Source organism: Papio anubis, chromosome 20, assembly GCF_008728515.1.
Source record: "Papio anubis isolate 15944 chromosome 20, Panubis1.0, whole genome shotgun sequence".
Lineage (NCBI taxonomy): Eukaryota > Metazoa > Chordata > Mammalia > Primates > Cercopithecidae > Papio > Papio anubis.
The window spans coordinates 45,265,438-45,407,517 of record NC_044995.1 but is presented as its reverse complement, the minus strand read 5'-3'; the positions used below and the strand labels follow the sequence as shown (position 1 = coordinate 45,407,517).

Here is a 142,080-nt window from a genome sequence, read left to right as displayed (position 1 = left end):
GATGCTCCATGTCATTATCCATTGGGAAATGCAAATTAAAAGCAAAAGAGGATGCCACCTGCAAGCACAAAAGGCCATGAATGATGGGAACAGGAGCTGAGTGAGGAGTTCAAATCCTAGGTCTAACACCTACTTGCTGTGTAATCTTGAGTAACTTCACTGCCGGATCCTTGGTTTTCTCATCTGTAAAATGGGGTGTTCTAAGTGTTCCACGACCTGTTGTCATAGTGACATCATAGGAGCTGTCACTCTTATCATCATTGTCATTTTTGTTGTCTTCACCGTTAAGTTGGGGAGGGAGGGAAGCTGGTGCTGTGGCTGCAAACTTAAGAACTTGCCTGCAAACCTTTCCTCTCTCTTGACCTTCCAGACCATTCTGCCTTTAAGGTGTGTTTGGATGCACACATGAATGTGTTTTCTTTTCCCAGGGGTCTCTGTGTTGGTATTTATGCCACCAACTCTGCCAAGGCTTGTCAATATGTCATCACTCATGCCAAAGTGAACATCTTGCTGGTTGAGAATGATCAACAGTTACAGAAAATCCTTTCGGTAAACCCCTACCTAGCAAACCCCTACACACTGCCTGCCAAAGTCACCCAGGGAGACCTCAGGGCTCTGGGCAAGTGTTCTTTTTCTCCCAGGTAAATTCTAATGAGGGCCATTAGAATAAGGCCATACATCGGTTCAGCAAGAGTCCTCCGTGACCTCATTAGTATACGTGGTGAAGCTGATGTTTGGAGAAGCAGAGTGAAGTGGAGGAGTTTGATTTCCAATTCATATTAACTTAGTTTAATATTCAGCCTCCATTTCTTTTCTTTTTTTTTTTTTTTTTTTTCCCGAGACAGGGTCTCACTCTGTCCCCAGGCTGGAGTGCAATGTCGTGATTGTAACTCACTGTAGCCTTGAACTCCTGGTCTCAACTGATCCTTCTGCCTCAGTCCTCCAAGTAGCTGGGACTACAAGCATATACCACCATGTCGGGCTAACTTTTTTTTTTCCGAGACGGAGTCTCGCTCTTTCGCCCAGGCTGGAGTGCAGTGGCGCGATCTCAGCTCACTGCAAGCTCCGCCTCCTGGGTTCACACCATTCTCCTGCCTCAGCCTCCCGAGTAGCTGGGACTACAGGTGCCTGCCATCACGCCTGGCTAATTTTTTTGTATGTTTTAGTAGAGATGAGGTTTCACCATGTTAGGCAGGATGGTCTCGATCTTCTGACCTCGTGATCCGCCTGCCTCGGTCTCCAAGTGCTGGGATTATAGGTGTGAGCCACTGCGCCAGGCCTGGGCTAATTTTTAAAACATTTTTTGGGCCAGGTGTGGTGGTTCACACCTGTAATCCAGGCACTTTGGGAGGCCAAGGCAGGCAGATCACCTGAGGTCAGAAGTGTGAGAACAGCATGGCCAACATGGTGAAAATCCATCTCTACCAAAAAATACAAAAATTAGCTGGGCGTGGTGGCATGCACTTGTAGTCCTAGCTACTGGGGAGGCTGGGGTGGGATGATCGCTTGAACCTGGGAGGTGGAGATTGCAGTGAGTCAAGATTGAGCCACTGCACTCCAGCCTGGGCAAGAGAGTGAGATCCTGTCTCGAAACAAACAAACAAACAAAAACCATTTTTTTTTTTTTTTGTAGAGACAGGGTCTTGCTATATTGCCCAGGCTGCTCTTGAACTTCTGGCCTCAATTGATCCTTCTGCCTCAGCCTCCCAAAGTGCTGGGATTATAGGAATAAGCCCCCATGCCTGGCCTTAAGCCCCCACGTAAAAATATTTATCTATTATTTTATATACATCCCACTACTAATTATTTTTTCTTTTGGAAGTGTGATGATTTCAAGCCTGTGCTTCTATATAATTTTCTTCATTTCTTGTCATTGTCTTCATTTCTAGACGCTTTTGTTGTTCTCTTCTATTTCTTGCCTAAGTTCTATCCCTTCCTATTTCACTTTTTTCTAGTGTCCTGCTGTCTCTTCCCTGAGTGCTTGTATGTTTGCTTTGTGTTCTTTCTTTCTAGCTGTGTTTGCTTCATTACATTTTTAGTTTTATGTTGGAATGTTTGGTTACAATTTTCTTTTGCATTGTGTTGAAATTATCCTGTGAGTTTTCTTTGTGTACAGTGAAATTTGGCTCCTGTGTTACCTTTTTTTTTTTTTCATTGTAATGTCTTTGTATGGCTATTGTGGAAACTTTAAATTTCCTACATGTTTGAATGAGTTGCAGTTTGCTGATTCAGCTTTTGGCAGGACGGTCCTGGAGAGGAGAGGAGTCCTTGGGAGGGGTGAGCCTAGATGGCTAGGTTCATCATTCAGCTCAAGGACCACTGTGACTGTTTCTTGAATACATGATTTCATGACTCTGAGCCACTCATTTCTTCACTTTTTAACATCTCTGGAATCGAGATGTGTCTTTTCATTGATGGCATTCTCTGATCACTACTGACCATATGTTTTCTCACATTTTACTATCTCCAAAATTTGGGTACAGTTTCCAGATTCAGTGAAATCCTAGCTAGACTCAGCAAAATACAACACTTTCTGCTGCCTGGTTTCCTTTGACTCCTAATTCCTGACTTGGTTCAGTAAGGATAGACCTCTACCTCTGGCCTGGAGCTTTTAAAAATTATTTTCTTTTTTTTTTTTTTCTTTTTTTTGAGACGGGGTCTCGCTCTGTCGCCCAGTCTGGAGTGCAGTGGCCGGATCTCAGCTCACTGCAAGCTCCGCCTCCCGGGTTCACGCCATTCTCCTGCCTCAGCCTCCCGAGTAGCTGGGACTACAGGCGCCCGCCACCGCGCCCGGCTAAAAATTCTTTTCTTTTTTCTTCTTCTTCTTCTTTTTTTTTGAGACGGTCTCACTGTGTCATCCAGGCTGGACAGCAGTGGTATCATCTTAGTTTGGCTCACTGCAACCTCTACCTCTCAGGTTGAAGCGACTCTCGTGCTTCAGCCTCCCAAGTAGCTGGGACTACAGGTGCGCACCACCACACCTGGCTAATTTTTGCATTTTTTTTTGAGACGGGATTTTGCCATGTTAGCCAGGCTGCTCTTGAACTCCTGGCCTCAAGTGATCCAATGGCCTTGGCCTCCCAAAGTGCTGGGATTACAGGCATGAACCACTGCTCATAAAATTACTTTCTTAAGTGATGCATCTGTGGTTCCCAAAACTCATGTCATACCTGTTTGTCCTCTTCTTAGCAGAACACACTATGGGGTGGGTGCTAGCGGGTGGGTGGGATCCTTCTTCCATCTGGGAATGCTGGCTTAATTTGAGTTTTCCATAACTGGAAAATGCCACATACCCAACCTTCCCCTCTACACCCACCTGGCTGCTATGGATTTCTGTCCTGATTCTAGGAGGTCCAGCCTTAAGTGAATAAAGAAATATCTGAATTATTTCTGACTCCTAGTTTCATTGAAGGTGAAGTCTGTGGAGGATTTACTGTTCCAGTTGCTACGTCTAGAAGATTCAAAACCAGGTTCCTGACATGCTCCTTCCAAATTGGATGCCCAGCTCCACTTGGAGATCTTTGATCTGGGGAAGTAATCACAGATCCTCCTCTGCTTAAACCCTCTAATTCTCTTGCGGTTTTCTGTTGGAGTTAAATAAACTCCAAACTCCTCATCTTTGCCTCCAAGGCTCCGCTGATCTGGGCCTCACCATTCTTTCATGCCCCCTCCCCTGTCATACTGTCTTCGGTCCCCACTCTGGCCATCCTGGACTTTTTATATCCCTCAGACATCCCAAGCTGTTGCCTGCCCCAGGCTCCTTGAATGTCTGTTTCTTCGTCTCTCTGGAAAACTTGTCCAGCTGCTGTACGGGCTTCTGCTATCTCTTCTCTCCAATGCCTGCCAGAGGCATGGCTATAATTAGCAAAATGGATGTTGCAAGTAACTTTTTCACTGGATTGGCTAGAAGTGTCATAGAGAGACCCCTCCCCCTTTCTTTGGCATGAACAGAGTACAAGAATCTTGCAGGTTGCCTGATTCTTACCGTGCTAGGTATGGGTAGAGAGCTCTGTACTTGTCCAGGTTCCAGCCAACTTCATGGAGGATTTTTGTTGCCTGATTCCAACTAAAAGGTTAGCTAAACCTGGGCTGCAAGGTGAAAAGTCCTGGAAAACAGAGAGCGGGAGGGACTTCCTTTAGCTCATCAACCAAGATCCATATTTCTGTGTAGCATAATTCGGTCAGAGATGTGTTGTCTCAGGCAGATTGCTGTCATCCTCTACCTACACTGATGAAAACTAGTGATATGGACTACAAAGAATCCAGGAGTCCTGAAACCAGGTCATTTGGGGTCAGTCAAGACCAATAGCAGCGTTTTATAATGTGGGCAGGGGAAGAAAAGAGGCCGGGCACAGTGGCTTACACCTGCAATCCCAGCACTTTGGGAGGCCGAGGCAGGTGGATCACCCGAGGTCAGGTGTTCGAGACCAAGCTGGCCAAAATGGTGAAACCCCAGCTCTACTAAAAATACAAAAATTAGCTGGGTATGGCGGCGCATGCCTGTAATCCCAGCTACTCGGGATGCTGAGGTGGGAGAATGGCTTGAATCCGGGAGGTGGAGGTTGCAGTAAGCCGCGATTGCGCCAATGCACTCCAGCCTGGGCGACAGAGCAAGACTGTGTCTCAAAAAAAAAAAAAAAAAATGCTGGAGTTGCTGGAGAGAGCTTAGGACATCCAACCCAGCTTTAGTCTTTCCCAGGGCTGGGCTGCCATGAAGCCCACAGAGAACTTTCTTTCAGATTCCACAGAGCAGCCTGGAGCCCCTAAAAGCCATCATCCAGTACAGACTGCCAATGAAGGAGAACAACAACTTGTACTCTGTAAGTGTGGGAGGTGGGCACTGGGGAAAGGGGAGGGCAGGGCCTTGCAAGAAAAGTGGGCGTGGCCTAAGGAAGTGGAACGTGAGCAGAGGGAGGAGGTGGGACCTGGCAAGGGTGGGAACTCTCAAAGGAAGTAGGTGGGGACTCTCAAAGGAAGTGAATGGTGAGAAAAGGTGGGTGGGGCCTTGTGAGGAAAGTGGGTGTGACCTTTCAAAGGACGTGAAAGGTGAGCAGAGGGAGGGGGTGTGACCTTACAAGGGAAGTGGGTGTGGCCTTTCAAAGAAACTGGGAGGTAAGCAGAGATGCAATGGGGCCTCACAAATGTGGCAGGTGGGACTTTGCAAAGGGCTGTGGGTGGGGCTTCATAAATCTAGTGGGTGGGGCTTTGCAAAGGGAAGTGGGTGGGGCTTCCCAAATGTAGTAAGTGGGGCTTTGCAAAGGGAAGTGGGTGTGCCCTTTGCAAAGGGAAATGGGAGGTGAGCAATGTGTGGGGGCCTCCTAAAAGGAAGTAGGCGGGACCTTTGGGACACATTTTTCCCTTCTGGCATGAAGGGACTGATTAATGAACAGTGTCTGTTCCAACTAATTACTGCTGGACTGAACAAATCACCACCAAAACTGGTGGCTAAAAAAAAAATCAGTTATTTTGTTATTTTTTTCCCAAGAACATTAAGATAATTAAACAATATACTAAAAAGTTGAAAATTATGTGTTAAAACTAACATTAAGTTTAAATATTTTATTTATTTTTTTTGTTGTTTGTTTTTTTTGAGGCGGAGTCTCGCTCTGTCACCCAGGCTGGAGTGCAGTGGCGCGATCTCGGCTCACTGCAACCTCCGCCTCCCGGGTTTACGCCATTCTCCTGGCTCAGCCTCCCGAGTAGCTGGGACTACAGGCGCCGCCACCTCGCCCGGCTAATTTTTTTTTTGTATTTTTAGTAGAGATGGGGTTTCACTGTGTTAGCCAGGATGGTCTCGATCTCCTGACCTCGTGATCCGCCCGTCTCGGCCTCCCAAAGTGCTGGGATTACAGGCTTGAGCCACCGCGCCCGGCCTAAATATTTTATTTATACCCAAGCCAAAATTTATTATAACTTTATTTTTCTGGCTTTAACAGATGCAAAATCATTGATAATATTTTTACTAAAACCATCGACCATTTTAAAATATGCAAATATTTTTACTAAAACCATTGACCATTTAAAAATATGCATAGAGGGATGTAAATTTTTCCTTTTGCCGCAAGCTCCAGTATGGCTAGGACCCAACAGCTGTGTCGCAGCCTGTCTTTATGTAAAATGTTGATATGTATTCATCACGGATGTTTTTTGCTTTAATAGTTACTTTTAAAATACTGTTCATTAAAATATTATTTATCTTAAGCTGGGCATGATGGCACATGCCTGTAATCCCAGCTACTCAGGAGGCTGAGGTGGGAGGATCACTTGAGCCCAGGAGTTCGAGATCAGTCTGGGCAACACAGCAAGACCCCATCTCAAAAAATAATAAACAAATAAGCAAATTTGCTAAACTAAAACATCATTGATCCTGATTACCAAGGGTTTTTTTTTGCGTCCCTTTGGGTATTGTGCTGTAAGCAAGGACTCTGGTTTTCATCTTAGTCCCAGCCCTGTAGCTGGGGTGCAGCCAGCATCTTTCTCCATCTCTTTATGGTTTTTCCATATGGCCTCTCTAGCACGGTCACTTCAAGATTGCTGGGGCCGGGCACGGTGGTGGCTCATGCCTGTAATCCCAGCACTTTGGGAGGCCGAGGCCGGTTGATCACGAGGTCAGGAGTTCAAGACCAGCCTGGCCAACATGGTGAAACTCTGACTTGACTAAAACTACAAAAATTGCCAGGCGTGTTGGCGCACACCTGTAATCCCAGCTACTCAGGAGGCCGAGGCAGGAGAATCGCTTGAACCCGGGAGGCAGAGGTTGCAGTGAGCCGAGATCATGCCACTGCACTCCAGCGTGGGTAACAGAGCGAGACTCCATCTAAACAACAACAAAAAGATTGCTGGACTTACTTGGTGGCTGAGATCTTTATAGAGAATATCTTGAGAGAGAGCACGTGTGCCAGGTGGAAGCTGTCTCACATTTAATGACTTAGCCTTGGAAGTCACATGACATTGCTCCCGTCATCATTTGCCCATCAAGGCCAAGCCAAAGATCTGTCAGGGATCAAGGGATGGGGACATAGACACCACGGCTTACTAAGGGAGAGGCAAGGTCTCTAAAGAATGTGTGACATTATACATGTTGTCACAATCATTTTTGGAAAATATATTCTGCTGCAGCATCTTTTGGAGCCAGAAAATGTTTGCTTGCAAGCAACAGAGATCCACTTAAGCCAAATAATACTTTTATTATTGATTTTAGTTTGCTTTTTTTTTTTTTTTTTTGAGACAGTGTCTTGCTTTGTCACCCAGGCTGGAGTGCAGTGGCGTGATCTCGGCTCACTGCAAGCTCCGCCTCCCGGGTTCACACCATTCTCCTGCCTCAGCCTCCAAGTAGCTGGGACTACAGGCGCCCACCACCACGCCTGGCTAATTTTTTGTATTTTTAGTAGAGACGGGGGTTCACCGTGTTAGCCAGGATGGTCTCGATCTTCTGACCTTTGATCTGCCCTCCTCGGCCTCCCAAAGTGCTGGAATTACAGGCGTGAGCCACCACTCCCGGCCTGCTTTTTTTTTTGAGACAGAGTCTCACTCTGTCACCCAGGCTGGAGTGCAGTGGCGCAATCTTGGCTCACGGCAACCTCCACCTCCTGGGTTCAAGTGATTCTCCTGCCTCAGCCTCCCTAGTAGCTGGGATTACAGGCACCCACCACCATGCCTGGCTAATTTTATGTATTTTTTTTTTTAGTAGAGACGGGGTTTCTCCATGTTGGCCAGGCTGGTCTTGAACTGCTGACCTCAAGTGATCCACCTTCCAAAGTGCTGGGATTACAGGTGTGAGCCACTGCTGTTGTTTTATTTTGAAGGACATATTGAGTTATCTTACAGAAACCAGGGCAAGAGGCTTGTGAGAGACCATGAAGAATTCCTTCTAATTTCCATGAGATTAGACTCTCAAACCCATTGCTCCAATCAGAAGGAACTGAAAGTCATGGAGTTTATTTTGGTTTTCCCTCCATGCACGTGGGAGAAATGAACCTTTCTGGCCAGCCAAAACTCATCAGCTTTCATGCTTTTCAGAAAACATAAATGTCCATATTAATACCAGAACAATGACTAAGACAACCAATTAGAATTACAGACTTTTCAGGAGATCAAGACCATCCTGGTTAACATGGTGAAACCCCGTCCCTACTAAAAATACAAAAATTACCTGGGCGTGGTAGCACATGCCTGTAGTCCCAGCTACTCAGGACGTTGAGGCAGGAGAATTGCTTGAACCCAGGAGGCGGAGGTTGCAGTGAGCGGAGATTGTGCCACTGCACTCCAGCCTGGCGAGAGTGAGCCTGTCTCAGAAAAAAAAAAAAAAAAAAAAAAATTACAAACTTTTTAGAGTTTCAAAATGACCACTACAGCAACAGCCTTAAGTCTTGGATAACTTAAAAGACTCCTTTGTTAGCAATAACACTTATAGCAGGGTTTCTCAACCTCCTTGCTGTTGACATTTGGGGCAGGTAATTCTGTGTTGTAAGGAGTTGTCCTATGCCCTGTAGGATGTTGAGCTGCATCGCTGGCCTCCACTCACTGGATGCCAGGAATATATCCCCTGCCTCCCACTTGAAACAACTAAAAGCGTCTCCAGACACTGCCTAATAGTCCCTGGTGGTGGGTGGGTGGGCGGTGGTGGAGTACTATCACCCCTGGTCGAGCTGCTAATTTATAGGGGATAGCGACATAGAAGGGCATCTACTTCTCTGCAAGGGAGAATAGAACCTACCATTTTAAGATTCTGTTTAGGCTGGGCGCAGTAGCTCATGCCTGTAATTGGGAGGCTGAGGTGGACAAATAACCTGAGGTCAAGAGTTCGAGACCATCCTGGCCAACATGATGAAACCCCATCTCTACTAAAGATACAAAAATTAGCCAGCCATAGTGGTGCACGCCTGTAGTCCCAGCTGCTCAGGAGGCTGAGGTAGGGGAATTGCTTGAACCCGAGAGGCGGAGGTTGCAGTGAGCCGAGATCGCGCCACAGCACTCCAGCCTGGCAACAGAGTGAGACTCCATCTCAAAAAAAAAAAAAAAAAAAAAAAAAAAAGGCTGGGTGCAGTGGCTCATGCCTGTAATCCTGTAATCCCAGCACTTTGGGAGGCCAAGGCGGGTGGATAACCTGAGGTCAGGAGTTTGAGATCATCCTGACCAGTATTAGCAGACCAACCTCTACTAAAAATACAAAAAGTAGCTGGGTGTCATGGTACGCACCTGCAGTCTCAGCTACTCAGGAGGCTGAGAGAGGAGAATCACTGGATCCCAAGAGGCAGAGGTTGCAGTAAGTTGAGACCACGCCACTGCACTCCAGCCTGGGCGACAGAGCAAGACTCTGTCTAAAAATAAACAAATAAATAAAATAAAATAAAATAAAAAATAGCCAGGCGTGGTGGTGCATGCCTGTCCAAGCTGCTTGGGAGGCTGAGGCAAGAGGATCACTTGAACCTGGGAGGTGGGGAAGAGGACGCCTGACTGCCTTCTCATCCTCCGTTTGTCTTTTCTGTCCACAGTGGGATGATTTCATGGAACTTGGCGGAAGCATTGCTGACACCCAACTGGAGCAGGTCATCCAGAGCCAGAAGGCGAATCAATGTGCAGTGCTCATCTACACTTCCGGGACTACAGGCATGCCCAAGGGAGTGATGCTCAGTCATGACAACGTACGCCAAAGTCCCTTTGCTCTGGAGTGGTGGCCTTTGGGCTGTTTCTCCTGTTGGCTTCCAGGGGCAGGGTGGCATTCCAGGGTCTAGCACGCAGGGGCTCCTTCACCACTGGGGGTTAGAGAGTAGTGTAGTTGCTTCACTAGGGGGCAGCAGAGTGCAGTGATTCAGACAAAGGAATGCTGGCCGTGTCAAAAGCAGAAAAATGTCTGTCAGGGTATGCACCCAACAGACAAGGATGATTCCTCTGTGTAAGTCAGGAACGGGGTGTGTGTGTGTGCACGCGCGCATGTGTGCATGCGTGCGTGCGTGCATGTGTGTGTGTTTGAGATGGAGTCTTGCTCTGTCCCCCAGGCTGCAGTGTAGTTGCACAACCTCAGCTCACAGAAACCTCTGCCTCTGTTCAAGTGATTTTCCTGCCTCAGCCTCCCAAGTAGCTGGGATTACAGGCACCCGCCACCACGCCCGGCTAATTTTTGTATGTTTAGTAGAGACAGAGTTTCACCAAGTTGGCCAGGCTGGTCTTGAACTCCTGACCTCAGATGATCCACTGCCTTGGCCTCCCAAAGTGCTGGGATTACAGGCATGAGCCACCATGCCCAGCCTACTTTATTTTTCAGTTGCGTTTGTGTATGTGTGTGTGGGTTTTTGTTTTTATTTATTTATGTATTTATTTTTTGAGACCGAGTCTGGCTTTGTTCCCCAGGCTGGAGTGCAGTGGCACTCCACTCACTGCAACCCCTGTCTCCTGGGTTCAAGCAATTCTCATGCCTCAGCCTCCTGAGTATCTGGGACTACAAGCCAGTGCCACCACACCCAACTAATTTTTTGTATTTTGCGTAGAGATGGAGTTTCACCATGTTGATCAGGCTGGTCTCAAACTCCTGACCTCAAATCATCTGCCTGCCTTGGCCTCCCACAGTGTTGGGATTACAGACATGAGCCACTGCACCTGGTCTATTTTTAAATTGTTTTTAGAGATGGGATCTTGCCATGTTGCCCAGGCTGGAGTGCAGTGACTACTCAGAGGCACAATCATCGTGCACTTAAGCTTCAGACTCACAGGCTCAAGTGATCCTTCTGCCTCAGCCTCCCAAGTAGCTGGGTCTACAGGTGCATGCCACCACGCCTAGCCTGCTGGTTTTTAAATGAAGCATTTCTACTTTATAAATGCTTCCCTGCCCTCCCCCCCACCACTCAGCCTAGGGTAATAGTTACCAGCACACACTGGTGTCTGACAACATCAGTGTTGGAATCCTGGCTTTGCTACTTGTAAGTAACAATATACGCTGGTGTGACATTGGTCATATGACATCATCAAACTGTGTGTCAGTTTGCCCATCTGTAAAATGGGGAGAGTAGAGTGCCCAATTCTGGCAGAGGGCCTGGCCCATGGAAGGTCAGCAATGGAAGACTGCAAAGATCAGCCTCCACTTCCTTAACACACTGTCTCAGCTAGTGCTGTATAGCAAGGTGTGGGGCTAGGATCATCCCCCTGGGTCTGGAGGTCCTGATCCTAGATCCACATCTTGGAAATCTTTTCTGAATTTCTCATTTTAACATGAATCCAAATCTTTTGCCAACACTGTCTCTCCTTCTTGCAGAACTCCTTTCCTCCTCCTGAATTTTAGCTCAAGGTCTCTCAGAAGTTTTCTGATTTTTCTACAACTATGGCTTTTACCCTCCCATACTGTCTGTTTGAGCAACATCGTGGGCCCAGGACTAAGGTCTATATGTAAATTAAAACTTGGCTTCCTGTAAAATTTGATGCATAAATATATTTTGCTATAACGACAAAGAAAGCAAGCTTCAAGTTTGGCAATAAATCGTTGGAGTAAAAATTAAAAGTTCAGACATTACAGAAGCCCTTGGACTCAACTGTATGATGCATGATAGAGAAAAATTATTTTTGGTCTCGTCTCCATCATCGCTCCCCTGGATCTGTGTGGTTGCTTTTACCCTACCCTGTTACCCGCCTCCCACCCAACTCCCACCCTTACCCCCCATCTATCCTCTCTACAGCCACCAGAGGGCACCTGTCAGCGCCTGAGTCAGGTCCCATTCCTCCTCTGTCCGCAGCCTGCCATGGCTCCCATCTCCTCCAGGTAAAAGCCCAAGTCCTCCTGAGGCCCACAAGGCCATGCAAGCTTAGCCCCTTCCCCTTCCTCCTCTCTTCTCTACCCTCTCTCCCCCTTCCTCATTCTGTTCTAGCCACACTGTCCTCCTCACTGTTCCTCCAACACGCCAGACAAGTCCTGCCTCGAGGTCTTTGCATGAGCTTGGTGGGAAGTTTCTTTCCCTAGATGTCCACACAGCTTGTTCCCTCCCCTCCTTCGGGTGGGTCTCTGCTCAGCGTCACTTCCTCAGTGAAGCCCTCCCTAACTTCCATGTTTGAAATAGCAAACAATAAACCACCCCCTTACTCCCTAATTCCCGTTTGGCTACTTCTTTTCTTCCTTAGAATTTTTTAACACTGACATATTATATGCTCATTTGTTTATCAGGAACATCAGCTCCTTGAGGTCAGGGGTTGTCTGTCTTATTCACTACTGTAACTGCAGGGCCTGGTGGGCAGGAGGACTCAATCCACTTTTGGGAAATGAATGAATGAAAGAAATCTGATTAAACAGGATATTCCCCTCTATGCTGGCTAGTATTTATGCTCCTAGTAGCTGCATGTCTGCTAAGATATTCTCCTAGCACAGGGGTTATAAGCATAGATCCTGAAGCAAGACTGTCCACTTTTTAGTGGGGCTGTTTTTTTTTTGTTGTTGTTGATTTAAGTTCCTTATAGATTCTGGATATTAGTCCTTTATTTCTAAAACAGAGTCTTGCTCTATCATCCAGGCTGGAGTGCAGTGAACACTATCTCGGCACACTGCAATGTCCACCTTCCAGGTTTAAGCGATTCTCCTGTCTCAGCCTCCCAAGCAGCTGGGATTACAGGCACCCACCACCACGCCTGGCTCATTTTTGTATTTTTAGTAGAGATGAGGCTTCACTATGTTGGGCAGGCTGGTCTCAAACTCCTGACTTCAAGTGATCCACCCGCCTCAGCCTCCCAAAGTGATTACAGGCGTGAGTCACAGCACCTGGCCGATATTAGTCCTTTATTGGACGCATAGTTGCAAATATTTTCTCCTATTCTGTAGGTCATCTTTACTCTGTTAATTGTTTCTTTTGCTGTGCAGAAGCTCTTGAGTTTAAGTCCCAATTGTCCACGTCTGTTTTTCTTGCATTTGCTTTTGTGGTCTTAGTCATAAATTCTTTGCCTAGGCCAATGTCCAGAAGAATTTTTCCTAGGTTTTCTTCTAGTTTCTTCATTTTTCTGCACATGGCTAGCCAGTTTTCCCAGCACCATTTATTGAATAGGATGTCCTTCTCCATTGTTTATTTTTATTTTTATTTATTTATTTATTTATTTTGAGATGGAGTCTCGCTCTGTCTCCCAGGCTGGACTGCAGTGGCCAGATCTCAGCTCACTGCAAGCTCCGCCTCCTGGGTTTACGCCATTCTCCTGCCTCAGCCTCCTGAGTAGCTGGGACTACAGGCGCCCGCCACCTCGCCCGGCTAGTTTTTTTGTATTTTTAGTAGAGACGGGGTTTCACCGTGTTAGCCAGGATGGTCTCGATCTCCTGACCTCGTGATCTGCCCGTCTCGGCCTCCCAAAGTGCTGGGATTACAGGCTTGAGCCACCGCACCCGGCCAGATAAACACATTTTAACCCCTCAGTAAAACCCCACCAGGAAAATTTTGTCACTAACCCTTTTACAGATGAGAAAACTGAGCCTCAGACAGAGGAAATTACTTGGTCAGGATCACAGAGCAAGGGAAGCTCTGAACTGAGATCTGAACCAGGAGTGTCTAAACCATTGTACCTCACAGACTACGCACACCAAGCCCCTTCTCTCAACAAAAGTGTGCTAGGTTCCTTGAACCCTGGACTATGCATGACAAGGTTTATGGGAGCCTTCATCCTGAGCCCAGGGAAAGAAATGGAACTAGCCTTGAGGGATATTTTGGGCTGACTGCTGTATGTCCTTTATTGTAGTTAACCTTTCCTTCTATTTCCTCATTCATTTGACAAAAATTCATTGAGCATCTAGTATGTACTGGGGAATATTCCAGGAACAGGGGATACAGCAGCGAACAAGAGAGACTCAATCTGGACCTTGGGAACAGATAAGAAATTAACAAATGAAAACATTCAGCTTGCGTGACATGGTGCGTAGAGGCTTAGGCAGTCAATGGCACTTTCACCTTAGATGGTGTGGGATGGCCCTTCTAAGGAGGTGACATTTGAGCTGAGACTTAATGTTCAAGAAGTAGCCAGCCATGGGGGTGGGGGGTGGTGAGGGAAAAGGCTGAAGAAAGAGCATTCCAGGCAGAGGGAATAGCCAGTGCAAAGGCCCTGAGGCTGGACCATGCCTGATACATTGGAGGAACAGCGAGGAGGTCCGGGTGGCTGGATTAACGAAGTAACTATTCACCAGATATTTATGACACTAGTGAGAACTATAGGTGACAAAATTATAGGTACACTAAAACTTTACATCCACATATGCATCGGAGAAAGAAAAATGCTAATAATGCTAATTGCTGGGTTGTTTATATGATGGGATTATGGAGAGCCTTTTTGTTTGTTTGACCATGTTGGTTCCATAGTTCTATATTGGACCTGAGAAGCCTCTGTCCCCACTTTAAAGATGAGGCAATCACGGCCACAAGGGATTTTAAGTAAATAGCCCAAATGTCTAGCAAACAGTGGAGTCAGGGTTTGACTCTGGGACACCTGCTGAATCCTTCAGTTTTCTGAGTTCTGTCATTGGACCCAAGAGGGTCTGCAACCTCCCTACTCCTAAAGCTGCCTGCTAAATTTTGCAACCCCCGTAACTTCAGGCAAGTTAGTTAAGGGCTCTGGGCTTCTGTTTTCACATAATTCTCCCTGGTTAAAAAAACTGTTAGACCTGGGGCTTCATCCAAAAAATCTGTTGAATGATTAACAGCCATCTACTCACCTGGGCAGCCCAAGAGGATGAAGTGGGGGATCCAGGTCCTTACTCGATCTTACCTTGAGAGCATCTGCTTGAGCAAAGTGAGCGCCCCAATCTTGATGAGTACCCAGATGTCCATCATCTGTGCTGCAATGTGGCTGAGTGGGAGGGAGCTGACCACCGTCTCATGCTTTTCTGTCAGTTTAAAGTCCTTTGCCACTGCTCCTGCCATCCACGTGATCTGTAACATAAGGGACAATCCAAGATGCCTTATACTGACTTATGAAAAAGCAACACACACACGCACTCAGTCAGATTGCGGCACAGATGGTGGACATCTGGGTACCCGTAAAGATCGGGGCACTCATATACTTTAGGCTTAAGCAGATGCTGTCAAGGTAAGATCGAGTAAGGACCTGGGGCCCCCACTTCATCCTCTTGGGCAGCCCAGATGAGTAGATGGTTGTGAATCATTTGACAGATTTTTGGGGGGAAGCTCCAAAAATTTCGGGAGAATTATAGTTACTGACCCCCAGGTGTTACAATGATTCAATGACTTGGTGTTTGTAAAGTATGCAAATAGTGTCTTGGTCATAGTAGGTGCTTTGTAAGTGTTTACTTAATTAATGTGTTTAGCTAAATATATTTAAAAGGGCCCTCCAGGCTGGGCATGGTCACTCACACCTATAATCCTAGCACTTTGGGAGGCTGAGGCGGGAGGTCGCTGGAGACCAGGAGTTTGAGGTCAAGCTGGAAAACATAGTGAGTTCCCCTCTCTACAAAAAAAAAGTTAAAAAAAAAAAAATTACCTGGATGTGGTGGTGTGTGCCTGCAGTCCCAGCTACTCAAGAGGCTGAGATGGGATGATCCCTTGAACCCAGGAGTTTGGGGCTGCATTGAGCTGTGATCACACCACTGCACTCCAGTCTGGGTGACAGAGTGAGGCCCTGTCTGAAAAATAAATAAATAAAAATTTAAAAATAAAATGGCCCTTCTATGAGGGCGAGGCACCTTGGATTGTCCCTTATGTTACAGATCACGTGGATGGCAGGAGCAGTGGCAAAGGACTTTAAACTGACAGAAAAACATGAGACGGTGGTCAGCTACCTCCCACTCAGCCACATTGCAGCACAGATGATGGACATCTGGGTACCCATAAAGACTGGGGCGCTCACATACTTTGCTCAAGCAGATGCTCTCAAGGTAAGATCGAGTAAGGACCTGGGGCTCCCACTTCATCCTCTTGGGCAGCCCAGGTGAGTAGATAGTTGTTAATCATTCAACAGATTTTTTGCGTGAGGCCCCAGGTCTAACGGTTTTTCCTCTGCCCTCATCTTAATGCTCTATTTAGAAGCATTAAAAACAAGACCAGGCACAGTGGCTCATGCCTGTATTCCCAGCACTCCGGGAGGCCGAGGCAGGCAGATTGCTTGAGCTCAGGAGTTGAGACCAGCCTGAGCAAGATGGCGAAACCCCATCTCTACAAAAACCAATAATAATAACAGTAAATTTTTCTTAAAAAAAAAAACACCTGACCAAATAAAACAACTTTTTTTTTTTTTTTTTTTTAAACCAACTGGCTACATTCTCCTAGTTTTTATCTTTATCCAAGTCAGGGCATCTATGTATGGTTATGTAGATTGAACACTGAACAACCCAAGACAAAGATGTACTTGGTATTGAAAGTAAAATATGTGTATGTGTGTGTGTGTGTTTTTATAAGTCGGTATTCCAAAATCTAAAAAGCTCCAAAAAAACAGGAGCTTTTGGCAGCAAAGTCGGATCTGAATTCATATGATGTTGTTTGTGGTCTTCATTTTATTCCACTTGCTGGGATTATGCATGTATTTGAGTGTAGAACTTTTATACCACCTTTTCTTGACTTTAAGTATTATCTTTGCCTTTCTACTGTGGTGAGGATTTCGCTCCCTTCCTCTCCCGTCTCCTCATTTCTCCTTCCCCATTCTCTCAATATAAATTATTCTTAGTTAACTGAGCCAAGTAGTTTATTATATGATAACATTTCCTGTTTGGTACAACTTTTTGTTTTTCCCAGAATTAATAGTTGCCTTTCTTTTCCAATTTGGTGAAGTTTTTGCATATATGTCCAGTTGCTCCATCTGATCTGTCACATGCTTATCAATATTCTCCAAATGTTCAAATATTCATTGCATTATTATTATTATTATTATTTGAGATGGAATCTTGCTCTGTTGCTTGGGCTGGAGTGCAGTGCCATGATCTTGGCTCACTGCAACCTCTGCCTTCCAGGTTCGAGCAATTCTCGTGCCTCAGCCTCCCAATTAGCTGGAACCGCAGGCCTGTGCCACCATGCCTGGATAATTTTTGTATTTTTAGTAGAGATGGGGTTTCACAATTTTGGCCAGACTGATCTCGAACTCCTGACCGCAGATGAGCCTTGGCCTCCCAAAGTGCTGGGATTACAGGCATGAGCCACTGCACCCAGCTTCATTGCATTATTCTTTTCCTCCATCCTTCTGCACTTAGCTGGACTGTTGTTTTAGGTTGTCCTAGGCTGGGTATCCTAGAAGCAAAATCTGAGTTGGAGATCTTTGTGATTTATCAATGGGGAGCTCTCAGGTGAAAACCAAAAGGAAGTGAGGAGAGAAGGATAGGCTGGGAGAAAAAACAAGAAAGGACATACATTCAGCTGGATTGTAACTTCAGACTGATCCCATAGGAAGCTCTGAGGCATGAATGACACCAGAGTTGTTCCACTTTGAGGCAAGGAGGCTGTGCTTTTGTATCCCCAACTCAGATAGTCATTGGCTGTGGGCTTAGGCACCCACGTGGGATAGGGAGCATAACTTCCCAGTTATTTCTAAGGGCTGTTTTCTGGAAAAGAGAGAACTGTGGGCCACTAGAGATGTGATAGGACATCAACAGCATCTTCCACAAGCTGCCATACAGGGATACCCCTTCTCCCCACTCCTGGGTTGCATCCCCTATTTTCTGGGGTCTTTGCCTTTTTTTGGATTATTCCTTGATTTAGCTGGAAATCATTCACTGGTAGGTTTTGCAAAGTAGTTATATGAGAGAACACTTTGATTTCTTTTTAAAATATTGTTTTCATTTTTTTTAGAGACAAGGTCGTGCTCTGCCACCCAGCCTGGAATGCAGTGGCATGATCATAGCTTACTGCAGCCTTAAATTCCTGGGCTCAAGGGATCCTCCCATCTCAGCCTCCCCTGTCGCCAGGACTACAGGCATATGCCACCATACCTGACTAATTTGTTTTACAGTGATTTCCTACATGTCTGGACTTTGCAAACAGAGCCAGAAAAGAACTCTGACATTTTCCCCAAGCTACATTCTCTGAATTAGTTTCCTGTTAATGCTACAACAAATTAACAGAAACTTAGTGACTTAAAACAACATTTATTTATTTAGAGACAGAGTCTCGTTTTGTCGCACAGGCTGGAGTGCGGTGGCAGTGGCATGATCTCAGCTCACTGCAACCTCCGCCTACAAGTTAAGCGATTCTCGTGCCTTAGCCTCCCAAGCTGGGATTACAGGCATGCACCACCATGCCCAGCTAATTTTTGTATTTTTAATAGAGACGGGATTTCACCATGTTGGCAAGGCTGGTCTTGAACTCCTGACCTGAAGTGACCCACCTGCCTCAGCCTCCCAAAGTGCTGGGATTACAGGCGTGATCAAGTGTGCCTGGCCCATTTATTATCTTATAGTTCTGGTGGTCAGAAGTCTGAAAATGGGTCTCACTGGGCTAAAATCAATACGTCATCAGGGCTGCATTCACTCTAGAGGTTCTTGGGGAAGAATCCATTTCCTTGCCTTTTCCAGCTTCTAGGGCCACCTATGTTCCTTATCTCAGGGCCCCTTCCTCCATCTTCACAGCCAGCAGGGCAACCTCTTCCCCTCTCTGACTCTGACTCTCCTGCCTCCCTCTTGTAAGGACCCTGTGATGACACTGGGCCACCCAGATCATCCAGGATGATCTCCCATCTCAAGATTCTTAACTTAATCCCATCTACAAAGTCCTTTTTACCATGAAAGATTATACATTCACAGGTCCCAGGGGTTGGAACGTGGACATCTTTAGGGGGCCATTATTTTGCCTCCCACACTCTCCATCAAGCAGGCTAAATCTTAGGGCCTTTGTACATGCTTCTAGAAGGTTCTTGCTCTTGTTCTTTGCAGGGCTGACTCTTCTTTGTCACTTAGCTCTCTGCTAAATATTTCCTTGGGCCCTCTCGATCCCTCTCACATGCCCCATGCTCAGTGCCTGAGATGTGTTAGGTCTTCAATACATATTTCCTTTCTTGGCTGAATACATAATACATACACATTTACCTACAGGACCTGAGAAGTTCCCATTTTCCCACATCCTTACCAACTCCTAATATTGTCAGAATGTTTAAAACTTGTCAATCTGAATAGAGACAAAAGTGTCTTAATATTTTCAGAAATTTCCAGACTGTTTTCTAAAGTAAGTGCACCAGAAGTGTGCAAAGGTTAGTTTCTCTACATCTTCACTAACGCATATTATTATTATTTTTATTATTATTGCCGTTCTAATTTATTATTTTATTATCATTTTTATTATTTTATTATTTTGCCTTTTTTGCCATTTTAATTCCATTTCCTGATGACAATGATAGTATAATCTCTTCATGTGTTTATTGACCTGGCATATTCTTCTTTGAAAAGAAACTTGGTTCAAATAGTTTGCCCATTTGGTTAAATTTGGTTGTTTCTTCAAAAGCAAAGGACTAGGCAAAAAAGAAAAGTAAAAGCCGTACAGTGGCTCCAGCTCAACCAGCACTGGAAGGGCCAAAGGCAGATTGCTCAGGTCAAGAGTTCAAGACCAGCCTGGCCAACATGATCAAATTCTGTCTCCTCTGTCTCTATGGAAAAAAATAAAATAAAATTAAAAAATAAAAAAAATTAGCCAGGGTTTGTGAAGGCTTATTTAGGTAACCTACCTAGGAGGCTGGAGACAGGAGGAATAGCTTTGAACCCGGGGAGGCAAAGGTCAGTAGGGAGTCAGATGGTGCCACTGGACTCCAGCCTGGGTGACATGGGGGCAAGGGAGACTCCTGGTCCAAAAGCAAAGAAAGATACAGAGCTGAAAAAACATCTCAAAAGATTTTGAGAAATGAGACGGAGGGACAGGTTGAGATTGAGATTCATTCAGAAAGACATGGCTGAAACCCTGTTTTAAAATACAAAAATCTTAGTCAGGGTGGGAGGAGGCTTAGTCCTTAATGGAGGCGGAGGAAGGGAGTGGAACCTGGGAGATTCAAGGAATGGAAAGGGACTTGGCCAGGAAGGAAGTTGAAGGAAGGAAGGGAAATAAAGAAGAAAGAAAGAAAAAAGAAAGAAAGAAAGAAAAGAAAGAGAAAGAGAGGAAGGAAAAGAAGAAGAAAGAAAAGAAAGAGATTTAAAATGAAAAAAAAAAGAATTCATGCACATCTAATCTTTTCTTTTTGACAAAGTCTCTGCCTCTGTCAGCCCAGGGCTGGAGTGCAGTGCACCCATCTCGCCTCCACTACAAGCTCCAGGTTCACACCATCCGCTGCCTCAGCCTCCCGAAAGAGTTGGGACTACAGGTGGCCTCCCACCATGTGCCCAGCTAATTTTGTATTTTAGGTAGGAGATGGGTTTCACCATGTTAGCTTGTGATGGTCTGATCTCCTGACCTTGTGGATCCGCCTTCAGCCGGGCCTCCCAAAGTGCTGGATTAGGTGTGAGCCACTGCACCGGCCCTACATCTATAACTAATATGATGTGAAGGAATTTCTTAGAGTATTCTAAGTTAGGCAAATCCTACCAAATTTGTGGTTTGCAAATACTTTCTCCCAGTTCTATGGCTTGTTGTTTCCTCAATAATCTTTGAAGAGTTCGCTGGATGAAGTCTATTTCATCTATTTCTTATGCTGGTATCAGCATTCCAGGGAAATCTTTTGCCTACCTCTGGAAGACACAGAGGCTCTTCACGCTTTCTCCAAAGGCTTTATTTGAGCCTACACGTAGGGCTATACCATTTTGGAGGTAATTTCACACAGAGAAATGCCTCAACCCTAAGTTTTGTGGAAGTGTTTGTTTGTTTTAGTTCGTTTTGCATTTGAATAGTCTCCCCTCTCCAAATTGGGGAAATTGCCTTGGCATTTTGATGAAAATCAATTGATCATAAATGTAAGGTTTTGTTTCTGGATCTTCTGTTTTGTTCCACTGATCTGCATTTCTGTCTTTATGCCAAAGCCACACTGACCTGATCACACTAGCTTGATAGCAGGGATGATAACTTCTGAGCCTTAGTTCTGGGACTCCTAGTTTTAAAAATTAAAGCTCACATTTCAGATACTCCTGCAGTTCTGCAGTAAACCAGGATGGTTGTTCATCCTACTTTAGAATAAATTTTAAAATCAGGTAGTAAGTCCTCCAATTTTGTCTTTCTTTTCCAGAATTGCTTTGACTATTCTAGGTCCTCTGCATTTTTTGAGATGGAGTCTGCCTCTATCAGGCTGAGGCAGGCTTGATCTCAAAGCTCACTCTCGCAAGCTCACTTTCTCCTGGTTGCATTGCCAGCGATTCTTTTCCTAAGTTTCTAGCCTCTGAGGTTGGGATCACAGGCGCCTCACCTTCAAGGAGTGGTTTTAGCAGAGACGGTCACTGTTCGCCAGGATGGTCTGACCTCCTTGACTCGGTGGATCCGCCTGCCTCGCCTCCCAAAGTGCTGGGATTACAGGCTGAGCCAACGCCACCGCCCGTCCCTGCATTTCTATATAAATTAAAGTCATATTTTGTCAATTTGTATTTAAAAACAAAACAAAACAAACAAACAAACAAAAACCTGCCTAGATTTTTGATGGGGATTTTCATTGAACCCAGGTCTCTTTGGGGAGAATCTCAGCATCCTCTTTTTATCAGTTAGAATACCTACACATCACGCTTGGACCATAGTTCTAATAACCCTGTCATTGAACCTGTAAGCTGTTTCCATTCTGTTACAAAACAGTGTTGCAAAGAACATCTTGAATGTGTTTCTTTGTGTGCCTGAGTCTTTCCTTCAGCTGAATTCCTTCACCCACAGAAGTGAAGTTGACAGGTTGCATTTAAAATGTTAATAGTACTGTCATGTTACCTTCCAAAAATATCTTACCAGTTTATGCTTCGCATCAAATCCCTAGAGAGAGTGCAAAAATCTGATTGGCCAACCCAGCCAGTGGGTTGTCTCCTTTGGGCTGGGAGCCCTGCATAATCTGATCGGTGAAGGAATGTTCTCTTGGGCAGAGTTGGGTGGATCAGGAGAGATGGACATCCCTGGTGCACGGAAGGCCCTGCTGTGGCTAACCTAGTTTCGTTACGTACAGGGCACCTTGGTAAATACTCTACGGAAGGTAAAACCCACTATCTTCATGGGAGTGCCCCAGATTTGGGAGAAGATACATGAGACAGTGAAGAAAAATAGTGCCAAGTCCACAGGCTTGAAGAAGAAGGTGTTCGTGTGGGCAAGAAACATTGGCTTCAAGGTCAACTCAAAGAAGATGTTGGGGTAGGTGCAGCATCCAGAGGGCTGGGAGGGTAGTTGGTGAGGAGGCTCAGCCTTCTCCACAGGGTCCCATCAGCCCCTTTCCACTTGATGGCATTCTTATTCACAGGAAATATAATACTCCCATGAGCTACCGCGTGGCTAAGACTCTCGTGTTCAGCAAAGTCAAGACGTCCCTTGGCTTGGATCACTGTCACTCTTTCATCAGTGGGGCTGTGCCTCTCAACCAAGAGACTGCCGAGTTCTTTCTAAGCTTGGACATACCTATAGGCGAGTTGTATGGGTTGAGTGAAAGCTCGGGACCCCACACAATATCCAACCAGAATAACTACAGGCTTCTAAGGTACCAGCCCCCGGGGCAGACCCCTGCTCCTCCCATAACATGGGGTCAAGAGGGGGAAGGTGGGTATATATATGGGCCTCTGGGTTAAGAAGAATCCTGACGTGGTGTCTCCACAATGATCCTCTTCTCCAGCCTCCAACTCCTAACTCTGCATGACCATGGGAACCCCTGGATGGTCAGAGAGCCCACAGACAAGGGGGATGGCTCTCTGAACATTCCATGGTCTCCCCGTTTGTCATTTGTGAGTTCTGCCTCCAAGTTCACCGCCTGTGACCTCAGCACCTTTCATCCCCATGATCCCCCATCTCAAAACACCTCCATGGCCCATTCCTGGCTTTCTCCCAAGCTCAGCTTGCCCTAGGCTGCAAGGTTCAACCCAATGATAAGAAAACTTTAAGAATACCAAATTCAGGTCCAACTCCCCATCTGACAGCAGTCATAGTCATAGAATCTTCTGGTTGTGTCTCTCCCTGACTCCCTCCTTTTAGCATGGGTGAGGTTTGAAAAAAATCTTTTCATATATATGTTTATTTTTAAAAATTTATTTTAAAAATCTTTTTAGAGACAGGGTCTCACTTTGTTGCCTAGGCTGGAGTGCAATGGTACAATCATAGATCACTGTAACCTCAAACTTCTGGATTCAAGCATTCCTCCTGCCTCAGCCTCCCAACTAGCTGGGACTACAGGCATAAGCCTCCATGCTTGGCAATTTTGTAAAAATTTTTTTGTAGAGATGGGGTCTTGCTATGTTGCCCAGGCTGGCCTTGAACTCCTGGACTCAAGCAATCCTCAGTCTCCCAAAGCACTGGGATTACAGGCATGAACCACCATGCCTAGCCTTTTCATATACTTAAAAGTCATTTGTACTTCCTTTCCTATGAACTATCTGTCAATATTATCTGCCTGTTTTAAAAATTAGATTATTGGGCCCTTTATTATTGGTTTGTTGGCACTCTTTACATATTAGGAAAATCAGCCCTTTGTCTTTCATATGAGTTACAAATATTTTATTCCCTGGCTTGTCATTGGTATTCTGATTTTAGTTAAGATGTTTTTTACTCTGCAGAAATTTGTGGTCACAAATTTAGATGGTTGAACTTACCAATCTTTTCTTTTATGGCTTCTGGATTTTTCTACATACCTAAAAAAGTTTCAGTGGGGGAAATCATAAGGCAGTTCTTTGTAAATTTTAAATTTCTCAGGTCTGTTTCCATTTTTTCTTTTGCTAACCAGGGGAATACCTACATTTAACCCTGGGACCACTGGCCTTGCTAACAGTTAATCAAAGAGATCTCAGCAACACAAGGAGAAAATATTTCCTTTCCTGCATCCTAGAACTACCCTGGCCAATGCTATCTCTAGGGGGAAAAAAAAAAAAAAAGTAAGAATCATCCAGGCTGGGCGCGGTGGCTCAAGCCTGTAATCCCAGCACTTTGGGAGGCCGAGACGGGCGGATCACAAGGTCAGGAGATCGAGACCATCCTGGGCCAAACCTGTGAAACCCTGGCCTCTACTAAAATACAAAAACTAGGGGCTGGGCAGTATGGGTGCCGCAGTCCCAGCTACTCTGGAGGCTGAGGCAGGAGACTGGCGTGAACCCGGGAGGCGGAGCTTGCAGAGCTGAGATCCAAGCACTGCACTCCAGCCTGGGCTACAGAGCTGACTCCGCCCCCAAAAAAAAAAAAAAAAAAAGAAGAAGAAGAATCCAGATTTCAAATAGTGCTACTCTGTTTTATGAAAGTAACTTTTACCTCTAAAGAGATTGTAGTTGGTTGTCATACTTAAAATTAGCTGTCTGAATCACTGCAGAGAGGTCTACCTATCTGTTTTCTTAAAAATGAGGGGGTTTTTTTCCTATCCTTAAGCCAAAAGCATTTTTTTCTTTGCCGGCATATGTGGAGATTTAAAAAAAAAAAACAACAAAAACAAAAAACAGCCTGAAATGCTGTTGGATTTTCTTTCGTTTTTTGTTGTCGTTTGTTTTATGAGATAGAGTCTTGCTCTGTTGCCCAGGCTGGAGTACAGTGGCGTGATCACTACTCACTGCAGCCTTGACCTCCTGGGCTCAGGTGATTCTCCCACCTCAGCCTCCCAAGTAGCTGGGACCACAGGTATGCACCACCATGCCCAACTTTTATTTTTTATTATTTTTGTAGAGACGGGTCTCTGTATGTTGCCCAGGTTGGTCTTGAACTCCTGGGCTCAAGCAATACTCCCTCCTCGGCTTTCCAAAGTGTTAGGATTACAGGCGTGAGCCACCGCACCCGGCCACCGCTGGGTTTCCCGGTTCACAAAGCCTTTGGGAATCTGACACGCTGGATTAAACACTGCAGCAAACACCTCCTTCTGTGCACTCGGGTGCATATCCAGCCTGCTGTAGTTGAGCAGAGTATTAGGTACCTAGGCTGAAGATACAGGCAGAGCTGGGTGGCTGATTTTGTCTCTATGAGCCTCAGTTTCTCTGCTTCTGTCCCCTGGCAGCTGTGGCAAGATCTTGACTGGGTGCAAGAATATGCTGTTCCAGCAGAACAAGGATGGTATTGGGGAGATCTGCCTCTGGGGTAGGCACATCTTCATGGGCTACCTGGAAAGTGAGACTGAAACTACAGAGGCCATCGATGATGAAGGCTGGCTACACTCTGGGGATCTGGGCCAGCTGGACAGTCTGGGATTCCTCTATGTCACTGGCCGCATCAAAGGTACCAGGGGCTGAGTTCTTTGGGAATCTCCTGCAAGCAGGCCCTCCCTGAACATTTAAGGGCCCAGCATACCAGCACAAAGGCCACCCCCAGTTCCTCATCTTCCAAGAGGAGCTGTGCAGAAACACCTCAGTCTGTACAACCCATCTCTATCCTCCTGTCCAGCAAACGTTACCCCTTGGTCACTTGGTATCCCATGGTCCACCCTCAGGCGGATGGACCTGCAAAAGACAAGCCTTGAAGCCTGTTTCAGAATAGCACCAGCCCAGAGGAAAACTCAGTAAGAGAAGGATAAAGAAATTCCTTGTGACATCATTTTGGCACCTTGATCCAGCCATACCTGAAGCCAGGAACCTTTTGAACTTTTCAGTTATATTGAGCCAATAGTTTTACTAAAAAAAGTAAACTCAAACTCATTCAAGCTGGCTCAAATGGGTTTGAGTAAAAAAGTGCCATTTTCTTCCTCAGCATTTTCAGAGGACAATAATCTACAGAGTTGTAAGGATTAAAGAAAGTATAGAACAAGGATAAGCCAATTTTTCCTGAAGAGCGCCCTTTAGCAAACATTTTTGGGTTCACAAAACGTGTCTCTGTTGCAGCTTCTCAACTCGGTGATTTGTAGCATAAAAACAGCTGTTGACAACACATAAAGAATGGGTGTGGCCAGCTGCCAATATGAATGTAATAATTTTTATGTGTCAAAAATATTCTTCTTTTGACTTCCAACAACTTAAAAATGTAAAATTCATTTTTAGCTTTTGGTCAGACAAAATTGAATAGTGGCCTGGATTTGGCCACTATGGGCCATAGTTTGCCAAAACCTGATGGAGAACACAGTGCTTTTTTACTCAAACCCATTTAAGATGGGTTTAAATAGGTTTGAGGGGGGAAAAAAAAAAAGCAAAACTGTTGACTCAACATAACTGAAAAGGTCAGTTGGCCAAAAGGTTACTGGCTTCAGGCATGGCTGGATCTGGGTGCCAAAATGAGGTCATAAGAAATTTTAAAATTCTTTTCTTGAGTTTTCCTCTGTGCTGCTACTGTTTTACTTTTGAGAGAGGGTCTCACTCTGTTGGCCAGGCTGGAATACAGTCTCCAATTATGACTCACTGTGGCCTCGACTTCCCAGGCTCAGGTGATTCTCCCACCTCAGCCTCCTGAGTAACTAGGATTATAGGCGCATGCCACCACACCCCACTATTTTTTTGCAGAGACCCGGTTTCACCATGTTGCCCAGGCTAGTCTAGCACTGTGGGCTCAAGTGATCTGCCCACCTCAGCCTCCCAAAGTGGCAGGATTATAGGTGTGAGTCACTGCACCTGGCCACTAGTGTTCTTTTTTATTTTGTTTTGTTTTTTTGAGATGGTGTTTCACTTTTGTTACCCAGGCTGGAGTGCGGTGGCACAATCTTGGCTCACTGCAACCTCTGCCTCCCAGGTTCAAGTGATTCTCCTGCCTCAGCCTCCCGAGTAGCTGGGATTACAGGCGCACACCACCAAACCTGGCTAATTTTTGTATATTTAGTAGAGACGAGGTTTCACCATGTTGGCCAGGCTGGTCTCGAACTCCTGACCTCAGGTGATCCACCCGCCTCAGCCTCCCAAAGTGCTTGGATTACAGGCGTGAACCACTGTGCCTGGCTGTTGCTTTTTTTTTTTTCTGAGATGGAGTCTCCCACTGTCGCCCAGGCTGGAGTGCAGTGGTGCGATCTCGGCTCACTGCAACCTCTGCCTCCTGGCTTCAAGAGATTCTCCTGCCTCAACCTTGCAAGTAGCTGGGATTACAGGCGCACGCCACCACACATGGCTAATTTTTGTATTTTTAGTAGCGACAGGGTTCCACTATGTTGGCCAGGCTGGTCTCAAACTCCTGACCTGGTGATCCGCCCACCTCGGCCTCCCAAAGGCTATTCTTAAATAAACTTTGCCATCTGGTAGCAAGAAAGCTACCAACAGTCTAGGCTGACCTCTAACCCCGCAAGGGGACTAGAGTGTATCATTCTCAATGTTTTCAGCGTTTTAGGCCTCTCATTGGATCCTCGAGTCAAGATATGTCTCACTGTAAGGGGTGAAATATGCTGATTGGTCAGAGCTGGTCACATGCTCACCCGTGCAGTCCAACCCACCCAAACCACATTAAAAAGTGAAGAGTAGTTCCCACTCAGTACTCTTACCCCAAGAAGGCCGTTACACACTTACGTCCATTTCATGGTCATATTTATTCTTACTGCTATTAATGACCACAGTAAAGGTGACTTTGTGAGTCTCTGGGACAAGGGAGAACGAGTTTGAGTGGGTGGGACAGAAAGAGGGAAGCATCTTAGGATGAAAGAACAAGTGACCAGTGGGTCTGGGGCAGGAGGAGACGCTGTTGAAGAATCTGAGAGACTAAGGGAGATTCTTGCAGAGTTTGCCAAAATTAGGGTTACTACACATGTCCCTGGGGGTAAGACTGGAATTACATTACATTCTGAGGGGGTTACCAAGTGACTAGGAGGCAACAGACAGGCAAGGTGTGGCCAAAAAGGCTTCACTATCTTTCAAGGAAGACATATTGGAAGAACCTAAAACCAGGGCATGGTGGACCAGGAGATAGGAAATGAATTATTAAGATGCTGTCCAAGTGGAAGTCACAACTTTGGACACTTGATGATAATTAAAAGTGGGTGGGGGAAGAGGGCCAGGTCCTCCTGTGCTTCTGGGGCTTTCTGGGTGAGTGTTGGCCATGCCAGCAGCTGCCCTTCTGATCTCCAAGGGGCTGGGGGTTCCACGTTGTCATGGCTGGACGTGTACCAAGTCAAGCTCTGTTCCAGAAATCCTTATCACTGCTGGTGGTGAAAACGTGCCCCCCATTCCCGTTGAGACCTTGGTTAAGAGGAAGATCCCCATCATCAGTAACGCCATGTTAGTAGGAGATAAACTGAAGTTTCTGAGCATGTTGCTGACGCTGAAGGTAACATGGGTTTTCTGTCATTGGGGGAAGTCTCTGCAGCCGCTCTTATGTTCCCTGGCCCCACCCCAGGGTCAAGAGGATGCACCTGTGGGTTCAAGACCCACTTCTTGGTCTGTGGGCCTGGGGAGGGGTGCTGGTCAAGGAGTATGTGTGGTGACAGAGGTGTCTGGGGGCAGTGTGAGATGAATCAGATGAGCGGAGAACCTCTGGACAAGCTGAACTTGGAGGCCATCAACTTCTGCCGGGGTCTGGGAAGCCAGGCATCCACCGTGACTGAGATTGTGAAGCAGCAAGACCCCCTGGTCTACAAGGCCATCCAGCAAGGCATCAATGCTGTGAACCAGGAAGCCATGAACAATACACAGAAGATTCAAAAGTGGGTCATCTTGGAGAAGGACTTTTCCATCTATGGTGGAGAGCTAGGTGAGTGGCCATGACGTTTGGAGACTGGTCCCTTGTTAGCATCCGGGACTGTGTGGGCTCTGAAGAGACGGGTCCTTTTCTGAAGGTCAGAGGGTCTATGAGACCAGCCAGGGACCAGGAGAGGGATGCTGCCACCTCTAGCTAACTGGTCCCCAGCTCCTCATCTTGGAAATAAAATCCAAACTCCTTACTATAGCTCTACACAATCTCTCTCCTGCTGACCTTTCATTCACTCTGCACCAACCCTATGGGCTTTCTTGATGTTCCTGCAGCTCTCTGGGCTTTGTCCAACTATAAGGCCTTTGCACTTGCCAGTCTGCCTCCCTGGTAATACCCTTCCCCCTCAATTCCTTGCCTGGATGGCTCCTTCTCATGGTCCAGGTCTCACCCTATAGGCCTCTTCCTCCTCAGAGCAGCCTTGTTACAGGACCACCAGGTTTGTATGCCCACTGCACACTAATATACCAATACACTGAGACAGCAGGAGATGCAGCAAAGACAGAGTTTAATTATGGCCAGGCACAGTGACTCACGCATGTAATCCCAACACTTTGGGAGGCTGAGGTGGGCAGACTGCTTGAGCCCAGGAGTTTGAGACCAACCTGGGCAACATGGTGAAATACTATTTCTACAAAAAAATACAAAAATTAGCTGGATATGGTGGCATGTGCCCAGCTACTCAGGAGGCTGAGAGGATCACTTGAGCCCGGGGAGGTCAAGGCTGCAGTGAGCCACGATCATGCCACTGCACTCCAGCCTAAGCAATGGAGACCCTGTCTCAAAAACAAAAAATCAAACAACAAAAATAAAAATAAAAAAGGAAATTAAATTCCCTTGCAGGGAAGCCAACTGAGATGGAAAGAACCCTCAAATCTCTCTTTGAGGAATTCTGGGCTGGTGTTTTAAGGGGATTTTGGGGGTGAAGGGCTGGAAAATTAGAGTCATTGATTGGTTCGGGTAAGGGGGATGAAATCATCTGGATGTGGAAGCTGCATTCTTTGGTAATTCAACTCCTGTGGGGTCCTTCAGATCAGTGGGCATCAGTAGTTTCACTGGTATGCAGGACTTGAAAAGATATCTCAAATGGAAAACTTAACCTTTCACAATGCTTAATATGTTATCTGTAGAGCAGTTAAGGGGCACTATATCTTGTGACTGGGTTTTTTTTTGTGATTCTGGGGCAATAGGCAGACAGCTAGCTATGAGGAAGGGGTCAGAGAGCAAACTGACCTAATGATGAATGTTGAGTGTGTTGTAAGTGTGGCTGATTTTAGTTTCTCCCCCTCCCTTCTTCTCTGATTAATATCATAAAGTTTTTAGGAATGGTTTCAGCCTTCCCTGACCATGCTGGCTTAAGTGGCTTGCCATTGTCCTTAATATTTCACCCTGTAGCTCACTGTCACCCCCATTATACCACCTTGTCTTCTTTAAAGCATCAGAACATGAAATTATTCTCTGTATGAGTTTTATTTTTGCCTCTCTTTCCCTATGAGGGAAGGGCTCACTCCAGAGTGGGGATACTGGATTCTACCAATGTACTTTCATTTGGGAGTTTGCTGTCAGTGCTTGGCTGTAATCTGACGGTGTGGATGGAAGAGTCAGAGCAAGCATGTGGCATTGAACAACCTGGGTTGAAATCCTGTCCCCTCTACACAGGGAAGTGACTTGTCCTACTGAGCCTTGTTTTTTGTTTGTTTTGAGACAGAGTCTCGCTCTGTTACCCAGGTTGGAGTACAATGGCATGATCACGACTTGCCGCTGCAGCCTTGAACTCCCAGGCTCAAGCAATCCTCCCACCTCAGCTTCCTGAGTAGCTGGGACGGGTGTGCTCCACCATGTGTGGCTATTTTCTTTTTGTTTTGTAGAGATGGTGTTTTGCCGTGTTGTCCAGGCTGGTGGTCTTCTCAACTATAAGCTGAAAAACAGTCCTTGTGGGGTTGCTTGAGACACGCAGAGAGGTCATCAATGCCCCTGGTGACTCAGAGGCTTTCAACGAAAGTCCTGGGCTGAGGGAGCAGACAACTCCCAGTTTGAGTCTTGATTCTGCCATGCACTTGCTAGCTGACCTCAGAGGAACTGGTCCTCTCTATGTTCCAGTTTCCTCACCTGTAGAATGGGGATAGGGGCATGGTTTGAGATGATGATATCCCTCCTCCATTGGGTACACAGTCCACATCAGGCACAGAATGCAGCGTGCTCTTCACCTTCCACCTCACAGAATCCTCACCACAGCTGAAGGACCACATGGAAGTTTTATCATCCCCATACAGATGGCAAAAGTTACGCACCCTGAAAGTCAATGGCACAGCCAGCCACCCAGCCTAGCCCGAGGCATGGGACTCTGTTGCCTGGTCATGCATGGGTGTATGGAATTTTCTTTTATCTCCATAACTCAATTGATTTCTCCTTTCTCAATAGGTCCAATGATGAAACTTAAGAGACATTTTGTAGCCCAGAAATACAAAAAACAAATTGATCTCATGTACCACTGACTGCTTTGATGGAGCTGCTGTCACCTGTTCTGATGGTGAGATTCAGTTGCTTGGCTTTGCTGGGCTATGCATTCAGAGTCCAAGAGAGGGCTCCACTGTGTGGCAGGCAGATCTGTGATTGGAATTGCAGAACACACAGACACAGACACACAGACACACACAGACACACACACACACACACACACACACACACAGTTGCAGTGGGTTCTGAGCAGCAGGCTTCAACTCATACCAGGGTCATGGTAGGGTATGTAAACTCCTTCAGCTAGCCACCAATGATGTGAGCTGTGCTTCCTGCCTTTTCTATTTGTTTCTAGAAAGTAGGAGGCAATAAATCCCAAATGTCTCTTTGGGTCTTATTTGGAGAAGGCCTTTTGTCAGAAACTTTAGTGGAGAAAGTTCTACTTGCCAGGAATCCAAGGAATGAGGTGTGTTGGCCCATTACACAGATTAATAAGGGATGGAGGCTTGAACTTCCACTACCCACCATTTCTCCTCTCCTCTCCTCTCCCCAAGGCATGTGCAGAGGGAGCCTCCATGACACCATGAATCACTGATAGTTTTTTTTTGTTTGTTTGTTTTCTTCACTAGATGCACAACGCAGGCAGAAAGTAGAATGCATCTTCAATTGTCCTATAGGCTGCCTGTAACCTTCTCCTGGGCAAATTGTTCTCATGCCACCAGCCAACCCATGTTTTAGTTTGCTGGGGCTACATAACAAAGTACCACAGACTGGAGGGCTTAAACAACATAAATGTATTGTCTCACAGATCTGCATGCTAAAACTGTGAGACTGAGAGGCTGATTGGCTTGGTTCCTTCTGAGGGCTGTGAGGGGAGGCTCCATTCCAGACCTCTCTCCCTGGCTTGCTGATGGCTGTCTTCTCTCTGTGTCTTCACATCATCTTCCCTGTGGGTGTCTCTGTGTTCAAATTTCCCTTTTATAAGGACAGGTTAATAAGATTAGGGCCCACCCTAATGACCTCATTTTAACTTCTGTAATGATCCTGTTTCCAAAGAAGTTATATCCTGAGGTACTAAAGGTTAGGACTTCAACATGTGAACTGTGGAGGGGTACAACTCAGCCTGTGACTCATCACATCCATTGTCCTTTGTTCAGTGTTAACTGGTTTAACCCCTCTGCACCTTCATGTGTCGATGTCTTGTGGGTGGGCCCAGCAGTTCAACGTACCACATTCATACTTCTTCATCTTTCGTGAGATTTCCAATTTCACTTTCCAGTTGAATGAGAAACCATTGGACATTGATGTGGGAGTGAGAGATGGACCCTCTTATACCAGTGCTGTCCAATATGGCAGCCACTGGCCACAATGTGGCCTGTCCAAACCAAGATGTGCTGTAATACATAAAACACACACTGGGCTTCAAAAGCTCAGCACAAAATATATATATATATATTTATTTATAATATATATTATACATATTATATATATAAAAATAAAATATCAGTATTTTAAAATTTTGATTACATGTTGAGATGATATTCTGGAATACTGGGTTACATAAAATATTTATTATTAAAAGTACTTTTACCAGTTTTAAATTTTTATTTACTTTTTAGAGACAGGATCTTGCTCTGTTGCTCAGGCTGGAGTGCAGTGGTACATTCGTACCCAGTGTTTTAAATGTTTTTGTGGGGATAAGGTCTTTCTATGTTGCCCAGGTTGGTCGCAAACTCCAGGCCTCAAGCGACCCTCCTGCTTCAGCATCACAAAGTGCTGTGATTACAGGTGTGAGCCATTGTGCCTGGCCAAGTTCCTTTTTTAAAAATGTGGCTGCTAGGAGAAAGGCGTGAACCCGGGAGGTGGAGCTTGCAGTGAGCTGAGATTGCGTCACTGCACTCCAGCCTGGGAGACAGAGCGAGACTCTGTCTCAAAAAATATAAATAAGAATTTTTAAAAAGTGGCTGCTATATATTATTAAATTGCATAGGTGGCTCCAGTAATGTTTCTTTTGGATAGTGCCACTCTAAAGTTCATTGTGGGGAGATTTTCGGTGATGGCCAATTTATAAATGGATCAATTCACTGGGGAATATTTTCATCATATGGTGACTGTGGGATCTTGGAGACTGAATGCACATATTACGAGAATCCCCCAGTGATAACTTGTGTTTCTCCTCTTTGCAGCCTTCGGCAGGAAGACCTCATTGCAATAAGTGAAATGCTGCTCTGGGTAGAAGCTCTTCCTGCTGTTTTTAAGGAGCCACATTCCTCCTTGGTCAGTTTCTTGATTGTTCGTCTGTTGAAGAGGTGCTCCCTAGAAGAACCTGCCATACGTTTCAAAGCACGAAAATCATCATAGATCTTTCTACGGACCTTCAAGTCATGACCCCAGGGAAGCCTTACTGGGAAGTCTACCAAGAGCTGCCTGATTTGGAAGAAAGATCTGAACTTGTGGGTTCCTATTTGATTTTTTTTTTCTCCTCAGGGGACTTAAAGAGACATTAGAAAGAAAAAGCCTTCACAGATTTGAAGAACTGGGCCCCCAAATGAACTCACCTGCCTGGAAGCAACTGGGAAACCCTTCCAATAAGTTCTGATAATAAAGCACTTCAGGGCCCCATGTCTTGATTTTTGGCTTGACACAAATACTTCATCCTTTATTTAGTGTGATGGGGAGGGACTTGGCCTCTGAAATCGGTTCTGGGTTCAGACTGTGACCAGCTGTGATTTCAACGGTCTGAGGCTCGGAGATTTTAAATCTGGAAGGTAGATCCCCATCTCGGAGGGTGGCCACGGAAGTTCGTGGAGATGATGTACGGGGAATGCAGTGTCTGACTCCAGAAAGTCCTCGGTATGAGTTAATGGTTATCATCAACACAGTCAGTCTTGGTTAACTCAAGAGTCAAGGTATGACTCTTGACTAATTCCATCATTAGGGAGGAGTTTTGCTGTTGTGGTAAAATTCAATAATAACAACTGAAAGAAGATAGTTTATTCCTCTCCCATCCAACAGTCCGTTATAAACAGACCAGAGCTGAAACGGCATATTCACAGTGTGTCCCTGAAATATTAGTAGGGAGAGTGGGAGAGGGAACATCTCCCAAGCTGGAGAGAAACAGCTTATCAGGAGCAACAAAACTCCCAATGTCTCCTAAGGTTCTAGATACTGATCAGAGGCAGGCCAGAGACCCTTTTGAGTTCCATTTTTGAAAAACACCAGAAATTTAAAATGGCATTCTCCTTGCAAAAAAAAAAAAAAAAAAAAAAAACTAACGCAATGCAGATAAGGCTAATGTCAACTTTGAGTGCTGTATTAGGCCATTCTTGCACTGCTATAAAGAAATACCTGAGATGGGGTCATTTATAAAGAAAAGAGGCTTAATTAATTAGCTCATGGTTCTACAGTCTTTACAGAAAGTATGGTGCTGGTGCCTGTTCAGCTTCTGGTGAAGCCTCAGGGAGCTCACAATCATGGCAGAGGGCAAAAGGGGAGCAGGCATGTCTCATGGCGAAAGCAGGAGCAAGCCAGAGGGAGTGCCACACATTTTTAAATGACCACATCTTTCCAGAACGCACTATCATGAAGACAGCCCCAAGCCATGAGGGATCTGGCCCCCGCCGTGACCCAAACACCTCCACCAGGCCCCACCTCCAGCACTGGGGATTACAGTGCAACATGAGATTTGCGCAGGGACAAATATCCAAACCACATCAATGGCCCTCCTCAACTATTTGGTGGGCTTTTACTTTTTAATAAGTTAGTACAGTTGGTCCTCATTATTTGCCGATTCCGTATTTGCAAATTCGCCTCACCGCTAAAATTTGCTTGTAAATTCCAAATCAGTATTTATGGCACTTTAGAAGTCATTCCAGGACATACACAGGAGTGAAAAATTTGAGTGTCTGACTGTACATTCCCATCTGAGGTTGAACAAGGCGATGCTCTGGCCTCTTGTTTCAGCTGTCACACTGTAAACAGTACCCTTTCTGAGGTATATCTCACGCCACATTTTCTGCATTTTCATGTTTCTGTTAGTAAACCTTTTTGAGTTTTTTTTAAAAATAGAGCCAGGGCCTCAGTCTGTCACCCAGGCTGGAGTGCACCGGTGTGATCTCAGCTCACTGTAACTTCAAATTCCTGGGCTCGAGGGATCCTCTCCTGTCTTGGCCTCTTAAAGCACTGGGGTTACAGGTATGAGCCACTGAACTCAGCCAAACCCTTCTGATTTTATCCATGACTATACTGTACAATTTTGGGTCAATATAATTCTGTTTTATAGCTTGTTTCTACTGTCATGTGATCTCCCCACTTTTAGGTTTTCTAGGTAGTTAATGTTGGTATATGGAAAAGCTGTTGATTTTTGTATGTTAATATTATATTTAGACACCCCACTGCTAACCTATTTCTCAAAATGTGTAAGCTTTTTACAGAGATGTGCATATCTTTTGCAAATATTTTTTCACTTCCTTTTCAATGTTGATTCCTCCTCAAGGAAATACAAATGGTTGATTATGTCAAGTGAGGGAAGCTCAAATACAGGAGAGGAATGTATGTGTTTTCTATAATGATTCTCACCCTGGTCTCACTGTTCTCTTAATGTTCTCTCAATGTTTTTTGAGAAACGACAAGAATCTGCTATCATCAGGAAGGCTTTTAAAATTTAACTGTGGTAAAATATACGTAACATAAAATGTGTCGTTTTAACCCTTTGTTATTACATAGTTCAGTGGCATTAAGCACATTCACATCGTAGTACAACCATCAACACGACGCATTTCTAGAAGTTGCATCTTTTCAAACAGAAACTTTAGATCCATCAAACAATTCCCCGTTTCCCCTTCCCCTGAAAGCTATCATTCTACTTTCTGTCTCCTGAATTTTACTACTTTAAGCACCTTAAAAGTAAAATTGTAGGCCGGGCGTGGTGGTTCATGCCTGTAATCCCAGCACTCTGGGAGGCCGAGGAGGGTGGATCACGAGGTCAGGAGTTTGAGACCAGCCTGGCCAATACGGTGAAACCCTGTCTTTACTAAAAATACAAAAATTAGCCGGACGTGGTGGCGTGCGCCTGTAGTCCCAGCTGCTCAGGAGGCTGAGGCAGAAGAATCACTTGAACCCAGGAGGCGGAGGTTGCAGTGAGCTGAGATCATGCCACTGCACTCTGGCCTGGGTGACAGAGCGAGACTCTATCTCAAAAAAAAAAAAAAAAAAAAAAAGGGGTATTGTAAGAATATTTGCCATTTTCTGGCTGGCTTATTTAACTGAGGATAATGCCTTTAAGGGTCATCCTTTTAAAAAGTTTTTTCAATTTTTTAACAATTTTTTAAAAATAGAGACAGGGTCTCCCTATGTTGCCCAGGTTTGTCTTGAACTCCCGGCCTCAACTGATCCTCCCATCTCGGCCCCTCACAGTGTTGGGATTACAGGTGTGAGCCACCATACCTGGTCTCATCCATGTTTAACACGTGTTAAAATTTCTTTTTTCAGGCTGAGTAATATTTCATCATGTATGTACACACGTGTGTGTGTACACACACATACGTGGATAAATTTAATTTATCCGTTCATCCATCAATAGACCCTTGGGTTACTTCCCCCTTTAGGCTCTTGTGAATCATACTGCTGTGTATATGGGTCCATGGCATGGTTCAGGGTCCATGGCAGAAACACATTCAGTGCCCAGAAAAGAAACCATGGGTGTATAAATACCTCTTCACACCCCTGCTTTCAATTATGCTTGGTGGGTAAATGAATTCATAAAACCCCAGGCACAGCGACTCAAAGTCCTTCTCTAACTCAGCCTTCCGGGAGCCCAGGGCTCTGTTTCCTTGACCTCCATGATGCCCGCACCTTATTTACCTCCTCCATCTCACCACTCTTCTTCCAGCTCCCTTGTGAACTGTCTCACTCAAAGCCAACTGTGTAGAGCAGGACTCTGGAGTCCCTCCCGCTGCCAGACTTGCCCCTGGCTCTTCCCTGGGGACTGTCACCTTGCAGACCACTGGCCTGTCAGAGCAGTGAAGGGCCTTCTTGGGTAGACCCTCCCTGCCCTCTAAAACTGGTCTCTACAAAGAGGCAATGGGCCATGTCTCCATCGTGGCTGTGGGCCACGGGATCCACAGTGATGTCACCAGGCTGGCCATGGACAGGAACATTCTGGATGTCTGGTCTAGAGACCACTGTCCCCCTGTGGCTGGAACGGGGGGAGTGACCAAGATGATAAAAAGGTAGAGTCCAGAGGCGGGCATATAGTGGCTCACGCCTGTAATCCCAGCACTTTGGGAGGCCGAGGCGGGTGGTTCACGAGGTCAGGAGGTTGAGACCATCCTGGCTAACATGGTGAAACCCTGTCTCTACTAAAAACACAAAAAATTAGCCGGGCATGGTGACGGGGGCCTGTAGTCCCAGCTACTGGGGAGGCTGAGGCGGGAGAATGGCGTGAACCCAGGAGGCAGAGCTTGCAGTGAGCCGAGATTGCACTACTGTACTCCAGCCTGGACCACAGCGAGAGACTCTGTCTCAAAAAAAAAAAAAAAAAAAAAAAAAGGTAGAGCCCAGAGTGGGCACTGCCTTCCCAATGACAGAGGGGCATGAAAATATGTTGTGGACACGAGGGAGGGACTGGGAGCCCACATATGTCAGTTCCTCCCGGGGATGAACTAGGCTGCACACCAGGTGGGGAATGGGTGTGGTAGATTCATTTCCTTCCTTCCATGCTCCTTCTTCTCTTCACGCCAGCCCCCAACCACCTTCATCACGTTTTTCCCTTTTTTTCTTTCTTTTTTTTTTTTTTGGAGACAGAGTCTCCCTCAGTTCCCCAGGCTGGAATGCAGAGGTGCGATCTCAGTTCACTGCAACCTCCACCTCCCAGGTTCAAATGATTCTTTTGCCTCAGCCTCCCGACTAGCTGGGATTACAGGTACCCGGTATCATGCCTGGCTAATTTTTGCATTTTTAGTACAGATGGGGTTTCACCATGTTGGCCAAGCCTCAAGTGATCTGCCCACCTTGGCCTCTCAAAGTGCTGGGATTACAGGCATGAGCCACTGCACCCAGCCTGTTACCTCCTTATTTTTATTTTATTTTATTTTTTTTTTTTTTAATGAGACGGAGTCTCATTATGTCACCCAGGCTGGAGTACAGTAGTGTGATCTCGGCTCACTGCAACCTCCACTTCCTGGGTTCAAGAAATTCTCCTGCCTCAGCGTCCCGAGTAGCTGGGACTGCAGGTGTGCACCACCACGCCCGGCTAATTTTTGTATTTTTTAGTAGAGACGGGATTTCACCATATTGAACAAGCTGGCCTCAAACTCCTGACCTCGTGATCCGCCCGCCTCGGCCTCCCAAAGTGCTGGAATTACAGGCGTGAGCTCCGGGCCCGGCCGCTTGTTACCTCTTTTAAGATGCTTCTCCCTCCTTCCTTTGCCTGGTCAGTGTCTACCCACTGTTCAGAGAAGCCTTCCCTGGTCACCCCCATGACTCGGTGGGAATCCTGTGCCTCCCTGTTGGACACTCCCACCCCCGCTGCCCGCTGTAGTTTCGTTTGAAGATCTGTCTGCCCAAGCCCAGCAAACTAGATGCCCCACACAAGAAGAAGAAAAACAAAGATACTTTGGGGACCATGTCCTCGGACAGATTCAGAGTCCATGACAGAAAGGCACTCAACACCCAGGAAAGAAAAACAGAGGTTGGGGCTCCTTGGCGAGGCTAGTGGGGTTCCCAAAGAAGCCAGTTTGAAATTGGAGGATCTAGAGCTTCAGGGCTGGCCAAGGGCAATTCAGCCAGTGTCAGGATCCTTTAGGGTTCAATCTGTCTCTTCAGAAGTCGCCTGATGGGATAGGGGCATGGAAAGCACGGCCACAGGGTGCCAGGTTGGGTGTATGGGGGCTTGGGGGGTGCAGGTGGTTAGTTGTCAGAAGGGTCTGGTCCCTGGGGAGGAGACGGCGCCCGGCAGGGACAGTGTGGGCCTGCAGCTGACCTGTCTGCTTGCTGGTGGGTTTCCTGCTGAACTCCTCTCTCTGGGTCAGTGCGTCTTACTGTCCACCTGTCCCTGCATCCCCTTCTGTGCCTCGCTGGTCAGCTCTTTCTCCCTTGGCAATCCACTTCATACCTCACGCCTCCTCTGTCTGCCATCTCTCAGTGCCACGCCCCCGCCTGTGCCCCCATCTCTCCCTGGTTTTGCCCCTGACACCCCACCTGCTCGCCTCTCTCTAGGTCCACTGGGGGTCTCCGGACGCCGCCGACCCGCCTGTCCGCAGGCTGAGCTACTTGGACCACGGAGCGCGACGAGGAGGCGTGACTGCGGCTCAGCAAGGACTAGGTTAGCAACGAGACACTCCTCACCGTGCACGACACGGTCGCAAGCACGGCCATCAAGTACGCCAACAACATCGCGCCCGGCTCCAACTACAGAGACAGCTGCCACCTGCTCACCTACTTCGAGTACCACGAGCAGCGTCCGGGCGTCGCCAAGTCTTTCTTCGAAGTACCGCCAGGCGGCCCGCGCCTGCGCGCCTCTCTCGTCCCTCCTGCGCCTGCGCGCCTCTTCTACGCCCACCCTCCTGCGCCTGCGCGCCACTTACTTCACCTCCTGCACCAGCGCACCGCTCCAGGGCCTTTCTTCCCCCGCCCCTCCCCACCTCCTGCGCCTGCGCGCCTTTCCTGCCCTCTGGTACGCCTGCGCACCGCTCCGGCCCACCCGCTTCTGCGCCTGCGCGCTGCTGCAGGGCCTTCCCCCCCCCCCCCCCCCCCCCCCGCCTCCTGCGCCTGCGCGCCACTCCTTCCCTCCTGCGCCTGCGCGGTGTTACTCTCCCGTAACTGCCCCTTGTCTGACCCGGCATGTTTGTTTGAATGGATTCCCTGAGGCTGCCTGAGAGCCAAAGATGAAAAGCTGCGGCCTTAGGGGGCCCGGTTCGGATCCCAGAGCAGCCATTAGCTATGTTTCTCTTGCACGAATTACTTTGCCTTTGTGCCTCTGTTTCCCCATATGAAGAGTTTACATATACATGTATATGTAAAGGCCAGGCGCGGTGGCTCACGCCTGTAATCCCAACACTTTGGGAGCCCGAGGCAGGCGGATCACTTGAGGTCAGGAGTTTGAGACCAGCCTGGCCAACATGGTGAAGCCCTGTCTCTACTAAAAATACAAAAATTAGCCAGGCATGGAGGTGCATGCCTGTAATCCCAGCTACTCGGGAGGCTGGAGGCAGGAGAATCACTCAAACCCGGGAGGCAGAGACAGTGACCCGAGATGGTGCTACTGCACTCCCGCCTAGGCAACAACAGAGCGAGACTCTGTCTCAAAAGAAAAAAAGAGAAGAAAAGTCATTCCAATACCCATAATAAACTGGATCCTCAAGTAAAAATACTGTTAAAAATTTAAAAAGTAAACATAAAAATATGTATACTTAGATATATACATTTAAAATATAGTTGTTATAAATGCACAGTATATAAAACATCTGTTTATGGATAAATTTTATGTGTGCTATACTTTTATGTTAAATTTAATATAAAATATGTACATTTATATTAGCATTTTTGTATGTAAATATACAAAATATAACAGCAGCTAGCTCACAGCTTTGCTGCATGGATTCAGTGAGTTTACACACATTCAATAGCTCTGGCACACACAAAGCATTGCACCAGCATTCACTATTTATTATTTTTATGGTTCTTTTTCGTTTTTGTTTTTGAGACAGGGTCTCGCACTGTCGCCCAGGCTGGAATGCAATGGTGCAATCTTGGCTCACTGCAACCTCCGCCTTCCGGGTTCAAGCGAGTCTCCTGCCTCAGTTTCCCGAGTAGCTGGGATTACAGGTGCCTGCCACCACATCCAGCTAATTTTTTGTATTTTTAGCAGAGACAGGGGTTTCACCACGTGGGTCAGGCTGGTCTCAAACTCTTGACCTCGTGATTCACCCACCTCGGCCTCCCAAAGTGCTGGGATTACAGGCGTGAGACACCGTGCCCGGTCATTTTTATGATTTTTATTGTGTCTCTTCTCCAGTGGCATGTCCTCAGCGAGGTCTTTCCTTGTTGCCTTGGTTCCCCAGACCTACCCCCTTCCCCGTCTCTGTGACAGCGCCTTTAAAAGTTGTCTGCCCAGGGCCAGGCACGGTGGCTCACGCCTGTAATCCCAGCATTCTGGGAGGTTGAGATGGGCGGATCACTTGAGGTCCGGAGTTTGAGACCAACCTGGGCAACATGGTGAAACCCTGTCTCTACTAAACATACAAAACAATTAGCCAGGCATGGTGGCACACCTGTAATCCCAGCTACTTGGGAGGTAGAGGTTGTAGTGAGCCAAGATCATGCCACTGCACTCCAGCCTGGGCGACAGAGCAAGACTCTGTCTCAAAGAAAAAAAAAAAAAATCTTCCCAGTTTTTATCATCATGGCTACAAGCTACCATGGCCGTTTGTTTATTTGGTCATTTCCCTGAGGGCGAGCGGCCGGATTGCCTTGTTGTTGTACCAGCGCCAACCCTCTGATGTTTGTTGAATGAATGAACACCCATTTCTCAGATTAGGAAAGGGGATAAGAGACCTCCTGTGACTTGTTCAGTCCATGTAATAAACAACTAAATTATGCAATAGGTAGACAGAGGTCAGTAATTCAGAGGAATCCAAAGCATGTAAAGGAGAAAACTGGGAGGTGGGGGCAGAATTTAAAAATATGGCGGCTAGCCAGGTGCGGTGTCTCATCCCTGTAATCCCAGCACTTTGGGAGGCTGAGGAGGGCAGATCACTTGAGGTCAGGATTTCGAGACCAGCCTGGCCAATATGGTGAAACCCTGTCTCTACTAAAAAATACAGAATTAGCTGGGTATGGTGGTGCACACCTGTAATCCCAGCTACTTGGGAGGCTGAGGCAGGAGAATCGCTTGAACCTAGGAGCCGGAAGTTGCAGTGAGCTGAGATCATGCCACTGCACTCCATCCCGGGCAACACAGTGAGACTCTGTCTCAAAAAAAAAAAAAAAAGGAAAAAAGAAAAGAAAAACATGGCTAAGGAGAGCCTCACTGTGAGAAAGAGATATTTCAACAAAGACTTCAATGAAGAGGAAAGATCTAGGGGACGGTGTTCCAGGTCAAGGGGAGTTTGTGCAAAGGCCCTGAGGCAGGACAGTGCATGCTGTGTTGAAGGAATAGGGAGGAGGCCCGTGTGGCTGGAGCAGAGTGAGGGAGGGAGGGGGTGGGAAAGGTCGAGAAGTGCCTGGTGGGCCTTGGGGAGAACGTGGCTTTTACCTGAGGGGAGGGGGACTGGGAGCCATGGAGGCAGAGGAGGGATGTACCCTGAACTCAGGTGCTCTCTGGCTACTGTGGGGAGGACACACTGAGTAGAAAGAGACCAGCTGAGATTGAGATGCTGATAGTTTGGACCAAGGTGTAGCAGGGGAGAGGGTGAGAAGCGTTCAGATTCTGAAAGCAGAGACCACAGAATTTCTCGGTGTCTCAGCAGAACCCACTGAGAATGACCAAAGTTTCTGGTCGGTGCCACTTGAAGGATGGAGCTGCTGTTGTCTGAGATTATGGAAGGTTGGAGTGGAGGGAGGAGGTTTAGGGATAAGGGCTGTGGGTAATATCCCTCCCCTAGCTGGGCTCCCCTAGCTGGGTTTGAGATGTGTGTTAGACGAGGAAATGAGGGGTGGGCAGTTGTATCCAAGAGTCTGCAGTGGCGGGGAGGGGCCCCACCTGGATCCGATGGACTCACCTGAGCGAATGGAACCAAGAGAGTTACACCATCTTAAATTATCAGGTGGACACTTATGTCAGCACAGATAATCTCAGTGCACAGGCAGAGCTTGAGCTACCAGGGTGTTCACCTCAACATATTACCTAATAAAAGTGAAACCAGGCTGGGCGTGGTGGCTCATACCAGCCTGGACAACATAGTGAGACCGCCATCTCTAAAAAATATGAAAATTATGGTGGCATGGTGGTGCACATGGAGTCCTAGCTACTCAGAAGGCTGAGGTGGGAGGATCGCTTGAGCCAAGGAGGTGGAGGCTGCTGTGAGCCATGGAGGCACCACTGCACTCCAGCCCTGGGTGACAGAGCAAGACCCTGTCTCTTTTATTTATTTATTTATTTTTGAGATGGAGTCTTGCTCTGTCACCCAGGCTGGAGTGCAGTGGCGCGACCTCGGCTCACTGCAAGCTCTGCCTCCCGGGTTCACGCCATTCTGCTGCCTCAGCCTCCCGAGTAGCTGGGACTACAGGCGCCTGCCACCTCGCCCGGCTCATATTTTGTATTTTTTGTAGAGATGGGATTTCACCGTGTTAGCCAGGATGGTCTCAATCTCCTGACCTCATGATCCGTCCCAAAGTGCTGGGATTACAGGCGTGAGCCACCGCACCTGGCCAAGACCCTGTCTCATTAAAAAAAAGAAAGAAAGAAAGAAAGAAAGAAAAAAAAAGGTGGAACCAACAACAAAAAACCCAGCAGCCAGAGCCTACTTATCAGCCAATAAGGGGGATGATTAAATCATGACATCTCTATACTACACGACATGATGGAAGTGTTAGATTTGATATTGCAGAGAAATATTTAAAGACTGGGGGAAACAGTCAAGATGAATGGTTTTGTGAACAAAGGCAGGTACGTATGTGTAGTATTCCTCTGGCTCTGTGAAGTATGCATGCTTAAGAATGTCACGAAGGTATTTTGTTTGCAGTTCTTTTTTCCAGGATTTCTCAATCTCCGGGCCGTTGTCCTCAGGGGCCGGATCATTCTTTGTGGTGGAGAATGTCCTGTGAGTATCTCGTCTCCATCAAAGCCAGTGGCGTTTCATTCCCGGAGCTATGACAACCCCTAATGTCTCCAAGTATTACCAAAAGTCCCCAGAGGAACCGAATCGCCCCCTGGCTGAGAGCCCCAGTTCTAGATGCATGTGTGGTTGCTTGTCATGGGGGGGATGCGTTATTTTATCAGAGAAAACAACAACAACAACAACAAACAAAACAAAAAAAAAAACCAGAAGAAACAGGACAAGTGAGGTGGTTGTAATCCCAGTGCTTTGGGAGGCCAAGGCGAGTGGATCGCCTGAACCCAGGAGTACAAGACCAGCCTGGGTGACATAGTGAGATCCCGTCTCTATAAAAAATTAAAAATTAAAAAATTACCCAGGTGTGGTGGTGTACACCTGTAGTCCCAGCTACTTAGGGGACTGAGGCGGGAGGATGGCTGGGGCTGGGGGAGGTCGAGGCTGCAGTGAGCCATGATTGCGCTATTGCATTCCAGCCTGGGCAAGAGAGCAAGATGTTGTTTCAGAAAAAAAGAAAAAAAAGAAGAAGAAAGAAGAAACAGGCAACAGAGAAAAGGGAGCCAAAGGTTCTCAGCCTGAGGCTCCTGGGCAGGTGGGAGGGGATGGCTGAGCCTCCTAGTGCCTCACAAGGACCTCCTCCCCTAGCTGGGCCTGGAGTGCTTCCACGGCGTGGGGATCATGGGTCTCAACTCAGAAGAGTGGGTCATCACCAGTATTGGTGCCATCATGGCAGGGTAAAGGGCACATGGCCTCTCCCCGGAGCGTTTTGGGGGCAGGAACCCACCAGCCCACCTTCTATGGGGTCCCGAGGAAGAGTCCTCAGGACAGGGAGCTGACAAGGGCTCCCACTTGAGTCTATGCTTAGTGGGATTTTTCAACGGCCCAGTCCTGTGCATGCCCAGCTCACCCTTCCAGACATTCTCCACCTAGTGAACTCATATACATCCTGTGAAGCCCCACTCTCATATCCCCTCTCCTAGAAAGCCCTCCCCACTTCTCAAGGCTCTCCAGCACTGAGCCCTCTCTCCGCCCATCCAGGACACTGGGGAACCCCTTGAGAGCAAGGTCCAAGCCTGGACTGTCCCTGAATTCCACCTCCCAACAGGGTATGTTGTGTCAGGTGCTGGGGACTCCCAGGAACCTTGCACTCACCCAGCAGCGAGTAGCTGGGATTACAGGAATGCGCCACCACACCCGGCTAATTTTTTTGCCTTTTTAGTAGAGACAGGGTGTCACCATATCATCCAGGCTGGTCTCGAACTCCTGGCCTCAAGAGATCCACCTGCCTCGGCCTCCCAAACTGCTGGGATTACAGGCATGAGCCACCGCGCCTGGCTATCAATTTTAAATAATAATTAATATGCTAAGAGCTCTAATGGAAAAAGCGGACAGAACCTACAACGGGGGGTTCTCGTAAGCGGAGAGATGGAAACTCTAAGAAATCAAAAGGAAATGGTCATCAAAAACACTGACATAAAGCAAGCATGCTTCCAATGGGCTCGGCAGGGGACTGAAGCCGGCCGAGGAAATCATCAGTGAGCCTGAAGCCGGGTCAATAGAAACATCCCTCGCCGAAAATCTTAAGAGAAAAAAAGAGGCCAGGCACAGTGGCTCATGCCTATAGTCCCAGCACTTTAGGAGGCTGAGGTGGGAGGACTGCCTGAACCCAGACGCTCAAGGCCAGCCTGAGAAACTTAGCAAGACCCTGTCTCTATTTAAAGAAAAAAAAAAAAAAGAAAATTGAGAAGAAAAAAGAAAAGACAAAAACACAACGAAATGGACAAATGTAAAAGAACCGCGGGACAATACAAAAACCGTAACATACACATAATGAGAGTTGGTTACAGATCTGAGGCTGAGGCCGGCGGATCACCTGAGGTCAGGAGTTTGAGACCAGCCTGGCCAACATGGTGAAACCCTGTCTCTACCAAAAATACAAAAATAGCCAGGCATGGTGGCAGACACTTGTAATCCCAGCTACTTGGAAGGCTGGAGGCAAGAGAATCACTTGAACCTGGGAGGCGGAGGAGGCAGTGAGCCGAGCCGGCACGACTGCACTCCAGCCTGGGCAACAAGAGTGAAACTCCATGTCAAAAAAGAGAAAAAGGAAAAAAAAGAAAAAACATTGCTGAGAATTCTCCAGGAACTCACCAAGTGAAGTGCCAACAAGGAGACATTTAAAAAAAAAGTAAGGCCAGGTGCAGTGGCTTACTCCTGTCATCCCAGCACTTTGGGAGGCCAAGGTGGGAGGATCTCTTGAGCCCAGAAGTTCAACACCAGCCTGGGCAACATAGCGAGACCTCGTCTTTACAAAAATTAAAAAAAAAAAAAAAATTAACTGGGCCTGATGGCATGTCCTTGTGGCCCCGGCTACTCAGGAAGCCAAAGTGGGAGGATTCCTTGAGCCTGGGAGGGTGAGGCTCCAGTGGGCCGTGATAGCGCCACGCCACTCCGGCCTGGGTGACAGAGTAAGACCCCATCTAAAACAAAAACAAAAACAAATTAAAATTAAAATTAAAACTTCAGAACAACAGATAAAAATATTCTGAAACACAAGCTGATTCATTTATATGAAGAAAAAAGCATCCAAGAATATCTGGGGAAATTCTGAAGCAGAATTATAAAGGGAAACTACCACTACCAGACTTTTTTTTTTGAGACGGAGTTTCGCTCTTCTTGCCAGGCTGGAGTGCAATGGCGCGATCTGGGCTCAACGCAACCTCCACCTCCTGGGTTCAAGCGATTCTCCTACCTCAGCCTCATGAGTAGCTGGGATTACAAGCATGCGCCACCACGCCCAGTAATTTTGTATTTTTAGTAGAGACAGGGTTTCTCCATGTTGGTCAGGCCAGTCTCGAACTCCCGACCTCAGGTGATCCACCCACCTCGGCCTCCCAAAGTGCTGGGATTACAGGCGTGAGCCACTGCATCCAGCCGCACTACCAGATATTAATTAGGTCACACAGTGGCAGACATGCAAAGGTGAGTACTGTGCATATGAGGGAAGCCAGGGAGAGACACAAATGTATGCAGGAATTGAAAAATACAACCAAAGATGGCATCTCAAATAAATGAAGGAAGGACAGGTTATTCAATAAATGGGGTGGATCGCCTTGCATAGCTATTGGGGAAATAGAGTTGGGGCCCTCCCTCATGGCTAAATAAATTCCAGATGCAACAAATTGAAATGTGAGAAAGAAAGAGGGAAGGGAGGCAGGAAAAGGGGGAAGAATTGAATTCTTAGGAGAAATCAAGGGAGAACCTAAAAGAAAAACATCCTAAACAATAACAGCCCAAAAGCCATTTCAAGGAAAACTTGATAACTTGATAATGGATCACTTGAGGTTACGAGTTCGAGACCAGCCTGGGTGAGAGTGAGACTCCATGTCAAAAAATAGTAATAATAAGTAAATAAATAAAAAAGAAAAAGAACGAGGCACGGTGGCTCACGCCTGTAATCCCAACACTTGGGAGGCCGAGGTGGGTGGATCATGAGGTCAGGAGTTCAAGACCAGCTAACCAAGATGGTGAAACCCCGTCTCTACCCAAAATACAAAAATTACCTGGGCGTGGTGGCAGCCGCCTGTAATCCCAGCTACTCGTGAGGCTGAGGCAGGAGAATGGATTGAACCTGGGAGGCGGAAGTTGTGGTCAGCTGAGCTCGCATCGCTACACTCCAGCCTGGGTGACAACGCGAGACTCCGTCTCAGAAAAATAAAAATAAATAAAAAAGAATCCTGGGCGAGTCGGCTTGCTGAGGCTGTTTCTTTTTCTGTAGACAGGGATGAAGCAGTGCCTGCCTCATGGAGTGCTTATGAAGAGTCCATGAGAGAACTCTTAGGGATTTTTTTTTTTTAGTTGAAGTTTCGCTCTTGTTGCCCAGGCTGGAGTGCAGTGGTGAGATCTTGGCTCACTGCAAGCTCTGCTTCCCAGGTTCAAGCGATTTTTCTGCCTCAGCCTCCCGAGCATCTGGGATTACAGGCGCCTGCCACCATGCCCAGCTAATTTTTTGTATTTTTAGTAGAGACAGGCTTCACCATGTTGGTCAGCCTGGTCTCAAACTCCTGACTTCAGGTGATCCACCCGCCTCAGCCTCCCAAAGTGCTGGGATTAGAGGTGGCTCGCCTTTTTTTTTTTTTTTTTTTTTTTTTGAGACAGGTTCTCTCCTGTCACCCAGGCTGGAGTACAGTGGTGCAATCTTGGCTCACCGCAACCTCTGCCTCCCGGGTTCAAGCAATTCTTGTGATTCAGCCTCCCAAGTAGCTGGGACTACAGGTATGCACCACGTCAGGCTAACTTTTGTAATTTTAGTAGAGACAGGATTTCGCCATGTTGCCCAGGCTGGTCTTGGACTCCCGGACTCAAATGATCCGCCCGCCTTGGCCTCCCAAAGTGCTGGGATTAGAGGTATGAGCCACCGTGCCTGGCCAGAAAGCCCTACCACATTTTTACACATCCGTAGTCCTTCCACTGCATCTTGGAGCGTCTGGGAACCCTGAAGGAACCACCATAGACCCTCTTTCACTCCATATTTCTACTTTAGGAGCTCAGACCCAAAACCATACCCCGAAGGCTCAAAAGAACCTTTCTCTGGTAAGGCACAGGGCAGGGAAAGCCACACTCTGATGCTGGGAATGGATTTTTTGGTTCCAGAGTAGAAAGGAGAAGACATGCTCCAGAGTCACCAGTGCTAAGCTCAGCCCGGCTGAGTCCCCAGCTGCTGCCTGCTGACAAAGGTGATCTCAGTCAGTGGCTGCCGCAGTGACTCTGCAATGTGGGCCGCTCAGGAATGGAACTCCTGCTCCTCTGGGTGGAGCTGGAGCTGGAGCACAGAGGACAGATCTGCTCAAATGTGGCCAGTGACAGCTTTGTCTCCTGGAGGTTCACTGAGCTCTGCCACACTGAGGCCAGAGAAAAACCCACCATAGGGAAACTGGGAGATGGCACGCTGGCTCCTGGGAAAAAATGTCTGCCTACCTTTTTCTTTCATCCATCCATCCATCCATCCACGCATCCATCCTTCTTTCCTTCCATCCACCCATTAATCCACCCATTGATCCATCCATCCATTCATCCTTCCATCCATCCTTCTATCCATCCACCCATCTGCCGTTCCTTCCTTCCCTCCCTCCTTCCTTTCCTCTCTCCTTCTTTCCTTCCTTTCTTTTCTCCTTCCTTCCTTCCTTCCATCCACCCATCAATCCATCCATCCTTCCATCCTTTCTTCCACCCACCCACCCATCTGTTCATCCGTGGTCCACCCAACCAATCATCCACTCATCCATCAAACCATCCGTCCATTCACCCATACACCTTATGAAACCAAGTTTTCTTCTCAACCCAAACCTTGCTGCCTGCTTCCAAGTAGAGAGCACAGCATCAGAAGCAGGATGCGAGCCAAATTCTCTGCCCCCTTGAATTGCTGGTGGCGTTGCCTCCAGCCTTGTTCACACTCCCCGCCCCCACCAGGCTTGGTCCCAACCCTCCTTCCCCTTCTTGGTCACTGATCTGGGAGCACCGGGACAGGCAGTCGGGGCAGGGGGCCCCAGGCTACCTCGCACGCCTGACCACTGACTCGACACGAGGAACGCGGCAGATGCATGGGTCTGCTTTCCCATCTGACTTTATTTCACTTTTTTTTTCTATAAAACTCCTCCATAATTTCACAATTTAACAAAAGTTTAAAATCCAGGAAAGAAACAATCCTGTAACTCATTACAAACACGATTCTCCTTATTCCTTTTATCCAGGAGTTGGTCTCGGGCCGATGAGTGTCCTAGTTCCTAGTGAGACACATTCTTTGTAAAAACCCTTATGGGCAAGAAAGGTATTCGATACCATTTGCTTTCCGGCGTCGGTTTACATTTTTGTTCAGGAGAGAGCAAAACACAGAGATTTGCACTGGGGGCAGGCGGCTTAACACGAAACACGTGGCAATCACAAAGTGCCGGGCCCCTTCCTATGGAAGTGTCCCCAGAGCCCTCGTGGGCCCAGCTGCCGGGCAGCTGGGGTGGGGTGGGAGAGCAGCTGGGGATGCTGCTTTTGGAGCCCATGCTGCCCGGCACGTCCATCGGGTGGTCACGGAGCCAGCCCTGGGCCCAGAGCAGCTCTGGAGGACAACGTGAGGCCTTCCGGCCAGAGGAGGTAACTGAGAACTGGGTTGGTGCTTCCGGAGGCCTTGGAAACCGCAGGAAGGGCCAGACGCCACCGCTGAGAGCAGGCGGGGGAGCCCGGCCCTCCTCTGGCTGAGCGGAAGGCTGCTCGAGTCGCTGTGTGGATCCTGGGGGGGACTCTCGTGAAGGAGAAAGGCCAGCATCCTGGGCTGAGATTCCTGTCCGTGACCCCCAGCGGCCTCTGTGCATAGAGCACCCAGCAGCACAGGCCCCCGGTCAGCCCCCCTCAGGCCAGTTCCTTCAGTCCAATGTCTTAGTTTCCAGAGAAGAAAGGAAGCGCCCCACGGTGGAGTATTGTTGGCCGACCTGGGAAGGGGAGAGGGGGCACAGGGGCCTGCCCTCTTCCTGATACCTGAAGGCAGTGGGGCCGGGAGAGAAACAGAGCAGGTGGCGAGGAGTCCCGGAGGCTTCCTCGGAAGGTTCTCGGGCCCTTCCCCGAGAGTTCTGGGGAGTTTCCCCAGGACAGCTGGTTGGGGGCAGCCTTGGAGGCAGGGGTCCCCACCAAGGAGTGTTCAGGTCTGCTGACAGAATCAGAGCAGAGACAAGATTGGGGACCTCAGGGAGGGACAGATGGAGCCCCCCAAGTCTGAGCTCATAGGCTGGGGAGGAGGAGACATCTAGGTGGGTTCGAGAGGGCGCGAGTCCACCTCCAGGCCCTCAGCCCTCTTTTCCTCATAACTTGGTCAGGGCACAAGGACTTGAAAGGACTTGAAAGTCAGGGGCTTGGGAGGACTGGAGGCGCCTCGAGTCAAGGTCTGGGAAACGGAGGCTAACCAGGTAGGCCTCCAGCCCCTGGGACCCTCAGCCAAGGTGGGCTGGCTCCACAGGAGCGTCCTGGTCCTGGAAGAGTGGGCCGGGAAGGAGGACCGGCTTGGCCCGTGGAGAATCTCAGGCATACCAGGAGTGGGGCTGCAGGCACGGCACCAGCATGAATTGTGGCGGTGGAGGCCGGGGCGGGCCAGGCCACGACCAGAGAGAAAGGCAGCCTGGGAGGGCCAGCCCGGCCAACCCAGCGGGCCTGCCGACGGCCGAGCCCACGCTCAAGGGGCTGCCCGGAGTCCAATGCGCCTCAGAAAACTCCATAAACTATCCCGTCTTATTTGGCAAAAGCTCATATTTTTTTTTCAAAGTTTGAAGACTTGATGAATGAAAGAGAGGAAGAGGAGCCTATGGGAGGAGGCCGAGCCCCGGGGCGGCCGATGCGAGTCTGTCCCCGGAGACTGCTGGCGCTAGTCTGAGCAGAGCCCGAGAGCGGAGTGGGGGCTCCCCGGCGCCCTGAGGACTCACTGCCCTTTGTAGTGTTGGCTGGCCCCCCGGGAGCCCCGGCAGGAGGCGGCGGCATCCTTGGAACGGCAAAGGGAGAATTCCTCCATGCGTCTGGAGAGGGCCGGCTGCCGTGCCTGGCTCGGCCTCCAGCCCCACAACACCACCGCGCAGACATCTTAACCTACAAGCCCCACCGTACGCACCCCCCACCCACCCCACGTGCACTGCTGCCACAGAAACGCACATGGACACTGCTCTTAACCAGACAGTGCACACACATATATAATAGAGAGAACTATACAGCACGGACCCCAGCGCAGCGTGAGCCGGGGAGGAGCCGGCGCTAGGTCTACACGGAGGACGACGCAGACACACAGGCAGGGCCTTCTGAGGCCCAGGGTGGGCAGAGGGTGTGTTCTGAACCATTCAGGAGGCTGGAGACGCTCCCCAGCCTTCGGTCCGCTGCTCAGAAAGGCTGGGGCAGCCACGCCCTGCCGCACAGCCTGCCGAGGAGTGGGGCCTGGTCCCAAGGCTGGGCGAGGGGCCCCCCGGCCCTGTCTCTGCCCAGAGCTGCCTTCAACACCAGCCGCTCTCTGAGGGGAGCCCGAGGGGCGGCTCGCGGGTGGCCCAGCCTGGCCCCAGGGCTCCTGGCGATGGAGCAGGGAGAGTGGGCAGGGAGCCGCCGAGGAAAGTGCAGCGGGCCGTGCGGGCGAGGACAGGGCTGTCGCTAAGGCAGTGCTGCGGGCAGGCGAGACGGGAGAGGAGGGCAGGCGGGGCCCGGCTGCAGCCTCCCAGGACCCCGGTGGTGGGGGCCCGGCACGCGGCCCAGGGTCATGTGGCCACGGCCTCCAGATAGCTCTGCAGTTTGCGCACGGTGGTCTCGTCCAGGGAGAAGAGGTCGAAGTCGAAGGTGGTGTTGGTGACGTTGAAGTGGCCGGTCTCCTCGATCAGATTCACAATCTGTAAGGTGGTGGCAGGTGGCTTCAGGGGCAGGAGGCCAAGGGTGGGGTTGCCCTATTCCCCAAGAGAGGTATGGGGCTCCTGGGACAGCACTAGGGACCCCTGCAGCCCACACTCCTCACGGGCACCCAGACCTCAGCCAGGCAGGACCCTCGGGGGGGGCGATACCTGCTGCAGCACGTTGCGCTCCCGCAGCGCCATCAGCCTCCGGTGTAGCTCCACCAGCTCGTCCGTGTAGGCCTGGAGAGCGGGGCGGGTCTCAGCAGCGTGTAGGGGGCCCTGGGCCCTTCCTGCTCCCATGCCCAGCCCCACCCATGACCCAGTCCATCCCAGCACAGGACAGAGGTAGCCACATTCACCCCAAGGAAGGCCCAAGGCTGCAGGGGCAGTCCCTTAGCTCCAAGGCCGTGCCAGGAGGGGAGGAAGGACTGTCTCTGCTCCCGCCAAGGAACAGTCTGACTGTGGGGTGTTCGGGGGTTCTGGGGTCCTCCACTGGCTGCAACTCCCACCACCCGCCCCTCCTGAGCACCCCCACCTTGTCGTAGGTGCCCTTCTTGAGGATCTTCTCGGGCTTGCTGCAGGACTCAGGGCTCCTCCGGCCTGACACCTGCAGGGAAGCCAGGTCTCCGCTGAGCTGCGGCCCACACCAGCCCCAGCCCCGAAGGCCCCGCAAACCCTCCTAGGACAGCCAGGCCCAGGGCTAAGCCCGGCCTCCTGTGCACCCCCTGCCTGCCTGTGGGCTCCGGGCTCACCTTGCTGTTGGGTGGGGGTGGCTTCTGGGGGGGTGGGGGCTCGCGGCTGGGCAGGGAGGAGTCAGCGCTGTTGTCACTCTCGCTGTCGCTGAAGCTCAACCTGAACCGACACACAGAGGTGCATCAGGCCCCTGCCGCCCCCACCACCCCCCCCCCGCCCCCAGGCTCAAGCCCCTGTCCCCGCACAGAGTTGGCGCCTGAGCCCACACACTCCCGACAGCTCCATTCAGCTCTGGGCAGGAACCTCAACTTAAAAAAAAAATACTGTGTGTGTGGCCACCAAAAGGAAAGAACCCCAAGAAAACCAGGCCACCCAGAGGCCCTTTGGGGGCTGCCCGAGCCGGCCCGGGATACCCGGGGCACAAAGTCCCCCAGCCAAATGGGGCTTGCTGGGCTGTGGTCCTCTGACTTGGTTCTGTGGCTTTAACAAGGGGAGGAGGAGCTGCCTGCTGAAAAACCCCGGGCTTCTCCCAGCACTGCCCTGGGGCTTCCATGGCCGCCTGCCCCTCTGATGCTCCCGCGGCGGCCCGCCCCTCTGATGCTCCCGCGGCCGCCTGCCCCTCTGATGCTCCCGCGGCCGCCTGACCAGCTGATGCTCCCGCGGCCGCCCGCCCCTCTGATGCTCCCGCGGCCACCTGACCCTGGTGTGCTCTGGACGGCAGGCCTCCATCAGCTACATCGGCCCCCTGACCCTAGAGGGTGTGGTCCTAAACACGAGTATCTGGTGGTGGGGAGAGGCCCAAGCTCTCAACCTCCCCTACCCTGGGAAGCTCTGCCTCAGTTTCGCCATCTGTGAAAGGAGGCCGCCATGACCACACACACAGCCTGGGCCCATTTTTCTCTCACTGTGCGTGCCTGGGGTCCCGCTCTGCCAGGGATATTTTGGGCTTGATGCAGTGAGAGGGGCCCCTGACAACTATCACTTCATAACACATTTAGAACACAGCAAACCCCAGGCCTCCCGGCGAACAAGGTGAAAGAAGCGCCTCGAGCACACTGGACTCCCCGCTGGGCAGCACAGTCATTGCCCCCGTTCCTGGCCTGCTCCTGCCCCGGCGCAGGCTCCGTCCATCTCTTAAACTTGCCCCTCAGTGGCCTCAGGCTGGGGCCACTCTCTGCAGCTGCCTCCCGACTCTGGCGGCTCCAGGTCTGGCTCACGTTGCCCAGGCGACGCCCCTGCCTGCGCTCCCGCCGGCCTCTGCCGCGCATCCCACAGGTGACTGGGATGACGGCTGGGAACTGCTGCAGACTGGGCTTCCCAGGCAGCAGACCAGGGTGTGCGGAAGCTCCGATGGTGCGGCCTGTGCGCTCCCTGCCCCAACAACGCGGGGACAAGGCCGGCAAGCCCTCACCCAGGGCCCACACAAACACACAAACATTCCAGGAGGAATCAAAAGACACCGCGCGTGAGGCTCGGTCCCTGTGCCGTGCCTGCCGGCCCCTTTAGAACCAGACCCTATGTCAGCCTCTCTGCGCTCATGGCTCTTGGCGTAAGCAGAATCTACCCTGAATGTCACTGAACGAGGCGGAAGCCTGCTTCCAGGTCCTGTCCTGGGGACGCCACAGCCCTCCTCGTGTCTAGAGGCTAAGTCCCTGTCAGAGTCGTGGGCCTGGACCTCCCACCAGCAGCTCCCCTGCAGTGAGCCACTGCTCCTGCTCTGTCTGCGGTGGGCGGGAATCCCACCATGTGCCTCTGGCTGCACATGGAGGACCAACCAGGCCCTGCCGCCCAGCCTGCGGGAAGGTGGCTTCAGTGAACAACAGACAGCTGCAGGCGCCTGTGAGGCTCCCATGCACCTTGCTGGGTGCAGGCTGGTAACCAGCCCTGTCTTCAGTAGAAGCCACTGGGGCCTGAAGGCCTCAGCCTCACAGGAGGAGGGACTGACTGCCGGCTCTGCTACAGCTTTGGAAAAGCCTGGGCCCCTGCCCACTGAAACCTGTGTGCCCGGGGCCAATGCCCGCATGTTCTCTGCTGTCGCTGGGCTGGAGGCCGAGCGCGCCGGAGCTCTCCCAGGTGGGGTCACACCAAGGGTCCTGCATATCCCAAGGAGGCGCTCGGCACCCCTGTGCCTCTCGGGGAAAAGGCCACAGGCAGCCAAAGCTGTTCCCACACTGGGTGTCGGCTGTCCCAGGACGGGGCTCCCCATGGATCCTCACCAGTGTAAGGCAGGTGGGAAAGGACTGGGAGTCTCCTGGCCCGAGAGCAGAGCAACAGGCCTGCTCCCTCCCCCCACCTCCAGCCAGGGCTCCCTCCTGCACCCCTCCCTGCCGGACAGCCTACACCTGCCAGCGACCACGAGAAGGGACAACACCCAAGGCCCCAGATGGGGGCAGCCCTTGAGGCCCTCAGCCTCAGGGACCAGGAGAGGACACACAGCCCCAGACCCACCCCAAGGCCCAGGCTGGGCTGAGGCCACCTGGGGACGGATCCTCGCTTTGGCCCTCCCAGGGGACCCTCCAGTCCCAACCCCACCTCCAGCCTCACAATCACTGCAGACCCAGCCAGAGGCGCCCCGGGTGGCCGCCTCCGCCCACTGGCTCCCGCCGGGCAGTCACCTGGAGTCCCTCCCCGGGTTGGTCTTGCCGGCAGCCTCCTCGCCTGACGAAGAGTCATCCTCGTCGGACTCCTCAGACTGCAGGTCCTCCACCATGGAGCGCAGGGGTCCTGGGGAGGCGGGGCGGGGAGGGAGGGGAGACAAGGGCAGGGCTCCGCTGAGCCTCCAGGGTCCCTCGCCCACGAGGCCACACAGAGCTTCTTGACACTGGTGACCCCCAAATGCACACGCCAGCCCACCTGGGGGTCCCTGTGACCATCTCCAAGAACTGCCCCCACACCGGCAGCCACCCCCTTCCCCAAGAACCCCCTGGCTCCCCCATCCCTCCCTACCTTCCTGGCCCTGCTCGCAGGCCTCAGGGGCCTGGCCGGCAGTGGGCGCGCAGGGCCCCTCCATTGCCGCAGCCGGAGGAGAACCCCTCCTCTGCTCAGGGCACAGAGATCAGAAGCTCTGCCGAGAGCCCAGGGAGGGCGACGGAGCCACAGCCCGGCTTGGAAGCTGGGCCTGGGGCCACAGATTTCTCTGCCTGCGCCCTACGCCGGCCTGCCCACCCCCTCGGTAATCCCCTCTGCTGCTCCCAGTCCACCGTCCTCCCCTTTCTCCAGAGGCACACGGTTCCAGTCCCCTACAGACGGCATCTTGGTTTATATTCCTGTTACCAAGGCAACAGAGGGACACAAAGCCCTCAATTACCTTAGTCACATGATCCCGCTTCAGTAGGTCCCCCTCCCTTCCCGGCAGATAAGAACACTTGGAGCGAGTGTGGGCTTCAAGGGCCCCATCCCCCAGCCCCCTCGGCAACTGCACGGCTGAATTCCAGGCCAGACTCCCTCCACAACCCCGTACACTCCTCTCCCCCAGCCCCCCTGGCAAAGGATTCCAGGCCAAGGGGGAAGGAGGCTCCTGTTCCAATACAGGAGTGGAAACGCTTCTGGCCTGGGAGTGGGTGCTGGGGTCTGGGCTGCGGCTCGGGGCTCAGGGCAGCTCTCCCGCTGTGTCCTGCAGGCTGCCTGGTCTCCACGGCCCTCCCCACTCTGGGGCAGGCTGGAGCAGGCCTATGTCCTTTCGCCAAAAAGCCTTCCCTACTCAGGGTGGCCTGCCTGGAGAGGGAGAGGGCACGCCAAACACTCCGGCAGCAGGAGACCCCGGCCGTCCACAGGCAGCCAGCGCCTCGGTGACCCTGGGGAGCGGGTGGGATGGGCGGAGGAGGTGATGCCGTCTGTCCATGGTCCCCAGCAGCGCAGGGAGGGTTCTGGCCACGGGCAGGGCCACCAGCCTGGCCCCAGGCACAGGGTACATGCCAACAGCCACCACAAGGAGCAATGCCCCAGGCCTGGCTGTAGATCCGGTTACCTGTTCCTGCTTTGCTTTTAAATATAGACTCTCCCAAGCCACCAAAACTCTCCATGTACAGATCTGCGCGGCCCCGCCTGCGCAGGCAGCGGACACTGAGGAATGCGCATGCAGCCTGAGCTCCAGGCCCTGCCCGGCCCCATCCGTGCCCCCTGGCTGCTCTCCGTACACACCTTGGCTGTGGTTCTGAGATGGCTCGAAGTCCGAGTCTGAGCTGGAGTCTGAGCTGGAGCTGGAGTTGGATGGGCTTGACTGGGCAGACTTCACCCAATGGCGGGGCAGGAAGGGAGGGAGAGAGGGAGAGCTGTCACCTTTTAGCAGAGACAAAGGGGGCCCCTCTGGCAGTGGCTATGCTGAGTGGGTCTCCCCCAGACACCCCCAGGGTCTCAAGGGTACCCAGGTGTGCCACTGAGAACGCACTAGGGAGCCAGCGCCCAGGCCATGTGATGCCTGCAGCCTCCCACGCCAGCCCTAGGACACCCCTGGATTCTTCCCACTGAGCGGTGTCTGGCTTTCCCGTAGCGCCAGATCTTGCGGACCACGTGGGCTCTCCTGTCTACCCAGGCAGGTGCACAGGGGACTGGGAGGGAGGCTGGGGCAGGGGCCTGAAGTCCCACAGGTGGGTGGGCCTTGCCTTCGTCCAAGAAGGCAGGCATTGACTGGTGTCGCAAAAAGGGTCTGGAACAGGAAAGCTGGGTGTGGACACTTCTTGTTCTGACCCAGCGCTGTCCTGGGGCTCAAGGGTGGCAGAGAGCTCCGTCTCCCCACCCATGTGCTGCTCCTACCACCAGCTGCCCGAGACACTGAGAAGCGTGTGTGCACAAGGGACAGAAGCCATGGGCAAGCCTGGCCAGACCTGCCTCCTCCTCCCGCAGCTGTCCTTCCAGGCTCAGCCACCAGGGGGCAGTAAAAGCCACAACAAGGACACAAGGGGTGCGATGCCAGGGCAGAGGGTGGCAGTGCGGGGCAGGCGGTTATGGGGCGGAGGTTCAGCTCCTGGGTGGACGGGAGTCAGGCACTGCAGACACCTGCACGGGGAGGGGCCCACTGTTCCAGGCCCACATTTCTGCCAATGGGCTCATCCCAAGGGGTGTGCCAGAGGACGCAGCGGGCCCAGGGCAGCCCCCTCACCTTGGGGGCCCATCTGGTGGAACTAGGTGGCTTGAGCCCCTCAGACCAGTCCTCTCCAGGGTCCTCCCTCCATCAAGAGGACGCAGCTGGTCTGATGGGTTCTGGCAGGGGCCGCTGCAGCCGCCAGCCATGCAAGGGAAGCCGCGAAAGGAGTGCTGAGGTGCTGAGCCGGTGGGACTCAGGACCTTGAGTGCCTGGGGGCCCCCGGCCCCTCCCCTAGCATGTGGATGAGGGGCCCCACGAAGGCCCAAGGCCTCCCCATGCAGCAGGTCCAGACTCACCCTTGCCTGAGAGGGAAAAGCGCTCTCTTCCCAAGGGTTTACTGCAGCCCACCCCAGCCCCCTCCTGCCCCTCAAACCAGCCCCTGCCAGCACCCCTCCCCACCAGCACAAGCCCGCCGTGGTGCCCATCAGTCACTGCCCACTCAGGCCACCTGAGTCCCGAACACATACCCCAGAGCGTCCAGGACCCCTGGCTGGGCCTTCCTGGAGCTGTGTGATGCACAGCCTAGACTTCTGTTCTTGGGGGCCAGGGGTGAGTAAGAGGCGACTGAGAGATGGCCTATTGAACCCCAGCCTTCTGACCAGCAGGCCTTGCTACTCAGACCAAGGCCGTCCCATTTTTCCCAGTGCCTCAGTTTTCCCAGCACTGCCAGCTGCCTACACATGGACCAAGGCTAGTCCTCCCTTGACCTCCGGATGGAACCCCTGGGGCAGAGGGGTGGGCACCAACCTGGAGGAAGGTGGACTGGGGAAGTATCCAAGGTCCCGGTCCCATATCCCACGCACTTTCTCACTAAGGGTGGGGCGGGCGGCACAGTTCAGGCAACCAAAGGAGGCTGTGCAAGGTCAGCAGGGATGGAAGCGGGGAGGGTCCAGAGCCCCGAGAGGCCTCCTAAGCCTGCCTGGGCCAGGAGTCCTGGCGCCGTGCCGGACAGAGGAAAGCCAGTCGGCAACACGTGCCCCCTTTCCTTCCACCCAAAACCAAGGGGCAGCGAGGAAAATAATCCAGAAATGGTCTCAGCCAGAAGAGGCCTGAGGTGGTGTGGTCAGAAGGGCCACCGGAGCACGCCCAGGGCTTAGAGGGAGGGCGGAGCAGACGGGGTCCACAACTGGCCTGAGGGTAGGCGGTACCGACTGACTCCAGATCCCCAAGGGCCAGGGAGACCCCAAGGCAGCAGCTGGAGGACGTGGGAGCTCAGCCTGGGGACTCGGCCCAAAGAGCTGCCCTACGAGGGTGGGCGTGGGCCGGACCCCAGCTGGTGCAGACTCCTCCGATGGCCGGTTCTGGTAGCACAGCCACACACAGCCTCCAGGAGGGGCGGCCCAAGACCGCCAAGGGGAAGCCGGGGGGCCAGTGGTCTGGAAGGCCGATGTGCTTCTTCATCACAGCAGCCTGGGCTTCGGCGAAGCCCCTGGGGGAGAGGCTGTCAGGGACTCTGTGCTGCTGGGGCCTGGGTCTCACTCCCGCACAGACCTCGGGGGGCTAAGCCGCATTGCTCAGAAGCCTCTCAGCACGCGGCACGCTCTTCTTCAGCCAGGAGGAAGTCCCAAAGCCTCCGCCAGCAACTCCAGCCTCAAGGCCACCCAGCCACTCTGAGCAGCAGTGTCCTAGGTGGCAGGAAGCTCCCCACAAAATATTCTAGCTGTTTGACAACACTGGTGGCGGGAGCCAGGAGCCAAGTCACTCACTGCTGGGGGCCAGGCTGGGTGGGCAGAGAGGAGCGGAGCGGGCCATGGAGCCACCTTTCCGCTGCCCAGCATGCTGCACACCCAGCCCCAGGAGCCAGAACACCTCGGCTGGAGATGCCTGGCCTGGAACTGCACGTCACCCAGTACCTATTCCTGACCCTGGGGTAGAAGAGAGGGGACAAGCACCTGCCCAGGGCTGTGGTTGCTGCCCAGGCAGAGAAGGGGGCAGGCTTGGTGCCCAGCAGGCACCACCAGGCCCTCCCACAGCTGAGAGGGCTACTGAGACGGCCCGGGACTTCCGGGAGGCGGCACCGGCCCCCCCCCACCACCTCAGGGTCACAGCAGATGGTGCTGTCTTCAGCCAGGGCCAAGCCATGGGGAACACCGGGCACTCAGCCTTGCCTGCCCATGTGTGTCTATGAGGCAGGATGCACTGTCACCCAGAGGCTGGGCCATCACCCCCAGCCAGCCCTGACACCTCCATGAGGGCCCTGGGGGCAATCAGCGCTGCTCACATAACCCCCTCTGGCTTTGTGGCTGGGACCTGTGTTCAAAGCCCCAGCGGCTTTTCAAAGCCTCAGCAACCCTGAGGCAAAGCTTCCCCTTGAGGGCAAGCCAAACCCACAAAAGGCCCCTGAGGGCTGGGGCTGGCAATAGAGGTGAGAGGCCCAACCCTCATCCATCCATTCATTCATTTTCACCTGGCCCAGTGTCCGTTGTCTGAATGCCAAGTGCCAGATAATAGCGCTGGAAGACACCACTGCCATCCCAGGCCCCAAACAGGGTCTGGCCACAAGACCATGAGGTGATTACCGGCTCTTGTGGCTCAAGTCATGTCTGATGCAGTCCTCTGAGAATGTCCGGACGCAGTGCTGTGGGACAAGCCCGCAGCCTCTCATGGTGAGAAGGCCGGTCCCTGAGAGGGGTCCTCGTTCCAAGCTCAGACACCGGTGGGGACAGATGTGAGCATCTCCAAGTCACAGCTGTATGTGATGGGTGTGGGCGGGAGGGATGCTCTTGACCCCACCAGCCACCTAAGAAGGGAGCCGGGCACGGCCCAGTTGCTCCTCATGGCTAGGGGCTGTCTGAAGTCCTCATCATTAACCCTCCAGACAAGGGTGAGTCTCCCAGATGCCCTACTGGCAGAGGGAGCACGCTCCAGGCTGGGCTGACCGCACCATGGTCAGAGCAATCGTGAGACATGCTTGCCCACTGGCACCAGAGCGGCCAAGACCTGGGCCCGTGCAGGGGGCTGCTGGAGGAGGGGAACTCAGAACCTTGGGACCATGCCATCATGCTTTACCAGAACCACCCACAAACGCCACCTAGGAGGCAAGGAGGGACTCCTCATGAGGCAGACTTTTATCACCTGACAGACGGGGAAACCGAGGCCTAGTGACGTGTGGAGGCCCCAGGTTACAAGGAGCCAGCGGGAGGAGCGGCTGGTGAGACCTGAGGTCCGGGCTCAGATCCCACCTCCTTCCACTGTTCCAGAAGGGAGGCGGGTCCCACCACACTGCCCGCACCTCGCTGCCCTGCCCCGGCGCTCACTCACCTCGGACTTGAAGGAAGCCTCGTCCTCTGAGTTGGACTCCTCCACCTCCAGGGCCTTTTTGGCCTCCCGTGGCTCACTCTCGGCCTTCACCTTCTCCCCTCTGGCGCTGCTCTTGTCCTTGGCCGGCTTCTTGTCCGAGAAGGAGGAAGAGGTGCGAGGCGAGGTGCCTGGAGCACTCCGGGACCCCTTCGAGCTGCTCTTCTTCTGCTTCTTGGCGCTGGGCTTTGGCGAGTCGGCGGTGGCCGGCCGCTTGCTGGAAGCCCGGGGCGGGGGTGGGGGCGGGGGCGGGGGCCCACCCTTGGGGGACGTGCTCTCCAGCTTGGTCTCTTTCAGGGCCATCTTGGGCTCCTTGAAGGCAGCCTTGGGCGGGGGCGCCTTCTCCTCCTTGGGCAGCCGGCCCTCGCCCAGCTTCCTCGAGGTGTCCTTGGAGCTCTTGGCCTGCTCCCGCTCCAGCTCCTTGGAGGAGCTCTTGCTCTCGGAGTCTTTGCGGGGCCGCTCCCGGTGCTCCTTGGTCACCTTGTGCGGCTTGGAGGCCTTGCTGCTCTCCTTGTTGGCGTCCTGCAAGGCCCAGAGCAGGGAGGGCAAGGGGAGAGACAAGGTCACATGGCACTGCGGGGCACGCTGCTCCACCACCCCTGACCCCTACAAAGCATAATCCACCTGATTCAGCCTCAGCTAGAGAAACTCTTCCATAAAGCAAAAAGGTAAGGCAGCAGGTGAGAGTTTTAAATGGAGTTCTCCCTCTAAACTACTAGGAAGTGTCAGCTGGTCCCCGGCGGCGGCAGGCTAAGCTTCCCCTCTGAATTGAACTGACATTCCCTGAGGGATTCAAGAAGAGCACAGGGTGAGTCAGGCAGAGCACAGCCACTTCGCCCGCGCCCGCCGCGCTAACACCTCACAGCTGGGCCCGGGAAAGTCAGAGGCTCTGCTGGCACTGCGGGGTGCTGGCGGGCACTGGAGGCAGCCCTGCCCCTCATCCCAGCCTCCGTCTCCAGCATTCACGCTACGTGCGGGAAGCTCAGTGCTTCCTGCTCGGTCACGCAAGGCCTTCCGTTCTGAGCCCCGCCGGCCCCTCTCTCCAGGACTCCACTCCCCTAGGGTCCAGCCGGCTCAGGCCTGGCTTCGGGGCGCCACCTGTTGAGTGCCCACTGAGTCCCAGGTACCGCACAGAGCAAACAGCTCCTGGGCTTCTCAGAAGGGAAACCGCCTGGGTCGCCTTCCTAAAATACTGAGGACATTCCTAGGTCTCCGCCTCAGAAACCCAGGGGTTTAGGGTGGAGCTGGACTTGGGGGCTGATCGCATTGAGGACAGAGGTAAGATGATGGCAGAGAGCAGCAGGACGCAGGCCCAGGGGTGAGCTCAGCTCTGACCTGACACTGCAGGACTCGGCAGAAAAGCCCAGCCATCTGTGTCTGCTTCCCTGAGGAAGAGCAAGGCTACCACCTCAACCCAGCACGCAGCATGGGGGCTGCCAGCACCGCGGCTGGGGTGGCACAGCCCGCGCCTGGCCTGGGCGCTGCTGCTTGTATGCTGTATGTTTCTGCCCTACACCCCGTCCCACAGGCACGCTGCCAACACTCCCGCGGCGGGAGCCACGCCTTCACCTTCCCTACGGAGACCCTGTGTCACCCCACGCACCCAGGGGCACTGAGCAGGCTTCTCTGCCGTCAGCCGCCTGGGACTCCACCCTTGCTAGGAAAGGAGCAGCGGCCAGCAGGTGCACGGCGGCCCCAGAGCCTGTCCAGCGATCACACACCTGGCCTCCCGGCACAGAAGCCAGCAGCAGCCAGACCCTGAAGGCCCTGGGGAGGGGCTCTGGGAGCAGTGAGAGTACCAGGGAGGAGGGGGGTCACGCTTCACAGCTCCCCCAAAGATATGCGGGAGGGGCAGGCTGGGCAGAGGCCTCTCAAAACCACTTGAGTGTCCAGGGACAGACTCCTCCCTGCAAAGAACCACAGGGCAGGCAGAGCAGCTGGCCATCTTCTTGCAAAGTCACAGCCCACGCTGAGTGTCAAAGGCTCAGGAACTGTACCAGTGGCTGTGAGGCCTCGGCCTGGCTCTTCCACTCGGGGCGGTGGAGTGTCCCCAGAATCCCCCCTGCCGGCCTGGGCCATGCAGGGCTATCGGGGGGTGTCCTCTTGGAAGCTGGGCTGTGGAATGGGGCTGTGCTCCACAGCAGGCTACTCCCCAGGGAGGGAGGTGTGAGACACTGAATGCCACATACCACCTGGCCTCTTCCAGCAGGGGACACACGCCCAGCCGGGCCGCAGGAGTTTAGCCGGGGTCACAGCCACCAAGGGCAGAATGAGAGCAAACTCCAAAGGCACACCAGAGGCCCCTAACACAGTTCCCACTGTGCGCCCCTGGCCTGGGGTCAGCCGAGCTGCCACTGCCACCAGGGCCTGCCCGGCTAGGAGGAGCCTTCCCACCCAGGCGCACAGGCACCCGACACCACAGGTTCTGAAAATAGGCACTAAATTTTTTTTTTTTTTTTTTTTTTTTGAGATGGAGTCTCCCTCTGTCACCCAGGCTGGAGTGCAGTGGTGCGAGCTCGGCTCACTGCAAGCTCCGCCTTCCGGGTTCACCCCATTCTCCTGCCTCAGCCTCCCGAGTAGCTGGGATTACAGGCGCCCGCCACCACGCCCGGCTAATTGTTTGGATTTTTTAGTAGAGACGGGGTTTCGCCGTGTTAGCCAGGATGGTCTCCATCTCCTGACCTCATGATTCGAATTAGGCACTAAATTTTCAGCATTACATGAGCACTCTCCAGGGCGAGAAGCCATGAAAATCACGTTCGCAAGGTTGTCTGTGAACCTCCACGGGAAGCAGCAACCAGGCCAAGTACCTGACATCACATGGGTGACACCCAGCTCCCTGCAGCTGATGCCAGGCAAGGCCATGAGAGGGTCCTGCCCCCTCTACGAGGCTGTGGTTTCTGCCTGCCACGCCACTCTTGAGTGAGGGCTGTGAAGGAGGGACAAACCCCAGGACTGAGTCCCCCAAAGCTGCCACAGCTGCACTCACCAGCAGTCCCCCAGCCTGGGGATTCTGATGGGCAAGGCCCCAAAAGGCCCACCTATCCCATCTCTCCGGGCTCAGGGAGCCCTGCTGAGGCCCCTCTGCTCGGAGCGCATGGCCTGGCCACTCACTCCCCAGGCAGAGCCAGTGACCAACGGAGGGCGCTTAGCCGGGGAAGAGGCCGGTTCATAGGCCTGTGCCGTCCAGGGCTCCACGGTGGGGCTGACGGCTCATTCGCCAGGCTAGGGTTTGGGGCAGAGGGGCTTTCTCAAAACGCCCTCAGAGACAAGTGCCTTGGCAGGACCCAGTGCTGCCCGATTCTTCCCCACAGATGCCGCCTACATCTCTCCACCCGGTGGCTGGAGAAGTCTCCAGGGACAGAGAGGGTGGAGCCGGAGGACCCTGCCCACAGGCCTCCTGAGCCTAGTGGATCAACTCACCAGCTGGGAGCTCCAAGGGTCTCAAAGACACTCCGGCAAGAGAAACCACAAGCAGCCCCAGCCCCAGCCCCAGGGAGGGCACCTCTCCAACCGGGACGGCCTTTCTACACAGGGCTTTAGGTGGCTTGAAGTGACCCGTGCAGAAGAAAGCCTGTTGTGGTGGCTGAGAGGGACGCTGCCAAGATCCCCAGCAAGAGCTTTCCTTCGTTGAGCCTCCACAAGGCTCAGGCAGAGACAGGCCAGGAGGCCGAGCGCGGAGACCCCAGGGTTCCGTTTCCTACTCAGAGACTCTGGCAAGTCTGACGATTTCTAAGACCTGCTGGCCTTGGGGAAAGAGCCAGAAAGACCTGCCTGGGTGCTGCAGTTCTTCTCCCGCGCGGCTGACGGTGAGTCTGTGAGGCGCTGGAGAGCCCTGCCTGTCCCGCCTGGGATGGCCGGGTCCACACGCAGGGCCCGGCAGACAAGTGAGGAAAGGAGAACGGAGAGGACCAGCGGAGAGACGTGTGGGTGGCGGGCACCGGTGAGCTGCCCCGAGGGCCCGTGCAGCTCGGCCTCCAGGAACGGCTACGCTGAGTGGGCGGCTATGGAGGACTGGGGCGTGCTCAGGGGTTAAAGGAACACTGTGATGCCATCCAAGGGCTTTCTAGCTTGTCTTTTGAACTGCCGCTCAGGGACGGTTTAGAGAGAGAGGCCTCAGAAAGGCCGAGTGCCACCCACCTGACCGACTGGGACGAGATGAGACCATAAAAAGTTTCTTCCACACCGGAATTCAGCTGGCGCCCACCTGGCTTCCCCTGCCCTTCCCCCACGAACCTCTGCAGTGAGCCATAGCCCGAGATGCAAAGCCTGGCATAGCCAAGGGCAGGAGTAGCCCCAGCTGCCCTCAGGAGGGTTGAGGAGGTGGGCAGCTGCAGCCTAGACAGACACTCTACCCAGCGGCCGCCCCAGCAGCCGTCGGCGAAGCTCTCAGGGCTTCAGGCCGAGCAGTCCTGGGACCCTGCCATCACCTGGCAGAACAGGAGAGGACCAGGCAGGGTCTCTGGCCTCAAGATGAACAGGACAAAGAGCCCACGATCACGGGCTTATTCCTGAAATCCTAGGGAAGCGGCAGTGCGCAGCGAGGGGTGTGCAGAGAGCTCAAAGAGGAAGACGCCAAGGGAGCGAGTTCAGGTACGGAAGGCCCAGCCCAGTGGAGGGAGGGCGCCGGGAGGGGCCAGACCTACCACAGCTGGGCCCGGCGCTCCCATGCGACTGGGCCTTCCGCCTCACTAACCTTGGAGCCGTGGGATGGTTTGGTCTTCTTGGGGTCAGAGAAGGCAGAGAGTGGAATTGTGGGTAACATGGGGTAGTCGGGACTGGGCCTGGACACCGTGTCTGCTCCTTCGGGCATTACCATCACCTAGTGACAGAGAAGAGACAGTCATTATCGATGGGCAGGGGGCAGGGGCCACGCGGGCCGGGCTGAAGGTGGTGGGGCTTCCCTCTGCAGGAGGGAGAAGGGAGAGCCTCAGCGCTTTCCCGAAAGAGTCCCAGGCGCTTCCCCGCTGGGGACTGGGTGCTGAGCACACAGATGAAGCAGGCATGGGTGGGGAGCGAAGAAAAGGCCAGGGTCCCAGGATGGCTGGGCCCAGATGGGGCCACGCGGCCTTCCGGGAACAGCGGACCGGAGGGCTGGCCCAAGAAGACTTGCGGAGCACACTGAGAATCATGAGAAGGCAGCGTGGCCAAAGCCTGACCTGCATGCTAAGGTTTAGGGGGAACAGCTAAGAAGTGTGAGAGGCCAGCCAGACGCCCACAACAGGCAGGGAGCAACTTCCCGGGGTGCACACGGGTGCAACTCCAGTGGGTCCCACATGCCCAGGGGAATGAGCCGTCCTTGGTGTGCAGTGACTGCAGCTGACCCGAACAGGGCAAGAGCACCCAGGCTGAGGCTGAGACCAAGGCAGACGACCTGTGCCTACCAAGGGGGCTCTCTGCAAAGCAGGCCCGAATGAGCCAGCGAGCCCGCAGCACGGGGCGCCTGCTCCTGTGCTCCGTCAGAGGCTACGGATGACGAAAGTTCTGGGGTCCTTCCAGGAGGGCTCCCAGGAAACACCTGCTGTGCAGGGGGAAGCTCAGAGCAAGGTCTTGAAATACCAACACTGCAAGTTTAGGAACACCACCACAGAGAAAAGCCTCCCAGATGGCCGCAAGAGAGAACAAAAGGAGAAAACACACTTCAAAAAAAAAAGTATTGAAGTTGGTAGAAGAAGCACCGCTAACAGCCGTGAGCACCTGCGGTTCCCAGCCAGCCAAGCCTTTCATCTGAAGACGCTGACGTCATGCGGCCATGGGGACACAGGCTGAAAAGAGGGCCCCCAGGGTCCACACTCTGAGCTGCTTCTCAGAGCCTGTCTGACCGTGATAGCTCAGCACCGACAGCACGTGTGCCCCAGCCATCCCTGAAAACACGCCACGGTGGGCCCTCCGCGCTCTGGGGCACGCACACCTCACAGGCTCACAGAGGAGCCACAGAAGGCCGCCATGCACAGACAGGCTTGCCAGGAGGCTGAGCCCCATTCCCGCTCAGGCCCAATCCTTTGACTCTCATGGTAATCTACCTTCTTTCCCCTCAAAACAATGCCCTAGACTGACTGTTTCAGGATCACGCAGTGTCTCGCTCTAGCACAGACCCTTGAAAAAAAGGAACTGGGAACTGAACGCACAGATGACTCCCACCTCCTACAAGGCGCTGCCAGGAGGACCAGGCTCCCCGACGGAAATAAGGACCCTCAGCCACGGGGGCAGAGATAAGACACGGTCCTAAGGGGCACAAGGCTGGGCCGGCGGAAAGTCCTACCCACTCTCCCTTGAATCAGCCATCTCCAAGTGACCCCAGCGAGAGGAGCAGAGAAATCAGCGCTCGCTGACACAGAAAGCAGCCCCTCCTCCCGGGTCTCCCAGCACCGACAGCTCCGCGGCGGGGGCTGCAGTCACCTGCTGCTAGACAGCCACTGCCTGGTCCTGGGCAGCCCCAAGAGGAGCCCCCGCCACTGAGACCTCTGGCTGCTGCTAAGGCTGAGAGCCCCACTCAGCCATCAGCCCAGGGCAAGCCCCGGAGGCCTGGAAAGTTCCTGCCCAGCCAGCCAGCTCCCCGGGCAGCCCACCCTCAGAGGGCAGAGCGCCCAGCGCCTGCGGCAGAGACCCCCCACGGCGCCTGCTGCAGCCTGCGTGCCTCTCTGTGGAGCCAGCGCTCCCTCCTCCTGACAGGCCCTTCCTCCCAACCTCGCCCCACGCCTCCTCCCCGCCCCTGGCTTTTATGTGTTGAGGCGATGGCCTCAGAGCCTTCATCGCTGCGGAGGAAAGGAAGCCGCCTCCCACAGGGAGCGAGGTCCTGGCTGCAGCCCAGAGAGGCCCAGGGAACGCCACTTCCCAAAGCCACGCTGCCACGGAACCTCCGGGGACGCCCAAAAACCCTACTGCAAACGCGGTGAAAACACCTGGCCATGAAAGAAGGTGGAAAAGCGGAGCCAGGAGGGCGCTGGGACCCAGCCCCCACACCCTTGGGCCACCCAGCACTCAGCCACGCCGTCCACAGAGACCCACGCTGTCCACATAGATCCACGCCATCCACACACACCCACGCCGGCACCACCCTCCCCAGATCAGAACCACAAGCGGGAATCTACGAGGATAGCAGCAGGATGCACTCAAGCTTCTACGTGGACAGACGCCTCCTTCCTCTTAGGAAAACGACGGCCACCAAGGATCTGACTGTGCCCCAGGAGGAGGAAGGGGGACTCCCCAGCCTAACACCCACAGCCATGGTGCCCCCAATTCACCCAGGAGGCGACCCACTCCACCCGCATACTCAACACGTCACATGTGCCACATACACACCCATGACACATTCACACACTCCCAACACACGTCACACCATATATGCGTGACATACCACACACACGTCCCACAAGTGACACGACATACATGCCATGCACACACCATACATGACACACCAGACAGCATATGTACACACCACACAACACACATATATACATGCCACACACACCACATGCCCCACGTGTGACACCACACCACTCACCCCATACATGCTACACGTGCCACACACTGCAATACACGACACACCCCACATACAACCACACCCTACAAGTGCATGCCACACCCCACACATGTACTACACCCCACACATGTACAACCACACCCCACATATGTACATACCACACCCCACACATGTACATACCACACCCCACACATATACAACCACATATCCCACACATGTACATACTTACTAACTCCCTACACATGTACATACCACACCCCACACATGTACAACCCCAATTCCTAATACATGTACATGGGCCCACACTTACATATGTGCATACCATAATTCTACACACATGTACAACCCCACCCCACACATGTACATACCACACCCCACACATGTACATACCACACCCCACACATATACAACCACATCCCACACATGTACATACCACACCCCCACATTATGCATACCACCCCACACATGGCTATTACTCTCAGCACTCACATATGTACACCACATCCCACACATGTACACACACCCCTAATAATATGTATTACATACTCACACTCCCACACATGTACATACCATTCCCACACATGTAATAACCCTCATCTCATTACATGTACATACTACACTCCTTACACATGTGTGCGCATTGGCACCTGCCACATGCACACCCCACACATATGTGCCATACCACACTTACTCCCACATGTGACACCACACCCTATACATGTATGTCACCCCACATGGCACCACACCACAACATGGCACCTCACACTACACACAGCACTCTCATAATCCACACACAACACACACACACTCACAAACACCACACATACATACACATGACACACCACACACCGCACACGACACACAACACGCCACCCCAGCCCACTCCATCACAGGCTCAGGCCGGCACCCAGGCAAAGGGTCTGTGGCCTTGGGTCCTGAAGGTGGCATTGCTGTCCTGTGCCCAGGCCTCAGCCTGCACATCCCTCCCTCCATGCACCCCCCTCCATAACCTCCACCAGCACCTGTGCCCACCCTGTTGCCAAGAGCCCTCGTGGGGAGCTCTGCCCCCACAGAGGGTCCGGAGGGCTCCACTCCAGCCACCGCATGGGGGTCCCGGCCACATGTCTCCTGGAGAGCCCTGGCCCCAGAGCTGGCACTGTCGTCTGGCCTCCCGAAGTCAGAGGTAATGGCGATGCGCACGGCGGGGGCCCTGTGCGGAGGCCCTGCCCGGCTAGTTACAAGCCAGCTCCAGGCCCAGCCACGCGGTCAGACCGGCCTCGCGCCCATCCCTTCCCGGCACTTCCTGCAGGAGGGTGTTAATTACCCACGGCTACCCAGAAGCACAGGGTGACCAGCAACGAGTCACCTGCAGCGACCACGCCCCGGCACAGGTTGCGGAGCTCCCAGGTCCCCTCCAGCTCTGTCGGGCGCTGCCGTGTGACCTGTGCCTCGGGTCTCGGCCCCCAGCACCAACACCTCTGGCTGGGCACAGGAGGCCGCAGCGGAGCGGCCTCGGCGGGGCAGCCCCTCGGCGGGCAGGGGCGGGGCACACTCACCCCGCCGGCCCGCAGGAGCTTGTACCGGAACTCCGTGGTGGGGTTGTTGAAGGTGAGCTTCTCGCAGCGCAGGTGGTTCACGGGCGGGTTGCCTTCCAGGTTCAGGAACAGGTCGTAGGTGAAGCAGACCTTCCTCGGCTCCTCCTGGAACAGAGAAAACAAGAAAGTCCACATCAGAGGGTGGTCGTGGGGCAGGGACAGAGCTCCCCATTGGCCCTGGTCCTCCTCTCTCCCTCACCAGACCTCCGCTCCCCTCCCTCCGATTTGCGCCCACTTCTCTCTCGGGGCGCCTCCTGCCCTGCCCTTATTAAAAATCGAACGACTTACTAAGTGCAGCTAACTGGGTCTTGCAGGCCCCACAGCAGAAACAAAGCTCATTCATAGCCATGCTCTCGGACGGTTACGGGAAACACGTACCCCTTCAACCTTTGCAGCACCACTAACGGACAGGGAAACCGAGGCACAAAGACACCAACTAACGCATGGCAGCGCTGAGACCTGCCCCAGGCCTCTGGGGCCCACGATCTCACCACCTCCACTCCCTGCTTCCTTTGCAGCCAGGGCCAAGCCCAACAGACGCGGGACGCAGGATGCAGACTCAAACGACAGAGCAGCGCCCAGAGGGGGCAAAAGTACAAGGTCACGATCCAGTTTCCAGGAGGCTCTGTCCACTTTGGGTGCCGCCCCGCACCCTCACCACCCCCGAAGACAGGGACGCGCTGGCATGGGGCAGCGCTGATGAATCTTCCACATGAGGGTGTGAGGAGTTCATGGGACGGCCTGGAAAAGGGCTGTGAGTGAGAGGCTGTGATGAGCACAGAAAGGCCAGGAGGGCTCAGGGCAGGCAGGCTTGCGGGAAGGAGCTGTCTGCCCGGGCTCCCGTGGAGGCCCAGCAGCATGTGCAGGGGCTGCGTTTCTGTGAACCTGGACATTTTGAAGCAAGACAATTTCATCTGCTTTTCCTTAAGAACCTCGCCCCATCCCAAATGATGTAAGCCACAGGTCCCAGTAAACAGAGATGTGCTCCTGGGAGCAGGGACGTCAGACTGGTAAGAAAATGGAGTGGACGGGGAGTGTGGGAGAACGGCACTGTGCCAAGCCCGAATGTCACATGGAGGAAGGGAAGTTTTCATAGAAACAACGGGTGCGGGCCGGGCGCGGTGGCTCACGCCTGTAATCCAGAACTCTGGGAGGCTGAGGCAGGCTGATCACTTGAGGTCAGGAGTTCGAGACCAGCCTGGGCTACATGGCAAAACCCTGTCTCCACTAAAAATGCAAAAATTAGCCGGGCATGGTGGCAGGAGCCTGTAATCCCAGCTACTCGGGAGACTGAGGCAGGAGAATCACTTGAATCCGGTAGGCGGAGGTTGCAGGGAGCCAAGATTGCACCACTGCACTCCAGCCTGGGCGACAGAGAAAGACTGTCTGAAAAACAAACAAGCAAGCAAACGTGCAGGCTCACGTTCTCACATTATGGGCAGCTGGTGCTTGATAAGGGTGACGAGACCACTCAGTGGGGACTGAGGAGTCTCTTCAACCAATGGTGCTGGGACAACTGGATACCCACCCGTGGGAGAATGGAGGTGGCCCTACTTCACCCACACACAGGAAACAACTCAAAATGGATCAGAGACCTGGACAGAAGCACTAACGCCACACAGCTCACAAGAAAATACATCACAACATTGCATTAGACAATTGTTTCTTACAATGACACCAAAAGCACAGGCAACTAAAGAAAAATACATCACGTGAACTTCGGAAACATTTCAGAATTTTGGCCCAGGCATTGTGGTTTATGCCTGTAATCCTAGCACTTTGGGAGGCTGAGGCAAATGCAGAGACATGGGCGAGTGGGTACCGGGGGCGGGTGGGAGGTGCAGGAGTGGCTCCAACAGTCAAAGGGTTTCTTTTGGAGGTGATGAAAATATGCTGGAATTTAAAATTTGTGATGATTGCACAACACTGTGAATATACTAAAACCACCAAATCTGCACAGTTTAAAAGGCTGAATTTTATGGTAGGTGAATTACAACGCACTTTGTTAAAATGCAGTTCACCGGCATAAAAATAACTAAGAGTATGGGCGTCCCATGAAGGCTTCTGAGTTGGGGAACACTGTTCAGAAGCTCGAGACGTCACACTGGCTCAGTCAGCAGTGGGGATGCAGGGCAGAGCTCCGGGCCCGGGGTCCTCTGCACCCTCTTTATTCTCAGCCCTTTCCCCAGCAACCTAAGCTCGCAGGTGCATGACCACATCCTCAGTCCTGGCAAGAGGGGACAGACCGAGGGGCTTAAGGTGCTGCAGCAGGCCATCTCTCCCCAGCCTACCTGCAGTGCCAGACAGTTTGCACAGGCGGCACCAGACTCTGCAAGCTCTGGGCACAGGTGCCTCCTGGGAGTCGGGGACTAGCTAGCAACACAGGTGGCAGAGGCAGCTCCTGCGGCAGCCCACGAGTCCCAGGTGCACCTGCATGGGAAGGAGCCTCCAGAACCACGAGTCCGGTCAGGGCAGACAAGTGAACAGGTTCCCAATCCAAGGCCAGCCGGCGTGGCCGACAGTGACCTTGTGTGGGGAAAGCCCCGATCTCAGAAGAGTGGGTCTCTGTCCCAGCCCCAGGCGGGGAGGCGTGACCTGTCTGGGCCAGGCTAGGGCTCCCTCCCCTTGTCCGAGGGGACATGTGACTTAGGCTTGGGTAAGGAGACAGAAGGGAGGGCAGCCTAGGGAGAGCTTTCCTTCCCAAGTCATAAACAAAACTGCAGGGACAAAGTTTCTCACCACCTCTCTTTGTCCTGCCAAAACTCGAGAGGTGGTGTCTGCGGAGGCGGCTTCCTCCACAGGACTATGTGGAGGGATGCCAGGCCCTGGCACCTCCTGCCTTCATGTCCTGTAAGAAGACCAGCCCTTACAAGAAGCCCCACTACACACTTGGTCCGAGCAACTGGACGTCGTATCCCTAACCGACACGCCCCCTCCAAGTCCACACTTCTCCTACGCCGCTCTCCCTAAGGACTCAAATGTGGCTGCGTGCCCCTCCTCTGTGCCCCTTGCCTTTACAGAGACACTTGTCCCAGGGGGTGTGGGTCCCTGCCAAACTGGGAACCTGGGACTACGAGGACTCCTCTCCTGTCTTCCCCCGAGGTGCGCAGCTGGTCCAGCTCCAAGTGAGCCACGGGAGTGAGATGCTAGGGCAGACTGGAGGGGGGATGGTCCAGCACCAGGGGTGGGAGGGGCTGGGAAGGCTCTCTGGGGGCTGTGGTGGGGCTGAAGGATGGCCAGAAGCCGGTCAGCTCAAGAAGGCTAAGAGGTGGATGGGTGCCCAGGCTGGACCACCAGGAGCATGCACAGCCTCACACAGGAAACAGGGGCACGGGCTGCGGTGTCCTCGCGGGACCCCCGGGCTCCAGCGCGGCTGCGGTGGAGAGAGGTGGTGGTGCTGCCCCTGAGGAGGGGAGCCCTGTCCGGAGGTGGAGGAAGGTTTCAGCTCAGGAACAACGGTCACATCCAGGTCTCAGGAAGCCACACCCTCCGGCCTACGGCGCAAAGGGCAGATGCAAGCCGGCACTTCTGGGCGCAGGGCTGGCTGGAACCTGGCAGATAAAGGGGAACAGGGTAGGGGAGGAGAGCTCTTGTCCTGCCTTTCCTACAGAAGCAACACCACTAGGTGAACCCGGAGAAGGCAAGCAGCTAACCCGCACAGACTGTCCCAGCCCACCCACGAAGGACCATGAGAGCGTCCTAGCATCTCGCCATTCACTCGGCCGGCGGCAGAGACGTGGGCAGCCACATAGAAAGACCAAGCCTCCAGATTCAGGCCCCCGAGACAGGGACACGCGAGTCAGAGGGCGACCCTGAGTGCCCCTTATGGCCAAAAGCAGCAAAACCCAGATGGTACCAAGCTCTGCGGGACACATGGTCCTGACTCTTCACCAAATAAATCGCAAAGCCAAAAAAGACTGCGTGAATGAGAAGGGGGCGGGAGAATCTAGAAACAACGAATCGCAGCGTGTGGATCTCATCAACATCCTGATTCAAACAAACACAAAAAACAGGACTTTAAACACTGGCATATTGAGAGACTAAGGGATTATAATCATCAATTAATATCACCAAGTAATATGGTAACATAAGAGATGACTAATTCATGGGTGTGGTCCTGGTAGCACTGTCTTGTTAGAGGCCTCTTTTGAAATATTTACCCATGAAATGAGGACGCCTGGGATTTGCCCCAGAATGACCGAGAGGGCAGCGCAGGCTGGAACGGGCTTGGCTGTGCAGGGACCACCTTTGGGTGGGTGGCAGCTACGAGAGTTTGTTGCATCTGCCTCTGTAAATGCTTCAAACTTTCCCTGGTAACTTCTGAGTGGACGCCAGGCAGCAAGGCTGTGCAGAGGGTGAACGTGCCTGGGGGAGCATCCTCGTGAAGAAAGCCTGCGGCCTAAGGGACACCAGCGGGAGCCTAGCCGCGGTCCTGCCTTCTAGGCCTCAGGTTCTTCACAGGCAGCTTGGGGGGGGTCTGCCGCAGTGCCACAGCCACAGCCCGCAGCACCCTATCGTCCACAGGAGCCGTCAGCGCCCCCACAAAGCAGCCTGGGCTAACAAGGGCACCTGGGGAGGCACAGCCAGACGGTACCAAAGCACTGGGATGCCCCAGGGACACTCCCCAGCTCTGCCCACTGCCTGGAATGGGGCACCCTGGGGCTCAGAACCGGGTCCTCGCCTCTCCACCCATGCTCCTGGCCCCGGCTGTGCACCCCAGCTGTGCACCCCTGCTGCACAGCGAGCCCAGCCACTTCTCCCAAGCTCCTCAGCCGGCCCCTCTCTCCTGAACCACCTGCCTCCTAACCGTCACCCGCTTCTACCACAGCCCCCTTTCAGGCCACGGTATCTCCATGCGCCCAGCGGCCTCGATGAGCCTGGAGGAGGCGCCACATCCTCGGTGCAGCCAGAGCGACATGCTGCCTTCTTCCAAGCCTCCTCCACCCAGCTCACCCCTTCCTGACCCCCGCCTGCCCCTACCCCGGCTTGCTGCTGTCCCCAAGCACAGAGCACAGCTCACTCTCTGCCAGCTCTCCTCGCAGTCCGAAGCACGTCTGTCTTCTGTCCCAGCACCCTACTGACCCATGAACACCACACACCATGGGACCGTCCTGTTTTGTTCCTGATGGGCCTGGTGCTGGGCTAGCACTGTGTCTGCTGAACGTCCCCAGATACTCATGTATCCACCAAAAATGCCACAGGCGCCTACCATAACATCCTGGCAGGGATGAGAGAGGAGAGGTCTCTAATCTTACGGACAGTCAGGCTAAAAAGGCGAAATAGCCACGCGGCAGTGACACCGGTGTGACACCAACTGCACCGTGTCAGTGTCTGCAGAGCGCTGACGGTGACCAGGCACTTTCTAAGCACTCAGCAGATACAAATGCTTCATAGCCCCAAACCCAGGTGCTCCTGGTATCCCCCCATCACAGATGAAGATGCTGAATCGGACAGGGGATCTGGGCAGCAGCAGAGCCAGCGCACCCCAGCAGAGGTTCTCGGGAAGCCCCAGGTCTTGGAGAGGTTCCTGTTGCCCCCACAAACCAAACAGGGAAGGCAGCCACAACAAGGAGATCCGGCATGTTCACGACTGCAGAGAGGGCAGCACCGGAAAGCAGGGAGGACACCCCCCACCGGCCAGGTACAGGTCATGCCCCGAAGTACCCTGCGGCCAGCATCCTGGGATCGGGATTGGCTGCTGGAAGCTGCCAGTGAGTCGCAGGCACTGGGAGTGACTAAAAGGCACGCCCTCTATGTGAGACCTGGGCCTACAAAGCTTAGGAGCACCCCAGGGGGCTGCGAACCCCTTCCTGGCCATCCCTGGAAACCAGCTTTCTGGGGGATGTCGGGACGGCAGCACCTTCATGCCCCTGAGGCCTGGCAGCAGGTTCCGTGAGCACTGGCAAAGTCGAAGGTGGCTGGCCAAGCAGCCCAGGTGTGACACCCTTAGCAACTCCAGCCGGACTGCACTGTGACCCACTAATGGCAGGAGCCTCCTAGAGTCACGTGTTCCCGGGCCAGGTCACGAGCAGCTGCCCACTCCCAGGCTGCTGGCCATAAGCCAGCGTCTCTCTGGCCTCGGCAACTAAGATGCAGAGGAACTGGCCAAACAGGTGCCTGTGCCAAAGACCGCAGCATGCACCATCCGGTGCCCGGGGCGGGGAGTCCAGGCAGCAAGCCCGCCACGCCTGCCAGTGCTCCTTGGGATGACGATCACAGGGCCGAGTGGCCAAGCTGGCCTTGGCACGAGGCACATCAAGGCAAAGGCACTGTGACCAGCGGGCCACGCGTGGAGCGCCTACTGGCGCCACCACCTCTGAGAGGCCACAGTCCCTCTGCCCCACGCCCCACCTGGAGGACACCCAGCCTTCCCTCCCAATCCTGGGTGTGAGGGGAGTGCAACCAGCCCTCCTGCAAGGTCTTCCAGCTCCTGCCGACCTCGGCTGTCTCCTGGCCATCTCTTCCCTGCCAAGCTCGTCCAGCGGCTGCCTGGCATTCCCCTCTGAGGCCCCAGGGTTCACAGACATATGCTGGGCTTTAAAAAAAACATTTTGGCCAGGCACGGTGGCTCACGCCTGTAATCCCAGCACTTTGGGAGGCCGAGGCGGGTGGATCACGAGGTCAGGAGATCAAGACCATCCTGGCTAACATGGTGAAACCCCGTCTCTACTAAAAATACAAAAAAAGAAAAAAAAAAAATTAGCCGGGCGAGGTGGCAGGCACCTGTAGTCCCAGCTACTTCGGAGGCTGAGGCAAGAGAACGGCGTGAACCCGGGAGGCGGAGCTTGCAGTGAGCCGAGATCGCGCCACTGCACTCCAGCCTGGGTGACAGAGCAAGACTCTGTCTCAAACTAATAATAATAATAATAATAATAATAATAATAATTTGCAAGGGAGGAAAAAAGAAGTGGTGGTGGCTGGGAAAAGGTAGGGTGACGGAGAGGGGAAGAGAGAGAGAGAAAGTGGAAAAGAGACAGAAGGAAGAAAATGGTTTAAAGACACTTAAGAGACAAAGCAATCAAGAGAAATGCTTGGGCCTGGCACAATGGCTCATGCCTGCAATCCCGACACTTTGGGAGGCTGAAGCGGGAGGATCGCTTTGAGGTTGGAAGTTTGAGACCGGCCTGGTCCACACAGTGAGATCTCATCTCTACAAGAAAAAGAAAAAAATTTTTGGCCGGGCGCGGTGGCTCAAGCCTGTAATCCCAGCACTTTGGGAGGCCGAGACGGGCGGATCACGAGGTCAGGAGATCGAGACCACCCTGGCGAACACGGTGAAACCCCGTCTCTACTAAAAAATACAAAAAACTAGCCGGGCGAGGTGGCGGGCGCCTGTGGTCCCAGCTACTCGGGAGGCTGAGGCAGGAGAATGGCGTAAGCCCGGGAGGCGGAGCTTGCAGTGAGCTGAGATCCGGCCACTGCACTCCAGCCTGGGCGACAGATCCGTCTCCCGTCTAAAAAAAAAAAAAAGAAAAAAATTTTTTTTAATTAGCTGAGTGTGGTGATGCACCTGTAGCACCTGCTACTCAGGAGGCTGAGGCAGGAGGATCCCTTAAGCCCAGGAGTTGGAGGCTGCAGTGAGCTATGATCAGATCACTGCATGCAACCTGCGTGAGAGCAAGACCCTGACTTAAAGACGGAAAGAGAGAGGGAAGCTCCAACCTTACTTGAATCCTGACGTGAACACGTAATTTTATAAGATGTATGTCCACACACACACAGCCTCCTTCGGTTTCTGCAGGCTCTAGGGGGCTGACTGTGTGTGTGAGAGATGACAGGGGAAACTGATGGTACTGGGCATGTGATAATGTTAAAGAATTACTAATTTACCAATTTCTAGCCAGAATGATATTGTGGTTAGGGTTTTTGCTTTGTTTTGTTTTAAGAATCTTATCTCCCACAGGCACAGCAGGAAATATTAACAGATTAGAAGACGTGATGTCTAGGACCTGATTCAAAACAACCCTAGAGAGGAGAGAGGAGAAGGCACCCGTGAGGCTGGTGGCTGTGGGAGCCAGAGGTGGGGGGCGGCTGCTCTGCCGTTCTCTCTGCTTCTGTGTATGTTTTTTAAGTCGTCTATATTAGAAAGAAGAATTAAATAGATATGCTTGGCCCCGCCCCCAGCCTGCCTCACAGCTCTGAATTTGAATGCAACACCACCTGTGTCCCTACCACCCTGCCTCTGTCCTAGAGCTGGGAAGACAGTGGGGAACCGGGCAAGTCCCCGCCATGGAGCCCTCTGCCGGAGCCTTCTCTGGCCAGCAGGCAGATGCCTTGCTCTGTTTCAGGTGGCTACCTTGGCAGCAAGGAGCAGGCCCTGTGGGGATCCGTGCGGGGCCGCAGGCCCTACCCCACCACACCTTCGTCGGTCCACACCAACACTCCAGGAGGGCATCGCTCTCTTACCAGCTGCCAGGAGAGGAAGCTCAGGTTTCGTGGCATCTGGCCACTCACCGAGGCCTCACAGAACCAATAAATGCCAAACCCACTAGTCTATACCTCAAAAGCCTCTCGCGTCCACAGAGCCCTGCCCCTCCTCTGGACACAGCTGTAAGGCACTAGGCGCTCGCGTCCACCGGCCCACGGCAACCTGGAATGGGGCTGACACACAGTCTGGCAAGAAAGCAAGGGAAGAGCAGAAACGTGGAAAAAAGATGTCCAAGAAAGAAACAACCCCATCCCTCAAATCCCACATCCAGGATGAGATCCAACCGAAATATCCACAGAGAGCGTACACAAATGTACAAGGGGGTCACCGAGGCACCCCTGCAGAGGGAGACCCTGAGATGCCAAATGTCCCCCCCCCAGAACAGTCAGGTAAACGACAGCTGACACAAATGCCAGGGCACACGACACTGACCGTAGCCAGAACCAGACACAGTGGCGTGTGCTGACGCCGGAGGGCCACAGGCAGGGAGTTCAGAGGTACGAGTCACACTCATGCCCACACACTCATACACACGTGCGTACACACACCCACAGTTACCCACATGCACACACACACACCCACACTCACCTGCCCTTATACCCGTGTACAGACACACCCACCCACACACCCACGTATGCACACACCCATGTGCACACACTCATACACGTCCACACTCACCCCTCACCTACCTGTGTACAAACACAAACATACCCGTGTACACACAGACACCCACCACCCACACTCATACACTCAGACTTACACACACACCTGTGTACATATACACACCCACTCACATCCACACACCTGTACGCATACACCCTCACACGCACACTCACTCAGACTCACGTACGCAGAGAACTGTTTTGGAAGGACAAGCATTGCTTATCATGGAGAGGATTTCAATTCCTTGTAACCTGCATATGTCACCTTGGCTTTGTCACCAAAAGAAAAAAAAAATTTTTTTTAAGGTTTAGGTAAAACAGCACAATGTTGGCTGAAAACCTCTGACCAGGAGTCAGAGGACTCCTGGGTACTGTAGCGGCTCAGCACTGGCTCGCTGTGTGACCCTGGACGGGCTGCTGCACCTCTCTGAGCCTCAGAGAGAAACAGGAATCCAACGGGAAGGAAGCAGGAAGGCCAGCAGTGTCTCTGGCTGGGAGGACAGCCTGTGGAGCATTAGCCCAGACCCCTTCCAAGGCTGCCTGACCGCTCAGCCTGGGAGGCCAGGGAGACCCCAGAGACCCCGCCCCCTCCCACAGGTGTGCTCAGGGCCTGCAGCCCTATGTGAAACAGTGAAAGCCGGCCACCTACAGGCCTGCCTGGAAGGGGCCGGCCCTGGTCAGGGGAGGTGGGGGAAGTTTTCTTCTCATACCCTTGAACTTCGAACCCCACTGTGGAGCACGCTGCCGCCACTGGAAGGAGCTTGACAGATGCAGCAGGTGACGCAGAGGGCGGGCTCCGAGCCGAGCTGGCCCCGGCACTCACCGTGCAGCCGGAGCAGGCGACGCTGCCCATCTGTGCTCAGCGTCCTCACCTGCAAAGTGGGAAAGGCAGAACCCAACCCATATACAGGTGCTCAAGAGCTACTCCTCATCACACGCTGACCCAGAGACCCCCGGGACACATCGCCGGGAGAAGAAAACAAACCACAAGACTGAGAGCACCACAGAACCTACAGCGCTCAGATTCAAAAGCACTGGGGGTGTGATGTCAGATGCAAAGGGAGACACTGGACCCCACACTCAGCTACGAACCTCCCGAGAGAGCACGAGAATTCAGGGGCGAAGGGATGGAAAAGGCAGCTCCTACCCTGCATCCTTGTGCGCTTCGCATTTCCGATAATCGGAATCAATTCCTGCATCGATGAGCAATGAGAAACCAAAGCGAGGAGGCAGAAAGGCAGACACCACATTTTCAAACGCTCTCCATGGAAACAGACGTTTTTAGACTCAAAGTTGGCTTCTATTATCTGGAGGCTAAACTTAATGATTTCTCCTCAGTCTGACACCAGAAAGGGGAGAACGCAGCCTGCAACGTAAACACGTGCAAAATGGCAGTTTGAAATCTGGACCACAACAAATGGAGAGAGGAGGAGGTATCCCCAAGATGAGCCCATGAAAGTCACCGGCCTGATGCTGCCAGGCCAAGAGCAGCTGAGCTGAGACCTGCGAGTGGTCAGTCCCGGGGCCTCCTGCCTCCCTCATGCCCAGGATGAGGACAGCTTCTCTCTACCCTGATCTGAGGCCGCTGGAACCCACAGCTCCCAGACCCCCGCCCCATCCCGAGAGCCCGTGTCCCCCAGGCCAGTGTCAGGCAGAGTCCAGCTGGAGGCAGGGTCTATTCAGGGCTCCATGGCACCAGACTCCCGGCCCCCTCACTGGACAGCACCTTCCCTGCTCTGGGAGCCACAGGGCAGATGCCTTCGTCCTGCGGCCCTGTCTCTACAGGAGGCACAAACATCAGTCAGGAAAGATGGCCTCCGAGAAGCCGGGAAAGAATTTTATCAGGCACATGCCGAGATAGGAAATTTGGGGAACATAATGGGTGCTTTCAATGCCCAGCCAATTCTTCCAGCCCCTTCTCTAGGGACCCAGGAGAAGGCATTCTGGGCCTCTGGGCCGTCCCACCGTCCCAGCTTTGGAGGTCCTGGGGTGGCCGTGGCAGGCGCAGGGTTGCGCAGCACCTTCTCTCTCCCTGCAGCGGTGGGCGCCTTCTTTCTTTCCTTGTGCTTCTCTGCCGGGCTCCAGACCCGCCCTCTAGGAAACACAGATGCGCATGGGGACCCACTTCAGGGAACAGAGGATGCTCCAGGGAAAGACAGACCGCCACAGCTGGCACGCATCCATGCGGCTTGTCACAACGCGGCAGCTCGGCCCTGCCCCGGGTCCCCGCACACAATGTGGCTTCTGTTCTGGCTCCCTCGGCAATCCACCAGCCAAGGCCTCCCCCTTGGCCACATCAACCGGCCGATTGTCCCTGGCGGAGCGCTCTATGGGCTCACCAGAGGGGCTGCCCGCCTCCTGAACTCTGCAAGGCCCTGGGAGCCTGGGAGCCAGGGAGGGCGTGCGAGGGTTGCTTGGCTTCTGCGCCAGCAGGTCAGGGGCAAGGGAAGAAGACAATGGGGGCCCAGAGGGGGCTCCCGGCCTCCCTGCCTCAAGACCGGCTCTCCCTAGTCTCAAACTGAGCACATGCAGGGGCAGCCCAAGTGGAACCCGCACGGTGTAGCATTTGCAGCTGAGAGCCATCTCCACTCTACAGAGGGTGGCGGCTGCAGAGGGCACCGGGCTTGGTGTCCCTGGAACCTCCCCTGGCATGTGCGACTGCCTAGGGCCCCCAACACAAGCCACCCAGGATGTGTCAGGAAGATGCCTCTGAGGGTCTTAAGGCTCTGAGGCCAGCGCGGTTTAACTTACTTTTAAAACTCTCCACGTAAACTCGCGCACACTCCCTAATGGCACGAACCAAAACGCCCTTCCTGTGCCCTCAGACATCTGCCTGTGGGACACCACGGGGGACTGGTGACGGCTGTGGTTCCCTGTCCAATGACAGCTTGTTGCAGGGGTTGGGGAGGAGGTCTAATATGAGTGGTAAATAACCACAATAAACTTCTTTTTCACACTTGGCCATTTCCAACACTGGACTGTCTCTCACAATCAGCGCGTACCCCTCGTGTTTCTTCTCCTGCTCTCAGGACAGGTTCCTTCAACTCAAATCACGGGAGGCTTAGACTGAAGGAAGAGGAATCTGGGGTCAGGGGCAGGGCAAGTTTTACCGCCCCAAACAGCCACACTCCCCTTTCCTGGCACCGTTCGTACCGGGTTCAATAGACACAAGTGCCCCGGCCGGCATCCCCTCATGTGACAGCATCTACAGGGCACCTAGGGGGCCGTGAGCCGATGCCAGCCACAGGAGAGGACAGCGGGCCACTGTCATCTCAGACAACCCCTCTCCCCATCTGAAAGCAGCTCTCTCTCCACCCCTCTCGGTTTTGCCAAGCACGCCAAGCCAGTAACGCAGGACTGTGTGACAGCCAGCACTGGCATGAAAGAGACAAAGGTGAAGGCTAAAAGGATTGCCAAGGAAAATTAAGTCACATCAAATGATGCCTCAGAGAAGAGCTCCTGAGTCCAGCTGCTGATCTTGGCTAATGCCTCAAAACAAAGCAAGACAAAAAGCAACTGTGCTAAAGTCTGCTGGGAAGGTAAAGCAGGAACGTGGCGGGGTCACCAAGCGGTAAAGCCGAAAGAGACCCTGAGAGCCGGTCCCAGACCCAGCAGGGCCGTGAATGTCAGTGGGGGCCCCCCATGAAGGCTTGGGGAGGCCAGCAGCCCTGGGGCCCGTGCCCCACCCAGGACCAGGGCATCGAAGCCCTCCAGGTCAGCCCTGCAGCCCCTCCCGAGGCCCTGACCCTGCCTCCGAACTGACTCTAGGGCACAGACAAGCACTTCCTGTTTGGCAGCCATTGAATTACTTCTGGGAGAGACGGAGCCAGGTCTGCATTATAATGTCACTGACCTACTCCAGAACACACGGGACAGGCGTGGGACAGGCACCTGGCTGGGGCTTCTGAAGCCACAGCCACAGAGCTTACACCCAAAGAGGCAGGTGAACCCGCAGGACTCGACCCCTTATGGAGGATCTAACGGCAAATGTCACCATGTCACCCCCGGCAGATGAGCGGCTCTGCCCACCCAGCTCACCTCCCTCACATCGCCCCAGACCCCACTTCATCACCTGGACTCTGCCCTTCAAACAGCTGCCACTCCCCCTAGAAGGGACCACCCCATCCTCTCAGCCTCACTTAAGAAGTCAATCTCACTTCTTAAAGAGAACCCTCCTGACCCTTTCTAACTGGGTCCCCGTGACACACTCGTAGCACCCGGCAGCTGGGCTTCCCGGAATTCATTCTGATGGTCACTTCCTCTCCCGTGTGTCTGCTGCCTCTTGCCCTGTCAGTCTGTGAACTCCACAAGAGAGGGGAACGTGTTCACTTGGTCTTCACTGGGCCTGGACTTGGTAAATACCTGTCACATGAAGAAATCTATGAAACTCCAGCAAAGAATGGAAGTAAAAGCAATTCCTCCTCCTCACTGTAAACGCACACTTAAAAAACAAACAAACAACAAAAAAAAAACCCTCATTTGCAAAGAATAAATGACAAGGGCCTCCCTTACTAGATACCCGCTACCCTCCGGCAGTCCCCCCACCTCTCTCAACAGCGGGCTTGGTGCACGCTGCCAGCGGACAGTGAAAACAGAGGCATGGGCCTCAAGTGGCAAAGGGTTTCAGACACAAAACCAGAAGCACTTGCCAGAAAAACAACAGTAAGCCGTCCATCAAAATAAAAAACGTTTGCTAGACAAAAGTATACTATTGAGAGAATGACAAGATAAGCCACAGACTTGGAGAAAATATTTGCAACTCATATACCAGGTATAGGACTTGTATCCAGCGTATATACAGAACTCTTGAAACTCAACAAGAAAACAGCTAACCCAGTTTTTTTAATGGGAGGGAGGGGCAAAATTCTGAACAGATACTTTACCAAAGAGAATGTATGGATTGCAAATAAGCACGTGAGAAGAGGCTCATTACCGTCAGTCGTCAGGGAGATGCAAATCAAAACCTAACCGGGCACCACTTCACACCCACTAGGACAGACGGCTATAATCAAACAGGCAGAATATGAGTTGCTGGTGAGGAAGCTTAAAAATCAGAACCCTCATACCCAGCTCGGGGGAATGTAAAATGGCACAGCTGCTGAAACACAGTCTGGCAGTTACTCAAAAAGTTAAACAAAGAATGTGGCCAGGTTTGGTGGCTCACACTTATAATCCTAGCACTTTGGGAGGCTGAGGCAGGAGGATCACTTGAAGCTAGGGTTTCGAGCCCAGCCTGGGCAACATAGTGAGACTCTCTCAACAAAAAAATTTAAAAATCTTCCTTTCTCTTTCTCTTTCCTTTCCTTTTCCTTTTCTCTCTTTATTTTATTTTATTTTTTTGAGACAGAGTCTCGCTCTGTCACCCCGGCTGGAGTGCAGTGGCGCGATCTTAGCTCACTGCAAGCTCCACCTCCCAGGTTCACGCCATTCTCCTGCCTCAGCCTCCGGAGTAGCTGGGACTACAGGCGCCCACCACCACGCCCGGCTAATTGTTTTGTATTTTTAGTAGAGATGGGGTTTCACCATGTTAGCCAGGATGGTCTCGATCTCCTGATCTCATGACCTACCCACCTCGGCCTCCCAAAGTGCTGGGATTACAGGCTTGAGCCACTGCGCCCGGCCTCCTTATTTTTATTTTTTTTAGAGACAGGTTTCACCATGTTGCCCAGGCTGGTCTCAACCTCCTGAACTCAAGCGATCCTTCCACCTCAGCCTCCCAAAGTGCTGGGATTACAGGCATAAGCTGCTGTGCCCAGCCTTTAAATTTTTTTTTTTTTTTAAACTCACTGGGTTTGAGGGCTGGGCGCAGTGGCTCACGCCTGTAATCCCAGCACTTTGGGAGGCCGAGACGGGCAGATCACGAGGTCAGGAGATCGAGACCATCCTGGCTAACACCGTGAAATCCCGTCTCTACTAAAAATACAAAAAAAATTAGCTGGGCATGGTGGCGGGCACCTGTAGTCCCAGCTACTCAGGAGGCTGAGGCAGGAGAATGGTGTGAACTCGGGAGGCGGAGCTTGCAGTGAGCTGAGATCGCGCCACTGCACTCCAGCCTGGGCAACAGAGCGAGACTCCATCTCAAAAATAAATAAATAAAAGATTTTTTAAAAACCCCACTGGATGTGGTGGCATGTACCTGTAGTCCCAGCTACTTGGGAGGCCAAGGCAGGAGGACTGCTTAAGTCCAGGAGACAGAGGCTGCAGTGAGCTGTGACTGCACCACTGCACCCCATCCAGCCTAAGTGACACAGTGAGGCCCTGTTTCAAAACAAACAAACAAACAAAAAACCCAAAAAGTTGGCTGGGCGTGGTGGCCCATGCCTGTAGTCCCAGCACTTTGGGAGGCCAAGGCAGGTGCATCAGCTGAGGTCAGGAGTTCGGGACCAGCCTGGTCAACATGGTGAAACCCTTTCTCTACTAAAAATACAAAAAAAAATTAGCCAGGCGTGGTGGCGCATGCCTGTAATCCAAGCTACTCGAGAGGCTGAGGCAGGAGAATCGCTTGAACTCGGGAGGTGGAGGTTGCAGTGAGCCGAGATCGCGCCCTTGCACTCATCCAGCCTGGGCAACAAGAGCGAAATTCCATCTCAAAAAGAAAAGAAAAAAGAAAACAACTAGAAAATAAAGGAAAACAACCTGACCATATTCAAGGACTGGCGAGGATTTGGAGAAACAACGGGAACTCTTCCTGCTGATGGGGCTGCAGAACGGCACAGCCCCTTTAGAATAAAACTACTGGGCAGTTTCTTAAAAAGTTAAATAGACCCGCCAGGTGCGATGGCTCACGCCTGTAATACCAGCACTTTGGGAGGCTGAGGTGGGCAGATCATGAGGTCAGGAGATCGAGACCATCCTGGCTAACACGGTGAAACTCCATCTCTACTAAAAATACACACACACACAAACACACAAAAAACAACAACAACAAATTAGCTGGGCATGGTGGCAGGCGCCTGTAGTCCCAGCTACTCCGGAGGCTGAGGCAGGAGAATGGCGTGAACCCGCGAGATGGGAGCTTGCAGTGAGCCAAGATCATGCCACTGCACTCCAGCCTGGGTGACAGAGCGAGACTTCGTCTCAAAAAAAAAAAAAAAGAAAAAAAAAAAAAAAACAGTTAAATAGACCCATATCATGTGACCTAGCAATCTCCACTCATTTACCCAAATAAACTAAGAACGTAGTCACACAAAAACCTGCATGCAAATGTTTACGGCAGCCTTATGCATAATCACAACAGCTGGAAACAACACAGACGTCCTTCAACAGGCGAACGAATACACAAACCGTAAGGCATGCATGCAGTGGAACACTCCTCGAAAAAAACACAACAAAATTACAAAGATTCATTCACACAGCAACATAGACAAATCTAAGTGCGCTTTACTAAGGGAAAGAAACCAGATACAAAAGGGTTGCATACTGTCTGAGTCTTATGACAATCTGGAAAAGGTAAACTACAAGAATGGCAAACAGATGAGTGGTTGTAAGGCCTGGGGGTGGGAGGGGTGACTGACTTCAAAGGGACAGCAAGTGGGAATGTGCGGGGCGGGCGGGGGAGCGGAGTCCTGGTAGATATACAACTCTCTGCACTGTAAACGTCACTGAATATGAACTAAAAAATCAGTAATAACCAGATGGGCAGAGGGGGCAGACCGAAGATGAAATGCAAGTGTGACTAACGAAGCTAACTGTATTACAAATGCATGACATGACCACACCAGGGAAAGAAAGGGCTGCCACAAATAACCTTGTAAACTTGCAGGGTTCCAACTTGACAGAAAGAGCTGCACGCCAATGCCGAGCCCTCGCGGCCAACACAGGAGGGCTGGCTGTTGATTCTCAAACTATTTTCCAGGTATCCTGGAATTAAACAGGTAAGCAAACACAGTACAGATAACAGGAGCCAGGTTTCCGCCTTCAGAGACAGCAACAAGGAAGCAACTGGGGAAGGTGTGAATGAGTCCGCTCGTGCTGGATGGAGTTGGTAGGCTCAGAGGAACTTGCGTCTGTTTTCATATTACACAGATAGACATAGAACGGAACACAGATGTAAAGGGTGGGGTGGTTTCCTAGTTCTGTCACACGAGAGGACCTGAAGGCGTGATAACCAAGCAGCAGTGAGCACACTTAGCTCCCAGATCTTGGCTTTTAAACACCATTCTCTAACAACAGGAACTAAGGCTCCTGGGAGCGGTGGAAGATTCTAGGGCTGGGGCAGAGAAATACAAGGTGAGCCTGTGGTGCCAGAACGTGAAAGCACCCCCAAAACCACGGGAACATGATGAAATGACAGGCCCAAATGCAAGAACAATTTCAACAACAGACAGGTAACAACAGACGGGATTATAACCCAAAGAAAAACGAAATACCTGTGAACCCATCCACGTTGAGATAAGTAACTGAATACGTGAACAGAAGAGAAGGGACAGCTCTTCCTTAACGAAAAATTCCAGTTAATAAATGTAGAAAGGAAGGAAGAAATTAAAATTACCAGTAGACCACCACTGGGGCAGGCTAAAATTAGCGGGTGGTACCACAGGTTGAGTAGCCCTTATCCAAAATGCTTGGGACCAGAAATGTTTTGGATTTCAGACTTTTTTTCCGGATTTTGAATATCTGCATTATACTTACTGGTTCAGCATCCCTAATCTGAAAATCTGCAATTTAAAATGCTCCAGTGAGCAGTTCCTTTGAGTGTCATGTTGGTGCTCAGAGTTTCAGATTTTGGAGCATTTTGGTGCATTTTTTCTTTTTTTTTTTTTTTGTGAGAGTCTCACTCTGTGACCCAGGCTGGAGTGCAGTGGTGTGATCTCAGCTCACTGCAACCTCTTCCTCTCGGGCTCAAGCAATTCTTGTGCCTCAGCCTCCCAGGCAGCTGGAACTACAGGCGTGTGCCACCATGCCCAGCTAATTGTTGTATTTTCAGCAGAGATGGAGTGCCATGTTGGCCAGGCTGGTCTCGAACTCCTGACCTCAGGTGATTCACTCACCTTGGCCTCCCAAAGTGCTGGGATTACAAGAGTGAGCCACTGCGCTCAGCCTGAGATTTTGGAGCATTTTTTATTTTGGATTTCTGGATTAGGGATACTCAACCTGTGTTTTTTAAAAAAAGATAAAACAGGTTATAAGCACAGCTTCAAAGTGTCTCTCCCAAAATGGGTATTATTAACTGTGTTGTTTTTAACCTACGCCCACCGGGATGGAGGGGTTAATTCCTCTCCCTTGAGTGTGGGCTGGACTTAGTGACCCGCTTCTTCTAAGCAATAACCAGTGGAGAAACCTGGCAGACACCACTTAACCAGGAGATCAAGGTTAACCTCGGCTGTTAACCACGAGTCATGTAAATGTCTGGCACTTCCTAATACGATGTAAGCAGAAGTGCATTTACCTCTGTGGTCTTCTTATCGAACTCTATAACCACGGACTAGCCATGAGAAAATGGCAAGTGGAGGGAGATTCTGCGTAATAGGCCACTAGTACATTTCAAAAATATCAAGGTCATGAAAGACTGAGGAAAGAGACACAGGCAACGGTGCAGCATCCTGGGGTGGGTTCCACAACAGAAAAAGCACATGAACTGAAAACTGGGAAACCCAAACCAGTCCCTAGTTTAGTTCGTGGCGATTGTACCGATGCTACTGTCTTGGTTTTGATCACTGGACTGTGGTTATGTGAGATGTTCACATTAAGGGAGGCTGGGTCGTGGGGGAGGTCCTATGGGAATTCTCTGTACTATCTTTGCAGCTCTTCTGTGTCTAAAATTATTTCAAAATTTAAAAAATCGTAGCTATGAGAGATTCCCAGTCAGGAACCACACTCGGTTCAGTAATGAAGATTTTCATACATCTGGAGCAGCTCGGGTGTACGAATCTACTTCTTTGTTCAACTGTGAGTTTCATGGAATCTAAATACAGATCAAGCCTTTCTGATGACGTTTCCGTATCCAAATTGAGATGCGCAGCAAGTATAATAAACAGACTGAATTTCAAAGACTTGGTATGAAAAAAGAATGTAAAAATCTCTCAATACTTAGAAAATATTGATTACATGTTGAAATGATAATGTTTTAGATACACCGAGCTAAACCAATTATATTATTACAATTAATTTCACCTGTTTCTTTTGACCCTTTTTAATGCGGCTAAAAAAATAATAATAATTAAGATTTCTACTGGACAGTCTGGGGTCTGAGATGTTACTCACTCACTAAAACAGGAAGGGCTTTAAATATCTCTGACCACTTCCAGGACAACAAACAGATACAAAGAGAGCATTTAAACAAGACTCCCTCATCTGACTGGGCCAAGTGCACTGAGGAACCGATTTATTCATCCGGGCCACTGCCTTGTCCGGGGCAGCCCCAGCATGGCCTCCCGGGCCACAGTCAAGGCCACTTTCCAAAAGAACAGTTCAGCTGCAGCACGCAGAAGGCTCGAGGCCGCATGTGACGAGAGGCAGGCCACCCGGATCCCCCCTCAAAGAGCTGGAGCTCCCAGCTCAGGGAAGTTCCCATCATGCATCCAGTCTGCCCAGCAAGCACTTTACTGTCAAAGTTTAAAAATGGGCACTTATCCAGAAGATAGAAAGGGCCCAGTCAGGCAAAGCGGCTCGCGCCTGTAATCCCAGCACTTTGGGAGGTCTAGGTGGGCGGATCGCTTGAGCACAGAAGTTCGAGATCAGCCTGGGCAACACGACAAGACCCCATCTCTACAAAAGTAGAAAAATTAGCCAGGTATGGTAGTGCACACCTGTGGTCCCAGCCACTCAGGAGGCTGAGGTGGGAGGACTGCTTGACGGGGGAGGTGGAGTCTGCAATGAGCTGTGATTGCACTACCCTTCTCCAGCCTGGGTGACAGAGTGAGACCCTGTTTCAAAAAAAAAAAAAAAAAAAAAAAGCAAGACAAAAAATTCTTACAACTCAAAAAGAAAACCCCAAATCAAATACGGGCAAAGAGTTTGAATAGACCTATCTTCAAAAAAGATACACAAATGGCCAATAAGCACATGAAAAGATGCTCGTCATCATTAATCATCAGGGAAAGGTGAATCAAAACCACCTACAAATACCATTTCACACCCACAAGGATGGCTATCATTGAAAACAGACAAAAAAACAGGAGATAACAAATGCGGGTGAGGACGTGGTGAAATTGGAATGCTTGTGTGTTGCTAGTGGCAATGTAAAATGGTTTGGCTGCTGTGAAAACAGTTTGGCACTCCCTCAAAGAAATTAAACATAGAATTACCATATGACCCAGCAATTCCACTCTAAGGTATACAGTCATCTCTCAGAACTGTGAGGGATTGGTTCCAGAACACCCTTTGGATACCAAAGTCTGCAGAGGCTCAAATTCCTTTATATAAAACAGTAGCATTTGCACATAACCTATGCACACCCTCCCATATACTTGAAATCATCTCTAGATCCCTCATCATGCCGAATACAATGCCTACACATCACTGCATCCCTGTGGATTCAACGGCCCTTGGCAAATTCACGTTTTGCCTTTTAGAACTCTGTGGATTTTTTTTTCCAAATAGTTTCTGTTTGTGGTCGGTTGAATTCATGGATGCGGAGCCCATGGATATGGAGGGCCAACTGTATACCCAAAGGAATTGAAACCTGGTACTCAAACACATACACGCACAGCCATGTTCAAAGCAGTGCTTATTCATAACAGCCAAGAGGTGGGAACAGCCTGCATGGCCGTCCACAGATGAATGGGTAAACAAAGTGTGGGACAGCCACACAGCGGAGTGGTACTTGGCCATGAAAAGGAACGCAGTTCTTACATATGCAACAACACGGATGAACTCACAAACACGGCAGAAAGGAGGAAAGAAGCCAGACGCAAACGTCACGTACTGTATGACTCCATTTACATAAAACTGCCAGAATGGGCCCGTCCACCAAGACACAATATAGATCAGTGGCTGCCAGGAATGGTGGCGAGGCGGGGAACGGGAAACAGCTGCTTACTGGCACAAGGTTTCCTTCCGGGGTGATGAAACCGCTCTGGAACTAGAAGGAGACGGCAGTAGTACAGCCCCACGAATGTACTAAATGCCACTTTACTTACTGTGTGCTTTAAAATGGTTCGTTTCATTTCATGTGAATTTCACCTCCCTTCTTAAAAACGTTGGGGTGGGGGGGGGTGGCAGCACTTATTCACTGGTTGTGCCAGGAGCTTTTCTGATATTTGGACGTACAATAGCTACCCCGTCTGGAATGAATCTGGTTCATCCATTTAGTACTCATTTAATAAATATTGAACAAGTGCCACCTCCATGCTAGACGCCAGCTGAGAACAAAAGCAGAACCCTGGTCCTAAGCTTACTTTTGCGTGGTAGAGACACACGGACGAGTAAACACACATCCACATATCTGCTACAGAAAAGAAAGGAACGGTGAGTTAGAAAAAAGAAGAAAGAAGAACCAAATCCAGATGAGAGGCTTTAATTTTAGATGTCAACTTGACTGAATCAAGAAATACCTAGAGGACCTGGCACAGTGGCTCATGCCTATAATTCCAGCACTTTGGGAGGCCAAGGCGGGAGGATCGCTTGAGCCCAGGAGTTCAAGACCAGCCTGAGCAACATGACAAAACCCCATCTCTACAAAAAACAAAAACAAAAAAAAAAAGAAAAGAAAAAAGAAACTAGCTGGGCGTGGTGGTACACACCTGTAGTCCCAGCCACTCGGAAAGCTGAAGTGGGAGGATCACCGGAGCCCAGGGAGGTCAAGGCTGCAGTGAGCTGAGAGTGAACCACTGCACTCCAGTCTGGGTGACAGAGCGAGACTCCATCACAAAGAAAAAAGAAAAAAAGAACCTAGAGAACCGGTAAGGCTTTGTTTCTGGGTGTGTCTATGAGGGTGTTTCCAGAGGATACTGACATGTAAGTCAGTGGGCTAAGTAGGGAAGATTCACCTTCAATGTGGGCCAGCACCATCCAACTGGTTGGGTCCCAGAAGGGACAAAAAAGAGAGAGAAATGGCGATCTGTCTCTAAAGGGACAAGAAGTCAGGGATGGCAGTCTCTCCATCTGCCTGTCTCTCTCTGTGGCCTTAGGACTCCGGCCTCACCGTCAGTACCAGGCCTTCGACCTCCCAGCGAGAATTACACCAGGGTTTCCCTGCTGTGGGGGCGTCTGAGCTTGCGGGGAGCTGTGCTGCCGGCCGCCCAGGTCTCCAGCTTGCGGGTGGCCTGTCATAGGACTTCTCGGCTTCCACAATCACGCGAGGCTCTTCCCCCAATAAGTTCCCTCTTGTATCTGGGTATCTATCTATGTATCCTATTGATTTTGTCTGGAGAAAAAACCCCAACAAATACAACAACCAATGGGTCAAAGAAGAAATCACTGAGAGAATTAGAAAGTACTTTTGAGATAATGAAAACAAAACACAATATATCGAAACATATGGAATACAGTGTACACAGTGCTCACAGCGAAATGTAAAGGTATAAACACCTACATTCAAAAATAAGAGTGACTTCAAATCAGTGACTCCCTTTACACCCTAAGGAATTAGAAAAAGAACTAAACTCAAAGCTAACAGAAGGAAAAGGAACAGAAATAAAATAGGGAATAAAAGATATAGAGTGAATCAATAAAATCAAGTTTCTTTGAAGAGATCAACTAAATTGACAAACCTTTGGCTAGTATTTTAAAAAAAGAACATAAATAACCCACATCAGACATAAAAGTGGGAACTACCAATCTTATAGAAATTAAAAGAATTATGAGAATACTATAGACAACTATACGCCAGCTAGATAATGTAGATAAGACATAACCTTAGAAGCAAATTACTAAAATTGAATCAAGAAGAAGTGGGGCTGGGTGCAGTGGCTCACGACTGTAATCCCAGCACTTTGGGAGACCGAGGTGGGCAGATCACGAGGTTAGGAGATCAAGACCATCCTGGCTAACATGGTAAAACTCCATCTCTACTAAAAAAAAAAAAAAAAAAAAAAAAAAAAAATTAGCCAGGCATGGTGGGCATACCTGTAGTCCCAGCTACTTGGGAGGCTGAGGCAGGAGAATGGCATGAACTCGGGAGGTGGAGCTTGCAGTGAGCCGAGATTGCGCCACCGCACTCCAGCCTGGGCGACAGAGCGAGACTCCATCTCAAAAAAAAAAGAAGTGAAGAATCTCAACACATTGATAACAAGAGATGGAATCAGAAATCAAATACTTCCCAAAAAGAAAAGTCCAAGACCAGACGGTTCACCGAACTCTATGGAACATTCAAAGAACAAACACCATTCCTGCTCAAACTCTACCAAAACTTAGAATAGGAGGGAATACCTCCTAACTCACTTTATGAGGGTGGCGTTACCCTGATAATAAAGCCAGACAAAGATACCACAAGAAAACCACACAGCAACGTTCCTTATGAATACAGACACAAAAATCCTTAACAAAATACTAGCAAATCCAATCCAACAGTACACTAAAAAGATTATATACCATAACCAAGAGGGATTTATCCCAGGAATGCAAGGCGGCGGGGGGTTCCTACGTGAAAATCCATTAGGGTAATACAGCACATTAATAAAAGGAAGAAAAAAACGACATGATTTTCTCAATAGAGACAGATAAAAGCATCTGACAAAACTCAACACCTATGCATGATTTAGAAAAACATCATTCAGCAAGCTAGGAAAAGAAGGTGTGACATGGTAAGAAATATATACATTTGGTCTTTACTCCTAGTCCTGGCACCAAGCTGCTAAAATACTTTCTGAGAGATGGTGGTGATAGGAGCCTGTTTTGTTTTAATATTGGGTCTTAGTCCTGGGTTCCTGACACAAAGGCCTCTAAGATCCTTGAAATCTTGGAAGTGATACGAGCATCTTTACATTTGTTCATGAGATGCCTGGTGACTGAATGCCTCTAGATAGCTTCAGGATGGGGGCTGGTTGCCAGGGGAACCAATCATGTGATACGCAGCTGGAATTTTCAGCCCCACCCCCTGACCTCTTAGGGAGGGCAAAGGGGCTGGAAATTTAGTTTAATCACCAATGGCCGATGGTTTAATCAATCATGCCCACACAATGGAGCTTCCATAAACACCTTACACAAAGGGGTTCCAAGAGCTTCCAGGCTGGCCTGTGTGAGGGCATGGAACACCGGCACCCTTCCCACATACCCTGCCCCATGTAGCAAGGTTTGGTCATTACTGAATTGCACTCTTTACGACAAACCAGTAACGGAAGTAAAATGTTTTCCTGAGTTCTGTGAGCCATTATAGAGAACTGTTGAACATAAGGAGGGAGAACGTCCAGTTTATGGCCGGTTGAGTACAGGTGGCAGTGGGGGACTTGCCACTGGCATCTGAAGTGGGGGCTGTCCTGTGAAACTGGGCTCTTAACCTGGGAGCTTGCGCTAACTCCAGGTCGTGGATAACAACACTGAATTCAATTGCAGGACCCCCAGGTGGGGTCTGAAGAGAACTGGAGAACTGCAATGTCCGAGAAACCCACACATTTGGTGCCAGAAATGTTGTAAGTGGAGAAAACATGTTTTTCCTTCTTCTAGAAGGGAATTTCCTTAACCTGATAAAGGGTATTTACAAAAAGCTCACAGCTGACATCACACTCAATGGAAAAAGGCTGGAAACTCTTCCCCTGAGATCAGGAACCAGACGGGATGCCCACTCTCTCCATTGCTATTCAACACTGTGCTGGAGGTTCCAGCCAGAGCAGACAAGCAAGAAAAAGACTTTGACAAAAGACATCCAAACTGGAACCTCTATTTGCAGATGACATGATTCTATAGACAGAAAATCCCAAAGAAGCCAAAAAAAAAAAAAAAAAAACCCCTACTAAAGCTACTAATAAATTCAGTAAAGCTGCAGGGTACAAGATCAATACACAAAAATTGGTTGTGCTGTCCACAGAGGAGGTCTACAGGAAAAACAGAATCAGCTGTGCTTCTATACACCTGCAATGAACAATCCAAAAAGGGAATAGTATTCCAAAGAATAAAATACCTAGGAATAAGGCCAGGCACAGTGTAATAAGGCCAGGCACATGAGATTAAGGCTCATGCCTGTAATCCCAGCACTTTGGGAGGCCAAGGCGGGCAGATCACTTGAGATCAGGAGTTTGAGACCAGCCTGGCCAATATGGCAAAACTCCATCTCTATTAAAAATACAAAAATTAGCCAGGCATGGTGGCACACGCCCATAATTCCAGCTACTCGGGAGGCTGAGGCAGGAGAATCGCTTGAACCCAGGAGGCAGAGGTGGCAGTGAGCCAAGACTGTGCCACTGCACTCCAGCCTGGGTGACGGACAGAGACTCTGCCTCAACACAAAACAAGCCAAAAAAACCTAGGAATACATTTAAGCATGCAGGTACAAGACTCAGGTATACTGAAAACTATAAAACACTGCTGAAAGAAACTAAAGACTTAATTAAGTGGAAAGACATTCCTTGTTCATGGAATGAAGACTTAATATTGCTAAGATGTTTCAAAAATGACTAGATTCAAGGCCGGGCGTGGTGGCTCACACCTGTAATCCTAGCACTTTGGGAGGCCGAGGCGGGTGGATGATGAGGTCAGGAGATTGAGACTATCCTGGCTAACATGGTGAAACCCCGCCTCCACTAAAAATGCAAAATATTAGCCGGGCGTGGTGGCGGGCGCCTGTAGTCCCAGCAACTTGGGAGGCTGAGGCAGGAGAATGGCGGGAACCCGGGAGGCGGAGCTCACAGTGAGCCGAGATTGTGCCACTGCACTCCAGTCTGGGTGACAGAGCAAGACTCCGTCTCAAAAAAAAAAAAAAAAAAAAGACTAGAGTCAATAGAATCTCTATCAAAATTCCAATAGAATTTTTTGCAAAAATGTAAAAGTCAAACCTCAAATTCATATGGAATCACAAGGGGCACAGAATAACCAAAGTCATATTGAAGACGGAAAAAAAAAACACAGAGTTGGAGGACTCACACTTGCCAATTCCAAAACTTCCTACAAGGCTGAGCGCGCTGGCTCACACCTGTAATTCCAGCATTTGGGGGGCCCAAGGCGAAAGGATCACTTAAGGCCAGGAGTTCAAGACCAGCCTGGGCCAGGCACAGTGGCTCACACCTGTAATCCCAGCACTTTGGGAGGCCGAGGCAGGTGGATCACCTGAGGTCAGTTCGAGACCAGCCTGGCCCACATGGTGAAACCCCGTCTCTACTAAAAATGCAAACAATTAGCCAGGCATGGCAGCGGGCACCTGTAATCCCAGCGACTCAGGAGGCTGAGGCAGGAGAATCGATTGAAGCTGGGAAGCGGAGGTTGCGGTGAGCCAGGATCGTGCCACTGCACTCCGGCCTGGACAAGAGCAAAACTCTGTCTCAAAAAGATAGATAAATAAATAAAAAGACTAGCCTGCACAACACAATGGGACCCCATCTCTACAAAAATAATGAAATTAGCTGGATGTGGTGGCACGTGCCTGTGGTCCCAGCTACCTGGGAGGCTGAGGTGGGAGGACTGCCTGAGCCCAAGAGGTCAAAGCTACAGTGAGCCATGATTGCACCACTGCACTCCAGCCTGGGTGACAGAGCAAGGCTCTGACAAAAAAAAAAAGAAAAAAAAAACCTTCCTATACAACTACAGTAATCAAAACAGTATGGCACCAGCATAAGCACAGACACACAGACCAATGAAACAGAATTCAGAGTCCAGTTTTAAACCCAAAATCTATGGCCAACTGATTTTCAACGAGGCTCTAACACCACTCGATGGTGAAAGAACAGTCTCTGCGGGCCGGGCGCGGTGGCTCAAGCCTGTAATCCCAGCACTTTGGGAGGCCGAGACGGGCGGATCACGAGGTCAGTAGATCGAGACCATCCTGGCGAACACGGTGAAACCCCGTCTCTACTAAAAAATACAAAAAACTAGCCGGGCGAGGTGGCGGGCGCCTGTAGTCCCAGCTACTCAGGAGGCTGAGGCAGGAGAATGGCGTGAACCCGGGAGGCGGAGCTTGCAGTGAGCTGAGATCCGGCCACTGCACTCCAGCCTGGGCGACAGAGCGAGACTCCGTCTCAAATAAATAAATGAAACAACAGTCTCTTCGGTGAATGGTGCTGGGACACCTGGAAAACCACACGCAAAAGAATACTGTTAGACCTCTACCTCGCTTCATATATGAAAGTTCACTCGAAAATGAATCAACTATCTAAGCATAAGGACTACAACTATGAAATGGGTGCAAATAAACATGGGGCAAACCTTCACGACCTCAGATTTGGCAATGGAGTCACAGATTTGACACCAAAGGTGTGAGTGACAAGAAGAAACAGATTAATAGAACGTCATAAACATTTAAAACGTTCATGCAACAAGGGACATTATCAGGGCTGGGTGTGGCAGCTCACGCCTGTAATCCCAGCCAGCTGGGAGGCTGGGGTGGGAGAACTGCTTGAGCCCAGGAAGTCAGGGTTACAGTGAACCAAGATCACATCACTGCACTCCAGCCTGGGCAACAGAGTGAGATGTTGCTGAAAAAACAGACATTATGAAGAACGTAAAAAAAAAAAAAAAAAACTATAAAAGGGGATAAGATATTTGAAATCACATACCCTGTAAGAGTTTAATATCCAAAATATATAAAGAACTTCTATAACACAACAACAAAAACAACCTAATTCAAAAATGGGCAACGGGCATTCAAAAATGGGCAACTCACGCCTGTAATCCTAGCACTTTGGGAGGCCAAGGCAGATGGATCACTTGAGGTCGGGAGTTCGAGACCAGCCTCGCAAACATGGCGCAACCCCATCAATGCTAAAAATACAAAAATTAGCCCGGCGTGGTGGCGGGAGCCTATAATTCCAGCTACTCGGGAGGCTGAGGGAGGAGAATCGCTTGAACCCAGGAGGCAGAGGTTGTAGTGAGCTGAGATGGCGCCACTGCACTCCAGCCTAGCCAACAGAGCTAGGAAAAAAACAAACAAAAATGAGCAATGGATATATCTAGACATTTCCTGAGAAAAAGATACGTGCAGCCAGCAAGCATGTGAAACGATGTGAAACATCACAGGTCATCAAGGAAATGCAAATAAAAACCTCAACAGTTACAGCTCCACACCCACAAGGATGGCTATAATTTTTAAGAAACAGAAAACAAGCATTGCTGAGGATCTGGAGAAACAGGAACCCTCACACATTGCTGGTGGAACTATGACAGGGTCCAGCCACTGGAAAACGGCTTAGCAGTTCCTCAGAAAGCTAAACAGAAAATTGTTGTATGAGCTGGCAATTCCATTCCTAGGTGTATACGCCCAGAGGGACTGAAAACGGGCACTCAAACAAGTACGTATACACACACACACACACACACACACGTTCACAGCAGCACTATTCCGCATAGCAAATGGGTAGAAACAGCCCAAACATCTATCCACAGATGAATGGATAAACACAGAATGGTACAGCTGTCTCTCATTCTGCATAGATTCCATACTTTTGAATTTACCTCCTCACTGAAGTTCATTTGCAAACCCCAAACCGATACTGTCGGCTTTTACTGTCTTTTGCGGACACACCCAGAACAGCAAAAAGGTTGAGTTGCCCAACACGCATGTTCCCAGCGGATGTCAAGCAAGACAACACTGTCCTCTTGCTTGGGAAAAACTTCACAACACACATGTATTACTTTGCAATCAGATGAGGCCCTCCAATTTCTTTTTCCTTGAGAGAAAGGAGTGATTTTTCTGTAAAAGAACATGTCACCGGCCGGGCGCGGTGGCTCACACCTGTAATCCCAGCACTTTGGGAGGCCAAGGTGGGCAGATCACGAGGTCAGGAGATCGAGACCATCTTGGCTAACACAGTGAAACCCCATCTGCACTAAAAAATACAAAAAAAAATTAGCCGGGTGTGGTGGTGGGCGCCCTAAGTCCCAGCTACTTGGGAGCCTGAAGCAGGAGAATGGCGTGAACCCAGGAAGCGGAGCTTGCAGTGAGCCGAGATCACACCACTGCACTCCAGTCTGGGAGACAGAGCGAGACTACGTCTTAAAAAAAAGAACATCCTACCAACAGGTCAAACAAAATGCAGCCTCAGTTAAGTTCTAGTGCCTAACACTGCATAAAGCACAATTCCTTCATTTTACAGGCGATGCCATATTCAAGGTCAAGTGCACTCACTGAGCAAGCCACACACTTATACAAGAATAGAGCTGTCTGAGAAAGCACATTTTCTGCTCTGGTCTTAGAGCCACACTCACGGGAGAAGCCAAACAACATCTTTTTCATTGCAGGAACCCTCAACCTCCTTTGGGCCCTCCGAGGTCTGAGGCTCCCTTTCTCCACTGAACTTTCTTGTCCAGATTGACTGGAAGGAGCCGATACCATTTCAACAACAAATGGATGAAATGCCCGCTGTGCCGGGCCCCGGGTCAAGTGCTGCACCTGCTGTCTCCCTCTTAATCTTCCTGACTCCTGAGAAGCAGACGCAGCCAGAAACTCCATCTTATGGACAGACAAACTGAGGCCCAGAGGAGTGACCCACCCATGGTGACACAGTCAGGCTATGAGACTGAACCCTGGCGTGTCCACCTCCAAACTGTGGTCTCTGCAGCTCTCTCCCTACCCTGTCCAGACACATCAGCACCTCCCCAAATCCACTCCGTCACCAACCTCTGTTTACTCCTTATTCCACTTTCCCGACCTCCCACTGAGGAGTAAGCCGTGGCTAACCACCAAACACAAGCCCTGGCTACACCAGGTAGAAAAACCGCTAGCAAACCCATGCACTATGACCCTGTCCCTAATCGTGTTCCGAATCCTGCAGCCATGAAGCACTCCCATCCCCGGCACCGAAACTCATCAAGCACTATCATGCTTCTAGGTCATGCCTGTCTCAGGCAACGGGTGTGTGCTTACAAAGAGCTGGTTCCAATCCTAGCTCTGCCAACTTCTGGGGCTTGACCAAGTGACTCGGGATCCAGGATCTCCTCCACCTGTGGATGGCACACACACCCCTGCCACTGTGAGGAGGACCTGCATCCCTGGACCTTGCCATGGGGCCATCAGTACTCCCAGTGCAGGACCCTCTACAACCACCCCAGGAAGAGAAAGTTCCCAGGCAATGGGGCACATAGCACACTGAAGCAGCTGGCTTCTGTCCTAAGAGAGGGGGAGCGCTGCAGTTCTCAGCACAGGCTCATGGCAGAACGGCCCAGCCACACGGCTTCTGCAGGAATTATTCAGACAAATAAACACCAAGAAATACGACTTAAAAAAAAAGAAAAGGAAAAACAGAAAAACTGGCCATCCTCCAAAAGGGCTCAATGAAAGCACATGCTGAGATTTGAAAAACCTGCTACATCTAAAATGGGAGAATTTTACTATATGTAAATTATACCTCGATAAACCAGACTTAAAGAAAACATATTGGCCGGGCACGGTGGCTCAGGCCTGTAATCCCAGCACTTCGGGAGGCCGAGGTGGGCAGATCACGAGGTCAAGAGATCAAGACCATCCTGGCTAACACAGTGAAACCCAGTCTCTACTAAAAACACAAAACATTAGCTGGGCATGGTGGTGGGCACCTGTGGTCCCAGCTACTCAGGAGGCTGAGGCAAGAGAATGGCGTGAACCCGGGAGGCGGAGGTTGCAGTGAGCCGAGATCGCTCCACTGCACTCCAGCCTGGGCGACAGAGCGAGACTCCATCTCAAAAAAAAAAAAAAGAAAAGAAAAAAAAAGAAAAAGAAAACAATTTAACCCAACAATGTCACCGCAGGTTGCCGGAAGTACACACGCTCCTGCTGAAGGGCACCGAGGGAGCCGGCACCGCACTTGGGGCCTTTCAGAGGAACCAGGCAACAAGTGCTATAGAGGAACATGGGGTCCCATGCCCCCCATGCAACCACACGCCCCCACACCCTAAATGAAGCCCCCAGGATCCCGAAAGAGCAGGCAGGATTCAGAGAGGGTTCTCTGTCCTCTTGACACCCCCACACAGGAGAGGATGCTGGGCCCAGCAGTAACAATCCTATGGCCAAATGGTCCCCCGCTTCCTTTCTCTACAGGGGCAGGATGCAAGGGTGGAGCCTCAGGAACTCAGGACGGAAACAGCCCTGGAGTCTGCATTTCAGCCTCAGCTGAGAGCTGCAGGACACATCAGGTGGGGCCACCTGAGCAGCAGCCACTTAGGGCCCCTGCTGCGTTGCGCATGGCGGCACCACACTGTGGGTTTCTGCCACATTTGGGAGCGGCCAACCTGCATCTCACCTGAAGGTGTCCCTACTGAGCAAGGATGACAAGCAGCAAACAGCACTGGCCAGCCCCTGCCCCACCTGCCACCAAATCCATGGGCAGCCCATGGCAGAGCCAGGCAGCAGTTGGAGCCCCTTGCCTGAGGGCGCTGGGAAGTGGAATGGATGCCACCAGTCCTCAGGTGGCTGAAGGCTGTGTCAGGGACCAGACAGGTGTCTGGGAACACAGAAAACCTCCCTGAGCTTGGGCACAGTGGCACGTTCCTGTAGTCCCAGCTACTTAGGAGGCTGGGAGGCTGAGGTGGGAGGATCACTTGAGCCTGGGAGGCTGAGGATGGAGTGAGCTATGATTGTACCACTGCACTCCAGTCTGGGCAACAGAGCAAGACCTTGTCTCTAAAAACAAACAAAAAAAAGCCTTGCTGGCCCAAACTGCTTCTGAACCTCAGAGGACTTTAATCTAAGTCACCCCAGAGGCGAGCTTAAACTGCCCACACAGACGGTGGCCCCACAAGCCACCCGCTAGAACACCAGTGCCTGGGCTGCGGAGCACCTTCCACAGACAGGCTCGAGCAATCCCCTCAACCGCCCCAAGAGGGGGCTGCTGTTCTCATTCCCCTTCCGCACGCTCACCGGATGGAGCTGGGGAGACTGGGAGCCCAGGGATACACCTGGCAGGGGGGTGGCCCCACAGGCCCAAGGGCCGGGACCACTCACCCCCCAGAAGGCCCACTTGCAGGCAGGTTCGGCTTTTCTCCCAGTGGGGCCTCAACTCCAACAAAGCCTCAGAATGACCTAGGTTTCTGTGAACTGGACCCTGGGCGAGGCCTTGCATCTGAAATTGGCCAAGGTGCACCGGCTGAAATGTCACCCGGCTCCTAGGAGGGCCGCACGCCAAATGCCTCTCCTCAAGGCCCTTAGTGCCAGGGGGTTTGTGGAAAAGTGGAACGGCAGCCATGCGGCCCGGCACGGCCAGGTACAAACCAGGGACTCAGTAACCAAGCGGGCCGGCGTCCACAGGCCTCCCAGGGACACCTCCTTCCCCAGCGCTGCCTCCATGCCAGTCCAGCTGCACTTGTGGGAAAGCAGCCGGCGGTGGACAAGCCACGAGCCAGGAAATGTCACCGCTGGCCCTGTGGTGACGCCTGGGAGGAGGAACAGGAGCAGGCTCTGAGTTGTTTTAATTATTAAGCCAAGAAAAAAAAAAAAGGTGAAAAACTACAGATGAAAGAAAATGGAAACAAAACCCCCGCAGTCCCACCACCCGGATGACGCAGACGACCGGCGCTAACATTCCGCATAGAGGTAACTCCAGATGACGCGGATGACCCGCGCTAACATTCTGGATAGAGATAACTCCTTTTTCCTTTAAGTTTCATATATGTAGTTTGCTTCGTTAATTCTGAAGCTCATCAAAGATTCTGCCCAGAAGACATACCGTAATCGGACCGTAATTAGATATTTAAGCTATTTCTCGATCTCAGTCACTACACATGGCCCGGATATTAACCCTCTAGGACCGTCGAGGAAGCTGGTCCTGACAGGGGATGTCACTGCCGGCACATTTTCCAGGCAACTGGACAGGAGGTGGCCCAGCAGCTCCCCGAGAGAAGCGGACCAAGGGGCACGCCCACCTGCTGTCACGAACCCACCTGTGTCCTGGCCCCTGATGTCCCCAGGAATGGAGATGGCGACCAGCACTCCCCGCAGCCCTCACTGGAACGCCTGTGCATGGGCAGCGGCCAGGTCTCCGGCCTGTTTTGTGAACTGCCGTGGCACCCGGAGCAGGGGCTCCCACAGAGAGGCGACCTGCCTGCTCCCCTCAGGGATCCTACCTTGTTTTTGAAGTGCACCTCGATGGGCATGATGAAGCCAGCGTACCCCGACTCCTCCACTTTGTAAGGGGGCTCCTTGCACACTAAAAAGAAAAGGAAGAAACACACGCATCAGCTTCCTGCCTGTTTCAGGCCCGGTCGCCAGCAGCAGTACTGCACCCCTCAACCCCACCACCTCCTCCCAGGGGCTTGGCTGGCCTCGCAGGGGGTGGCTTTTCAGTAGGTTGAGCCCCCGTGACAGGGTTGACTTCCACGGCAAAGGGATCTTAGGCATACAACAGCAGGGAAGAGGAGGAGAAAGGAGACTCAGCCACCGGTGTGGTCAGCAGAAGTGAGAGGAAACATTAGCCTGCCATTGGGGCCCTTGCTCCCGCAGAGGACGAGGAGGCTGAGGCCAGAGAAGGCTGCACAAGTTGACCCAACTCAGGTCAATGTCAGTAAGTGTGGCCTGGGTGAGACATGAAACCCAGCAGGCAGGGCCACACACTCTACTGTCACCACCTCCAGCACGGGCGCTGGGCACCTGCTGCGCCACGGATGCACACGCTGGGAGATGGGGGAGCCTCAGGCGGCTGGGACCCTCCTCCTGGGTTCCAGTTTAGTACCTAATAAAAGCATTCCAAAGCGGCATGAACAAAACCCCACTGAACCCAGAGATTAAAAAAGATTTAAAAAAAAAAAAAAAAAGGCCGGACATAGTGGCTCACACCTGTAATCCCAGCACTTTGGGAGGCTGAGGCGGGCAGATCACTTGAGGTCAGGAGTTCGACACCAGCCTGGTCAACGTGGTGAAATCCCATCTCTACTAAAAATACAAACATTAGCCAGGCATGGTGGCAAGCACCTGTAATCCCAGCTACATGGGAGACTGAGTCAGGAGAATCACTTGAACCCAGGAGGCAGAGGTTGCAGTGAGCCAAGATCGCACCACTACACTCCAGCCTGGGTGACAGAGTGAGACTACGTTTCCAAAACAAACAAGCAAACAAAAACTACGCTTAGTGCCTCATGCTTGTAATCCCAGCACTCTAGGAAGCTGAGGCAGGAGAATCACTTGAACCCAGGGGTTTGAGGCCATCCTGGGCAACACAGTGAGACCCTGTCTCTGTAAGAAATTAGCCAGGCGTGGTGGCGTGTGCCTGTGGTCTCAGGGGCTACTCGGGGGGCTGAGGCAGGAGGATCGCTTGATCCAGGAGGTATGATCGTGCCACTGCACTCCCGCTTGGGTGACAGAGCAAGACCATGTCTCAAAAAAAAAAAAACAAAACTGAAATAAACAGCAAAATATATGTAAAATAATCTCCTATAATCTCATCCCCCAGAATAAACCATCAATGTTTTGACCCGTATGTTATTACTAGGAAAGCACCATGGAAGCAGTGTCTTCTCACTTTAAGAAAAAATCTAGAGCCGTAGAGATCAAATCCCGCGTCCCTCGCTTCCCCCTCTAGATGCAACTACGACTGGGAGACAGGAAAAAATCCTGGCCACTGTGTGTCGGTTTTTTCCCCACTTTACTGAGGTCTGGTTGACAGGTTAAGAAGCTGCATGTATTTAATGCCCACCTCTAGATGAGTTTGGGGACGTGTGTACATCTGTGAAACCATCACCACCACCAAGGCCGTGAACATATCCATCACCTCCCAAAGTTTCCTTCTGCTCTCTCTCACTGTTTTTGTCTTTGAAGACCACTGAGTTGCCCTCTTAGCAATTTCAGTGTATGCTACAGTATTGTCAGCTATCGGGACTCTGCAATACAGCAGATCCAGAACTTACCTTGCAAAACCGAACAACGGTACCTTCTGACTATCACCTCTCCGTCCCCCAGCCCCTGGCAGCCACCCCTCCTACTCTCGGCTTCTCTCAGTGTGACTGTTTTAACTGCTGGATGTGTGTGAGATCATGCAGTCTCTGTCTTCTGGGTCTGGCTTTCTTTGTTTGCTTGTTTGTTTTTCTGAGACGGAGTCTTGCTCTCACCCTGGCTGGAGTACGATGGTACGATCTCGGCTCACTGCAACCTTCGTCTCCTGGGTTCAAGCGATTCTCCTGCCTCAGCCTCCTCAGTAACTGTGCCCAGTCAGTCTGGCTTCTTTCACTTAGCATAATGCTCATTGCTAAAAAACTTCATACACACATATTTGCACTAGTAAGGTAATTCTTAAGTGGGTCAGACATTGCTAGAAAACTGGCTGGGCATGGTGGCTCACGTCTGTAATCCCAGAACTTTGGGAGGCCGAGGTGGGCGATCATCTGTAGTTTATCACCCAGGCGGAGGCAGGAGAATTGCTTGAATCCGGCAAACAACATCTATCAGGAGGGTAGGTTTGGAGTGATGACCTGGGAACCTCGAAGACAGGGCTGACTGGACAGCCTTGAACAGGGCCCCTGCCTACATGCCACGTCTGTGCAAGGCTTGCTCAACTGGACCGAGGTGGGCACAGCCTCCCCAGAGACCAACGGTAGCCCTGGCTGCCCTGCTGGGAGCTCTGAACACCACTGCCTGACATCAGGGTCTGCACACGAATCAAAAACACACTCCCAAACGACAGTAGAGACGACATCCGCTCCATTCACTCATTCACGCCCCACTGTCTGTGTCAGACAGAGTCAGAGGCTGGGATGATCAAAGAGGCCAAGAAGATGCCCCTGACTGGCCGAGTGGCTCACGCCTGTAATCTCAACACTTTGAGAGGCCGAGGCGGGCGAATCACGAGGTCAGGAGTTCCAAACTAGCCTGACCGACACGGTGACACCCCGTCTCTACTAAAAATACAAAAATGAGCCGGATGTGGTGATGCACACCTGTGATCCCAGTTACTGAGGAGGCTGAGACAGGAGAATTGCTTGAATCCGGGAGGCAAAGACTGCAGTGAGCCGAGATTGCACCACTGCACTCCAGCCTGGGCGACAGAGTGAGACTCCATCTCAAAAAGAAAAAAAAAAAAAAAAAAAAAAAAAAGAAGATGCCCCTGGCCTTCAGTGCTTACTCCCGGGGGAGTCATCGCCCTCAGACCAATGCTCGCCCTGTGATGAGGAGCAGCCCCGCCTGCAGGGCACTCTGGCTCTACAGGGAGCACCTGCAGCCTGAGGGAGGCCGGCCTAGGCGCCTGTGCCCCAGTGTCCATTCCACTCTCCTTCCCGCTCCTCTGACATCCTGTCAGGATGGTGGACTGGGGACCTCCAATGATGAGGCCCACCCCACACCAACCCCCCTCCACACACCAGTCCCCCCGCCACCTTCTCCTGCAACTCGCCACTCAGGACTCAGCTGCCCACCACTGGCCCTAGACCCCAGTCCACTGCAATCCTCTCCAGAGGCTCACCTGAGGCCAAGTGCTAGCAAGTCCACCCCAAAGCCCCTCTGGAATTCGGCCCTGCCCCGGTGCCATGCCTCTCTCGTCCAGCCTCAGGCTCCTTCCGAGGCACCTTCTGCACTGGGAATGACCAATCCTCTGACTGCGCCCACTGAGGGAGGGCTCCCCACTGTCCTATACAACCCGCAAGGTACGTTCCGCCTCAGCTCTGTGCAGCCCAGCACCAGATCCCACGATCCAGCCACACTGAGCCTCTCAAATCCCCAGCTCACTTCCTCTGGGAGCCCTGCTCTGAGCCCCCACAGGCTCCCCGGTGTCCTGTACCCCTCCACCGCGGGACTTCCGTGCTCACTTTGCCTGTCTCCCTCCATCTCCACCTCTAGACGATAAGCTCCATATCACCGAGTGTGACATCCCCAGGGCCTGAAATGGAACCTAACACTTCCTTTCGGAAGCATCTTATATCCCTTAAACACTGCCAAGCTGGTCTAAAGTGCAGCAGGGGGTTGGGCGCAGTGGCTCACGCCTGTAATCCCAGCACTTTGGGAGGTTGAGGCAAGTGGATCACTTGAGGCCAGTTCAAGACCAGCCTGGTCAACATGATGAAAACCCGTCTCTAATAAAAACACAAAACTTAGCTGGGCATGGTGGCGCATGGCTGTAATCCCAGCTACTCAGGAAGCTGAGGCAGGATAATCGCTTGAACCCGGGAGGCAGAGGTTGCAGTAAGCGAAGATTGCGCCACTGCACTCCAGTCTGGGTAACGGAGTGAGACTCCGTTAAAAAAACTAATAAATAAACAAAGTGCAGTATGGGGCCACACACCTGAAAACTTAATCTGAACCTGGGAAGGAAAGTGGAGGCAGAACAGAGGAAGGGTGGCCTGTCCCCAGCAGAGGAGGCGCGGGCATGGGCAGTGGCCTGGGATTTGCTCTCAGACTCCACCCATGCCCCGTCCTCTCCCCACCCACCCATAGTCTGAATCCCACCCAGCCACAAAGGCCCACAGCAGGGCCACCTCCTTCGAGAAACAGACCCCATGTCCCTCGGCCTCTGACTTCCAGGTCACATGCTTCCCAAATCTACTGTCACATCTTATCTCATGGTCCCCACCCCTTCAAGGAAGGAATCCTGTCCTGTGACGGGTACTCCAAACCTAGAGAACTTCTATCCCCCCAGACAGTGCCAAGAGGGACGGCAGTCGGCCAAGCGCCGGGGATAGTCTTCAGTCCAACGGGGGAGACCAGGGAGACGCACCGGCCCACTCTCCTGCCTCAGAGCCCACATGAATCAAGAGGACAGGAATAAGGCCGTGAGAGTGAAGGCAGGAGGGAAGAGGTTTGAGCCACCTGCGAGTTTCTGGAAGGCAGAAGTCGGACGAGGACACGCTGGGCAAGGGGCAGGATGAGGAGGTGACAGCTCAGAGTCTGCTACGGGGGCGCCGTAGGGCAGGGACAGCCACTGGTGCCAGAAGGCTGAAGGTCCTGGACTGGCTGAGCAGAGGGCAGGAGTGAGGATGAAAGCTGGGAGAGGGAAAGGGAGCACGGTGGGGGAGGAGGGTGGGAGCAAGAGAGTGAGGGCCTGAGCTTCTCCCTGAGGTGACAGCAATGTTTTGGAATTAGACAGCGATGATGGAATCAGTGGTCATGGCCGCACAACTATGTGAATATACTGAAAACGCTAACTGTACACATTACAAGAATGAATTTTATGATGCGTAAATTTTATCTCCATAAAGCGGTTATTAAAAAAAACAAAAGGGCAAACTGAAAGGCTGCCCTGGGGACAGGAGCCCTGGGATCCCTCCCTCCTGCCCATCCTCCCTCCTGCCCATTCCCCTTCCCGCGCCCTCCCCCCGCCCAGGAAGTTTCAGGTTTCCCTCTGGGAAAATTGAGATGACTCCGTGTCTCAAGGAGCCAACGATCTGGGGGAAGCTGAAGCTTGCAGCGTGGAAACCAGACCCCAAGGAAGGCCTTACTCATTAGGAAATCAGGAGGCCTGTGAGCCTTCAGGTCTGTGGATGAGCGGAACCCACCCTCCCAGCACAGAACGCTCAGGAGCTCCCACCAGGAGGAAAGAGCCCGAGGAGACAAATAATTTGGAGACCCCAGAGAGCTTGACAAAAAGAAAGTAAAAAAAATAAAAACCGAGAGTCCATGTCCTCAGATTCAAGGAGATATACATCCAACAACAACAAAAAAATAAGATATTTCTAACAGGAAAAATTACAGCCAGGCACCACAGCTCACACCTGTAATCCCAGGCACTCTGGGAGGCCGAGATGGGAGGATCACTTGACACCAGGAGTTCAAGGCTGACCTGGACAACGTTCTCTACTAAAAATACAAAAAATTAGCCAGGCGTGGTGGTGCGCACCTGTCACCCCAGCTACTCGGGAGGCTGAGGCACGAGAATCACTTGCACCCGGGCAGCTGAGGTTGCCGTGAGCCAAGACAGTGCCACTGCCCTCCAGGTGACTGAGCAAGACTCAGTTTCAAAAAAAGAAAAAAGAAAACAAGAAATAAAATGAGGATCCCAGAAAGAAGAAAAGAGAGGAAATAAACGGAAAGAAACTGTCAAATAAATAGAAGGAAACTTTCAGAGCTAAAATGAAGGACACTCAAATGTCACAAAACATAGTGAACAGCAGCAAAAAAAAAAAAAAAAACACATGATATCATAAAGCAAACGTCCTAAAAACATCCTAAATGTTTCCACAGAAAAAAACAGGTCACGTGTAATGGGATGAGGACCAAATGGCATCAGACTTTCCAGAAGATACTAACACAACGCCTTCACAGCGCTAAGTGATACGTGCTCCCAAAACATTTGGGAGCAGGAGTGTTGTGAACTTGGGATTTTTCAGACTTTGGAATATTCGCATTCCACTGGTTCAGCATCCCTAACCCGAAAATCCGAAATCCAAAATGCTCCAGTGAGCATTTTCTAAGCATCATGTCAGCACTCAAAAAGTTCTGAATTGACCGGGTGCGGTGGCTCCCGCCTGTAATCCCAGCACTTTGGGAGGCCGAGGGGGGTGCATCACCTGAAGTCAGGGGTTCAAGACCAGCCTGATCAACATGGAGAAATCCCATCTCTAATAAACATACAAAATTAGCCAGGCAAGGTGGTGCATGCCTGTAATCCCAGCTACTCAGGAGGCTGAGGCAGGAGAATCGCTTGAACCTGGGAGGCAGGGGTTGTGGTGAGCCCAGATCGTGCCATTGCACTCCGGCCTAGGCAACAAGAGCGAAACTCCATCTCAACAACAACAACAAAAAGTTTTGGATCTTGGCCAGGCACGGTGGCTCACGCCTGTAATCCTAGCACTTTGGGAGGCCGCAGCGGGCGGATCGTGAGGTCAGCAGATTGAGATCATCCTGACCTACATGGTGAAACCCCGTCTCTCCTAAAACTACAAAAATTAGCCAGGCGTGTTGGTGGGGGCTTGTAGTCCTAGCTACTTAGGAGGCTGAGGCAGGAGAATCACTTGAACCCGGGAGGTGGAGGTTGCAGTGAGCCGAGAACGCGCCACTGCACTCCAGCCTGGGCAACAGAGTGACACTCCGTTTCAAAAAAAGTTTTGGATCTTGAGCCGGGCATGGTGGCTCACGCCTGTAATCCCAGCATTTTGGGAGGCCGAGGCGGGAAGATTTTAAGCCCAAGAGTTCAAGACCAACTTGGGCAACGTGGTGAAATCCTGTCTCTACAAAAAATAAAAAAGCTGGGCATGGTGGTGGGCCAGTAGTCTCAGCTACTTGGGAGGCTGAGGCAGGAGGACTGCTTGAGCCCAAAGGTTGAGGCTGCAGTGAGCTGTGATCACAACACTGCACTCCAGTCTGGGTGGGTGGCAGAGCGAGATTCTGTTTCCAAAAAAAAAAAAAAAAAAGTTTTGGATTTCGGATTTTCAGCTCAGGGATTCTCGATCTGTAATTCGCAAACCACAAAATTACACCCAACCAACCCACCATTCCACTGTGAGAAGAGAATAATGGCATCTTCAAATATGCTAGGACTCAAAGGGTTTACTGCCCACATGTCTGTCTGTCTTTTTTTTTTGAGACAGAGTTTCTCTCTGTCACCCAGGCTGGAGTGCAGTGGCATGATCTCGGCTCACTGAAACCTCCGCCTCCCAGGTTCAAGCGATTTTTCTGCCTCAGCCTCCCGAGTAGCTGGGATTATAGGCGCCCGCCACCGCCCCTGGCTAAATTTTTGTAATTTCAGTAGAGATGGGGTTTCGCCATGTTGGCTAGACTGGTCTTGAACTCCTGACCTCAGGTGATCCACCTGCCTCGGCCTCCCAAAGTTCTGCGATTACAGGCGTGAGCCACTGAGCCTGGCCAGAAATGTCTTAAGTAATTAATCTCTTGGGATATTACTTGAGAAACAGCTCTACCAAAACGAGAAAATAAATCAAAACGAGAAAATAAACCAAAACATAGGCCAATAAACAAACCACCTCAGGAGAGCAGGAGAGAAAAGGCCCAGGGTGGTGGCTAAAGGGGTGGCTGGAGAACAGTCCACTGTAATCAGAGAAGGAAGGCACAGAGAAGCAGCATGAAACACTCAGAGGACTTCACAAAACAAACAAGCCAGAAGGCCAGGTGAGGCGGCTCACACCTGTAATCCCAGCTACTCCTGAAGCAGAGGTGGGAGGACTGCTTGAGCCCAAGGAGTTGGAGTCCAGTCTGGGCAACAACATAGTGACACCCCATCTCTAAAAGAATTTTTTTTTTTTTGGAGACATAGTTCGCTCTGTCGCCCAGGCTGGAGTGCACTGGCATAATCTCGGCTCACTGCAACCTCCGCATCCCGGGTTCAAGCGATTCTCCTGCCTCAGCCTCCTGAGTAGCTGGGACTACAGGCATGAGCCACCATAGCCGGCTGATTTTTTTGTATTTTTAGTAGAGACAGAGTTTCAGCATATTGGCCAGGCTGGTCTTGAACTCTTGACCTCAGGTGATCCACCCGTCTCGGCCTCCCAAAGTGCTGGGATTACAGGCATGAGCCACCATGCCCAGCCAAAAAATTAAAAAAAAAAAAAAAAAGCCACAGAATAAATGAAATGATTGAGAGAATGGGGGGAAAATGAAGGTATTGATAAAGACACAACACAAAAAGGAGAAGTAAGGGGGGATTCCAAAAGCCACAGACCAAATGTGAAGCAAGCTAAAATAGGGCCAAATTTTAACCAAAAATGACCAAAAAGAACCCGTTTGCCATGGACCTGACTTGGAGCCTCCTCCCTGGAGTGGCCCAGAGTTCGGGAAACGGGAAAAAGAGGCTGAATGAAGTCCTGCCGTCCCAACCAGCCTGACGGTGGCAGCGTCAAACACGTCAACGCTGCCTACTGCTAGTTCCCAACTCTTACAGTCAATCTACAACCGGGGAGTGAAGGTCTTCGTCTTCATCAACAAGCTTAACAACGTCCAGTGTAGCCTCAAAAGGAGGGGTGCAGCAGGGTCAAAAAAAGACAGGGTACTGGTGGCCTTGCCTTCCTCAGTGGAGAGTCAGAAAACACTAACAAAAGCTGATCAGGTGCAAGGGTCCATTCAGTCATCAAACACTTAGTAAGCACCTACTGTATCCCTGCAGGCACCGAGCATGTAGCAGCAAACAAAACTGATAGAAACCTCTTACATGGGGTGGGGAGAGGGATGGACAAGATAAGGAAGTAATATGTACAAGATGTTAAGATGGTGCTAAGGAGAAAACCAAAGCAGAAAAAAAAGGCTAAGAAGCATATGGCTGTGTGGGTGTATTGGGCAAAGAAACTGCGAGTTAGCCCAGGCAGCCAGAGGACTCCCTAAAAAGGGTGACGTGGGACTCTGCTGTGAAGGATCCCAAAGGTAAACAGGCTCACATCATCATTCAGAGTCACAAAGACGACCAACGCAAAAGCGAGTCACTGGACTATTAAAAACTTAGAGAAGACAGTGGGTAAAAGGGGGTACTTTGGGATAAATTCTAACCCTTCAAGCCGGTAAATCAGTAAGTATTGTCTACATTTTCAAGAAATAAGAAGCAAATGAGCTGCTGTGAAGACAGTCCAGAGAGGGCTAGGAAGATGGCCCCGGGGAGGGAGGACTAAGGAGGCCAGGAACAGCAACTTTGTACCTTACATGTTTCTGCCCAGTTTGATTTGTGATAATGTAAGCCGCCTCGGAAGTAAAAGATACTTTTTAAGTACCTCAAGTATCATTCCAGAGGCTGGAGTGCTTTAAGAGGTTCACTCCCTCTCTCAAGTTTTATTCAGTGCTACAGCGTGTGAGCTGGGAGTTTACTTTCTGATACATTTGATGGGGCTGCTATCTGTCTCCAGGCCCCACAGACAGACTACAACAAACAGGGCTCAGTTACTAATTTAAAGGCTGCCTACAAACTGACACTGAAGCCTGGCATGGTGGCACGCGCCTGCCAGGAGCTCAAGGCCAGCCTGGGCAACACAGCGAGCGAGACCCCATCTCTTTAAAAACAAACAAAAAACAAAAAACGAACCCTTGAGAGTGAGCCCCACTCATGACCCCATCTTCCAGGTACCTGGAGCTTGGAGAAGGTGCTGTGTCAACATGGTGGGGAGCAAAGGTGAAATCAACAGTCTCAAAGTGGATGGAAATCAGCATCCAGGGCCCATCCCTGAGCTCCGGGGACAGAGAAAAGGGGAGTGGGGGAGGGGTTGGTGAAGGAGAAGTGGAGTGGATGCCGCCAGAGAAAGGAAAGAGGGCCTGGTGCAGGAGTGGCAGCCAGGCTTCTGCTCTGCCGACGTGGCGCGAAAGCAGCCACAGGCGACACCCACGCGAGCGGGCATGGCCGTGCACCAATAAAAACAGGCGGCACTGGCAGTGGCCGGACCCAGCCCACGGGCCAGCCTGCCCACCCTGCTGTAAGCACAGGCAGCGGCCTGCCCCCTGGGCCCATCTCCCTGTCTGCACAAGAGGGCTGTGGCGAGAAGAAAACGTGATCCGGCGCACGAAGGGCTGGGCAGGAAGTGCTCGATAGATGGCACGTGTCCCCACAATTAGGAAGCGCTTTATAAATATCTGCCGCTGTCAGGAGCCTCCGCGGCCACCCTCTAAGAGGCTTAGAGAGGGAGGAAGGAAAAGCGGAGAAGGTGAAGACTCAGGAAAGGAGAAATGCAGAGGCAAAGGGGAGCTGCAGGCTGAGGGAATCGGAGGTGAGCATCCCTTCAGAATGAAAAGCTTCTACTGCTGTCAATGCCCATCACTTCCCCACTAGGCTGCAAACCACTCACAGGCTCAGGGCCAGGGTCCCGGCTCCCGGGAAGCTGCTGCTTCAACCTAAGCACACCCACGCTTGTGCGCGGCTCACCTCCTGTGGCCCCTGGAGCTCCCAGGACCCCCATACTGCAGGGTAGAGGGGTCACCAGCCCAGCCAGGGCTCTCCTGACCCTGAAGCGCTTCGCTACAGCAAGTCCCTCATTCCTTTATCAACACATCACTCAAGAAGTATTTCTCGAACCCCTGTGATGCGCCAGGCCCTGGGCTTCACACTGGGGACTCAGCGGTAAGAAAAGCAGATGCGGCCCCAGCCCTGATGGCACTCCCCAGACCACCACCTCTCTCTCCAGTTCCACACCACAATCTTCCCCTGGGGCTCCCTTCCCCAGGAGGGCTTCCCTGATCATAAATTGGGAGAGTTCCTGCCTCTGCCCCGTCACACTGCACCCTCAGGAAGGCCAGGGCCCCCACGCCACAGGTGGAGGCGCTGACAGAATACACGACTGAGGCACTCGTGCTGAACCAATGACAGTCTGAGGCTTGAAGGGAGAGGGAAGACACGGAAGAGAAAAGACGGTGGTGACATGAGCTCCTGCATTCTTTCTGCCCCAAATATTCGGAATTCTTCACACAGCACCCCCAAGCAAACGTAGGGCCAGTCGGCAACTTTCTGATCACTCACCAGCTGGCTGACTTCACCTTTCCCACCCGTGCCCACCTGGCTGTGCTCCCTGGCTGCTTCCCAGAGCCCGGGTCTAAATCACGACACGACAGACCGCCACCACCTCCTTCAGTTTTTCCTACAACTAACTCAACAGCTGGAGGTGACGCGGCTCCAATGCCCCCACGCCGAGGGACGCAAGCCGGAACCTCACGGTTGCGGGGTCCTGCTGCTCCTGAGGGAGGGGTGGAGCCTGGCCTTGGGAGGAGTGGAGTCAGACGGGTCCGTGCTGTGGGCACTCAGGGCTTGGGGCCACTCACCGCGTCTGGGCTTGGGGAAGCTGTCGTGCAGCCAGAAGACCACCTTCTCCACGAAGTGCTGGATGTCACATTGCTCGGGGCCGCGGACAAACACCATCCAGTCGTGAGTGAACCCCTCCGTGGTGGGCTTCTTGCGCAGTTGGGCACGGTGCCCCAGCTCTAACCTCACCTGGACGGTGCACTGGAGGGAGAGAGAGGTGGGGAGACCAGGTCAGCACGCGGCTCCAAGCAAGGGACTATCCCCTCATCCGCAGAGAACTTTCGATAAAGACCTCCAGCAGTGCAATACGCTCTCAACCCAGTGAGGAGCACACAGACAGCTTCCCAGCGTGCCAGCACCTTGCCGCGGACGCCCCGTGCCTTCTCCCCTCCGTACTCCCACGCAGCCCCTGCGTCTCCTCCCATCCACCCCCTCATCCTCAGTTCCACCCGCACAGCCTCCTCACCAGTCCCCAGCTCAGCCCAGCTCACTCCTGCCTCGTGGCCACTGCACTGGCCTAGGATGCTCTGCTCCTGAGACTTCCCAGGCTGGCGCCTCTTGTCACTGGGCTCTCAGCTGGACTGTGCCTCTGCAGGGAAGCCTCCCCGACCACCGATCCGAAAGCATCCACCACCGCTCCCATCACTCTTTATCATAGAGGATGCTCTTCCGAGCACTTGCATTATCAAAAGTCATCTTGCGGATGGCTGTCGGTGTCTCTGCCACCTAAGCTCGTTGACACCAGCATTTTCATTCCCACGCACGCATCAGAGCGCCTCCCGGAGGCCCCTCTCCTTCCCCTAAGTCATCAGCTACAACACTGGCTTTCAGTTTCAAGAGCAGAATGGGAGGTTCCCGAGGAGAAGGCAGAGGCCAGCCTGCGGCCCCCTGGTGACTAGTCCCAGGTGGACCCTTGGCCTGGGCAGCCCAGCCCCCTCCGCTGAGCGAATGTCATGTCTGACACTTAGGTCTGAAATACAAGGCAGCGCAGGCCAGTTCCACGCTACTGAACACAAAGCCGCATGCCTTCAAAGCACTCTTCATACCTAGGTTGGCCAAAACCACCAACAGGGAGCCTACAGTAAACATCCACCCTGCTTTGTAAAAACCTCCCCGGACTTTTCAGATACGGCCCTGACACCTACTATCAAATACAAGAATGTTACAAAATAAAGCTGCGGCCAAGTACACACTTGCTTCTAAGTGCTGAGATAGCCGAGAGACAGCCAGACCGTGGCCTGAGTCCCACGCCCTCGCCCGACAGAGCCGCCCTCCCGGGCCCCAGACCAGACAGCTCCCATCTGCGCCTTTCCACGCCATCGCTCGGCAACTGGCCAGGTGTGTCCCGGTGGCTGCAATCCCTCCGGTACCTGTCTCTTCTTTGGCATTCCGAGGCCCCGTTCAGACCCCGCCACCTGGCTGAGTGCCCCAGCGCCTGGCCGGCCTCCCTCCCTCTCCGTCCCCCTCTCTGAGCTCTCAGTTGTCACGCGATTGGAGCCGCTGGGGCAGGCAGATCCTATCGCCCCCACCCCCGCCCGCCATGTTAAAGCTTTCCAAGGCTTGTCACTCCCTCAGCAGGAAGCCCGAGCCCCGTGTACATCTTCCATGCGTGTATTTCCTCAAGTCTGAGACACTCGTCTCTTTTCACGTCCTAACCCTTTTGAAGTCAGAGTCCAGCGTGCACCCACAGGAGCACACGTGCACACACACAGAAGCTGCGCCTGAGTTGGTGGCGCTGTCTTGGTATCTCAGAGTCCCGGAACTGAGGAAATGCAGGAAACGCACACATTCCAGCTCAATCCTACAGCCAGCCCCAGACACACCAGGAACATCCACTCCATCTCTCTTCATCTCTTCTAGTGCCGCAGCCTGGGTGCCCTAAGCTCGTTTCAAAACCCTACTCATCTTGAGTCCTGGCTCACACACCGCCCTCTTTCCAGGGCCCTTTCTGGTAGCCACGCTGGAGAGCAACCCTGAGTCCCCACCGAAGCCTGTGGGCAGCTCCACGGGAGCCCATTCATCCCATCCCCCGCTCCTGGGAGTTGGCGGCAGCCCCCAGGGCCCCTGTGAACTCTCTGAGAGCAGGGACTACCTCTCATTCGTCCTCTTAGCCTCTATCTTGAAACCACGGGACAGGAGGCCTGGACGATGCTGGGTTAATTAAACCAGAGAGCCTCTCAGGTCAGGGAGTTCTGAATGCTGCTTTCGGAGAGGGCAGGGCCACGGTGGCAGATAAGGACAGGCCAGTTCCAGCGTGTGGAAGAACTGGCTGGAGGGGCTGAGGGCTCTGTGCGCACAGCAAGTTAGATATAAGAAATGAGGAAGAGGTGTGCAATTTGTATTTGGCAACTTAAAAAGTAAATTAAAACATGTACATGATATAAATACACAATTTTTATTTGTCAACTAAAAATTAATTTTTAAAAGGAAATGGGGCAGAGGGGCTTCCCTTGGCTCAGGACGATTATCCCTCTGGAGTTCCCTGGGAAAAGAGGGTGGGGACTCCCCAGGGACCAGGCACACTGCAGGGGGTGCCTAGGATCGGGCCAGAGTGTCCAGGTCGGACACAAAAGAAATAACCCGTGGTAAGTGGATGACGGACACAGGAAACGGGCTCAGAGTCAAAGACCCCCGGCTCTCTGTGTACCGCCTGGGGTGCAGGCAGAAAAGGGCAAATGGCAAACCAACGGCAACTCAAGCCCATACAGAGGCAACCGGAGGGAATGGCTGGAAAAAGGGGTGAACACAGCCTGAAGCCAGAGAACTGACAGGACCCGAGGGTGGAGGACATTCAGGTGACCCCAAGATTCGGGCAGCAGGGACATCGACATCGACAACCTCAGTGTGGGAAGAAAGTGGGGATGGATGGAAGACCAGGCGCTCTCATAAACCCCGGCGCTGCGGATTCATGAGGATGTCAGGTAAAAGTACCCCCACCGAACACACGAGGTGAGGGCTGAGCATCGGCACAGCAATACTCAGGCCAAGCGCAAGCGTCTATCTGAACAGCACGGCATTCCGACAAACCCAAAACAACACCGACATTAGCCCCAGTCGGCTGTGATCACCCTCTATGCTTACACGCGTGGGCCTCTGCCTTTTTCTCTAGAAAACAGGAAGGCAACCGCTGTCCCGCTGGGAACATTACAGGTGAAAACGAAATCTACATATACATCATGGGAACAGCACCAGGATGTGGGAGAATGACCCCTGCTTCTGTGGAGCTGACTCCCACACAATGACAGCGTCTCCTCGGAATCACTTATTCACTGACCCGGCCACTCAGACCTCGGCCGACTTCCCGGCATTTTTGATGACAGGGAGTTCCTACTCAGGGCACGCAGGCGGCAGAGCAGTTATTGTGAAAGAGTGAAAGACTGTGGAGGGGGAGGATGGAAGCACCAGAACTCCGCCGCAGTGGCCAAAGTAAACAGGAAGGTTCCGAGGCAGCGATGGGTAATCTTCGCAGCCGGCAGGCCAGGCCCAAAGCGCTGCCCGGGCGACACCGATGCCCTGGGGGCTGGCGCCAACTTGAGCCTCAACACCCACGGTTAAGGGCACACCCCAGACTCAGCCAACAGATGCGAAGTTCGGGTGCCTGGCCTGCTGCACCGAGGGGACTGTGGAGCACTGAGGGGGGCACTCCCCGGAAGGGTGGGATAACACAGAGTCTCTGCTGTTGTAGTAAAAAAGGAATCACGGATTCAGTAAGACGCTCAAGCCACGTCAAAGGGAGGCAAGAAGCGGAGCCCCGGCCAACGCCTTTGACTTGTCAGGTCATGATAATTTATTAGCACAGCTAAGCCAATTCCATAGCCAAGGGTAACCACCCCCCTTCCCCCACGCCACCTGGACTCTTTCCCTGGCCATTAGGACCAAAGAATTGAAGCTAATCAATTAGCTGCCTCTCTAGGAAGGGTGCCTGGCTGCAGAGGTTAACTGACAGGCTCTCTACAATGTCTTAGATTGAATGCATCTGATTGGTCAGTAGCTCTCCCCCAACTTTATCCCAGCAAGTTCCTTCAAGGCACCAGGAACGCCTGCTGCTGCCAGGAGGGCACTTTTTTGGAACCTCTGGACTGGATGGCTGGAAACAAGCCGGGGCGCTTTGGTCTCGAGGATTTCCACTTCCCTGCACCTCTGGGATCACCCTGACACCCACTCCCCAACAAAAGCCCTGGATAAAGGGGAAACTTCCAGGACTGTCCTGGAAAGAGCTGTCCATCGCACTTCTGGGAAATCACCTGAAAGACAGTGGACGGAGGGATGGGCACAAGCGCTCCAAGGGCCATCTGGGGACAGTTAGGCTTGGGCAGAGGGCCTCAGCTGGGACACTGCCTTCTCTCCAGGCCAGCTGGCAGAGGGCACTTGGAACCAAAGGGCCCAAATTCCAAATCGGGCAAACCAGGCAAACAGCCCCTCGAGGGCAGCTTCCCTGGGGCTTTCTCAATGCAGTGTGTGGATCTCCCCAGGTGTGGGCTACAGCGGTCCTCGCCTGGCAAAGAGCCCCGAGCCAGCCACGTTCCAACAGCTTCTCACAATTCCTTCAGCCCATGCACCGCACGCACTTCCTGCAAGCCCTGAAGACAGGTCTTCAGCAACCAGTTTATCTGAAGGTTTCCCTGGTCTCGTGGTGGGAATTCTCAATAGGTGCCCTTCCTCCAGGAACCTGCCCTTCGCCCAGTGGTGTAATGACGCCTGGAGTTCGGCTACTGCATCTAATTCCCTCGTAGGCAACCACCCCCCCCCCCCCACCCGCAGGAGGGGAGAACTGAGGAGTCTTTTCCCCTTTCAGCCTAAATGGATTTTGAGGTCCTCCTGGGCTGAGCACATGGTGCTCAAACAGCAAACAGGAAGCGGTGACCAGGTTTGGGCAATCCCACGGAGACCCAATAAAACACCCTGTGGAACCTTCTCCCGCCAGGTCCGGTGGGGGGCCCTCAGTGGTAACCACTGAATTCGAACGTGAGAGAGACTGGGAAAGATGGGTACCCCTCTGTGACAGTCCTCTGAAGCGGAGAGCTGCCCACCCAGAGGGCAGGGGCCTCTCACTGACAGGTACACGGGGCCCTGGTCCCCTGACTGCTGGCACACTGGGGCTGGGGGCCAGCACCTCCCCTCCTCTTCTGGCTGCGTCTGTCCTAGTCCCTCTGATCCAAGGCACAATGACAAAGCGATGAGATGGCACTCAATGAATTTCTCTCTGGAAACTCTCTCAGAGAGGTGTGCAGACCACCTGGAAATGCAAATTCCCCTTTATAGGGCCCGCCGGTTCCTGGTAAGACCGACTCTCTGACCACAGTGTCAGCGGAGGCCTGGGCCAGACTGTTTACAAACCAGGGGCCCAAAGATGTGTAGACAGTGTACCAGGTATCTCCCAGGTTCTCCAGCGGGGAGCGGGAGGGGCCTTGGTGGACTTTCTGAATGGGTACAACCCCAATAAAAGCATCTGTCACCAGACCAGGTGGGCCTGGCTGCAAACGGACTGATTCCATTACTTGTATTTAACCAGCAGCTGGCAAAGCTGAGTGCAAAACCTCCTGTGACGAACCACAACGGGCATAAAGGGAAATGGGACTCTGGTCCCTGCCCTCAACTGCTTCACAGTATAATCACTTTAGGACAAAAAAACTGGCAGGTCGGCTTTCCAGGGAGAAGCTTCAGAGCTGGGAGCAGGCGGGAAATCTGTCACACCTCAGCCAGCGACCTGGGTAATTCGGAGCTTTTCGGGCAGGTTTGGGGAACCAGCCGAGTTGCAAGAGGAAGACTCTACCCAGCCTTGCCTGCTGGTAGGATGTCCTGAGACTGCATTTCCGCATCTGTGAAATGGGTCCCTGGCATCAACAACAAACTTTCCCTGCTGAAGAACATCGTTGCGAGGCAGCTGCTCTCAAATCCAAACCCAGGAGAGCATGTGCAGGACCAGCAAGCAGCAATTCAAGTGTGGGGGTGCTCCCTGGTCCTTTTGAAGAACGTGACCGCCCAGATGCTGACACCACCTCCCAGCTCCCTAGGCAGGCCCAGTCCCCGTGACCTGCTCTCAGGCCCTTTCCCAATCTCTTCGGCATCTGCTCAGCCTTATCCTTGTCACGTCCCAGTCCCCTCCCCCGGCCCCAGCCCAGGAAACAAACCACACTCCTTCCAGACATAACCCTTAAGTGAGCAGGGAACTCGCTCATCCCCCTGCCAAAAAAAATACAAATACCACAGACAACACCAGCACAGACTTGGGGCGGAGGGGGAATCAAACATGCGGGTTACGGTTGGGGCAAAGAGAACAAGAAAGGCGTTTTCCTGGCCATGGGGAAAAGATGTCAATGTTGAGAAGCTGGGAGCCCAGAGCACAGCGGGAAATCCTGCTCTTAGGGGGGTCTGAAAGTCCTAGAAAGTAACAGAGGAAGGCAGAAAGAGAATCAAAGCTTCCCAAAGCCAGCGACTGGGTGGAAAGCTGTGCTGTTTCCCACTATACCGAGGCACTAACGTTTTGTGGCATCGGGGGCTAGTGGGAGCGGAGGCCCAGGTTCTGCTGGATTCAAAGCATTTTCCCTGTGCCAAGAGTCCCTCAGGTACACTGACCGCCAACTCATCTGCTTGGGTAAAAGATACCATTCTCTCCTGTTTCTCCAGGGGCCTCCTGCTCTGTGAGGAAGGGACAGAGAGCCCTTGGGCCTCTCTCAAACTTGCATGAAGGCTTTGCTGGGGAAGGAGAATCAGACTTTGGGTCCAAACACACTTCCCTCTGGAAGCCGCTTCCCTTGCAAATACTTCTGCAAGGAGGGAGACCATCGCCATGGATGGAACTTTCTGCGATGATGGAAATGCCTCTGCACTGCCCGACACAGTCGTCAGTAGCTCAGTAATGGTGGTTACTGAGCGCTTAAAACGTGGCTGGTGAGATGGAGGAACTGAAGTTGTCATTTGAGTTAGTTTAAATGTAAATCAGCCACAGATGCTGGTGACTGTGGTACCGGGCAGTGCAAAGCCAGCTCTCTCCCACGCCTGTCTACCTGAGCGAGACCTTTCTCTCTCTCCGTCGCAGACCAGGAATGCCACCCATTTCCACCATCCCACTTACATAAGTGACAGCCACCCAGACCTCCGGGGTCCCACACATCACAAGGGGAACAGACACGCTTCAGCCTAGGACATCTCTGCCGGGGACTAAGGAAGGAGGGCAGGGGCCATACCCTACGCCTCTGTGTGCCCAACGGGACTTGCCCGGAGTCAAGCTTCATTGAAAGTGGACACTAAAGGTACATTTCATTTGGGCTTTTAACTCGATACCAGATTGGAAGCAACAAGCTCTGTCCCTTCAACGGAAATCAACTCACACCATGCCGTGGAAATCCACCGATCAACTGCTGCAAACTCTTCCTTACCTCTTAAGAGGAAGGCGGCAACACCCAAATCAGACCGGAAGCCACTGGAACTGGGTACCAGAAGCATGAGCCACCTGTCTCCATGACCCTGTGCCACAGGCGCCCAGATGGGCAGGAGGGAGGTTCCCTGCCCCCCACCCATGAAACCACACAGCCAGACAGTGCCACCTTAGTGGCGCCAGCAGCCAGGGACGCCCCAACCTGCCCTTTCTAACGGCGGAGATTTCGGCTGCCACCCCCACAGCCCCACGACACCTTTCCTGGCCTGGCGCCCCTGAAAGCCAGGGCAGCCGGGGAGGAGGAACAAATGATCCCATGTTGGGGGCCAGCAATGGTTCTGGACTTGAGGAAGAGGGGTACGGGCTTGGGTATTGAAGAGGCAGCGTAGAGTTGGGTAAAGGGGGTACCAGCGTGCAGGAAGACCTTGTGTTTATGAGAACTGACACAGACCAATGGGGAGGGGCCGTCCGGAGCGTTTAGGGAGGCTGGGGAACCCACCCACCCTGGGTTTCAACTGAGACTCTAAGATCCTGGGGGCAAAAAAAACCAGAAAATGAGGTGGAAGGAGGGAGAGGGTAGTGGCTGAGACATCAGGACTGACGAGGCTGAGGGGCCTTAGATGAAGTGGGAGATCCTGAAGGCAAAGGTTGTGCAGGAGACTGCGGGACTGTGTCATGACAAACCAGCCTGGGAGGGAGATCTGGACTGGGGTGAAATGTGGGGAAGCCTAAGTCAGGATCCCAGGGACGGAGAGGGCCCAAGCTGAGGGCAACAGCAGGCAATCAGTGACTCAAAGGTCTGGGGCATCCAGATCAGAGAAGCAACTGCTCCTGGTCCTGGTCTCAGGGCAGAGGGTCTGAAGGTGAAAGAGACAGCCCTACCAGGTCTAAGGCAGGGTGACCAGGGCCTGAAACTAGAAGGGGGCTGAGGCGGCAGGGTGGGTCAAAGAAGTCTGAAAAAGCAAGTACAAAGAGAGGGGACACTCCAAACAGGCCTGAGTCCCTGCAGCAAAAGACAGAAGGCCGGGGTCCTAGGGAGTCAGAGGAGCTCAGGCCAGGGCTGGGGTTGGAGGAGAAAGGGTTGCTCTGGCTGCGACCGAGGCAGGAACAGAGGGGAGAGAAGGCTCAGGCCCAGGTAGGGGGTGGGTGGAAATAAATCTTAGGCTAGGCCTGGGTTCAAGGAAGAGAGACGCCGCAGAGGAGGGTCTCAGGGGGCCGGGGACGCCTCATCTCTGAGCTGAGGTTGAAGGGAGGACAGGCAGCAGGTTGGGGACTCAGGGAGTCTGAGGCGACTCCGGGCCAAGGGTCCAGACAGGAAAGGAGACAGTGATTGGCCCTGGACCCAGAGAGGGAAAGGTCTACAGGGCAGATCCCAGGGGTCCCGGGAGGGGTCTGGACAGGGCCGAGATCCCAGGAAGTGCCTGGAAGGAGCTCTGGACCAGGCTGAAGTCCCGAGAGCTGTCTTGAGGTCCCTAAGCCGGACTGCGGTCCCCAGGGGCGTCCCAGGTGGATGCAGATCGGACTGGGGTTCCGAGGGGTCTCCCGGGGGGCTCCGAGCCAAGCTGGGGGGTCACCAGGGGCGTCCCAGGGGGCTCCGGACCTGGCCCAGGTCCCGAAGGGGGTCCGAGGCGCCCCGGCCGGGCCGGGGTCGCGGATGGGGGAGGGGCGCCCCCGCCCCACATAAAGGCCCGGGGAGCAGCGGGCGCGCACAAAGCGAGCGGGCGGGCGCGGAGCGGGGAGGCCGGGACCGGGGAGGGCCGGGCGGGCCGGCGGGCGGGAGGGGGCCGGGCGGGCTGCGCTGGGGCGGCGCGGCCGCTCCTCACCTGATTGTCCATGGCTGGCGCCCCGCCCCGCCCCCGGGCCCCGCGTCGCTCGCCGCCGCCGCCGCCGCCGCCGCCGCTCAACGCCGCCCCGCCGCCCTCATTGTCTGTCAAGCGCCGCCGCCGCCGCCGCCGCCGCCGATCCCGGCCGCCCGCTCGCCCGCCAGCCCCGCGGAACCGGAAACCACCGCCAGCCCGGGTCGCGCACCGATCACGGGCCCCCGCCGCCGACTAGGGCCCGCCGCATCGACTGACAGCCACCTGGGCCAATCGACGGCGCGGACGGCCGCTCGTGGCGCGGGACTTCCTGCCTGGCGGGGGCCTGCCGAGCTGCGGTCGGAGGGACGAAGCCCGCAGCCAATGGGAGGCCGGGACCGGAGGGGCGGGAGGAGGGAGGGAGGGAGGCGCGAGGCGAGCCTGGTGGAGGGGAACGCGAGGTGTGCGCCGCACGTGGAGGGGGGCGGGGGCGGGACGGGCGCTCCGCGCCTGCGCGCTGTGGCCCGCAGGGGGCGCTGCCTCGTGGCTGGAGCCTCCAGGGCGGGAGCGTTCAGGGGCTGCAACTGAGGTTACTGGTTCGAGCCCTGGGGAGGGATCCCCCAGGGCCGCCGGTAGGTACACTTTTGTTTCCTGACCGCATGATGCTGCTATGTGACGGAATGAGCCCTGGGTTCTGGAACTGGAGATTTTTTTTTTTTTTTTGAGACTACGATCTGGCTCTATGCATGGCCGGGGAGTGTAGTGGCACGATCTCAGCTCCTGGCCTCAGCCTCCCAGGTTCAAGAGATTCTACTGCCTCAGCCTCCCGAGTAGTTGGGATTACAGGCGCTCGCCATTACATCTCACTAATTTTTGTATTTTTAGTAGAGACAGGGTTTTGCCATGTTGGCCAGGCTGGTCTCGAACTCCTGACCTCAAGTGATCCACCTGCCTCAACCTCCCAAAGTGGAGATTAATTTTTTTTTTTTTTTTTTTTTTTTTTTGAGAGGCGGGTCTTGCTCTGTCGCCCGGGCTGGAGTGCAGTGGCCGGATCTCAGCTCACTGCAAGCTCCGCCTCCCGGGTTTACGCCATTCTCCTGCCTCAGCCTCCCAAGTAACTGGGACTACAGGCGCCCGCCATCTCGCCCGGCTAGTTTTTTGTATTTTTTAGTAGAGACGGGGTTTCACCGTGTTCGCCAGGATGGTCTCGATCTTCTGACCTCGTGATCCACCCGTCTCGGCCTCCCAAAGTGCTGGGATTACAGGCTTGAGCCACCGCGCCCGGCCGGAGATTAATTTTCTAATCCTGCATAATCCTTGGCAAACCTGGTCAGCCCCTTCTTCGCCTTTCCCTGAGTCTCAGTTTGCACATCTGTAAAATAGGTTGAAGAACAGAACAGTGTGATTCTTCTGCTAATTTGAATGATACAAATTTGAAACATTCAGACGACCCAAGAGAGTCACATGTTTTCAGTTAGACATGAAGAGTAAGTTCTGGCGATCCATCACACAACAAGGTGACTACATAATAATGTTATTTTATATTTTAAAATTGCTAAAAGTGGCCAGATGTGGTGGCTCACGCCTGTAATCCCCACACTTTGGGAGACTGACTGGGGCAGATCACCTGAGGTCAGGAGTTCAAGACCAGCCTGGCCAACATGGTGAAATTCTATCTCTACTAAAAAAATACAAAAATTAGCCAGGCGTGGTGGTGTGTGCCTCAGGAGGCTGAGGCAGCAGAATCGCTTGAATCAGGGAGGCAGAGGTTGCAGTGAGCTGAGATCATGCCACTGCACTCCAGCCTGAGGGACAGAGCAAGACTCTGTCTCAAAAAAGAGAAAAAAAGAAAAAAGAAATGCTAAAAGTGGATTTTGAATGTTCTTACCGTAAATAATTGATAAGTATATGTGCTGATGGATATGTAAATTAGCCTGATTTGTTTATTCCATAATGTATACATGTATCAAAGCATCAAGGTGTACCCCATACATACATACAGTTATTATTTGTCAATAAAGATTTTTTTTTTTAATGAAGTCTCTGCTGGAGTGCAGTGGCACAATCATGGCGTGCTGTAACCTAGAACTCCTGAGCTCAAACAATTCTCCCACCTCAGCCTCTCATGCAATTAGGACTGACTACAGGCTTATGTCACCACACCTGGCTAGTTTGGTTGGTTATTTATTTATTTATTTATTTATTTATAGAAACAGGGGTCTCACTGTATTGCCCAGGCTGGTCTCCAACTCCTGGCCTCAGGCAACCCTCCTGCTGTGGCCTCCCAAAGTGCTGGGATTCTAGGCATGAGCCATTGTGCCCTGATCAAAGATAAAATTTTTAAAGAGAGAATCTCATGTTATCCACGAAAATTTAAATAATACCAATCTCTCACAAAAAAAAATTTTTTTTATTTATTGAGGATCACAAAATGTTACAATGACCTGTAAACTGTGTTTATGTGGGAAATAGGCATACCCCCATCTTTTTCAGGACTTTGTAAGCCACTTGTCTCTTGGACATTAGGACCTTCTGCCTGCAATTTAGAGACCCTTGTGCAGTTATTTTAAATTCCTTCTTATCATTAAAAATCGGGTTGTCATTTGCAAGAAAGAAACAAACCACCCTGTTAAAAAGTGGGCAAAGGACACGAACAGACACATCTCAAAAGAAGACATACATGCGGCCAATAAGCATATGAAAAAACGCTCAGCGTCACTGATCATTAGAGAAATGCAAATCAAAACCACAATGAGATACCATCTCACACCAGTCAGAATAGCGATTATTAAAAAGTCAAAAAACAACAGATGCTGGCAAAGTTGCGGAGAAAAAGGAGCATTTTTATACTGTTGGTGGGAGTGCAAATGAGTTCCACCATTGTGGAAGACAGTGTGACAATTCCTCAAAGACCTAGAGGCATGAATACCATTCAACCCAGCAATCCCATTACTGGGTACATACCCAAAGGAATGTAAATCATTCTATTATAAAGACACATGCACGCGTATGCTCACTGCAGCATTACTGACAATAACAAAGACATGGAATCAACCTAAATGCCCATCAGTGATAGACTGGATAAAGAAAATGTGGTATATATACACTGTGGAATACTATGCAGCCATAAAAAGGAACCAGATCATGTCCTTTGCAGGGACATGGATGGAATTGGAAGCCATTATCCTCAGCAAACTAACGCAGGAACAGAAAATCAAACACCACATGTTCTCATGTATAAGTGGGGGCTTAATGATGCAAACACATAGTAACGTGATGGGGAAGAACACACACTGGAGCCTGTTGGGGATTGTGGTGGGGGAGGGAGAGCATCAGGAAGACCAGCTAACAGAGGCTGGGCTTAATACCTAGGTAATGGGATGATCTGTGCACCAAACTGCCATGGCACACGTTTACCTATGTAACAAACCTGCATATCCTGCACGTGTATCCCTGAACTTAAAAGTTGGATAAAAAATAAATAACTCCTATTTAAAAAATCAGATTGTTGGGACACACGTTCTCAGGATCTCCTGTGAGCTGTGTCATGGGCAAAAAGTAACAAAATTATTTAAAAACAAAGAGAAAAATCGAGACGGGAGGATCACCTGAGGTCAGGAGTTCAAGACCAGCCTGGCCAATGTAGTGAAACCCCGTCTCTACTAATAATACAAAACTTAGGCTGGCATGATGGTGGGTGCCCATAATCCCAGCTCCTCAGGAGGCTGAGACAGGAGGCTCGCTTGAACTCGGGAGGCGGAGGTTGCAGTGAGCAGAGATTGTGCCACTGCACTCCAGCCTGGGTGACAAGAGCAAAACTCTGTCTCAGAAAAAAAAACACACACACGAAAAAAACAACCCGATTGTTTTCTCACTTAAGTGTCAGTCAAACATTTATTAGCTAGCGGGGCCAGTGTTTGCACTGAAGAACAAACAGCACCAGAAAATGAATAACTTTGGAATGAAAGTAAGTCCAGATGAAAACTCTAGAGAAGGCCAGATCGCTGTCATGGTAACACCACCATGCTTTCTAATTGAGGGCAGGTGGTGCTGGAAAGAAGAAAAAAAAATGGAAATCATGCTGAGAAAATAAGCAGTGATTTACTGTTGATACTTTTTTTTGTTTTTTGTTTTGTTTGTTTGTTTGTTTGTTTGAGACAGGGTCTTGCTCTGTAACCCAGGCTGGAGTGCAGTGGTGCAAACACAGCTCATTGCAGCCTTAACCTCCTGGGCTGAAGCGGTTCTCCCACTCAGCCTTTCATGTAGCTGGGAGCACAGGTATGCACCTATTTAGGTATGACTATTTCCCACATAAACACCACGCCCAGCTAATTTTTAAAAATTTTTGTAGACAGCCAGGTGCAGTGGCTCACACTTGTAATCCCAGCACTTTGGGAGTCCAAGGCAGGCTGGTCACTTGAGGTCAGGAGTTTGAGACCAGCCTTGCCAACATGGCGAAAACCCATCTTTACTAAGAATACAAAAATCAGCTGGGCATGGTGGCACATACGTGTAATCCCAGCTACTCGGGAGGCTGAGACATAAGAATTGCTTGAACCCGGGAGGCAGAAGTTGCAGTGAGCTGAGAGCCAAGATCGTGCCGCTGCACTCCAACCTGGGCAACAGAATGAGACTGTGTCTCAAAAACAAAACAAAACAACAAAAAATCTTGCCCAGGCTGGTCTCAAACTCCTGGGTTCAAGCAATCCTGCTGCCTCAACCTCCCAGAGTGCTGGGATTATAGGTATAAGTCACTGCACCTGGCCATAACTTAAAAAAAAAAAAGTTTTAATCCTATCACTGGATGTAAGTAGATCAGTGTCTCTAAGTAGTCCCCAAAGCAGCAGTGTGAGCATCACTTGGATATGTTGCTCTAAATGCACATTCTATTCTTCCCCCACCCTTGTTTATGGAATCAGAAATTTTATGTGCTTGGACAGCAGTGGCTTAACCAACCCTACAGATGGTTCCAAGGCTCACCTAAGTTTCAGAATCACTGCCCCAGGTAAAGGGACAAAAATGGGAGTCAGGGGTAGCCATCTACCTTTTTTTTTTTTTTCTGAGACAGAGTCTTGCTGTGTTGTCCAGGCTGGAGTGCAGTGGCACAGTCTCAATTCACTGCAACCTCCACCTCCCAGGCTGAAGTGATCCGCCTGCCTCAGTCTCCCAAGTAGCCAAGCATAAAGGCTCACAGCACCATGCTCAGCTGATGTTTGCATTTTCTTTTTTTGTAGAGACAGAGTCTTATTGTTTCCCAGTTATGTTTCCCAGTTATGTTTCCCAGTCTGGTCTTGAATTCCTGGGCTCAAGCAATTGACCTGCCTCGGCCTCCCAAAGTGCTGAGATTTATAGGCATGAGTTACCAGGCCTGGCCAGCATCTGTCTTTGAAGGAAGCTTGCAGGAAAGAATCTTTAGGCTACGCTTGCTACAAATATGAGCTTCTGGAACTCAGCCCCCTCCCCCTTATGCAGTTGGGAAATTACCATTCAATTAGATTCTACATTGTTGGGAATTTTCAAAACTGCATCCCTTGGACTCCCAGTGGCTGAGGTGGGATACTTTGAACATTGAAAAGAATAATGGGGAATGGCCAGGCGCATGGCTCATGCCTGTAATCCCAGCACTTTGGGAGGCTGAGGTGAGCAGATCACCAGGTCAGGAGATCGAGACCGTCCTGGCTAACACGGTGAAACCCCATCTCTACAAAAAATACCAAAAAACAAAAAAATTAGCCAGGTGTGGTGGTGGGCGCCTGTAGTCCCTGCTACTCGGGAAGCTGAGGCCAGGGGAATGGCGTGAACCCAGGAGGCGGAGCTTGCAGTGAGATGAGATTGTGCCACTGCACTCCAGCCTGGGCGACAGAGAGAGATTCTGTCTCAAAAAAAAAAAAAAAAAAAAAGAATAATGGGGAAGGAACTGAATGTCTACTGACACATGAGCTGATAGACTAAACATGGCTTATCTGTGCAATGGAAGCTTATTCAACCTTAAAAAGGAAGAACATAGGATGTGGTGGTGTGCACCTGTAGTCCCAGCTACTCAAGAGGCTGAGACAGGAGGATTGCTTGAGCCCAGGAGTTCAAAGCTGCAGTGGGCTATGATTGCACTGATGGCAGCAGCTGGCCATCTGGACCAGCCGCCACCATCATACTAGCTGCAGCACAGAGGCACGGCCAGGACTGCATGCTCCATAAATCTGGCAGAAGCTGGTGACAAGTGGGAGCCCCGCCCCTTCTGAGTTGGGGTGGGAGCTCCCTGGATGGTGCTGCAGCCACTCAAGCCACGGCTACAGACCTGGGCATTACTGGGCTCTCGGGCCTGGAAGCAGGCAGGAGCCCCACCCTCCCAGGTGCAGCTGCAGCTGTCCAAACTGCAGCTGTGGACCCAGGAATCCCTGCACTCCTGAGGGCCCGGGAAGGTTCCCCCTGCCCTTGCAGGCTCAGAAATATCTGCTCCCACTGCTTGGCTTCTCCCTGCTGTTGATGCCCGCTCCATCTCAAAGCAAAGTTGGGGCTGAGCCCCAGAGCTGTTACAGCCAGGCAGGGTGTGCCCACACTTGGGGCAGTGCAGACATGCCAGCTCCCTGCTACCTCAGCCCCATCTGGACTTTGGGCACCAATGAGCATAGGAGGGAAGCCAAAGTGGGGCTGAGGGCAGCTCAGTGCTGACCTGCATGTGCCCTTTGGCACCTATAGCCTGGGCACCATGAACAGCAGCAGGAGGCAGACAGGCTCCTGGGTGGAAGGAGATGGTCCCTGGTGAGGCCCCACCTTCAGGCCAGGGAGGGCCTGAAGGCTAGAGGCTGGGCTATCAGCCCCATGGACTGGAGTGGCAACATGTGATGCCTTTTCCAGGCCTGCTCATGGACCAATCAGAATGCACTTTTTCCCCTCTGAGGCCCATAAAAGCCCTGGGCTCAGCCAAAGCTGGGCAGACATCAGGATGACCAGCTTCGGAGAACAGCTACCCACTCCAGGGCCTCCTCTCTGCTGAGGGCTGCAGAGACATCAGAACTACCAGCTGCAGAGAGGAGCAACTTACTCTAAGGCCTCTTCTTTGCTAAGAGCTTGGACGAACATGGAATGACCTTCCTGCAGAGAGAAGCAACCCACCCCAGGGCCTCCTTCTGTTGAGAGCTGCAGAGAATGATGGCACAACGTGCCTGCGGAGAGGAGCTACCCACTCCAGGGCCTCCTCTCTGCTGAGAGCTGGACAAGCAATGGGACAATCTGCCTGCAGAGAGAAGCTACCCACTCCAGGGCCTCCTCTTCTCTGAGAGCCACAGAAAATGACAGGATGAACTGCCTGCAGAGAGGAGCTACCCAGTCCAGGGCCTCCTCTGAGCTATTCTGTCACTCAATAAAGCTCCTGTTCACCTTGCTCACCCTCCACTTGTGCACATTACCTCATTCTTCTTGGGCACAGGACAAGAATTCAGGAACTGCTAAACAGCAGGGCTGAAAGAGCTATAAAACCCACAGGGCTGAAACATGGCCCTTGCCATGTTGTGGGTAAAAAGAAGGAGGGAAGAGCTGTGGCCCTTCAGGGACCTAGGAGCTCCCTGAGCCAGGACTATGACTCCGTCTCTGAGGCCTGGTGGTTCCTGGAATCTCCAAGCTTCTGAGTGCCACTGCATTCCCTGGTGGCAGCTGTGGAAGCTGCTTGTGGTGCACCTAGTCTGCCTGCAGCCTCTCAGAGAGCCAGGGTCCCTGCCAGCACCTGGAGCTGCCTGCCCTGCTGCAGCAGCTGGTGTGCCTGGCTGCACGCAGTGGCCAAACCTCATGCTTGCTTGCTCACACATCCCTCACCCCTCCATACCTGGCTCACCCTTGGCAAGTATGAGATCCAGCCTAGTAGTGTGAGCTAAGCACAGCCTGCCAGGCCGAGTGGGTGGACTGAGCCCAGTGGGCCCGAGCAAAACTCAGGCAAAGGTGCCACCAGCCACAGAGGTTCCCAACCAGAAATCAACACCCCAAGGATCCTACAATATTTTTGAGGGCTCGTCCAGGATCTGCAGAAGGGTGAGTGAAAGGATGAGTAAAAGCGGATCTGCTCTTTCTATCCCTTTCTCAGAGTCCCTAAACTCAACAATAACTAAAATGGAAGAAAAATACCAGGCCTCTATTAATAGTTAAAATTGACCAGCACAGCTGCTAGACTTAAGACATGGATGATAGGCTTGCTGGGGAGGACACTGTTGATCCCTCATCATCCTCAACTGTTGAAAAAGTTGGGTTTGTTTCAATCCCATTTCCTTTCATGAGGTCTACCTGTTACATGAGAGCAGAAGGAGGTCCTGGGACAACTGAGGGTATCTGGCTGAGGCTATGCCTCAGTGTTATCCAAAGGCCCCGGACTAACTCCTGCAACTCAAGTCCCTAAGCGTCCATTAGGGTGTTGGCACTACGACCTCCAGTCTCCAATCTATCTTTCTTTCATGGTTGTCAAGGTTCTCATATCTTCTTTTTTTTTTTTTTTTTTTTTTTGAGACAGAGTCTCTCTGTGTTGCCCAGGCTGGAGTGCAGTGGCATGATCTTGACCCCTGATCTCAGGTGATCCACCCACCTTGACCTCCCAAAGTGCTGAGATTACAGGCATGAGCCACTGCACCCAGCTCCTATCTCTTCTTTATATACAATGTTAAGAGTGTGTGTGTGTGTGTGTGTGTGTGTGTGTGTGTGTGTGTGTGTTTGAGACAGAGTCTCGCTCTGTCGCCCAGGCTGGAGTGCAGTGGTGTGATCTCATCTCACTGCAACCTCTGCCTCCAAAGTAGTTGGGATTTCAGGCATGCACCACCATGCCTGGCTAATTTTTGTATTTTAGTAGAGACGGGGTTTCACCATGTTGGCCAGGCTTGACTTGAACACCTGACCTCAGGTCATCCATCTGCCTCGGCCTCCCAAAGTGCTGGGATTATAGGCATGAGCCATTGCATCCAGTCTACAATGTTAAATGTTAAGAATGTTATTGCAAAACAGAGATATTACCGGGTAGAATGAGCATTTGGTTTAGACAACAAAAGTATAAAATGGAAGGTTAAGAGTAGCACAGATGAGCAAAGTGTGCCTTGGTGTCTGTACATAAATTTGTGACAAAAATGTTATTGTTATTGCCTTGGTTGCCACCTTAGTGCCAGGAACCTTGAGGCACAGAACGGAAGCATGGCCTCAGGAAGGAAACTTTTCTGTAAACACGAGGGCAAATAAATGGTCCAAGGTCCCATAAATGCAGGCCTTCTTTGCCTTGCAGGGTAATCTGGACCTTTGCCGACATTGTAGGATTGATTCAACTGTCCTAATGGCCTTCTCAGGAAAAGCTGCAAGGGGTAATCCCGGGGAAATAGGGAAACATACCCCAGAGATACCTCAGGGGAATCAACCCCTTCAACTCCTCCCTATCTAGGTTCTCTCTCAAGCTTGCCCCAGCATAGGAATCCTTGTTTTAGGCAGGTCCCAGTCTCAACTGCCCAAAAACAGATGCCTGGTGAATATGGTCTCATTGAGGTTCAGGTCTCCTTTTCTCTATAAAACTTAAGGCAAATTTAAGGGGAAATGTTGGAAGTTTTCAGATGGCCCTCACAGGTATATAAAGGGTTTCCAGAACTTAACCCAAGTATTTCAGCTCTCCTGGAAGGAGGTCATATTACTCTTGTTTTTGTTTTTGTTTGAGATGGGGTCTCACTCTGTCGCCCAGGCTGTAGTGCAGTGGCACTCTCTTGGCTCACTGCATCCTCTGCCTCCTGGGTTCAAGTGATTCTCCTGTCGAAGCCTCCCAAGTAGCTGGGACTACAGGCATGCGCTACCACACTGGCTAATTTTTATATTTTTAGTAGAGATGGGGTTTTACCATATTGGCCAGGCTGGTCTCAAACTCTTGACCTCAAGTGATCTGCCCACCTTGGTCTCCCAAAGTGCTGGGATTAAAAGCATGAGTGGCACCCAGCTTCATGTTACTTTTGAATCAAACCCTGACCACCACTGAAAAGCAGGCCACCCTGCAAGTGGCAAAGAATTTGGGGGATGAGCTTTATATCTTATATAGGGCCAGGGAAGGGGATGAGACTCATCTGATTGGAAGAATAGCAGTACCACTGAAGAACCCTAAATGAGACCTCAATGATGAAATAAAAGAATGGGGCCGGTCGTGGTGGTTCACGCCTGTAATCCCAAAACTTTGGGAGGCTGAGGTGGGCAGATCATGAGGTCAGGAGATCGAGGCCATCCTGCCCAACATGGTGAAACACCATCTCTACTAAAATACAAAAAAAAAAATTAGCCAGGTGTGTTGGTGCTTGCCTGTAATCCCAGCTGCTTGTGAGGCTGAGGCAGGTGAATCACTTGAACCTGGGAGGCAGAGGTTGCAGTGAGCCAAGATCGTGCCACTGCACTCCAGCCTGGTGACAGAGCAAGACTCCGTCTCAAAAAAAGAAAACAAACAAACAAACAAACAAGAATGGAAGAGGAGGCCAGGCACTGTGGCTCACACCTGTAATCCCAGCACTTTGGGAGGCTGAGGTGGGCAGATCACGAGGTCAGGAGTTCAAGACCAGCCTGACCAACACGGTGAAACCTCATCTCTACTAAAAATACAAAAATAAATTAGCTGGGTGTGGTGGCATGTGCCTGTAATACAAGCTACTCAGGAGGCTGAGGCAGGAGAATCACTTGAACCTGGGAGGTGGAGGTTGCAGTGAGCCGAGATCATGCCACCGCACTCCAGCCTCAGCAACAGAGTGAGACACCATCTCAAAAAAAAAAAAAAAGGATGGAAGAGGAAACACTTTCAGGTGTGCATACCAGAGGGCATACGAAGGACTAGAACTAAGCCTCTCAATTACACCAAGCTATCCATGGTAGACCAGGGACTAGGTGTGAGTCCCGCTGCCTTCCTGGAAATGCTAAGAGAGGCCTTGGTAAAACACACCTATGTCCCGATTGAGGAGAGGGACAGCTGATCCTAGAGGATGAGTTTATCTCACAGTCAGGCCCTGATGTCAGGAGGGAGCTTCAGAAACAAGCTGTGGGACAAGATGGTACTTTGGAGGGCCTCCTGGGAGTGGTCACCTTAGACTTTGCAGTGGGAACTTGGAGGAAGTCCAGAAAAGAGAGAGGAGATACAGGAAAAAAAGGCAAAAGCTCTAATACCTGCCCTGCAGCTTCACAGACTCCATAGTCCCTGAGATGCATCTGTTGTCTGCTGCAAATATAGCAGGCCAGGCCACTTCAGGAGGGACTGTCTGGGCAGTGCGAGAAGGCCACCTCAACCCTATCTGGTTTGCAATGGGGATCACCTGGGGGGAACAGCCTGTCCCTGGAGACACAGGTTGCTGGGTCCAGGACCAGACTCCCAAATAGTCCAGCAGGACTGGTGGATTCTAGGGCTTCTCTCCCAAGCTCTGATGGTTCAGACCACTATTACCATCCAGGATCCCTGGGTGATTCTGGAAGTCGAAGGGAGGAAGGTAGACTGCCCTTCTGGACTCTGGAGCAGGCCTTTCAGTTCTCCTCCCGAACCTTTCAGTTCCTCTCTTAGCAGGAACATAAGCAGCATCTCAGGTCTTCTTCCTCCACCACACCAGGAGTCATCATAGTCTTGTGACTACAGGGAGCTTTTCTATGTGTGGGGTTACTTTTTTTTCCTTTAGGGAGTATATTAGTTCTTTTCACGCTGCTGATAAAGACATACCCTAGACTGGGAAGAAAAATAGGTTTAATGGACTCACAGTTCCACGTGGTTGGGGAGGCCTCACGATCATGGCGGAAGGAGAAAGGCACTTCTTACATGGCGGCAGCAAGAGAGAATGAGGAAGAAGTGAAAGTGGAAACACCTTATAAAACCATCAGATCTCATGAGACTTATTCACTACCACAAGAACAGGATGGGGGAAACCACGCCATGATTCAATGACCTCCCACCGGGTCTCTCCCACAACGTGTGGGAATTATAAAAGTACAATTCAAGATGAGATTTGGATGGGGACACAGAGCCGAACCATATCAGGGAGGCACCTGATTAGGCCAGGTCCCCAATTCCTGGGACTCCCTTTCTCTCCTTTGTTTGAGAAGGACCTGGCCCCCCAGCTTCACCTGCTTGTGATAAGGAGGCAGTAGAGGACCAGCCTCCTTCAGTTGCTATCTGCAATTTGATGAGGGCCATGTGGGACTAATTTAATGGGTCCATAGACCCATCTGAGGCACCTTTTTGTCCCATGCTTCAGTTTAAAGTCCTGAAATGGGACATTAGACCTGAGGCAGCGGGACTTGATGACAGCGGGACTTGAGAGGCACAGCCCAGGTGAGCATTATAATTCCTGCCAATTAGGCCCTCCTGCTTCATGGATGGAAGCATAGATAAGGTCTAGGGAACCCAAAGGTTACCGACAGTAGAAGGATAGGGTGGTATATAGGTAAGTGCAAATATTCCTACCCACTAGGCCTTCCCGCTGCATGGGTGAAGGTCACACTTGCACCTATGAGTGGCACCTGCAAAGGTCACTGGGACTCGGGGATATAAGGTTGGAAAAAGAAAAAGAGATGCCTTTTCTTTTTTAAATCTCCATCACGAACCCCAGGTATTCACTGGAAGGACAGGAAAAAAGGGATGTCTTTTCCCCTCTTTCCAGATGGGTAACCAACCAACCATTTTCAGCCTGCACTCCTCTCAAGTGCATTCTAAATTACTGGAACTCAGCTGGTTGCAGCCGCTCATGCATGTAATCCCAGCACTTTGGGAGCTCAAGGTGGGTGGATAACTTGAGGTCAAGATTTTGAGACCAGCCTGGCCAACCTGGCAAAACCCCATCTCTACTGAAAATACAAAACATTAGCCAGGCATGGTGGCACACGTGCCTGTAATCCCAGCTACTTGGGAGGCTGAGGCAGGAGAATCACTTGAACCTAGGAGGCAGAGGTTGCAGCGAGCTGAGATTGTGCCACAGTACTCCAGCCTGGGTGACAGAGCGTGACTGCGTCAAAAAATAAAATAAAATAAAAATTTTTTAAAAATCACTGGAACTCCTTTGACCCTCAGACTCTGGAGAAAAAAACATTTTTCCTTTATTCCTCCTCTGTCCTCTCTTCACAGATGGTTAATCACATCCCTGTACCACAGGATACTCTCCCGGGGTCCATCCCCCAAACTGGGAAAAGTTCAATTTCCCCAAGTCTTTAACTGCTTGGCAATTTCTTGAGGAGGGACAACTCTTTGGCCGCTCCCCTTCACAGGACTCCAGGGTCAGTAGGGCTCCCTGGCTTAGGGGAATGGAACCCAGAAGCCTAACATGCTGGAAAAAGGGTAAGAGTTCTTACCAGTTGGACTTCTGGCTTCTCTCTGTGCAAACTGGTTGCAGGAATGACAAAAATCACTGTATTCTCTGCCCCTCCATGAGTTCAAAAGTCAGAAGTATTGGCCATTTGGCATGGCTAAGCTCAGGGAGTAACATATTTTAAAGCACTCCTTTTTTTTCTTTTTTTGAGACAGAGTCTTGCTCTATTGGCCAGGTTGGAGTACAGTGGTGCAATCTCAGCTCACTGCAACCTCCATCTCCCCCAGGCTTCATCAATTCTCCTGTCTCAGCCTCCTGAGTAGCTGGGATTACAGGCGTGTGCCACCGTGCCTGGCTAATTTTTGAAATTTTTAGTAGAGACAAGGTTTCACCATGTTGGCCAGGCTGGTCTTGAACTTCTGACCTCAGATGATCCACCTGCCTTGGTCTCCCAAAGTGCTGGGATTAGAAGCGAGAGCCTCTGCTCCCAGCCAGGACTTCTTAAAAAGGAAGTGCTATGGTTGGCCAGGTGCAGTGGCTTGCCCCTGTAATCCCAGCACTTTGGGAGGCCGAGGTGGGTGGATCACAGGCCATCTTGGCTAACACAGTGAAACCCTGTCTCTACTAAAACTACAAAATAATTAGCCAGGCATGGTAGCAGGCACCTGTAGTCCCAGCTACTCAGGAGGCTGAGGCAGGAGAATGCCATGAACCTGTGAGGCAGAGCCTGCAGTGAGCCAAGATCACGCCACTGCACTCCAGCCTGGGTGACAGAGTGAGACTCCATCTCAAAAAAAAAAAAAAAAAAAGGAAGTGCAATGGTTAAAAGTCAGCTTAATTAAAGATGGAGGATATCCAAACTATAGGTATATTTAAAAGGCCTTTATGTCGTTTATTTTTGTAGATTTTTTTTTTTCCTGGAAAAAGGTGTCTTCTTCTCAATCAACTGAACTATTTTTCTCCATTTTTGTCTTGCCACTCTTAATGCACACATGAGAGGTTCCAGGATGACTTCTGGTGGCCTGAGACTCCTTGGGGAAAACACAGGAGGCTCCACTGACCCATTTTGGGAAAAACCTCTGTTTTCCTCATGGCACTTCAGGGATTAGGGGTAGATGGATCCCTCTCAAAATCTATTTTTGTCTTCCAGCTATGCCTACTTAATTAGGCCTTAGAAACTACAAGTTTTCCTAGCCCTGATTCTTGAAGGGCTCCACCCCCAGGCCAGTAATCCAATTAAGAAACTAGGCCCGGTAGCAGTGGCTCAAGCCTCTCCCAGCAGCACTTTGGGAGAGCCGAGAGATAGGATCGCGAGGTCAGGAGACCGAGACCATCCCACAGCTATGCGGTGAAACCCGTCTCTACTAAAATACAAAATAGCGGGGCGAGGTGGCGGAGTAGCCTGTAGTCCAGCACTGAGGGAGGCTGAGGCAGGAGAATGGCGTGAACCCGGAGAGGCGAGGGTACAGTGAGCTGAGATCAAAGCCCTGCACTCCAACCTGGGCACACAGAGCGAGACTCCGTCTCAAAAAGAGAAACAGCACAGAGGCTGGGTGCAGTGGCTCACAAGCACTTTGGGAGGCCAAGGTGGGCGGATCACCTGAGGCCAGGAGTTCAAGACCAGGCTGGCAACATGGCAAAACCCCATCTCTGCCAAAAATACTACTCACTCAAACTCCAGCGTTGGTGAGCTGTAATCAGAGAGAAACAGCTCAAGAAAAAATAAATGAAACAAAAGTGCAGTGAAGCCGAATCTCTCCCTCGCTGATAAAAGGCTCTATCCAGGCATCCCCTTGGGATATCCTCAAATTACCATATATCATGTGTAATATTATATAAAAATTCTAATATTCATATATAGGAAAATAAGCACTTAGGGCAAATATTCTTGAAGAAAAATAGAAACTGTAATGCCTTTTAGTTCTCATACTTTAATCTTAGAGAAATAAAAACAGTCTTAAAGATTATTAATAAAATAAAAATGTCTTCAGAATGTAGACATGTGGTCCAAATTATGCAGGTCAGATATTAGGTTTGCTAAATACTTTGAAGTCATAAACTGCTTTTTTGGCTTTTGAAAACTGTTCGACTTGCCTGCTTTACAGTTTGGTAAGGACTAGGTACATATGGAGTTAATCATGTCCGTAGATGTGCTGGAAATGTTCAGATCTTATCAGCATCTAGGACATAATTAAAATAATTTACCAGGTTTTCTTTTTTTTTTTTAACCAAAAGTAAGAATCGCTAAGAGTTACCATTATAACATGTAATTGAGACTGCTGAAAATAGATTTACATGCAAGGTGTGTAAGAAAAGTAAAATGTGTCTTTAGTAAAAGAATATAAGAAGGCATGGGAATGTGAATTTTTGCCAAGTTTAGAGATTTAAAGGATTGTTTTAAATTAGATTAGATAAAGCTAAGGGTTTAAACAAGTTATAGAAGGTTTATAAAAATTAATCTTGTAAAAGGAATTCTGTGTGTAAACATATTGACTAATTTTTTTTTTTTTTTTTTTGAGATGAAGTCTCACTCTGTCACCCAGGCTGGAGTGCAGTGGCATGATCTTGGCTCACTGAAACCTCCACCTCGCAGGTTCAAGCAATTCTCCTGCCTCGGCCTCCCTAGTAGCTGAGATTACAGGTGCATGCTACCACGCCTGGCTAATTTTTGTATATTTAGTAGAGACTGGGTTTTGCCATGTTGTCCAGGCTGGTCTCGAATTCCTGACCTCAAGTGACCTGCCCACCTCAGCTCTCCAAACTGCTGGGATTACAGGCGTGAACTACCATGCCCAGCCCACATTGACTAAATTCAAAAGGGTATTATTTGGTTTTCCTGTAAGTTGAACATTGGAATGGAAGCACAATCTGCTATTCTTAGGGCACTGATCTATTTCATAGTAAGTGTTATAAGCCTTCAATATGTTTGATAGGCTTCCTGAAATCAAATTTCAACTTCAGAATTGTCTTTTCTAACCCCTAATTTTTGGATGCTACAAAGGATCCCTGGAGTGTCCAGGGAAGAAGTAGACAGGGTGATTTGACATGTTTAGCTACATAGGATTGTCAAAATAAGGTGGTGTTTGATCTCCTGCAGGTTACATTTTAATGAATAATGTTAATGTGTGTTCCAAAATTGTATGGGATTTCTAGAGTTCTGATGTCTAAGGATGTGTTATGAATCATAATTAGGGTTATTGTGTTCGGTTATTGTAGACCACAGCGGTTACCAAATTTCTTTGTCAATCATGATTTTGACTGCGACTATCCTAGGACATTTTGACATTCATAGACAATTGTTGTCTTGTTTTGATCTTCTTCAAAGGATGGATTATAGACCTCGAGTGCAGGTTTCTGCTGGCTTTGGAGATTGTGAACAGGCATTGACTGGGTGAACTGAACTAATGGAAGACCAAAGTAATCTTTTCTGAGTTTTTGCTTGGAACATTGCTGATCCTTTGTTTTGTTTTTCAGAATCAAGGAAACTTTTCTTTCAAGCTATTTGTAACCTTTGACAATTGTGGGAGAGAACCCATCAGTGATCTCTGACTGCAGCTCAGAAGAAACTAAAGGGACGGACTGTCAAACTCAAAATGGTCATGCAAATAGAGCCTCAGATGATGGCTCCGTTTTACTGCAGACCCTTAGATAGGCCCCTGAGGGAAAATCTGACTGCCATTTTTCCAAAAACAATGCCCCCTGTCAGCATGAAGCAGTTAAGAATGGTCATCATCGGCCAGGCTCGGTGGCTCACGCCTGTAATCCTAGCACTTTGGGAGGCTGAGGCGGGTGGATCACAAGGTCAGGAGTTCAAAACCAGCTTGGCTAGTATGGTGAAACCCCATCTCTACTAAAAATACAAAAATTAACTGGGCGTGGTGGCATGCACCTGTAGTCCCAGCTACTCGGGAGGCTGAGGCAGGAGAATCGCTTGAACTCAGGAGGCGGAGGTTGCAGTGAGCCGAGATCGCACCACTGCCCTCACCCCCGGGGCAAAAAAATGGAAAACCAACCACAAAAAAAAAAAAAAAAAAAAAAGAATAGTCATCATCCCTACCCTAATGACCATTAGATGTACCTCTTCAGAGGGGAGATTGATGGCTGTGTCAGGGTCAAGTGGGAGCCCCGCCCCTTCTGAGTTGGGGTGAGAGCTCTCCAGGTGCTGCTGTAGCTGCCCAAACCACAGCTGCAGACCCGAGCCTCCTACTCCACAGAGTAGGCAGGAGCCCCACACACCCCCAGTGCAGCTGCAGCCACCCAAACCGAGGCTGTGGACCCAGGCATCCCCGCACTTTTGGGGTCCCGGGAAGGCCTCCCTGCCTTTGCAGGCTTGGAAATACCTGCTCCCACTGCCTGGCTTCTCCCTGCTGTCAGCGCCCATTCCAGTCTCAGAGCAAAGCTGGGGCCAAGCCCAGGCACTGTCACAGCCCAGCTGGGTGTGCACACGCTTGGGGCAGTGGTGACACTCCATCCCCTGCTGCTTCAGCTCCCTCTTGACTTTGGGTGCTGATGAGCATAGGAGGGAAGCTGAGGGAGAGGTTGAGAGCAGCTCGGTGCTGGCCTACAGATGCCCCTTGGCACCTATAGCATTGGCACCATGAACAGCAGCAGG

The 142,080-nt window shown here is 51.7% G+C and overlaps 2 protein-coding genes, 1 long non-coding RNA gene and 1 pseudogene across 9 annotated transcripts in view; 1 reads left to right on the top strand and 3 right to left on the bottom strand.

Moving 5' to 3' along the window:
- LOC110741881 overlaps positions 1-4,173 on the bottom strand; it is a 28,351-nt gene extending 24,178 nt beyond the window's left edge. The window contains exon 1 of the long non-coding RNA XR_002518865.2: positions 3,986-4,173. This is a non-coding gene — a long non-coding RNA (uncharacterized LOC110741881). The remainder of the gene's footprint in view (positions 1-3,985) is intronic.
- ACSBG2 (acyl-CoA synthetase bubblegum family member 2) overlaps positions 1-33,694 on the top strand; it is a 48,063-nt gene extending 14,369 nt beyond the window's left edge. For all 5 annotated transcript variants that reach the window (XM_009193287.2, XM_009193289.2, XM_009193286.2 and 2 more), the window contains 11 exons: positions 429-549; positions 4,740-4,820; positions 9,495-9,644; positions 15,674-15,841; positions 21,997-22,178; positions 22,285-22,518; positions 25,000-25,217; positions 28,030-28,169; positions 28,346-28,592; positions 31,011-31,119; positions 33,233-33,694. In XM_009193287.2, the coding sequence (XP_009191551.2) occupies positions 429-549; positions 4,740-4,820; positions 9,495-9,644; positions 15,674-15,841; positions 21,997-22,178; positions 22,285-22,518; positions 25,000-25,217; positions 28,030-28,169; positions 28,346-28,592; positions 31,011-31,084 (1,615 nt within the window). In that variant the 3' untranslated portion in view covers positions 31,085-31,119; positions 33,233-33,694. The remainder of the gene's footprint in view (positions 1-428; positions 550-4,739; positions 4,821-9,494; positions 9,645-15,673; positions 15,842-21,996; positions 22,179-22,284; positions 22,519-24,999; positions 25,218-28,029; positions 28,170-28,345; positions 28,593-31,010; positions 31,120-33,232) is intronic.
- A 15,730-nt stretch (positions 33,695-49,424) lies between these two features.
- Positions 49,425-51,464, bottom strand: LOC108583230 (annotated as a pseudogene). The gene has a single exon (XR_001897593.2). The product of XR_001897593.2 is annotated as an uncharacterized LOC108583230 (transcript).
- On the bottom strand, positions 49,427-124,427 carry MLLT1 (MLLT1 super elongation complex subunit). 2 transcript variants are annotated; one of them, XM_003914748.5, is made up of 12 exons: positions 124,231-124,427; positions 115,050-115,230; positions 103,517-103,599; positions 70,331-70,474; positions 65,988-66,113; positions 61,256-61,813; positions 57,052-57,139; positions 55,527-55,635; positions 52,971-53,070; positions 52,754-52,825; positions 52,387-52,458; positions 49,427-52,218 (listed from the first exon to the last, which is right to left on the bottom strand). In XM_003914748.5, exons 1-12 carry the CDS (start codon positions 124,240-124,242, stop codon positions 52,090-52,092), a joined length of 1,674 nt encoding a protein of 557 aa, XP_003914797.1. In that variant the 5' UTR covers positions 124,243-124,427; the 3' UTR covers positions 49,427-52,089. The 2 variants fall into 2 exon arrangements, with proteins under 2 accessions (XP_003914797.1, XP_009191554.1); XM_009193290.3 differs by lacking the exon at positions 65,988-66,113 and having other exon boundaries at positions 124,231-124,358.
- Positions 124,428-142,080: the final 17,653 nt, after the last annotated feature.

Excerpts from the sequence above, each read along its gene's own strand:
- MLLT1 (XM_003914748.5), bottom strand. Across the intron at positions 61,814-65,987 it reads AACCATCCCACGGCTCCAAG|GACGCCAACAAGGAGAGCAG; the intron begins GTTAGTGAGGCG and ends TGGGCCTTGCAG. Across the intron at positions 53,071-55,526 it reads AACCCGGGGAGGGACTCCAG|GTTGAGCTTCAGCGACAGCG; the intron begins GTGACTGCCCGG and ends GTGTCGGTTCAG.